Here is a 107,130-nt window from a genome sequence, read left to right as displayed (position 1 = left end):
AAATTTCTTCCCCAGAAATAATTAAAAAAAATTTTTTCCAGAGTTCCCATTGTGGCTCAGCAGGTTTGATCCCTGACCTCACTCAGTGGGTTAAAGATCTGGCATTGCTGTGGCTGTGGCGTAGCCTGGCAGCTCCAACTCCAATTCATCCCCTAGCTTGGGAACTTCCATATACTGCAGGTGCGGCCCTAAAAAGAAAAAAAATTTTTTACAAAGCAATTTGGTGACCACTCTTTATGACAGACAGCAGTGGTGACACGTTTATTTCACTGAACCTGCTTTTGACATGAATATACTGCGTGCAGTCTTCATACAGACTAAAGCCCTCAGCCTAAACAACTTTATCTTGACCATAGAAACCACGGTGACAAAGTAAGAATATGGCTGGCTTATTAGCAAGAATGAATTACCAAAACAAACAAAAAAAACCTCTATGTGTATTTCAGAATGAAGTTAAGTGACTGCCCCAGCTGAACTTCTAACAAACTGTGACATCCTAAATTGCTTATAAACATGTTTATCTTTCAGTATGCTTGCTTGTATTTTATCAGGAACAAGACAGCAAGGAAGTAAATAACTGATATTATATATCCTGCTACTTAACACAAATTCATTTTTCTATTAGTGAAAAAGAATATACTAAAGTTATTTTGAGCTAGAAGTGTCTGAAAAATAAATTTGAATTTGAAGCAATCTTCATAAAAGTAAACAAAAAAGACTCAAGAAGAACAGACTTTATTTTTAACATAAAAGTTCTATTTTCTTGTGAGGCAGCAACAAGTGTTCAGATACAGGGAATATATATAAGTACACAGTAACAATATTTATCACCATTGGAAATGCTGTTTTTTTGGGAGAATTTTGTTAGAAAAACAAAACTTTAAAAAACTGCCTTTTAAAAAGATTTACACAGCTTCAACGGAGGTGAAAAATAAAGACTTTTAAAAAACATAAATTATATTCTTCAACAGGATTGTATAAACAAAATATTGGTCAGGGCTGCTCTGCTTATCATTAGTTTAGACAGAGTGAAACTTAAAGTGCAAAGTTAAGTATTTTAGCTTTTATAATGCAAATTCAGCACTTCCACTGGACTGGTCTTGAGACATCAAAATTCCAAGTATTAAGGAATGACGACTTGAGAATAGTAAATTCAGTAGCGACAGTTTTTCTTTAACAACCCAGTCCTAATCTTGGACATACAGAAGGCTATAAACTCCTATTTTTTAAATACCTTCCTCCAGTAAAAGCCAACCATTAAAAAGAAGGAGGAGGAAAAAAAAAAAAAAAAAAAAAAAGCCTTTCTTCTTGTCAGTTATTCCACAGTTAGCAATAGCACCTTCTAAAAGGCTGATTTGGCTTATCACAAGTATAAGAAATATTTTAAACAAGATGAAGAATCCAGTTAAAAAATAATTTTGGCATCCATGCTTACCATATTAGCCAAAGAAGCAAAACAGGTATTTAAAAAAAAATAATTGCTCACAAAAGCCATGACAAGCAATAGAGACTTAGTCATGATCCGAAACAGTAAATTTATGTTTTTATCATCACAAGGAAGAAACTGTTTACAGGTAAAAATAACACTGACAAAGTGAATAACCAAAGAATAGCTCCTTTTGCTGAAATATACAAAGCCACCAATTTTTTTCTACTGCAATTGAAGTAAATTTAAATTTTTTTAAATTTAAATTATATTCCCATTGAAGTTATTCTGATTTATTTACTTTCTGCAGAGCGTTCTACAGAATAACAAGGTAATTATGGAATGTAATTTTAGAAAACAATACTATGCATTCTACTGGAGTAGACCCATTTTTTTAAAAAGTCAACCACCTGTGGAATAAGGGGTAAATAAAAACTGAGTGGACTATGGTCAATATTTTTTCAAGACTGCATAAAGCTCATACACTTAAAAGTTAGCCCTTTGGCACTGGCAGTTAAAAGTTGTTTATACCTTGTACCTTTTTTTTCCCCCTCAAATCTCAGGCTCTCTTTCTCCCAAACACAAGTAATATGTTTGGTTGCCCTACAATTAATTTACCTGCTATCACATTCTCCCTTACAACCAAACATTAGAAGTTCCGCCTATGAGACTATATAAATAATAAATCTTAAACTTGTTCTCCCATTCTGATTTTAAATTACTTTAGATTAAAGATATATGAAACTCTACGGAAAGATGTGAGTTAAGACAAACGTGCACAACGGCATAAGAGGACAACACTGTTCGCAAAGGGGCATCCTCGTTATCAAACACCCATGTGACAGGTGCGGGTGGAGAGAGAAATAAACAAGGGTAAGGCAAGGAAAAGAACACAGATTTAACAGAATTCAGGTAATCCAAAAAACTGATTTTAGATGTTTTTGCAACCTTGTTTTTAACTTCCTCCTCCTACCACTGACACGAACTCACCTGATTTCAGTTTTTCCTTTTCTTCCATCCTCTGACAGAGAAGTTCTCAGTAGTGAAATGATAAAGTCAAAGGCAAAGAATCAAGGTTCTCAAAAAAACCAACCAACCAGAACATTCAGACCCTAAATAACTGATCTCTTCCTGATTTCGAAGCCACAGCATAGTCATTCCAGTTACATTAGCTTTGGATGGAAAAAGTAGCAAAATTCATTGGTCCTACCAACTAAAACCTGACAGACATACTCAAATGTTTGAATTTATCGAATTCGCCTAAATTTCCATTTTTAACTTAACGGCATATGTTTAGTTATTTAGATGTTTTAAAGGTACACGAGTATAAGAAGTCATTTCAGAAGATTTATTGCTGCCACTAGGTTTTCTTTGATGGGATACATCTGGACAAACTGACATTAACCTTCTAAACCATATCCCTTTTACAAGTATTTAAATATTTTTCTCCCTATAGTATGTATAGGAACATTACGTTATTGCATCATCAGGTAGCTTGTGAAGAAGATCTTACAAGCATGGTTTTTATCAACATTGCTGAGACTTACTTTTAGAAAGGGCCGCTCCTGAATTTCACTACCACATACCCGGACGTGAAATTCTGCTGTCCTATGATACTGGCAGTGACTGTATTAGGATGAGCCTAAATCCAAAACTGGATGGATTCTTCAAAGGTTCCTGTTGTTTATCCTTGCCTGCTTTCCCCAGTGTGTGGAATGTCAGAGGGAAAACCAGCAAAATCTGTAGGCAACAAATCTCAGCGCCAGTCACCAAAAAGAAAATGTCAGTCGCAAAATTCTGTGACTATGGACTGCTATTCAATGGATCACACTCCTGGCAAACTACTAACCCTGACCAAATCCACGAGACAACAACATCACAAAAGCAAAGGAGGAAATCCATGCACAGCCATTTTAGGATCTCTTGGGACTATGATACAGTGATGAGCAAAGGTAGAATGACACCTGTGGTAAAGGAGGGAGCTCATGTGATAAATATCGCGCAGAAAGCCCAAGGGGCTCCTTACTCCTAGCCAGCAGTCAACACTGGGCAGTTAGTTTCCTTTCGGCTCACTGACTTTTAAACCCAGTTCCAAAGATGGGTAAGAACAGATTAAAGCACTTGTCTCCAGACTGTAATTTTTCTGACCACATGGTGAAATGTGTACAGGATTAGTGAAGAAAACAGCAGTTTTACAAATATTTCACCGAAAGCACAAACTTCTGACATCAAAAAACATAAATCACATAATGTACTAATATTGCTTTTTATCTTTTTATATATATAGACTTGTTCAATGCATTTACCTATCAATTCTTGTTTGGGAGAAGAACATAGTCATGAGATTAAGATTGCTGGGGAAATGTCAACAATCCCTTTGGTCCCAAAGCTGAAAACAGCTGAGAAAAGCACACATCTAGAAAGGGAAACAAGAAACAGAGGCCACCAAAGACTCTTTTGAACATCCTGTTTGCTACGTTTCAGAAAATGTAACATTGGTATTATAAAATAGTCATTTTCATATAAAAGATGGTTCTTGCAGCATCATTCACGTCTCCCTTCAGGAATCATGTTTGCAGGGATCAGTTGTTTGTTTGTTTTTTTCAAAGAAGTCTAATTTGAAAACAAAAAAAACAATGTGATCTCGGCCCTCCAAAAGGAAACAATGAGACCTTTTTCTTGTTTCAACCGGTGCTTTAAGGAAAAGCAGGCTAAGCGCTGAGGGCCGGCCTTCACGAGGGAGCAGAGCCATCAGGGGCTGCTCTCTGCCGGAAGCCGCACTGTGACGTCACTGTGGAAAAGCTGGAGCACATCACAGCCAACGGGGAGCGCACGATGCCGTCACTGCCAAGGGATCGAGGAGGTTCTCGGGTGCCTGGAACAATGGCCACGCAGCACTGGGACCTACCCTTCAGCTTCCTCAATGGGTTCTGGTGGTGGGAGGAGAGAGGCCGGTGGAAGGACTGTACTCGTTCCTCGAGAGACTCGGTCTTGCTCTGTGTTTGTAGACAGGGAGGCCACGGCGATGGGCTGCAGCAGAGTGGTCGTCATGCCAGTGGTGACTGTCAGACTGTGGACGGAGCCCTTGAGGGTAAGATCTGGCGTGGGGAGGAGTGGCTTAAGGATGCTGACGAGGCAGAAAGCAGAGCCGCTTTTAGGAATGAAATTCACCTTGTTTTTGTCAGGACAGTAAAAGGCTGGGATTTCATGAAGTTGTTTTGGCCTAGACATAGAATAGACAAGCCAATACTTTTAAGCCACAGAACACCAGAAGTAAGTTTTGTTTTTGGTTTTTTGTTTTTAAAGCAGATAACTTAAAGACACATAAAAAGAAAACAAAATTAAAGCTATGTCCAAAGTTTCAAATGCTGTCTACCAAGGACACATGATTTGAATCACGTATCTTAGAATGCTGGAAGGACACCGGTCTTTGTTGCTGCTCTCAGTGCCCTGGCAAGCCCAGGCACCAGGCAGGTAGCTCAGGGTGAAGACCACTGCATCTCAGTGAAGGTCTAAGATAGCCAATTTGAATCGAGAATTTCCTAAAGCCAAAGAAATCCTAGCTATTTAAAGACAAAAATATATTCCACTAAGATTTTTCCAAAGTTGGTACTATTTTGAGAAGAAAAGGCAAGAAAACTAATGATGCACAATGTCTATCTTTTGCTGAGCTCCCCCCTGCATGAATAAACTTTGGTGGGCATGAGTTCTCCGAGTGCACTTAAAAATCTCTTTGGGAAGTTCTCTTGTGTGGCAGTAGGTTAAGGATCCAGTGTTGCTGCAGCCATTGCGCAGGTTGCAGCTGTGGCACAGATTCAATCCCTGGCCTGGGAACTTCCATATGCTCCCCCAAAAAATATTTGAGGAGTTATCACCGTGGCTCAGTGGAAGCGAATCTGACTAGCATCCATGAAGACGCAGGTTCGACCGCTGGCCTTGATCAGTGGGTTTTGGATCTGGCATTGCTGCAGCTGTGGTGTAGGCCGGCAGCTATAGCTCTGACTTGACCCCTAGCCTGGGAACCTTCCTATGCCTCAGTGCGGCCCTAAAAAGACAAAAAAATAAAATAAAAATAATGATAATAATAATTGAAACAATCCTGTGAGTTAACCATGATGGTTTTCTGAATAACAACATAAACACAAAATCAAAATAAAACTAATAGCAGTCTTTTGTTCTGAAAGTACTTATGGAAGCCAAATCTTTGCCTGTCCCTAGCTGCTCCCGCAAGTTAACCCAAATAGTAGGAATAGGACACTAGAGGTAATGGTATTCTCTGAAAATAAAAATATAAAAAAACTGTTAAAGGAACATGGGATGGAAGTGACACAAAATTAAAAAGAAATTAAAGCGGAAGAACCAAAATAAATCAAGATTCAGGTGGGTCAGAGTTCCCGTCGTGGCTCAGAGGTTAACTTGACTAGGAACCATGAGGTTGTGGGTTCGATCCCTAGCCTCGCTCAGTGGGTTAAGGATCCAGCACTGCCGTGAGCTGTGGTGTAGGTTGCAGACATGGCTCAGATCCCGAGTTGCTGTGGCTGTGGTGTAGGCTGGCAGCTACAGCTCCAATTAGACCCCTAGCCTGGGAACCTCCATATGCCATGGTGTGGCCCTAGAAAACATTAAAAAAAAAAAAAAAAGATTTAGGTGGGAAAACATAGTATGATCATTGTGATAAAAGTATGGTTCTCATCTTTCCTAGTGAAATGGAAAAAGAAAATCCGAGTGTGCTAAGTCTGCACTACATTCTAGAGACCCAAAAATGAAACAATCTACAAGGGACAGAGTAAATATGTAGTTTTTGTGTGGAGGGAGGTACTGGGGGCAGAACTGTATTTCAGTATAATAGGTCTGCTTTATAATCTTTAATGTACTTTGACAAACATTATTCAGAGAACTTATGGATTACTTCAAAGCATCCACAAGCTTTACCAGACTGCCAGAGGTGTCCACAGCGCGCGCGCACACACGCGCGCGCGCGCACACACACACACATACACATGCAAGGTTAAGAACTCCCATAAGCAGCTCTGACATGTTTTGCTGTGTTCTATTCTTTCTTGGATACAATGGAAACTTAATATGTTGAGTAATTTTTTTTTTTTTTTTTTTTGTCTTTTTTGGGCCATACTCTCAACATATGGAGGTTCCCAGGCTAGGGGTCCAATGAGAGCTGCAGTTGCTGGCCACAGCCACCGCCAGAGCAACACCAGATTCAAGCTACATCTGTGACCTACACTACAGCTCAACAGATCCTAGTTCCCGTCGTGGCGCAGTGGTTAACGAATCCGACTAGGAACCATGAGGTTGCGGGTTCGGTCCCTGCCCTTGCTCAGTGGGTTAACGATCCGGCGTTGCCGTGAACTGTGGTGTAGGTTGCAGACGTGGCTCGGATCCCGCGTTGCTGTGGCTCTGGCGTAGGCCGGTGGCTACAGCTCCGATTCAACCCCTAGCTTGGGAACCTCCATATGCCGCAGGAGCGGCCCAAGAAATAGCAACAACAACAACAACAAAAAAGACAAAAGACAAAAAAAAAAAAAAAAAAAAAAAAATCTCAACAGATCCTTAACCCACTGAGCAAGGCCAGGGATGGAACTCACATCCTTATGGGTATACTACTCAGGTTCATTACTGCTGGGCCATAACAGGAACTCCCACATTGAGTAATTTTAAGGCACATGTGTATATGGATAAATCAGGATAAGAAGAGCACACACTCCTCTGCTTTTACTGAGAGGATGGTTTTCAATTCCTTAAAGAAGACTGAAAGTTGAGGTTACGTTTCTATAATTAAATAATGCTTGAATTTTTTTTTGAAGAATTATTAAAGATAACTTTCATTCTTATATTAGGTGAAAAGGGGCTAATCAATTTTTATATGCTCCTCCAAATGAGGCCTAGGTTAATTAATTTAAGGTTATCTTGTTAAAAATCACTTAAGATATGATTGCTAACAGATTTTTGAGGATGAAAAACTCACCACTTCTGAAATACAAATTTTTGACTTCGACATTTTTTAATGACAGAATCTAAAATCAGTGTAATTTCCTTTCTACTTTCATGAAAACAGACTTATGACAGATCTCACACAAAAATCTAGTGCAGACTTGGCACACGGATTTTCTTTTTTCCATTTCATGGAAAGAGATGAGAACCATACTTTTTATCATGTGATCATAATAACCTGTCTAACTGGCACCCCTGTTCAAGAAACAGAACACTAACAGTGAAAAAGCATCACATCCCCCTCCTCCTCTTTCAGCCACTACACCAACCCTCCAAAAGGAATCACTGTTTATTCCACTTAACTTCTAGGAACAGATTCTCTAAGAAATTCATTACTCATCTCTGGGATCTATGACCAGTATCATACTTATGTTACTAAAAGCTGCAAGTACTAATATTACTTCAAAGCTTTCTTTAAGAACCATACACACACAAAAAACACAGTCGCACACACTAAGCTCCTCAGAACCAACTTAAACATTTTATTGTTCCTTGAGAAGTTATTCCAAAAGGATTATATCTCAGAATAGATATAACCATTTGCTAGTGACTTTCTGAGATAGAGATGGTCAGGATGGATAATTATTACACATATTTTCCTACTGATATAAGGAATGCTTTGGCATTTTTTTTTAAAGGCTTATGTAATAGTCTCTCTAAACTTACACATAAATTATCAACTAAGAAATGGTGGTTACAATGGAAAGGAGGGAAAGAAAGGAAAAAAGGGAAGGGGAAGTTATGTTACATATTTTTAAAAAAATCTTTGTATCACAAAGAGGCTGTAATATCTAGGAAATCTAAGGTACCTTAACTAAGGTCAAAGAGTTCATTAACTGGGATCAGGAAACAGTATTTTTCACTTTGTTAAAATGGACTTGCTGGAATTCCTTTTGTGGCTAAGCAGGTTAAGAACCCAACTAGTATCCATAAAGATGTGGGTCCCATCCTTGGCCTCACTCAGTGGGTTAAGGATCTTGTGTTGCCATGAGTTGTGCAGAAATGGTTTGGATCTGGCACTGCTGTGGCTGTGGTGTAGGTTGGCAACTACAACTTGGCTTTGAATCCTAGTCTAGGAACTTCTATATGCCGCAAGTGCAGCCCTAAAAAACAAACAAAAAAAAAACCCACAAAAAAAGGACTTGCTAAGTGCCAACAGCATGGCTATGGTCTGTGCTGTACACCCCCCCCCAAAAAAAAAGCAAAATCTAGTCTTACCCTTTCTGGGCCTAAATCCAACTACATATCTTCTTTTAGGTAAATAAACATACATTTCTAGAAACAAGAAATTAACCCCTCACCCAACTCCATCCCCTGGTTCAGGTCACAGGTCAGAGTTACTGTTTTTTTTTTTTTTTTGTCTTTTGTCTTTTTAGGGCGGCACTCATGGCATATGGATGTTTCCAGGCTAGGGGTCAAATGGGGGCTGCAGCTGCTGGCCTACGCCACAGCCACAGCCACGCCAGATCCGAGCCACATCTGTGACCTACACCACAGCTCATGGCAACACCAGCTCCGTAACCCACTGAGCGAGGCCAGGGATTGAACCCACATCCTCACGGATCCTAGTTGGGCTTGTTAACAACTGAGCCATGAAGGGAACCACTCAAATTGCTTTTTAAGTCGATCAGCCATGTCTCTTCACGCAGGCACATCTGAACTACCAATGAATCAATCAAAGAGCTCAACTCCAAAAGGATCCATGTAAACCATTTGATTTTTACTTAACAGAATGACTTTATTTCTTAAGAACTCTCAAGAAAAAGCCTAAGCCATATTTTCAAAATAAGCATAAAAATCCTATGAGGTTTGTTAAAGATGCATAATCCAGGTCCTACCTACTTCCATATTTTTTACTCATTAGGCCTAGGATGGAGCCTGGGAATCTACAGTTTCAACTAATACCCCAGAGGTGATGATGCAGGGAGTACATGCAGCAGATCTGGAGAAACACTGCTTCAACTCTCTGGCACCAGTAAAGCTTTTAGTCTTCCAAGGTGGGGGGCGGAGGGGAAAGTGGTTGCTAAAACAGTGTTCAATTACTGTCACAAAAGCAGATAGAAGAATGACAGCTGGGTTCTCCTAGTAGAAAGGGTGAAGGGATTCAAAAACAAGGCTCTTTGTGTGGCAAAATTATTCAGAATTTAGGTGAAGAAAGCACTGACAGGAGGGGCATATAGAGGAACAGAAGGATGCAGTCCTTATTCCAACATGTTCATGATGAAAGAAAAAGATAAAATTATGTAACTCAGACAAGGCTGGACCATCTCCACATTGTATGTGAAGTATCACAGGAGAAGCAGAGGGCAGCTATTAGACTTGCAGCAATAGTGAGACGGGAAGGTAAGGTCTAAGTACCATCATCACCTAAATTAGCTCAGTTTCATACACACCACCCTTGGCCATCACTTACAAAGCAAGGAGCCATGACTACTGCAAACACAAGGCTGCAATACTTTCTGAGCAGATTTTGAGTCTAAAATTAAGGGTACTTGACTAGAACACCAGCCAAGAGAAATATATGAGCACAGAAGACTGCTACCAAGGGTACAGACACTATTTTAAACTCTGCTTGTTACATGTTCTTCATGCACAGTAACATGTTTCTGCAAAGTCATAGAAGTCTCTTCCCCACATTGGCAGAAAAAATTTTTTAAAATTTGTTTAAAGAACTGAAACTACAAGAACATTAAAAACTGAAGGGAATCTGATCCTTGAAAGAAGGAAACCCATCCTGGGTGAGATACATAGTCTAGCTTGAATAAATATACTGCTAAGTTCAATATATGATGCTGACTATTTACAGGTTCACAAATAACCACAGATGAAACACTGGGACAAGTGAAGACACGTGAGCAACTGGATATTAGTTGACATTGACCATAACTGTAATTTTCTTTGGTGTGACAATGGTACTGTGGTTATGTAGGAGTGGTTACTTTTATTACTGTGGTTACTTTTAGGAAACAAACATTAAGCTCTATTTAAAGTTAAATATCACAAGGTCTGCAACTTACTGTCAAACAGCTCAGCAAAAACTAACACCAACATACAAGAGACAAAGCAAACAGCAAAATGTTAACTACAGGATCTAGTGGTAGATCCATGAGTGGTCACTGTACTCTTCTTCAGCCTACTCTAAAATTCCCATTACAAAGGTCTGGGGGGAGGTTTGATGGGGGATACTTACGAGCATTCCTCAAAGACTTTGACCCTTTCACAGCCCTCAGGAGGTTCCCTTTTGAACATATAGCTGTTGTTAGGTTTTGGTGAGGTTGCATATTTGGGCAAAGGAGAGTTGTTCCCATTCTCTGCAATAAATGAGATGCTGTATTACTACTATGTACGTGAAAGCACAGTCATACTGTATTTACTCGTCCTTGGCCTCCCCCCACACCATGAACTATTTGAGGGTAGGAACGGTGTTTTTATTCACCCATATCACCCCAAAATGTAACACAATTCCAGGTAAACGGGAGCTACTTACTGTTCGACAAATAAATGAATAAACAAGAGATTTTAAAATTTCTTTTCTACTTACAACTGCCACAGCCTAGGCCCGTATCACTAACTCCTTGGTAGAGAACACTGATTTATGTTGCTGCCTTATTTCTATTTTTTTTTTTTTTGTCTTTTTAGGGGTTATTTCTATTTTGCACACAGCAAATGGGCTCAAATACCACTTCCAATCTTCCCAGAATGAGTAACTGAAATGGTTCTTCACCGGCTACATACTATTTGTGTTTGGCCTGCCCCTCAGAATCCTTCGGTTTGATTTCTCTGCTCCTCCGATTACAATCTCTGTTCCAGGTAGTCAGAGCCATGTGCACACTGTATGCCAAAGACCCTCTTTTGCCTGCAAACTTCCCTATACCTAAGAGGTCCTTCTCTGCTCACTTTCCAAAACCTCCTTCAAAGTCTGGCTCAAAGCTTTTGAAATCTTTCTAAATTAATCCTATTAAAGGGAACACTTCTTTACTCTTGCACTCTAATTCAGTGCTGATGTGCTCAGTTTCCACTATATTAACTTAAAATTCTTGCGATGTTACCTAAGTGCCCTAAATGCACAGTGTGACTGTGTCAACTCACCTACAAACTCCTTACTGGCAGCAGCACAGCAGCCCTTTCTTATAAAAGAAATCACAGAAGCTAAGCAGTCACTAGTCTCCTAAAGTCAAATACAACAGGACACAAAACATATGGAGTGCCTACACATTACTGAAGTAAAAGAACAAAGTATGGGAAATCAAGGGGCAGGTTTTAAGAGCCAAGGTTTCATTTGTGTGGGAGGGGTATAGCTGATTGAGCGCTAAGTACCAGAAGCTGCACTAAACAGTCTGCATTCACTATCCATTTTAATCCTGATAATAAGTGTAAGAAGTAGTTAATTATGGCAACTCCTGAAAAGAAACACGTGGCCCAATCAAAGGACTTAATCCAGTAGGGGTCAAACTTGGGTCCACATGAATTACCTGGGAACACCAAAAACTGCTGCCTGTGTCTTGCCTAAGGGGTGTAGTTTAATTAGCCTGGGATGTTGGCCTGGAATAGCTGTTTTAAGTAACACAGAAGCTGACAATAAAGGGTCCAAGTAATAACATTTTACAACCGCCCACTGTCTGAAGTGACTTCTTCAGAAAATCTTAAAATCCTACAGCACTTGCTATTGTCTTAAAGCTGTAGGTGACTGGCAGTAATGACCAGTCATTGGACATGGAACGTTTTAGGACATTCAGATATTGCAAGTGGGAGGTTCTAAACAAACGGCTACTGAATTGGGCTGTAGAATTTATGTAATAATAAATATCTTGTTACTCTCAAGTTCATATAGCAATAACTCGAATTAGGCTAACAAAATATTTATTGCCCTGATACAGAAAGAAGAAAGGTCATATTTGGTTTGAAAAACTAAGAACATTATTAGTAATTAATATTCAAAGTGCTATGTATCTGATTATTTTCTAAGTCACGTAAGTGGTTTAATACTATTAGTAGCCCCCTCCCATTTTTACTCCAGGCTTGCCTTAAACATTCGTCTTGTATTGATCTAAATCACCTTAATTTTTGTCAGAAATATCACAAATATAGATCCTAGGAGTTTCCATTGTGGCTCATGGACTAATATCCAGGAGGATGTGGTTCTGATCCCTGGTCCTGCTCAGTCAGTTATCGATCTGGTGTTGCCATGAGCTGTGGTGTAGGTCACAGATGCAGCATGGATCTGGCATTGCTGTGGCTGTGGTGTAGGCTGGCAGCTGCAGCTCTGATTTGACCCTTAGCCTGGGAACTGTCATATGCTGCGGGTGCAGCCCTAAAACAAAAAAAAAAAACCTAAAAAAAAAGAACAACTACAAATATAGATCCTAAGGGGGTTCCCTTCATGGCTCAGCAGTTAACAAACCTGACTAGGATCCATGAGGATATGGGTTTGATCCCTGACCTCTCTCAGTGGGTTAAGGATCCGGCATTGCCATGAGCTGTGTTGTGTGTGTAGGTTGCAGACGAGGCTCAGATACTGTGTGGCTGTGGCATAATCAGGCAGCTGTAGCTCTGTTTTGACCCCTAGCCTGGGGACCTCCACATGCTGCAGGTGCGGCCCTAAAAAAAAAGGCAAAAAAACCCCCCAAAAAACCTAAAAAGCACTTCCTTGAAGGGAAGGTTTCACATTCAATTAAAAAGCAGTAAGTTTGTAAAAACAATGACGACCAAGGTGACAGAGAATAAATGCTATTCAGATCAAATGTTTATCTCATTTATATCAAAAAGAATGTTTCTCACTATAAAGAACTTGTACTAGTAAGTGCAAAAAAAGAAAAAATTACAAAAGTTCACAAATCCACCCAACGAGACCATCACCTGGGCACCACAGTAAAACCTACTGTTTTGTATTCCAATTGTTTAAAATCTATGTTTTGAACACATCTCAAGGTAATTATCTTAGTAACCCCTACGTGTGTGCTCTGCTAGAAAATGAACTGAATGCACAATAAAACCGGTGCTATTCACTCAATACTGGGGTAGCCAATTCCTCCTGCACTGTACCTTTATCCCTGGGATCAACGAGAAGGTCATCGGCTGAACAAGGGCTCTCTTCGCTCCCCTCGTTGGAGATGGTGAGAAAGGACGTGGGGGACACAGACTGAGAGCGGCTGCTGTTGTTGCTTCCCCGCTCTGCCCCGCCGGGGGTCTGTGTGTCGATGCTGCGTGTGCTGCTGCTTCTCTGCACGAGGGGTGGAGGCGCACGATGGCCATCCGGAATGTCTTGCGGCTGTTAGAAAATTTTAAAAACATGTATTTTTATCACTGATTTTGAGATTCACCTGGAAATGCAAACCCAATGTTAATCTTTCCCTGCTGTTCCCCAAAACTCAAAAATCAGAATCATACTCAGGCCTAAGGAGAGAGAAGCCTTTGCGCTGCTCTGTTAGTGACATCTCCGTTTAAACCGCCCCTCGCAGGACACTGAGCAGCAGTGTATATTCCCAGGGTCTGGCACATGAGTGGTCAGTGCTTGATGAAGGATGAACTGCACTGAATTCATAACAGCATGTGCTAAGCATTATTTTTAAGATTATAAAGACAGGCCATTATAACAAAGGAGAAAAATCTAGAAGAAAAGATTATCCATTGCGTAAATTACTGATACCTGATGACACAGGTCCTGCTCCCTGCCGCCCCCTCTTCCTCCTGAAACAGTGTTTTCAAGGAGACCTCCCTCAGGGAGGGAAAGGTTCATCACAGCCCCGCTAATTACTGGGGGAAATCAAGGAGAACATTCAGAGGGAAGCCTGTTTGGCTCCCTGAGCAGGGAAACCAGCTCCCTGTACGTCTTTGGTACATTTACTGTTATCGCATCAGGGAAGGTTTCACCATCATGCAGTGAGGAGGGGACGAGGAGAGGGTGTGGGCTGTTGCCTTTTCTCTAAGCTAAACCAACCTTATTCTTAAGGGAGAGGATCTTAAGTATCAAAAAAATACCACCTTAAAACTCTTCAATTCCTCTTCACTGAAGAATGAATCTTAAAAATACTCTGTGACATGGTTTTAAATACAAATTTTGTCTTATGTGTGACCCATTCTTATGTGTGTCACCACGAAAAGAATACACATTCTATTATGTATCATAAGTAAGCAGAACTGCACTTCATGATGAGAGTTAACCAAACGGGAACTGATAAAAAACAAGCAAGAGGTAGATTCATACTTGGAAAGTATTCTGTGTCATATCCCTCCCTCCCCAACAAACCCGTAAGCTAAACTTTAGTTACATGGAGTTACAGCCAATGAGAACCCTAGTGATTTTTAAATGCAGGAAAACAATAAATGTGGATTCTCTTCAAGGATCCAAATTTAAGTCACATCAGTTGTCTCTATGAGATGCAAAGAATTAAAAACCTTCCATTCACTTGCAAAAGTCAAAGTTTCTCAAGAGATAAAACTTTCCATTCTCAGCTATAAGGAAGAAACCCATGTAAACATAGAAGACAAAATTGTGAATTTTTTAATAATTAGAAGAGTTAATGTATAAGGATGATTTTAAAATACAAGCCCACTTACTATAAGTTGTTCTTCCTTTTCCCCTGTCTCTTTAATTATTATTTCAATCTCCTGATTCAATCCTTCCACACTATTCCGGAATCGGGAGCCTGTTGATTTGGTGATGGGAATTACTGGAATAAGTGCACTCTTTGGAACAGGAGCCTTAAGAAAAAGCGGTAGAGGGGGAGAAGACACACTTAATATTACCTTTAAATTTTCTAGATGGAAGCGTATTTCCATTTGACATGGATAACTCTAAAATAAATCAAAATAAAGTTTACTGGCCTCACAAAAAGAATGACTAACCAAACCTGCTGCCTAGTATACATGAAATATAATTTAAAGCCAAAACCCCAGGGTGGAGTTCCTATTGTGGCTCAACTGGTAACGAATCCAATTAGTATCCATGAGGACGTGAGTTCAATCCCCGGCTCTGCTCAGTGGATTAAGGATCTGGGGTTGCCATGAGCTGTGGTGTAGGTCACAGACACAGCTCAGATCTAGCATCGCTGTGGCTGTGGTGTAGGCCAGCAGCTACAGCTCCAATTTGACCCCTAGCCTGGGAACTTCAATTTGCTGGGGGTGCGGCCCTAAAAAAAACAAAATCCCAGACAATCAAGGTAGAAATTCCTAAGTTGATTCACATCTATAAGGGACTATAAAGGGAACAGGGATAAAGGAAAACACTAAAAGAATGCAACCAGAGATATTCTTTTATGATTATAACAAAGTTCAGAACATAACTTTAAAATTCTCAGGTGCCATAATTATCTATATTTCAGGAAATAAACAAAAAGGAATTTATCAAAAAAAAATTTTGTGGGAAAACAAAATCGCTTCCAAAGTCCATATATAGCAGCAAGATTACAGAATAACTTCCCTGTGAAATTCATTTATATTTTCATTGTAATGATTTTAACATGTTTTGTTCAGGAAAGAAAATGATATAATTCATTTTCTTCTTTTTCCAAAGCCTATCTCTAATTGAAAAAAAATTTTTTTTTTCCCACTGTCACAATATTACTTTTGAAAAGAAACAACTGATTATACAATTACAGGATATCGCTTGGTTTCCTCACAAGATACTCAAAATAAATTATGAAACAAGACTTGCAGGGGTATCGGCCAAAGTTCACAGCAACAGTGTGCCAGAAGATCATCTTATATCGCCTCACTGTTTGGCAAAGAAATATGATTAATCCATCCTCCATTTAGGGGGGTTTCTTTGAAAAACCTCTCTTTCAAGAAAAGGTGGAGGCAAGGAGATGAAGGTAGCAACAGGGCCTCTAATCAGTCACCATTAGTTTCATTTGAAAACTTTATCGTCTGACAGAACTTAAAATTAAACCTGTATTTCTCCTTTTTATTCTTTTTAAAAAAATCACCTTTGTAATTAAAAAAAAAAGCATACCACAACAACAATCCTTGGAAACCAAGGCAAGAAATTTGGGAGGGAAAAAAAAAGCCCAGGGGAAGCCTCAAGCTGGAGTGCTGAGGCGGCACCCTTCGCTGCTACTTTCCTCAGGCCCATATGAGAACACAACTCCCCACCTCAGACAGTGGTTTTGAGAAGGACAGTGGTGCAGTGCCTGGCCTAGAATGGATGGGTCTTTGGAAAACAGCAGCTACAGTTCTTATTTTATATTTTATTCTTAAAATAATCTGTCTTTTCACAAATTTTTTCAAATACCTTTTTTTTTTTTTTTTGGGGGGGCCACACTCACAGTATATGGAGGTTTCCAGGCTAAAGGTCAAGTCAGAACTGTAGCTGCCAGCCTACACCACAGGTCAAGGCAATGCCGGATCCTCCTCCCACTGAGCGAGGGCAGGAATCAAACTCACAGTCTCATGGTTCCTAGTCGGATTTGTTTCCGCTGCGCCATGATTGGAACTCCCCATTAATTTTTTTCTATATATGGTATCTTTTAATTTCTCCCTTTTTTAATTCCTCTGTTCCCCAATCTTTTCCCATACCCTCAAGCTTTCCATTTTATTTATTGCCTTTTCACTGCCACCACTTCCTTCTGTCCCCTCTTCTAGTCTCAGTATACAGTGTCAAAGGAAGGAATATGAAAAATCTTAAGTTTAGATATTCTATAGTTGTTTTATAGAGAGAATGTATAGAATGAACTTACTTTCCCAAATTCACATCTCTGAGCCATTCTCTACAGGGTAGATCTTTGAGGCACTGACAGACCATTTCTAGAACTGTCTGTTGAGGAAATCTTTGCCAATCTAGTCTCTTGGCCAACCTCCTTTACTCTGAAAAGTTGTCATCGTTAGACATCTTCAGCTTCCACAAGTGGTAACAACAACAATAAAGCCGACCTGATGCTTTAAATGCTGCTAAAGCACAACAGCATCACAGATCAAGTACAGATAGAAAATCAATCTTTAACTCACTGACACTCTATACTTATCAAAATTTAAATTTCATATAACCTGGTGTCAGCTAAACTATAAATTCCAAGTAACAGAGAGTGGCCTGTAAGGTAAAAATGATGAGATTTTTAAAAGGTGAATGGGAGAATTATTTTGCAAATTACAAACAGAAAATCATGGGACTAACACTTGGCCTATATAAAGCTCTCTCTTCAAAGGTTTAACTCTCATATTTATTTTGCCTCCCCCTCTCTTCAGATAAAAATATAAATACTACATTCAGAGAGACCCCTCCATGCCACGCAACCCCTGAGGGTTCTAGGGCGTGCTGATCACTCGCCCTCAGCAGAGGGGTTGCAGCTGGTGTTCCTACCAGCCACCGAAGTGATGCGTGACTGCCCTCTCTGCCCTCTGCGAACAAGAAATACTAGATTAGGAGACGGGATTAAGATGGTGGAATAGAAGGACTGGAGCTCAACTTCTCTCCTAAAAACAACAAAATTCACAACTAAAGTCTGAGCAGTCTTCACCCAACTGGACCGGAAACCTTAAAAAAGATACCCTACTCCAGAAGAAAAAGAGGAGGCCACATCAAGAGGTAGGAGGGGCAATTTCACGATATAAACAACCCCATACCTCCCGGGTGGGAAGCTCCACAGACTGAAAACTAACTGGTTCACAGAGACTCACCTACAGGAGTGAGAGTTCTGAGCCCCACATCAAACCCTCACGTGCGGGGATCTGGCATTGGGAAAAAGAGCCCCTGGAGCATCTGGCATGGAAGGCCAGTGGGGCTTGTGTGCAGGAGCTCCACGGGACTGGGGGAGACAGAGACCCCATTCTTAAAAGGCGCACACAGATTTTCACGTGCACTGGGTCCCAGGGCAAAGCAAAGACTCCATGGGAATCTAGGTCAAACCTGACCACAGTTCTTGGAGGACATCCTGGGAAAACAGGGGTGAACGTGGCTTGTTGTGAGGGAAGGATATTGAAAGCAAAGCTCTCGGGAATATTCAGCAGCCTGCCTTTCTCTGGATGGGGCCATTTTGGGGAAATCTGACCCCACCCGTCAGTCAGTGCTGAGAAGCCCCAGGGCAAACAACAATCCAGATGGGATCACAGCCCCACCCCTCAGTAAACAGGTTACCTAAAGAACCCTCAGGCACACAGCTGCCTCTAATCCCATCCAGAGACTAAGCCCCACCCACCAGAGGAATTAGAATTGGCTCCACCTACCAGGGAGCAGGCATCAGCCTCTCCCATCAGGAAGCCTACAGCAAGCCCCCATACTGACTTCAGCCACAAGGAGGGCAGACATTGGAAGTAAGAGAGGCTACAACTCTATTATCTGTAAAAGTTCACCACACCAAAAACCTATAAAAATGAAAAGACAGAGGACTGTAACTCAGATGAGGGAGAAAGGAAAAACCCCAGAAAAACAGCTAAGTGATGAGGAGATTCTCAGCCTCCAGGAAAAAGACTTTAGATTGTTGATGCTGAAGATGATGCAAGACATTGGAAATAAACTGGAGGCAAAGATGGATAACTTACAGGAAACACTGACAAAAGAGATACAAGATATAAAACTTAAGCAAGAAGAGATGCAAAATCCAATCACCGAAATAAAAAATTCACTAGAAGCAGCTAACGGCAGAATACAGGAGTCAGAAGAACGGCAGAATACAGGAGTCAGAAGAACAAATAAGCAAGGTGGAGGACAGATTAGTGGAAATTATGGATGCAGAACAGAAAAGAGAAAAAAGATTGAAAACAAATGAAGAGCGTCTCAGAGAACTCTGGGACAACATCCGTATTATAGGGGTGCCAGAAGGAGAAGGGAGAGAGAAGGGGACAGGAAAAATATTCCAAGAGATAATAGCCGAAAACTTCCCTAACATAGGAAAGGAATCACTCACTCAAATCTAGGAAGCACAACGAGTACCATATAAAATAAACCCAAGGAGGAACACCCCAAGACACATATTAATCAAACTGACCAAAATTAAAGACAAAGAGAAAATCTTGAAAGCAGCTAGGGAAAAGAAACAAGTAACATACAAGGGAACCCCGATAAGGCTATCAGCAGGTTTTTCAACAGAAACTCTGCAGGCCAGAAGGGAGTGGCATGATATACTTAATGTGATGAAAGAAAAAAACCTCCAATCAAGCTTACTCTACCCAGCAAGGCTCTCGTTCAGATTTGAAGGAGAAATCAAAATCTTCACAGATAAGCAAAAGCTGAGAGAATTCAGCAAACTAAACCAGCCTTACAACAAATACTAAAGAACTTCTATAGTCGGAAAAGAACAAGAGAAGAAGGAAAGAAAAAAAGAGCAACAAAAACAAATCCAAAGTAATTAATTAAAAGGCAATAAGAACATACATGTCAATAATTACCTTAAATGTTAATGGACTAAACGCCCCAACCAAAAGACATAGACTGGCTGAATGGATACAAAAACAAGACCCAAATATATGCTCTCTTCAAGAGACCCACTTCACTTCTAGGGACACATACAAATTGAAAGTGAGAGGATGGAAGAAAATATTTCATGCAAACGGAAATATTTGCATGAAATAGTTGCATGAAATATTTGCATCAAAAGAAAGGTGGAGTAGCTGACAATACTCATATCAGACAAAATAGATTTTAAAATGAAGAATATTTTAAGGGTCAGGAAGGTCACCACCTAATGATCAAAGGATCAGTCCAAGAAGATGATATAACAACTTTAAATATCTACGCACCCAACAAAGGTTCACCACCATATGTAAGGCAACTGCTAACAATCTTAAAAGGACAAATCAACAATAACACAATAATACTGGTGGACTTTAACGCCCCACTTACAGCAATGGACAGATGATCCAGACAGAAAATCAATAAGGAAACACAGGCCCTGAATGATGCATTAAACCAGATGGACTTAATAGATATTTATAGGACATTCCATCCAAAAGCAACAGAATACACATTCTTCTCAAGTGCACATGGAACTTTCTCTAAGATGGATCATGTCCTGGGCTACAAATCCAACCTCGGTCACTTTAAGAAAATTGAAATCATATCAAGCATCTTTTCCGACCACAACACCATACGACTGGAAATCAACAACAAGAAAAAAACTGCAAAAAACACAAACACGTGGAGACTAAACAACACGCTACTAAACACCCAATGGATCACTGAAGAAATCAAATTAAAAAATACCTAGAAGCAAATGATAACACAGGTAGGACACTCCAAAACCTATGGGATGCAGCAAAAGCCATTCTAAGAGGAAAGCTTATAGCAATACAAGCCCACCTCAGGAAACAAGAAAAAGCCCAAATAAACAAGCTAACGTTACATCTAAAGCAGCTTGAGAGTGAAGAACAGACAAGACCTAAAGTTAGTAGAAGGAAAGAAAGAAAGAAAGATCAGAGCAGAAATCAATGAAATAGAAACAAAGAAAACATAGAAAAGATCGATGAAATGAAAAGCTGGTTCTTTGAAAAGATCAACCAAATTGATAAACCCATAGCCAGGCTTATCAAGAAAAAAAGAGAGAGGACTCAAATCAATAAAATTAGAAATGAAAAAGGAGAGGTAACAACAGACATCACAGAAATACAAAGGACCATAAGAGAATACAATGTACAACCATACACCAATAAAATGGAAAACCTAGAAGAAATGCACAAATTCTTAGAAAAGTACAATCTTCCAAGACTAAACCAAGATGAAATAGAAAAGATGAATGGACCCATCACAAGAACTGAAATTGAAACTGTGATATTAAAAAAATTCCAACAACAAAAAGTCCAGGACCAGATGGTTTCACAGGCAAATTCTATCAAACATTTAGAGAAGAGCTAACACCTATCCTTCTGAAACTATTTCAAAAATTTGCAGAGGAAGCGATACTCCCAAACTCATTCTATGTGGCCACCATCACCCTGATACCAAAAGCAGACAAAGATTCCACAGAAAAAGAAAACTACAGGCCAATTTCACTGATGAACATCGAGGCAAAAATCCTCAACAAAATACTAGCAAACCACATCCAACAATATATTCAAAGATTGTACATCATGATCAAGTGGGATTTATCCCAGGAATGCAAGGGTTCTTCAATGTCCACAAATCCATGAGTGTGATACACATTAACAAACTAAAGAATAAAAACCATATGATCCTCTCAATAGACACGGAAAAAGCCTTTGACAAAATCCAACACCCATTTCTGATAAAAACCCTTCAGAAAGTGGGCATAATGGGAACCTACCTCAACATGATAAAGGCCATATACGACAAACCCACAGTAAACATCATTCTCAATAGTGAAAAGCTGAAAGAATTCCCACTGAGACCAGGAACAAGACAAGGATGTCCACTCTTGCCACTACTCGTCAACATAGTTCTGGAAGTCCTAGCCACAGCAATCAGAGAAGTAAAAGAGATAAAAGGAATCCAAATTGGAAGGGAAGAAGTAAAACTATCCCTATTTGCAGATGACATAATTCTATACCTAGAGAATCCTAAAGACTCTACCAGAAAACTGTTAGAGCTCATCCACGAATTTGGCAAAGTCGCAGGATACAAAATCAATACACAGAAATTGACGGCATTTCTATACACTAACAATGAAAGAGCAGAAAAGGAAATTAGGGAAGCAATCCCACTTACCTTTGCATCCAAAAGAATAAAATACCTAGGAGTAAACCTACCTAAAGAGACAAAAGACCTGTACTCTGAAAACTATAAGGCACTGATGAAAGAAATCAAAGACAACACAAATAGATGGAAAGATATACCATGCTCGTGGAGTGGAAGAGTTAATATGATCAAAATGACTATACTACCCAAGGCAATCTACAGATTCAATGCAATCCTTATCAAATTACCAAGGACATTTTTCACAGAACTCAAACAAAATATTTTAAAGTTTGTTTGGAAGAACAGCAGACCCAGAATAGCCAAAGACATCCTGAAAAAGAAAAATGGAGCTGGAGGAATCAGGCTTCTGGACTTCAGACTATACTACAAGGCAACAGTCGTCAAAACTGCATGGTACTGGCACAAAGACAGAAATATAGATCAGTGAAACAGGATAGAAAGCCCAGAATTAAACCCACGCACCTACAGCCAACTAATCTATGACAAAGGAGGCAAGGATATACAATGGAGAAAGGACAGTTTGTTCAGTAAGTGGTGCTGGGAAAACTGGACAGCCACATGGAAAAGAATGAAATTAGGACACTCCCTAACACCTTACACAAAAATAAACTCAAAATGGATTAAAGACCTAGATATAAGAGCAGACACTATAAAACTCTTAGAGGAAAACATAGGCCAAAAAACACTCTCTGACATAAACGACAGCAGCATCTTCTCAGATCCACCTCTTAGAGTACTGACAACAAAACCAAAAATAAACAAATGGGACCTACTCAAACTTCAAAGTTTCTGCACAGCAAAGGAAACCCTAAACAAAACGAAAAGACAACCCACAGAATGGGGGAAAATCTTTGCAAATGAATCAACTGACAAGGGATTGATCTCCAAAATTTACAAACAACTTCTGCAGCTCAGTACCCAAAAAACAAACAAGCCCATCAAAAAATGGGCAGAAGATCTAAACAGACAATTCTCCAAAGAAGACATACAGATGGCTGAGAAACACATGAAAAGATGTTCAACATCACTCATTATTAGAGAAGTGCAAATCAAAACCACTCTGAGTACCCCCTCACACCAGCCAGAATGTCCATCATCAAAAAGTCTACAAGCAATAAGTGCTGGAGAGGGTGTGGAGAAAAAGGAGCCCTAGTACACTGTTGGTGGGATTGTAAATTGGTGCAACCACTGTGGAAAGCAGTATGGAGATGCCTTAGAAAACTAAACAGAGAACTACCATTTGATCCAGCAATCCCACTCCTGGGCATCTACCCAGAGAGAACCACAACTCGCAAAGACTCCATGTACTCCATGTACTCCAATGTTCACTGTAGCACTATTTACAATAGCAAAGACATGTAAACAACCTAAATGTCCATCGACAGAGAAGTGGATCAAGAAGAAATGGTACATACACACAATGGAATATTACTCAGCCATTAAAAAGAACGAAATACCAGCATTTTTTGCAACATGGATGGACCTAGAAAATATCACGCTAAGTGAAGTCAGCCATACAATGAGACACCAACATCAGATGCTTCACTGACATGTGGAATCTGAAAAAAGGACAGACGGAACTTCTTTGCAGAACAGATGCTGACTCATAGACATTGAAAAACTTACGGTCTCTAGAGGAGACAGTTTGGGGGGTGGGGGGAATGTGCCTGGGCTGTGGGATGGAAATCCTGTGAAATCAGATTGTTACGATCATTATACAACTACACATGTGATAAATTCATTTGAGTAATAAAAAAAAAAATAATAAATACTACATTCAGGGGAAAGAAACCACAATTGATTTCTCAACATTCTTTTTTCTACCTATTGGAACAAAGTCTCATCTATTCCAGATGTTGCACAAAAGTGGAATTAAAGAATGCTCTTCCTGGAGTTCCCATTGTAGCACAGCGGAAACGACTCCGACTAGAACCTTGAGGTTTCAGGTTCAATCCCTGGCATCTCCCAGTGGGTTAAGTATCCAGCATTGCCATGAGCTGTGGTGTAGGTCGAAGATGAGGTTCGGATCCCGAGTTGCTGTGGCTGTGGTGTAGGCGGGCAGCTACAGCTCCAATTAGACCCCTAGCTTGGGAACCTCCATATGCCATGGGTGCGGCCCTCAAAAGACAAAAAGGCCAAAAAAGGAAAAAAAAAAGAAGAAAAAAGAATGCTCTTCCTTATCTTTGAATGTTTACCTGGCCAAAAGCCAATATATGCATAGAAACTGTACCACATGTACATTTTTATTTCACACAGAAAAAAAGACTTATTCTCCCAAACTGTCTAGAGTAAGCTATACTTGTGTAGAGGAATCAAAGGTAATATATTTTTCTTTCAGATTATTTTGCTACCATCAACCTGAGAGGAGAAAAACTGTCTCACTCATCTCCTTACTGCTACTGCCTAACACAGAGTCTAGAACATGATACCTACTTTGACAAGTGGTGGTGGTGTGGTATTGACGCCCTAACCCCCAATGGGGCTATATCTGGGGATGGGGGTTGTTAGGAAGTAATTAAGGTTAAATGAGGCCATGAGAATGGGGCCCTCATCCCAGAGGATTGGTGTCCTTAAGCAGCAGCACTGGAAAACTCACCTGCTGTGCCCTCCTCCCTTCCCCACAGCAGACGCAGAGCTCATACACCAAGGAAAGGCCATCTGAGCGCTGAGAGGGCAGCCGTCTGCAGCCTAAGGGGAGGACGCTTACCACTGGCCCTGGCACCCTGATCTTGGACCTCCAGTTCTCCAGAACGTGAAAATTAATTTCTGTTGTTTAAGCCGCTCAAAAATTTATGGTATTTCACTATGGGGGCCCAGGCTAACTGATACACTCACCCTTAGTTTTACGTCTCCCTCTTTTTTTTTTCCTGTGCTTTTTAGGGCCCCACCCATGGCAAACGGAGATTCCTAGGCTAGGGGTCTAATGGGAGCTACAGCTGCCGGCCTACGCCACGCCAGATCTGAGCTGTGTCTGTGACCTACACCACAGCTCATGGCAACGCCAGATCCTTAACTCACTGAGCATGGCCAGGGACTGAACCTGAAACCTCATGGTTCCTAGTTGGATTCGCTTCCTCCGTGCCACGACATGAACTCGTAGTTTTATTTTTCATTTTTACAGATTTCAACAGTCTAAAGACTCTACTTAAACATAACCCTGAGACGCAGTAGCCTGAGAAGAACATGGACATTGCCATAAAAACTTCACTCAGATACTATTTTTACAGGCATTATTTTCCTTACTGTGAAAGTAATAAGCATTCATTGAAGAAAGAAAAATAAATGGGATTCAGTTACTTAGTGATAATTGTTACTAATTTGATAAATATCCTTCTATCTAAGCCTTTTTCCTCTGTTCATATACACTTTTAACCAGAAATAGACTGTAACTTGTATTCTATAATTTATTCTTTTTTTTTTTTTTTTTTTTTTTTGCTTTTTAGGGCCACACCCATGGCATATGGACTTTCCCAGGCTAGGGGATGAATCAGAGCTGCAGCTGCTGGCCAACATCACAGCAACAACCAATTCTTAATCCACTGAGCAAGGCCAGGGATCGAACCCACATCCTCATGGATACTAGTCAGGTTCATAACCTGCTGAGCCACAAAGAGAACTCCTATAATTTATTCTCTTATGTCCTATTTCCCTAACATCTTGTGCTTTACAACTCTTATTTACCAAGTCACTTTTATAGCTGCATAGTATTCATTGTATCAAATGTATTAGAAATCAGTGATCTGTTATTGAACAAATAGTTTCCAATTCTTCCCTATTCAAAAAAAAATGCTGCTGGAGTTCCCGTGGTGGCACAGTGGTAATGGTAATGAACCTGACTTGACTAGCATCCATGGGGATGCAGATCCTACCCCTGACCCTGCTCAATTTGTTAACGATCTGGTGTTGCCATGAGCTGTGGTGTAGGTTGCAGCCATGGCTCAGATCCCACATTGCTGTGGCCATGGTGTAGGTCAGTAGCTGCACCTCAATTCGACCCCCCTCCCTGGGAACTTCCTTGCATATGCAGGGAGCGCAGCCCTAAATTAAAAAAAAAAAAAAAAAAAAAAAAAAGAGTTCCTGTCATGGCTCAGCAGTTAACGAACACAACTAGCATCCCTGAGGACGTGGGTTCAATCCCTGGTCTCACTCAGTGGGTTAAGGATGGGTGCTGCCTTGAGCTGTGGTGTAGGTCTCAGATGCGGCTCGGATCCTGCGTTGCTGTGGCTGTGATGTAGGCCAGCGGCTACAACTCCGATTGGACCCCTGGCCTGGGAACCTCCATATGCCATGGATGCCGCCCTAAAAAAACAAAAAAAAAAAAGACAAAAAAAAAAATTAAAAAAAAAAGACAAGAACTTAGGGAGGGATGTGTGCGTGGCTATAAAGGGATAGCGTGAGGAAATTTCAGGAGGGGAATGGCATTGTTCTAACACAACATCCTATATCACAGCAGCCCAACTCAATGGCGAGTGCTTACATGAATTTACACATGTATTAAAATTCATGTAGTTATATGCCAACCAAGAAAAAAAAAAGTTAATTCTACTACATGATAATTGAACAAAAGGAAAAGTTACTAGCTAACAGGATCATTCTGAATCATGTTCTTGTCTGTCAAATACTGTCTTCTTAGGTCTTTGCCTAGAGAGGGCAATATGCAGAAATGGATGAAAAATGGGAAGAATATATATATGTGTGTGTGTGTGTATATATATGTGTGTGTATGTGTGTGTATATGTGTGTGTGTGTGTGTGTATATACATGTGTGTATATTGTGTGTGCGTGTGTGTATATGTGTGTATGTATATGTGTATGTATATGTGTATGTATATGTGTATGTATTGTGTGTATGTGTGTATATATGTGTGTGTATATATATGAGTGTGTGTATGTGTGTGTGTGTGTATATATACATACACACACATATATATATGTGTGTGTGTGTATTTTTTTTTTTTGCTTTTTAGGGCCGCACTCACGGCATATGGAGGTTCCCAGGCTAGGGGTCTAATTGGAGCTACAGCTTCTGGCCTACGCCACAGCCACGCCAGATCCAAGCCGCGAATGCAATCTATACCACAACTCACTCCAGCGCTGGATCATTAACCCACTGAGTGAGGCCAGGGATCGAACCCACAACCTCATGGTTCCTGGTCGGATTTGTTTCCAATATGCCAGAATGGGAACTCCAGGATGAATATTTTTTAAAAAGCAGTCTACAAATGACTTAGGTCCCCCTCAAAAGTTAGGTATATCCATCCTAGGTGAGGTCAACAGAGGATCGGCCAGTCCAGTCAGCTGCCTTTCAGACACCCTATTCTTTAATCTTCCCATCTTAGTGCAACAGAGCCAGTAACCTCCCTTTCCTCCCACAAGCCCCATCAGCAATCTAGCACTGGCTCACCCTGTGACAGAACTGTGATAAGATGCAACAGGAAGAGGAAGGCAAAGAGTAAAGGCCAATGCTCCATTCCATTCTTCTAATAACTTGCATTCTCCACCCTCCGCCCTACTCTCATTCCAAGCTCCTCATTTCCCGGCTTTTAAATTCAGTGAAATAACGCCTAAGAGAGTCACTGAAACCAGCTATTGCTCATCAGTCTTTTACATTCCTCAGGCTGTCAATAACACCTTGAAGGAAACTTTACTTATTCTCACCATCTTGTTTCCTTAGCAACAAAGTAAAATCTCAAAGAGTAATCTAACAAAAAATTTTTCTAAAAAATTTTTCAATTGTATATATAGTTGCATCAGGGATAAGAGTGGGAGAGTGAAAATAAGACTGTGTTTTGGTTCATGATGGGTCAAAGGAAGGAAAGAACCCTTTCTCAAGGTAGTAGCAATAGAAAACAGAAAAGAAAATGGGGAGGTAACAGGAAACTGATTCAGACTAAAGCACTCAGGGGTTAAAAGAAACCTACACCTCACCAGTCTGCAGTGGAGAGCCTATTTAGAACATATCTGTCAGGCAGTCATCTTACCTGTGATGAAGAGTCTGTGCCTGGACTCTTCCTGTGTCAGGAAATAATGAGGTGACAGGGAACGGGTACAGGCTAAGAAAGATCTCAGGAGAAATTGGTATATGCACCACAAAGAGAATTTTTATTTTTTTATACTGAGGGAAAGATATTCAATTCTAAATTCTTAATTTTCTCTCCTAAATGTCACAAAACAACATAAATAACAGCTTGGGTTGGATGGCATCTTCATGCTGCTTTCAAGATATGCATTTGGTTTATATCTGTGAAGTTATAGAAATGAAGGAGGAAACTAAAGGGGAAGAAGATGATCTGTAGGAGTTCCCATGGTGACTCAGCAGGTTATGAACCCAACTAGTATCCATGAAGACATAGGTTCGATCCCTGGCCTCGCTCAGTGGGTTAAGGATCTGGCATTGCCCTGAGCTGTGTCTGTGGTGTAGGTCACAGATCCCACATTGCTGTGGCTGTGGTGTAGGCTGGCAGTTCTCTGATTGGTTCCCTAGCCTGGGAACTTCCATATGCTGCAGGTGCAGCCCTACAAAATAAACAGAAAAAGATGATCTGTCAAGGTTTCTATAAAATGTTGACCTTCCTGGATTTCAGAACCAGGAAGATCTATTAGTAAGCTTGCTAAGAACAGAAAGCTGGAGTTCCTGTCGTGGGGCAGTGGTTAACAAATCCGACTAGGAACCATGAGGTTGCGGGTTCGGTCCCTGCACTTGCTCAGTGGGTTAACGATCTGGCGTTGCCGTGAGCTGTGGTGTAGGTTGCAGACGCTCAGATTCCACGTTGCTGTGGCTCTGGCATAGGCCGGTGGCTACAGCTCCGATTGGACTCCTAGCCTGGGAACCTCCATATGCCGCGGGAGCGGCCCAAGAAATAGCAAAAAGACAAAAAAAAAGAAAAAAAAAAAAAGAACAAAAAGCTTAAGTTTTCTGGGTTTCATGTTGAGAAATGCACATAACAGGAACCCACCAGTGCAACAGGTATCTAAACAAGTCATGACATACACAACTGGAAAGAAGTTTTTCTCAAATTTAATCTAAATGGCAGCAAGTATTTATCAATAATCTATTTTCACCTGAAACTAATACAACATAAGTCAACTATACTCCAAAATGAATAAAAAAGGGATTCTAAGGTAACATTTTTCATATGTGAAATCTCTTTTTTTTTTTTTGGTTTTGCTTTTTAGGACCACACCCACTACATATGGAGGTTCCCAGACTAGGGGTCCAATCAGCGCTGTAGCTTCCAGCCTATACCACAGCCACAGCAACACCAGATCCCAGCCGCATCTGCAACCTACACTACAGCTCATGGCAACACTGGATCCTTACTTAACCCACTAAGTGAGGCCAAGGATCAAACCCGCAACCTCATGGATGCTAGTCGGGTTCGTTAACCGCTGAGCCACAAAGGGAACTCCAGTATGTGAAATCTTAACTGCATTATTGATAGGCAAATTTTTCATCAGAGAAATCAAAGTCAGGAGTGCATCAACACTGACATTTGTAATTTCATAAGAACACAACCCTTTAAAATGATGTCAAATATTTATATGACTTTGTAATGAGATAGGGGATAACAACGATAATATTTGCTACCAAAGAGAAGTTTGCTGGTTATTTCATTGAAAAGCACTTAAAGGAGCTGTTGAATTTAAAGACAAATTAAATATTTCATATACAAAAAGACAGTGCAAAAATGTGTTGACCTTTTCACAGACGACAAAAGGCTATCAATAGAGTGCTACTTAGCAGATATTTTAAAATAATCACACTTACTCTTTACATAATATTAAAGTAAAGGGGACATTTTTACAGTGAATGAGAAAGTAAGCAATTTAGGGGGAAACTGATATTCTGGAAAATATTTGGAAAACATGTTTGGAAATATTTCCATTAGTATGTGATACTATGGCTGAAAAATGATACAAGTGGGACACCTGTAAGATTATAGTTGCAAACTTGAAAACTATTGAAATATCATTTTCTACCCTATTTAACATCTTCCAAATGAAGTTTGAACCCTTTTGTTAACCTCTTTTTTTTTTTAACCCAAATCCAGTATCAAGGTGACATTAAGCTGAACTGAACTGCCTGTCTGTAGTTCAACAAAAAGTTTGGCATAATTGGTGTCGGGGAATGAAATATGACTATCATATTTCAATAACTAAGTATAATAATAGACTTGGTTCATTTGTATCAACATTATGTTTGTGAAGTATCTTTTTCATCTATGAAAGCTGTTAAAATTAAGGCACTGAATCAACTGAACTCAGAAGCCTCAAAATACATCACTAAATATTATACCAAGATTGAAGGAAAGCGGCCACTCCCTTAAGGTTCAACTCACCATTCACACCATTTCAGGTAAATGAAGCAAAGGTTCAACTGTAATTCACCTAATTAGCAAATAGTTATATAATTAGAAGAAAAACAATCTACCCAAGCTGCATGGGAAAGATTTTCCTTTTTCTTTCTTCTTCCTCTTTATGGCCACACCAATGGCACATTAATGTTCCTGGGCCATGGGTCCAGCTGGAGCCGCAGCTTCAGGCCTACACCACAGCCACAGCGACACTGGGTCTGAGCCACATCCTATGACCTGAGCAAGGCCAGGGATCAAACCCACATCCTCATGGATACTATGGTGGGTTCTTAACCTGCTGAGCCATGAAATGAGCTCCAGAAAGATTTTATTCATTAAATACACTGTTGTTGTTCCAGAAATGAAAGGCAACAGGCCTTTGATTTTACTCCATACATAAAACTATATTCTAAAATATCTAAAAATAGCAAAAATGATTATACTTTTACGCTTTATTTCAAGGGCTCTTAAGGAACTTAATGTATGCATATATAATTTATTTTTCCCATATCTACAAAGGCTTTTGTGATAAAATCTGTATTTCTGAACACAGATCAGTACATGCAAAATATAAATGGGTTGTCATATTAACTGAGGTCATCTTCAGACAGTGCTGAAAGATTAAAAGTTTTTCAATGTACTAAGGCAAAATCTCTCTCTCCTCAGATCTGTCCTTTGGAAGCAACAAGGATCTCCTATTTTCTCAGGTTTTGATTATTTCTCTGCAAATGGAATGTTTTTCAGTCCATTAAGATTTTAGTAAGGTGAATCACTGTTTTGAAGTTTTCTTTTTTTTTTTTTTTTTTTTGCTTTTTAGGGCCACACCCGCAGCATACGGAAGTTCCCAGGCTAGGGATCAAATCGAAGCTGCAGCTGCTGGCCTACATCACAGCCAGAGTAACTTGGGATTTGAGCCATGTCTGCAACCTACACCACAGCTCACAGCAACCCCAGATCCTTAGCCCACTAAACAAGATCAGGGATTGAAACCACATCCTCATGGATACTAGTCAGGTTTGTTACTGCTAAGCCATGATGGGAACTCCTAAAGTTTTCTTTTTCTGTTTACATTTTCCATGTATCTGTATATACTACAGCTTACAGATCAAATTCTGCATAGAAGCTGAGAATTAACCAACAGAGAAAGAATCCCAAGAGAAGGTTCATTAGAAGTCAGTTTCCATGAGTAGTGGGGTAACACTGTGGTATGGTGTGACATATAGAATCAGGAAAGATGGGAAGAATACTTACTGAATCAGTCACTGAGCAGGGAAAAGAAATACAGAGTTAAATTTTCAAAGAAAGAAAAATGGGCCTTGCTAGGCAACTAGGATGGGAAAAGGTCTGTCCAGCAATTCACCTGAGATCTATGAGGGAAGTATGAGCCAGAAACCCTAATATAACAAAAGGGAGGTCAAAATTGATGTTAAGAATGGCTAAAAAAAATGAGAAAGCAATGGGAAAAAACCTCTTCTATGAATAACTTCTGTAGGGAGGCTCCACATGGCCTTGTCCTCCTATCTGTCAGCATTACGTATTTCTGTCCTCCAGCAATCACTGTCCTCTCATGTGGTATCCCCTCTCTTAGCTCTTGTAAGCTATCGCTATACCCAATAATAAAGGTCACTTTTTTTATTCTAAAGTGGCAAACTCTTAAAATTTTCAAGAACAGTAATCGTGTCCTGGACTGGTATACGAAGATTCCAGTGCAGAGCAACAATTTTCATTTTTCAAGAGCAACGGCTTTTCCATCCCTCAGATGAAAACAGGTTTTTTCCCTTTTCTACGTCCCTATCCCTCTGGTCTCAAACCCTGCTACAAAACTATCATGTCCCCCCCCCAGTCCAGATGAAAAAATATAGTAATTCTATGGGAGGACTTTCTTGCCTGAGGCTGTAACAAATCGCCAGAAACACCTGTATGATTTTTAAATTCGAGTTCCAGAGTTCCCGTCATGGCTCAGTGGGTTACAAACCCGACTAGCATCCATGAGGATGTGGGTTTGATCCCTGGTCCTGGTCAGTAGGTTAAGGATCTGGTGTTGCTAAGAGCTGTGGTATAGGCTGCAGATTAGGCTCAGATCTCGCACTACTGCGGCTGTGGTGTAGTCCAGCAGCTGCAGCTCCAACTAGACCCCTAGCCTGGGAACTTCCATGCACGGCAGGTGTGGCCCTAAAAGGCAAATACATACACACACACACACACACTCATTTCTGCATTAGCTTCTGCAGCTATATAAGATTTTGTAGCTCCCTCATTTCACTAAAATCTGACTTGAATCCTTCAACAATCCTGAGATGTGTCAGCTACCTCTTCTAACAAGAGTATTTCTTGAAACACTCCCTAAAAATATATCTGATGTATCTGAAGGCTTTGTCAATTTTGGAAACCACTGACATGAAGAGATTCTCTAAGTAATTTGGCAGCATTTTTCCTTCATAACAAGTTCCCCCTCTGAATTTCCAGAACCACTCAAAATTATGTGAGAATTCTTTTCTAATGGTTAAGCCCAAGAAAAAGATCTTTTGTTAACTTGTGGTTATGATTATACCACTATCAGCAGAACAGAGCTGTTTCTTGCTTGATAAGGGATACTAAAGGAATTTCCTAAGAAAAATAACCTACATATTGTGTACTCCAAAGCAACCAACCAAACAAACAAAAAACTTGGAAAGCCTGTGAGGAAAAAAGTCAAAGAGTCCACCAAATATTCAAACTTCTTAACCAAATAATGGAAAATCTATCTCTAGAAAATTATATGCATAGAAAAAGCTTTAAGCCCACAGGGACTGGACCCAATGAAATGGCCAAAATTCAGGAAATGCTCTACAGAATTTGAAACATTAAAATTTTTTCTGAAGCATCTGTAATAAGATAAACATTTTCCACGTTAAATAAATTAAAAGTACATATAAATAACATATATTTTGATCTCACCAAGGAATGAAAAAGGAAGAAAACAGAAGAAAAAAATGTTATGAATAGCTGTCTTCAGAAGGTGAGGCTCTAGATGATTGTTTTTTCTATCTGATTTAAAAAAAAAAATAACAGCTTAGTTAAGATATACTTTTTCTATTTGAATTTTTAGTTTCTAAAATTTTTGTAATAAGTATGTAAATATTTTTATGACAACAAAAGCTTTAGAATATAAGTTCAATATGGAACTGGCAGAGAGTCTAGTGAAAAACCCAACTGGTTTACTTCTTTTAGATTTACTGCGTAATTATTATGTGCCAAGAAGTGCATTAACTGTTTTATAACATTCTATCTCATTTAATTCTCGGGACAACACAACAAACAGGGGTTAAAAGACAGAGAACGTGAGAAACTTTATCCAGTGTCTTCTAGAAAAGCAGGACCCAGATCTTTCACTAAACAGTCTGATCTCAGAGCACCTGTGCTCATCCTCTCCAGGCACATGACCTCCCAGGTTACTTCTGGGTTACCTGCTACTATCTAATCTATTTCTTCCAGACAATTATATTTGTATTTTACCTATTCAATATTATGTTGGTTGGTATATTTGTTTTTGCTAATAGCTTATTTAAAAAATAGTAATTTACAATACCATACAATTCACTCGTTTAAAGTGTACAACTTTTGGGAGTTCCCCTTGTGGCTCAGCAGGTTAAAAACCTGACTGGTATCCATGAGGATGCAGGTTCAATCTCTGGCCTTGCCCAGTGGGTTAAAGATCCAGTGTTGCCATAGGTTGCAGATGTGGCTGGGATCCCAAGTTGCTGCGGCTGTGGTGTAGGCCGGCAACTGCAGCTCCGATTTGACCCCTAGCCGAGAAACATCCATATGCCGCCTATGCGGCCCTAAAATAAGCAAAAATAAAGTGTACAACTTTTACTTTTGAATGGCTATTGAACAGAGTTGTGCAACCATAACCACAATTACTATTTTAAAATCACACCCAAAAAAAACTCTCACCCATTTGCAGTAACTCCCCATTTCTTTTTTTTTGTTGTTGTTGTTGTTGCTATTTCTTGGGCCGCTCCCGCGGCATATGGAGGTTCCCAGGCTAGGGGTTGAATTGGAGCTGTAGCCACCGGCCTACGCCAGAGCCACAGCAACGTGGGATCCGAGCCGCGTCTGCAACCTACACCACAGCTCACGGCAACGCTGGATCGTTAACCCACTGAGCAAGGGCAGGGACCGAACCCGCAACCTCATGGTTCCTAGTCGGATTCGTTAACCACTGCGCCACGATGGGAACTCCATAACTCCCCATTTCTGACTTTCCCAGCTCTACTAGGCAACCACCAATCTATATCTCTACTAGTTTGCCTATTCTGGACATTTCATAATAGTGGAATCATAGAATATGTGCTCTTTTGTGTCTAGCTGCTTTTACTAAGCATAATTTTTGTTTGTTTGTTTTTTGTCTTTTCTAGGGCCGCACCCGCAGCATATAGAGGTTCCCAGGCTAGGGGTCGAATCAGAGCTGTAGCCACCGGCTTACACCAGAGCCACAGAAACCTGGGATCTGAGCCGCATCTTCATCCTACATCATAGCTCACAGCAACACCAGAACCTTAACCCACTGAGCAGGGCCAGGGATCAAACCTGCAACCTCATGGTTTCTAGTCAGATTCACTAACCACTGAGCCATGACGGGAACTCCCTAAGCATAATGTTTTCAAGGTTCACTTAGGCATGCGTCAGTACACCACTCCTTTTCATGACCGAATAATATTCCCTTATATGGATATACTGCATTTTACTTATCCACTCTTCGGCTGATGGACATTTGGTTTGTTTCCAAATTTTGGCTTGTTATGAGCCACGCTGCTATGAATATTGGTGTACAAGTTTTTATGTGAACATAAGTTTTCAATTATCTTGGGTATATAACCTGGAGAGGAAGTGCTGAGATATATGGTAACTCTGTGTTTATTTAGACTTTTGAAGAACTGCCAGGCTGTCTTCCAAAGTGACTGTACCATTTTACATTCCTATTATTTATATATATATATATTTCAATTTCTCCACATGCTTGCTAACACTTGTTACCTGTCTTTTTAATTTTAGCTGTCCTAGTGGGTATGAGGTAGTATTCAACTGGAATTTTTATACATTTCCTTATTAACAAATGATACTTGAATATCTTTTTCACATGCTTACCAGCTATTTGTGTATCCTCCTTGGAGAACTCTCTATTTAGAGTCTTCACTTATTTTTAAATTGGGCTGTCTTTTTATTACTGAGTTATAAGAGTTCTTTATACTTTTTTTTTTTTTTTTTTTTTTTTTTGGCTGCACCAAGGCACATGGAAGTTCCTGGGCCAGGGATTAACTCCAAGCCACAGCTTCAATCTACACCACAGCTGTGGCAATGCCAGATCCTTAACCCACTTGTCCAGGCTGGGGATCAAACCTGTGCCTCAGCAGTGACCTGAGCTGCTGCAGAGACAATGCCAGATCCTTACCCTGCTGTGTCACAGCAGGAACTCTGAGAGGTCTTTATACATTTTAGATGCAAATGCTGTATCAGATATATGATTTGTATATATTTCTGCCTGCTTTGTGGGTTGTCTTTTCACTTTTTTGAAGATGTCCTCTGAAGCACTTTTTTAATTTTGATAAAGTCCAATTTACCTACTTTTTTTATTCCTGCTTGTCTTTTGGTGTTATATCTAACAAACTACTGCCTAATCCAACATCACATTTATGCCTATGTTTTCATGTAACAGCTTTCAGTTTTAGCTCTTATGTTTAGGTTTTTGATCCATTTTAAGTTATTTCTGTACATGGTGTAAGGTAGGTGGATATATAATTTAAATAGAATTGGCCTTATCATTTACTCCTATGTCACCATCATTCCCATCTCTTTCTCAAAGACAAGGATTAAATGATAATAATACATACAAAAGCTGAGTAGAATACTTCCCATATTCTAAGTACTTAGTTCAACTATCAATTACTACTTTCTAAAAATCACTTAGTTTTGTCCATTCTCTCCAGCTCCACTGCTTCTACCTCACTTTAGGTCACCATTATGTCTTACGTGGATTATAAATCTATTCTCAAATGATTTTCCTGCCTCTAATCTTTTCCAAATTTATTCTCACCTCTGAACTCATAACAGTCATTACAAAATGCATATCTGAGCACCCATCAACCCCTGGCATTTTAGATAATAATTCTCTGGTGCTTCTAGGAAAAAGTTCAAATTTCTTAGCTGAGAGAGGAAGACTTTCAGGTCTGGCTGCTATTTACCCCTCCAGCCTAATCTCTTACTACCACCCCTACCTGGAGCCATGATTTCTTCTACCTCCAGAAACCTGGCTAAATTCTACTTATGCTTCAGGTGTCATTTAAATATCTACTTTCCAGATTACTCATAGCCAGGCCAAGGATAATACCCCTTCTGAAGCACTCTGAACACTCAATTATCACTGCATCGTCTAATGAGTACCACAGTACCAGTCATATGGCAGATATTTAACAAGTGTTGCATGGATGAGGAAAGGCCTCAAAAGTACACATATTTGGGGCACAGTCTTTAAGGCATTACCCTGCTATGGCCTCCTTTGCCTGGCAAAGCAATAAAGCTATCTTTTTCTCCTTTACTCCCCCTCCCCCCAAAAAAGTATACATATTTCAAATTGATACTTTTCTGCACGAGAGAAAGAGAACCCACTAACCAAAACAATATCCATGACTTAATAAACAATATCTTCATGTTCATAGTCTGAAAGTTTCAATTAAATATGAATACTACTGCCATACCTATCATGATGCATAGGTAGCCTGTCTGATTAGCTATTAACATTCAATAAAGCAAGTTGACTAGTCAAGATGTTTGGGGTGTCAAATGTATAAAAGTCAAGCTACACTAAGTTATTTTTCAACTTACTATATTTTCTAGTCCTTACTTTCTCCACAGAGAGGTATTTTAGCATTAGACAAACGAAGTTCATTCAAATTCCCATAATCTTTATTAAGCAAATTCAACTTGTAAGGGGGAAAAAAAAAAAGAAGAAAGTTTTGGATCATTGTACTATGCTTTAATTGCTCACAGAGACAATGTCTGGTTCCCGTGTGCCACCATGGGAACTCCAAATTTTTCATTTCTTACTTTGTCAGTTTCACATTTTCTATTTCCCCAAATACAAATCCAGTTTGTTTAGATTTTTAAATGTATTAGTGTATATTCGTATTTTAATTAAAATGCCTTAAATGTGGAAAAAAGCTATCAGAAACTACAATCAAACTATAAGTTATGAAATCAAATTTGACCTATACGTCAATCTTTTAGGACACAATCTGTTTATAATACACACACACACACACACACACACACACACACACACACACACACCTCACTCCTATTTTCTCTTGAAAACAATCCACATATACATGACAACCATCAGAAGCTATCAACCTATAAAAAGGGGCTGACAAACTTTTTCTTGCTTTCTCCTTATTAAGGGACCCCATCCAATAGTAATTCAGTTAAAGAGAAAAGCTCGCTGGGTAAGCCATTAAGAGCAGTTCAAAGGATTTTATTAAGGAATCAAAGCAGTTAAAGGTTTTCCACACTAAAAGACTTTATGTGACAGGTATCATCATTATCCTCTATCTTCACATAAGGAAACTGAGCCTTAGAACAGGTTACTCATGCAGGGTCTGATTCCATAGCCAATGCTTATCTCTCTATACTACTCTGCCTCCACTATACTAAACTGGTAAGGATACATAAAGATACAATAAACCAAAATATGTAACAAGCTACACCTCTTATAAGTTATACCGCAGATCACTAAAAGCAAAAAATCATTTTGTCAACTTAATATTCTGTTTGTTTTTTTAATGAAGACTGTGATTCAGTATTTAATTACTATTTGAAATATGCTTTTGGACATTTTTATCCTAAAGAGCTACCTGTGAAATAACATATCACCAGAAAAACAACAAATCCCTTGTCTGGACTTGGAGGTCTATCTCTGCTCTTACCTGACACTGGTTAATAGCTGCATGGTTGCCATGAAATGGAGACTGTCTTTCTTTATCTCGATGATGCCGACTGCTGTGTTTACTTCTCTGCAACTGCTGGCGTAATTTTGCAATCTGAAAGGAGAAAAATAACAAGTGTGTCAGAATGTTTTCCACATTACATAAACATCCTTGCTTAATAAGAACAAGTCAAATTCAGTCTTAATAAATCTTTTGAGTTTTTAAACTATACTACAAAAATATGATTTACTGTACAAAGTTTATATATGTAACACATCTGTATACGCATAAATGTACAGCTTTCTTTTAAAGAAAAAAATTATGTTCCAACACTGTTCTGAGACTTTAAGCTTCCCAAGTACTAAACAAATGAAGTTTCTGGCATTTAGGATAAATTACATTATACATTATAGCTCTCACAAAGAATTCAAAAATAATGATAATTACTCTCTTACTGCCCTTATGAGTCACATTTTATTTAGAGTTAGATTTCTTTATCAAACACCTAACCTTCAACAGCTCCAAAAAGTAAACAGTATTATTTAAAAATCAATTCAAGGGAGTTCCCCTTGTGGCTCATTGGTACGAACCCAACTAGTATCCATTAGGATGTGGGTTTGATCCCTGGCCTCACTCAGTGGGTTAAGGAACTGGCATTGCTGTGAGCTCTGGTGTAGGTAGCAGATACAGCTTGGATCCCGTGTTGCTGTGGCTGTGATGTAGGCCGGCAGCTGCAGTGGGATTCGACTCCTAGCCTGAGAACTTCCTATGCTATGGGTGAGACCCTAAAAAGACAAAAAATAAAAATAAAATCAATTCGAGCCATGAAATACACTCTCAGATACAATCTTTAAATAACAAATACAGTTTCAATCAATATCCCTTATTATTCTTAAACGAACTTTTGTTTTATTTATATATTATGTGTAAAATGCAAATGTCATAATTATAGGCACAGAAAATAGTAATCACAGCACAAGGCCATAATCAACTTGGTTACACTAGGTTCCTGAATTTCAGAAATACTACCACTGTATATAGAAATAATAGGTGTGAATTTGTTGTATCACTACAATCTTATACATCTGCTATTTATATTAACAGCTATGGACTCCCTAAAAAACACAGAGAACCAGGTTAAGTTATGTGAACATTTCCCTCCAAATCTTTATCTGATCAACCCAGTAACTGTTTTTCTGTTGCTATTTCTTCAGTTAAAAACAAAAAACAAAAAACACAACCACAAAACACACACACAGGAAATTAACAAATCCTTGCTGGCCACAGCTTCAAGAAACTAGCCAACGAAAGGATCAAATTTCCATACACACTTCCTGGGAACCATTCTTCTGACCTCCTTAAGTTGATCTGTGCTGCCCCAGGATGCTGACCGCTTGTGAGAGCCCTTCTTCTTTTCAGAATATTCTTCAGCCCACGCACTCTCTGTCTATAATAGGAAAAAGAAGGAAGAGGTTTTAATAAAGCAGTTAATCATTTAACAAAAATGAATACCACATTTGCGACAACATGGATGGACCTTGAGTATATTACACTAATGAAATAAGAGAGAGAAAGATAAATACTGTATGATCTCACACGTGGAATCTAAAAAAGAAAGCCAAACTCATAGAAAAAGAGATCAGATTTGTGTTTACCAGAGCCCGGGGCTGAAGAGGGGAAACTGGATGAAAGTGGACAAAAAGTATAAATTTTGAGTTATAAGATAAATAAGTATTAGATATGTAATATATAACAGCTACAGTTAACACTGCAATATGGTGAATTTGAATGGTGTTACTTAAGAACAATAGATCTAAAAATTATCACAAGGAAAAATATTTTCTTTTGTTAACTCTATGAAGTGATAGATGTTAACTAAATTTAGTGTGGTGCTCATCTTATAATATTTATATGTCAAGTCATTATGCTCATATCTTAAACTTACACAGTATGTCAGTTATACATCTCAATAAACCTGAAAAAAGTTCGTTTCTGAAAAAAATGTATATCATATTTCTATTACAAAATGCATTCACATTACAGAAAAAAATTAAATAGAAAATATTTAAAATAACACAAATTACCCACAATTCTCCCAGCACCAGTTACTTAACTGCAGTATTTTAGCCTATTTCTCTAATTTCTTTTACTAATAAAAATTATTTTTTAATTATGGCCTTTATTGTATTGAACAAATGCATACTAATGATAACTGATATTTCTATGATCTTATTATGTGTTAGGCACTGTGTTTTATGAAAGCACATTAAAAGGTCTCTACCGTATTATCTGATTTAACATATATAAAAAGTTCTACAAGTTCTGCAGATAAAGAAGATGTGACAACTTGCCTAAGGTCTCATAGCTAGGAAGTTGCAGGACCAAAGATATAAATCTAAGACCCTAGAGTTTCTAATCTTAGTTTTTTGTTTTTTGTCTCTTCTAGGACTCCACCCACGGCATATGGAGGTTCCCAGGCTAGTGGTCCAAGCGGAGCTACAGCTTCCAGCCTACGACACAGCCACAGCCACACCAGATCCGAGATGCGTCTGTGATGTAGACCACAGCTCAGGGCAACATCGAATTCATACGCCACTGGGCAAGGCTAGAGATAGAACCCAAAACGTCACGGTTTCTAGTTGGATTCGTGAACCACTGAGCCATGACAGGAACTCCCATTAACTTCTAAATTGTATCTTTTCTTGCTTTAAATGTCTGCAGAACATAGCCTCAAAAATGTTAAATTCTTAGTGGTTACACAAAATCCAGTGCTTAAAAACATCATTATCAGAAAAAAATTAGTTCTCAGAACATGAAAATATGCTCAACCTCACCAATAGTAAAAGTAATATGAGTAAAAACGTCAGTGAGACTGGGCAATTTTGTTCTGTTTTGTCTTTTTAGGGCTATACCCGTGGCATATGGAGGTTCCCAAGCTATGGGTCCAATCAGAGTTGCAGCTGCAGGCCTACACCACAGACACAGCAACATGGGGTCTGAGCCGCATCTGCAACCTACAACACAGCTCAGGGCAATGCCGGATCCTTACACCACTGAGCAAGGCCAGGGATTGAACCTGTGTTCTCATGGATACTAGTCAGATTTGTTTCTGCTGAGCCACAATGGGAACTCTGACAATTTCATCACATAACCTCTCCTAGGTTGCTGGTGGGAATGTAAAATTAGTACAGCCTTTATAGAAGAGAATTTGGCACTTATTGTCAAAGTTGCAAGTGTATATATCATTTAACACAACAATCCATCTTTTGATATTTATAGTGCAGACATACAAAATTTATATCTTTATGCACAAAATAACATATTATTTCCTACTGTACTTTTTTTTTGTTTGTTTGTTTTTTTGTCTTTTTGCTATTTCTTGGGCCGCTCCTGCAGCATGTGGAGATTCCCAGGCTAGGGGTCCAATCAGAGCTGTAGCCACCGGCCTACGCCAGAGCCACAGCAACGTGGGATCCGAGCCGCGTCTGCAACCTACACCACAGCTCACGGCAACGCCAGATTGTTAACCCACTGAACAAGGGCAGGGACCGAACCTGCAACCTCATGGTTCCTAGTCGGATTCGTTAACCACTGCGCCACGAAGGAACTCCTGTACTGTTTTTTATAAGTAAAAGATTAGAAAAATAGAGGACTAGCTACTTAAATTAGATCTTTCTTTACAACAGAATACTATGCAGCTATGAAAAATGAATAAAGAAATCTACGACTTACTAATACAAAATAATTTCCATGAGATGTTGTTAACTGAAAAACTCAAGGCTCCATACAGTATGTATAGCAACTACCTTTATATACAGGACTGCTAGAAAGAATATATACCTATGTAAAGTATCTCTGGAAGAATACATATGGTACAAAAGAAACTGATATCAGGGTCTGCCTCATGGGAAAAAGAGCCTCCACTGTATACCATTCTATATGAATTTTGTACTACATGAATGAAAGTATAAACTATTGAAAAATAATACTTATATATAAAGTGGAAAAAAACTTTACAAAAAAACATTTTTTGAGGAAATCTTTTATTGGCCTTGTCAGTGGCATGCAGAAGTTCCCAGGCCAGGGATCAAACCCAAGCCACAGCAGGGACAATGCCAGGTCCTTAATCCACTGAGCCACCAGGGAACGCCAGAAAAAAATTTTAAGAGGTATTTCTAAGTGAATAGAGTGATGTCCTTAAATGAAAACAAAGCTGCAGAAGAATGTATAGAATATGCTATCTTGTGTTGAAGGGAAAAAAATCACCTTTTGGGGGCAACCTCCAGGGAAGTAACTGATTTGGGCAAGTATCAATGGACACTAAAATCATTAGGTGAAAAGTTACCAGGGAACAGAATATTCATACGATGCAAAAAAGTTCTCCACAGTTACTTGCTAATTGAAAAAAAATAAAGTATCTCCAATTATAAAGTAGGATAATTCATAAAATAACAATGTTATTAAAACCAAAACAAAGGATGGGAATTAACTGTTCTAAATTAAAAGGAACGAAGAGAAACCAAGTACAATCATGAATATCAGACTGGATCCTGGTTCAAAAAAAAAAGGAAGAAATCTTGGGCAAACTTTAACATGAACTAGATATTACATGATATTACATAATTATTAATTCTCCTAGGTGAGCTAATGCCACTGTGGTTATACAGGAAATCTTCTTATTCTTAGATGATACATGCTGAAGGATTTAGGGATAAAGTGATATCTGCAACACACGTTCAGAAAGTATAGCAAACATACACACATACAAAGATAAAGACTGGTAAAGCAAATATGGACAATGTTTAAAACTGTTGAATATAACGACAGCTGTAATATCCTTCCAATTTTTTTGTATGTTGAACATTTTCTTAGCAAAAAGTTAAAAGAGAAAAAAATAGAATCTTAAGTGATATCAACTGACATCTTATAAAATCCATTTAGGACAATTCCATAAAGCAATACGTCTACCAAAAAAGTATTAGACCAACTGGAGTTCCCTTCATGGTGCAGTGGTTAACGAATCCGACTAGGAACCATGAGGTTGCGGGTTCAATCCCTGGCCTCCCTCAGTGGGTTTAAGGATCCGGTGTTGCCACGAGCTGTGGTGTAGGTCACAGATGCAGCTCAGATTTGGCGTTGCTGTGGCTGTGGTGTAGGCCAGCGGCTATAGCTCCTATTAGACCCCTAGCCTGGGAACCTCCATATGCTGTGGGTGCAGTCCTAGAAAAGACAAAAAGACCAAAAAAAAAAAAAAAAGTATTAGACCAACAAATAAATGCCGGAAGAATGACAACACAGTTAAAAAATTATCAGAACTACTACAGTAATTGTGGATTTAAGCAAGACTCATCAACAAATGCTAAAAAGCAATGGGGGGAAGTTTGGGGAACATGGTATTTCCCCACAGGTTATATGTGTACCATTATAAAGGGAATCTGGCAGGTCAAAGGTAACATTATTGAAACCTGTGCCTCCTGATTCATGTGCACAGAGAGGAACACACATTACACAGCGTATCTCTGCCAAAAGTTATCACTGAATCCAATTGTATAAAAAAAAAAAAAAAAAAAAAAAAAACAACAGAAACGGAAAAACCCAGGTTGAGAATATTCAATAAAAATACCAGCTTGCACTCTTAAAAAATATTTTTTGTAAATCCCAGATTAATTTTTTAAGTGATTTTTATTTTTTACATTATAGCTGGTTTATGGTGTTCTGTTAATTTGCTACTATACAACAAGATGACCCAGTCACACACACATGTATACATTCTTTTTTCACATTATTCTCCATCATGCTCCATAAGTGACTAGATATAGTTCCCAGTGCTATACAGCAGGAACTCTTAAAAAATATTAATGTCACAAAAGAAAAAGAAAAGCTGAGGAACTGTTCCAGATTAAAGGATTCTAAAAAAGCATGACACCTAAATGCCACGTGTGCTCCTTGACTGGATCTTAGCTTACGGGAGAAAACCAAGACTATCACTGGGGAAACTGAAAAAAAATGTGTTTATGTATCACATTAAATAATAGCCTTCTATCAATGCTAAATTTCCTGAATTTGGTAATTATATTGGCTTCTTCTTTTTTTTTTTTTTTTTTTTTTTTGCCTTTTAGGCCACACTCGAGGCACATGGAGGTTCCCAGGCTAGGAGTCAAATCGGAGCTACAGCAGTCAGCCTATACCACAGCCACAGCCACAACCACAGCCACAGCCACGTTGAATTCGAGTTGCATTTGCAACCAACACAACAGCTCACAGCAATGCTGGATCATTAACCCACTGAGCAAGGCCAGGGATCAAACCCACATCCTCACGGATACCAGTTGGATTCACTTCCACTGTGCCACAATAAGAACTTCTTGTTGGTAATATTTTTAAAGTCTCTGTTCATATACATCCTTAATTATTTGAGAAGACTCAGAATGTCTGTAAATTACTAATGATTAGCAAATATAACAGTAATAATAAAAATTATACACAAAGAAATAAAACAATATATGGAAAAATGTTTACTGATAAATATAGGTGAAGAGTATACTGGTGTTCAATCTCTTACTCTTGTGACTTTTCTATAAACTTGAGACTTTTTATCTTTTATTTTTCTTTAGGGTTGCAGGGGTGGCATATGGACGCAGGCTAGGGCTCAAAATTGGAGCTACAGCTGCCAACCTACACTATAGCCACAGCAACACCAGATCAGAACCGCATCTGGGACCTATACCACAGCTTACACAATGCTGGATCCTTAACCCAACAAGCGAGTCCAGGGATCAAACCCACATCCTCATGATTACTAGTCAGGTTCGTTTCCACTGAGTCACAATGGGAACTCCAAGACTTCTTTATTTTTTTTATTTTTTTCCCCAACTTCCTAATTTTATTCTTAAAACATAAAGTACACCATAAATAATATGGAAAAAGAACAGGAAATGAGCAAACCTCCAAAGACATATCACAAGAGGGGAAGGAGTGTAAATTTCGGGAGGAGGAGTAGATGGATGGGGTTTTTGGGGAGCTGATGGGGAGGGCACTTGCAGGGGTGGAAGGGACCTTGGGGAAGGTAGTTTTGGAAATTGACCTTCTTGCAAGAACCAGCACAGGACCTAGTATAGCGGGGGCTGGAGCAGTCAGTGTAGGCTCTCCCTGCAGGGCTGCTGAATTTTCTTCTGGCCCTTGGTATCCTGCAGGAGCCAGTGCAATGTTTACTCTGAGACTTTTTTAAAATAAAAAGTTAAATTAGGGAAATTACTAAAGATATTAATTTTAAGTATAAACGTTCAAGGAAAAGTAAAGGAATATAAAATTCCCTATAGATTTAAGAGCAAATTAAAGATGAGAATGAGAGTATTAACTGCTAAGACAAATAAAAATAAGCATAAAGAGCAAGAGACAGCTTTGCTAATTTCAGCAATAAGATATGCAGGCAGGAAAAAATACTCTGCAAAAGTCATTAATTTTACTTCACCCTTTTTTTTTTTTTTTTTTTTTGCTTTTTAGGGCTGTACCCAGAGCATATGGAAGTTACCAGGCTAGGGATCTAATCAGAGCTACAGCTGCCAGCCTACACCACAGCCACGCCAGATCTGAGCCGAGTCTGTGACCTACACCACAGCTCACGGCAACGCCGGATCCTTAACCCACTGAGCAAGGCCAGGGATCGAACCCGCAACCTGATGATTCCTAGTCGGATTCGTTTCCGCTTCACCACAACGGAACTTCTACTTAAACTTCTAATTCAAAAAATAATTGCTTTCTTTGTTCAACTAAGAAACTGTACCTTTATTATAAGACACTCCTAACTATTAGTAAAAAAAGTAAAATTGAGTTTTAATTACATTTCAATTTTGTTCAATCCTGCATTGTGTACTGGAAAGCTATTATGCATCTTCCAGTGTATCAAGCACTGGAGTAGGTACTGGAGTTAGAGAGGAAATACATTTTTTATTCTCAAAGATCTTTTTCTAGGAGAGAAGGAATAAACAGTCAATAATGATATTATGTGATTGAGGTCCCCTAAGAAAGACACCTACGGAGTTCCTGCTGTCGAGCAGTGGGTTAAGAATTCAACTGCAGCAGCTTAGGTGTTGCAGAAATGGGGGTTCGATCCCCGCCCTGGCAGTGGGTTCAAGGATCCAGCATTGCCTCAGCTGTTCTGTAAGTCGGAGCTGTGGCTTGGAATCAACCCCCTGGCCCAGAAACTTACATTTGCTGTCAGAGCAGCCACAGAAAGAAAGAAAAGAGAGGAATGGAGGGAGGGAGGGAAGGAAGGAAGGAAAAGAAAGGCACCTAACCCAGAACTGGAAGGTCAGGGAAAGTAGGTAGGCAAGATTTTATGGGATCAGAGGAGGCTGCTGTGAGTATTAGAGTACAAGTTATTAGGCAAATGTTGGGAAAGCATTCCAAAGAAAAGACAGGAACACTAGTCAAGTGTAAAGTATCTAGAAATCTAGGTTATTCCAGAATCCTGGGCTTACCCATGAAGCCAAAGTTATTCAGAGGCACTTGTACTGAGGTCATTAGAGTTAGATCTGGAAAAAAAAAGATTTTAACATTTTCCTTTCCTCTTAATATTACACTCCAATTTTAACTGGTGGACCAAGCTTTCATTCAATAGCAAAAGTAACTCAAAAAACAATTTTTTAAAATGCTCATCTGCCTCTTCAGTACTTTTATTTCAAACAACACTAATAATTGTTAGTGTTGCTTATATGAAACACATAAAACAGTTATTTCTATTTCTGCCATACATTCCAATTATCCTTCCAGAAAAAGAAACAACTTCTAAATAGGTCTGTAGATTTATAAACAGCTACCTTAAGTAATTCAACATTATTTTAGCCTCTATTACTAGGTTTCATTTAACCACAGCCCATTTTACAAAGTTTCTTTTCTTTCTTCTTTTTTTTTTTTTTTTTAAGGGCTGCACCGGTGGTATATGGAGTTTCCCAGGCTGGGGGTCGAATCGGAACTGTAGCTGCCGGCCTACACCACAGCCACAGCAACGTGGGATCCAAGCCACATCTGTGACCCACACCACAGCTCATGGCAACGCTGGATCCTTCACCCACCAAGCAAGGGCCAGGGATCGAACCCGAGTCCTCACAGATGCTATTCGGGTTTGCTAACTGCTGAGCCATGAAGGGAACTCCAAAAGTTTCTGAATTCAGACCACAATTTCAATCAATGCATAAACTGGAAATAAAACAATTTAATAAGTTATTTATCAAAATCAACCTCTGAAGAGGAAAAAATGGCCTCTGAAATAAATGCAGGAGTTTTAAGAGAAAAATAATAATGTAAGATTATTAAGAGCAAAAGATGACTAGTTTATACAATAAAGAAAACAAATAAAATCAGACACCAATTGCAAGTTACAAGTTCACACATTAAAACAGGTAAAGGAAGCCTGTAAGGTAAAGAAGCCTAGGAAGTTAGGAAAATTTGGAAGATAATACCTTTGAGTCAAAAGAATGTCAAGTAATCCAACTAGACACATTACATTTTCTCCCTCTAAAGTAGTATAGACAAAAAATACAAAACACACCCCCTGGAGATTAGGAAGATTAAATTAATGGAACTGAAACACTGTTAAATAACACTAGAAATACAAAGCACACGGTAGGCTAACATTTTTGGAGGACAAACTGGTAAACATTCAGTTTTAAAAGAACATGGGAGGAGGAGTTCCCTCATGGCTCAGCAGGTTAAGGATCTGGCATTGTAATGCTGTGGTGCAGGTTCCATCCCTGGCCTGGGAAGTTCCGCATGCCATGGCCATGGACCAAATAAAATTCTAAAAAAACAAAGAAAAGAACATGGGAGGAGAGGGGACAGGAAGCAGAGATTGGTGACAATGTAGTATTAAATGCTGTACTAAACTCTAAATCAGCATATATAGACAATCAGTCTCATAGACCACCCCTGCTCCACTGGCAAGAGTATGGGTTAAGGAATGACTGGCTATTTGAGATCACAGGGAAGGAACAATGTCTTCTGAAGAAACAAAGGGGAAAAAAAAAATAAGAATAATGCCACATTTTAGCTACCTTTGTGTCAAGTTATTAGGATGATAAATAATCAGGTATAGTAAAATCTTTTTTTTTTTTTTTTTTTTTTTGGTCTTTTTGACTTTTCTAGGGCCGCTTCCGCGGCATATGGAGATTCTCAGGCTAGGGGTCTAATTGGAGCCGTAGCCACCAGCCTACGCCACAGCCACAGCAACGCGGGATCCGAGCCGCATCTGCAACCTACACCACAGCTCATGGCAACTCCAGATCCTTAACCCACTGAGCAAGGCCAGGAATGGAACCCGCAACCTCATGGTTCCTAGTCAGATTCGTTAACCATTGTGCCACAACGGGAACTCCCAGGTATAGTAAAATCTTAATCATTCCTTCATTCTCATGACCAAAACCAATGACGGGGTGGGTCAAGAGGGAAAATCATTTTCCTATATTCCTTTTTTTTTTTTTTTTTTTTTTGGTCTTGTTGTCTTTTAGGGCCAACACTTGTGGCATATGGAAGTTCCTGGGGTAGGGGTCTAATTGGAGCTATAGCCATTGGCCTATGCCAGAGCCACAGCAATGTGGGATACCAGCTGTGTCTGTGACCTGCACCACAGCTCATGGGCAACTCCAGATCCTTAACCCACTGAGCGAGGCCAGGGATCGAATCCAAGCCCTCAGAGATGCTAGTCGGGTTCGCTAACTACAGAGCCACAACGGGAAATCCAATATTCCTAATTTTCTAATGCTGCCTTTTTCTATATTTTCCGGAACCTCCTTCTCCCATTCCTACTCCTTCATCGGCCACTGAGAAGGATCTTAAAGAGTCATACACACTATTTTTTTTAATGGCTGCACCCATGGCACATGGAAGTTCCCAGGCCAGGGACTGAATCCGACTACAGCTGCAACCTACACCATAGCTGCAACAACGTTGGATCCTTTAACTCACTGTGCTGGGCCAGTGAGTTAAACCTGCACATCTGCAGTGACCCAAGCCCCTGCAGTTGGAGTCTTAACCTACTATGCCATAGGAGGAACTCCCATACACAAATTTTTTTAAATGAAGAAATCAAGGCTCAGAGTGGTGATACAATATGTCTTGTCTAAAGCAGCTTTCTGGAACCACTCATCTACAACATAAGATAAATTATTTCTATCATATTATCTACTGTAGTACCGTCTAGATCACAGGTCCAGAAGTGCCCAGGATGCCTTAACAGGGGCAAAGATTGTTTATCAATCCCAAGATTCTTTAGCTTGAATCTTTCTCAACATAACCTTCTAGGAAGTTAACAGCAACTGACAAACTGCACAGGAGATGAAACTTACATGCCATCTTTGTTCTAATCTGACAACAATCAAAGGTAATAATTATAACAGCTAGCATTTATTGAATGCTTACTATGTGCCAGACACTTCTAAGTGTTTTACATCTATTTCCCTGTTAATCTCATTTTAACCTTAAAGAATAGATATTATTATTTTGCTTTTTAGGGCTGCACCCATCAACCTCATGGTTACTAGTCAGATTTGTTTCCACTGCACCACAATGGGAGCTCCAAGAAATTAACTCTTTAAGTGATTTTCATCCTCACTAGCCATAAAGCTTTAACTGTTCTGCTCACTCAATCCTTTGTAAATGCTCCTTGAGTGTTTATTCCATCAGGTACAGTACTAAGTCCTAGGGATGAAAATACAAAAATGGACGAGCCAGACACAGTTCCTGCCTTCGTGAGCTCCCCATCTAATGAATATGAAAAGCATTAAATAAATGATTAGAAAACATTAATTATAATTCTGATAAGTGCTATAACAAAAACTACACTCAACTAAGACGAAGTCATCATTTGGCTTTATGATCTTTGACTTCAGTTTCCTCATTTGTAAAACTAGGAGGTAGATCAAATGATCTCTTAAGATCCTTTTAATTAAAACTTTTTATAAATCTAAAAGTATAAAACTTTCCAGAGTCACTTTGTCAGGATATTTACATTTACAGATTATACCAGCAATGTAATATAATCCTCATCTCACAACACATGAAGATTTTTGACACAAAAATACAAGGTTGGATGGAAAGTAAAGTAATTCTTGGGTTTTTTTGTTGTTTTTTTGCTTTTTAGGGCCACTCCCACGGCATATGGAGGTTCCCAGGCTAGGGGTCTAATCAGCTACAGCTGCCAGCCTACACCACAACCATAGCAATGCCAGATCCAAGCTTCGTCTGTGACCTACACCACAGCTCACGGCAATGCCGGATCCTTAACCCACTGAGAGAGGCCAGGGATCAAACCCACAACCTCATGGTTCCTAGTCGGATTCATTTCCGCTGCACCACAACAGGAACTCCAAGTAAAGAAATTCTTACTGTTACAGATTTTTAAGTCCAAATTCCATATATTAAATATATTGTGATGTTCTCAAGTATAAAGAATGAGTGGGAGAAAAGTACGTTCATAGATTATCTGTATGTATCAGGAAACCCTTTGGAACTGTTTAAAACGAACATTTCTCAAGGCTCAACAAGCCTCAACCAAAACCTACTATAGAATATCTGATGGCCAGGCCTGGGAATCTGCACTTCTGATAAGCTTCTTGGATTATTCTAACACACTTACTAAAGTTTTAAGAATTTGAGCACAGAGTAGAACAAAGAAATGGTTTCAGAGTGAAACACTTCGGGGTAAGAACGGTAATGAACCTACCTGTGTAGCCTTGTCCTTCATGCAAGGAGCAGCTTGCCCATGACCATCACGGGGCCAGTGCCCTGCAAGGTAGGGAGCAGCGAGTGTATCCAGGGAGGAGGTGCGGCGGATGATGCTAGAGGGGCTGGAGGAAGGCGGTCTCGTTTTGTCACCTAGATTTAAGATAAAAACACTTATTGTAAAAAAATAGATTAGGAGGGAAACAAAATAGAAACTAAGTTTTTAACTATGCAGAGGTTCTCTAACTTATAAAATGTGAGTAACAAAAAGGAATAAGCTATTACACAAATCTCCAGGGAATTATACTGAGTTAAAACAGTCACTTTCAAATGGTTACATGCTATATGATTTCATTTGTATAACATTTTTTAAATGACAGAATTTTAGAAATGGAAAAAAGATTAGTGGTTGCCAGGGTCAGAGATAGGGGAGGGAAAGTAAAGCGGCAGAAGAGAAGCAGGTGTTATAAAAGGGCAACACAAGGGACCCTTGTGATAGAGAACTATTTACTCTTGACTGTGGTAGGATATATACAAACATACCAAGGAGAATAAGCAGTACAGAATCAACACAAGTATACAAATGAGCAAAGTAAAACTGAAGAAATGTGAGTAAGTGTAGTGGATCATACACTGACAAAATACTACAGAGGTCTACAAAGTGTTATCACTGGGGGAAACTGGGCAAAGTATATAAAAGATCTCTTTGTGTTATTTCTTACATTGCAATTATCTCCACAAAAAATAGAATATAAGACAAACATAAAATCTACCCACTTAAAAATGTTATAATTATCATAAATTCTTTGATGGAGAGGAAATCAGAATCAGATCTAAGAAGACTTCAGCATTCCAAGAATGTTGTCAAATGACCCCCTTCATGGTGGATTATGCACTTATTTACTATGAGATATATTTCTTCTCCAGAGATTCCTTGTTTGTGTATCAATTGTAGATTTTTGGTTTGCAGTTATTCTAAAGTTTTGATATAAGAGTCTATATGTATATGAAATTGTTTTTAGTTGTTGTTCTCTTAATTGCAAAGTTCATCTCCAGTGTCCAGCATTTGTACCCACCTCTTCTCATGATTTCTGATTTTGGTGGTATAATTGTGCATGGATGATTTCGTATCTTTACTGTATATATACCTTTACTTTACTGGTGAGCCTTGTCATTTGTGGAGTTTTTGTTTCCTGTTGTGGCCTTTTCTTTTCTGCATAGACAAGTTCCTTTAGTATTTGTTGTAAGGCTGGTTTAGTTTGCTGAATTCTCTCAGCTTTTGCTTATCTGTGAAGATTTTGATTTCTCCTTCAAATCTGAACGAGAACCTTGCTGGGTAGAGTAAGCTTGGTTGGAGGTTTTTTTCTTTCATCACATTAAGTATATCATGCCACTCCCTTCTGGCCTGCAGAGTTTCTGTTGAAAAACCTGCTGATAGCCTTATCGGGGTTCCCTTGTATGTTACTTGTTTCTTTTCCCTAGCTGCTTTCAAGATTTTCTCTTTGTCTTTAATTTTGGTCAGTTTGATTAATATGTGTCTTGGGGTGTTCCTCCTTGGGTTTATTTTATATGGTACTCGTTGTGCTTCCTAGATTTGAGTGAGTGATTCCTTTCCTATGTTAGGGAAGTTTTCGGCTATTATCTCTTGGAATATTTTTCCTGTCCCCTTCTCTCTCCCTTCTCCTTCTGGCACCCCTATAATACGGATGTTGTCCCAGAGTTCTCTGAGACGCTCTTCATTTGTTTTCAATCTTTTTTCTCTTTTCTGTTCTGCATCCATAATTTCCACTAATCTGTCCTCCACCTTGCTTATTTGTTCTTCTGACTCCTGTATTCTGCCGTTCTTCTGACTCCTGTATTCTGCCGTTAGCTGCTTCTAGTGAATTTTTTATTTCGGTGATTGGATTTTGCATCTCTTCTTGCTTAAGTTTTATATCTTGTATCTCTTTGGTCAGTATTTCCTGTAAGTTATCCATCTTTGCCTCCAGTTTATTTCCAATGTCTTGCATCATCTTCAGCATCAACAATCTAAAGTCTTTTTCCTGGAGGCTGAGAATCTCCTCATCACTTAGCTGTTTTTCTGGGGTTTTTCCTTTCTCCCTCATCTGAGTTACAGTCCTCTGTCTTTTCATTTTTATAGGTTTTTGGTGTGGTGAACTTTTACAGATAATAGAGTTGTAGCCTCTCTTACTTCCAATGTCTGCCCTCCTTGTGGCTGAAGTCAGTATGGGGGCTTGCTGTAGGCTTCCTGATGGGAGAGGCTGATGCCTGCTCCCTGGTAGGTGGAGCCAATTCTAATTCCTCTGGTGGGTGGGGCTTAGTCTCTGGATGGGATTAGAGGCAGCTGTGTGCCTGAGGGTTCTTTAGGTAGCCTGTTTACTGAGGGGTGGGGCTGTGATCCCATCTGGATTGTTGTTCGCCCTGGGGCTTCTCAGCACTGACTGACGGGTGGGGTCAGATTTCCCCAAAATGGCCACCTCCAGAGAAAGGCAGGCTGCTGAATATTCCCGAGAGCTTTGCTTTCAATATCCTTCCCTCACAACAAGCCACGTTCACCCCTGTTTTCCCAGGATGTCCTCCAAGAACTGCAGTCAGGCCTGACCCAGACTCCTATGGAGACCTCGCTCTGCCCTGGGACCCAGTGCATGTGAAAGTTTGTGTGCGCCTTTTAAGAATGGGGTCTCTGTCTCCCCCAGTCCCGTGGAGCTCCTGCACACAAGCCCCACTGGCCTTCCATGCCAGATGCTCCAGGGGCTCTTTTTCCCAATGCCAGATCCCCGCACGTGAGGGTTTGATGTGGGGCTCAGAACTCTCACTCCTGTAGGTGAGTCTCTGTGAACCAGTTAGTTTTCAGTCTGTGGAGCTTCCCACCACGGAGGTATGGGGTTGTTTATATCGTGAAATTGCCCCTCCTACCTCTTGATGTGGCCTCCTCTTTTTCTTCTGGAGTAGGGTATCTTTTTTAAGGTTTCCGGTCCAGTTGGGTGAAGACTGCTCAGACTTTAGTTGTGAATTTTGTTGATTTTAGGAAAGAAGTTGAGCTCCAGTCCTTCTATTCCCTTACCTTGTTCTTCTTAAGGCCATAAGAAGAACCTCTCTTCTATTTATACTATCTTATGTCTAAATAAGGTTCTTATTAGTTACAAATATAAAAGTTCAGTTGCTGGTTGTATGACCCAAATAACAAAAGATTCAATTCCACTAATAGCTTCAGCAGCTGTGTTGCTGAAAATCATAAAAGTTGCTTCACAAGATATGTCTCAGATACATAATTTGTTTTCAAAATGGCACAATTATTTCACTAAAACGGTGCCTAATTGTTGCAAACACTAACCATCTCTGCATGCAGTCTTCCTTTTATAGTTAAACACAAAATAAATACAGTACATATCCATAAGTTCAAGGACGCATGTACCAACATTATTAATTGAAACAAGTGAAAGCAATAAATAACGTTCACGATTTTTCCCCTAAGAAATTAATCTCTACTAGTGTATACTCATTATAATCAAATTGCTAAAAGCTGTCTGGCACTTTTCTCCCCCAACTATGATATTGCTTCAGTCACCCACCATTAGATCTTACTAATTGGGTCTGATTCTGTTTTGAAGATTTTTAGTTATCTAAGTGTTGACTTTTCAACTAGGTCACCTAAGATTATTAAATTTTCTATAAGAAAATGGAAAATAGAATGGTTGCATGTAAAAATACTCATAAACATTTTCTCTTTTGAACTCTTCACTTAAACATTTACTAAGGGTCTGTGAGCCAGCATTAAGCCCTAGAAATTAACGTTACAGCCCGCCATGGAGAACAGAGTCTACAGCCAGCTTGTCATTACACCATTTCAACCCAAGCTCCCCAAACGGACAAGATTTGGTGCCTAATTATGTGGGAGTTTAAGGGAAAGGAGGAGGCCTCAAGAGTCAAAGATGACTCAAAGATTCCCAGCTTCTGTGAACAAAGGCTGTATTTACAAGGAAGACCAGAGGAAGAGAGTCTTTGACAGCTAACAAGATCCTTCATGATCTGGCCTCTCCAGCCTCCCTTTCTTGCCCACACTGCCTAAAATCCCAACCACGCTCAATGACTTGCAGTTTCCTACATGTGCCATGCCCTGCATGCCTCCAGGCTTTTGTCTACCTGTTACCTTCATATCCCTTTCTTTGGTTTGGGTAATTCATATTTGCTTTTGTCTACCTACATTACCTCATATTCCTTTCTTTGGTTTGGCTAACTCACACTTAACATTGCAAACTTCGATTCAGATGCCTGAAGTGAAGTTCAAAATTCGGTTCAGTGTTTCCTCTGGAAAATCTTCCTTGAACAGCCACCCAAGCCCAAAAAACACATCAACATCTAAATCAAAAGCCCTCCTGTGTGCTGCCATAGCATGGTTCATCCAAACGGTCTCTTGGCTATCCCAGGGCTCTAGTAGAGAGTGAAATTTTGGAGGGTAGGATTTTATTCCCCCCACCCACCCAATGATTAAAATAATACCTGACATAAGCAGAGAAGAGAATGACTTCTAATGTTACTATCTTCTATATACAAGGGCAGGTAGGCGCAATAAATTCAGATACTCTTTCGTCAATCCAAAGTAAATAAAAAAAAAAAATACTGCATGCTGCATAGTATCACTAATACATAAATCTTTTTTTTTTTTTAAGTCAAATTCAAAAATAGGGTAGAAAAGTGGTCGCTAGGGGCATGCGGGAAATAGGGAGAAGACGATGAAAGGGTATAAGCTTTCAGGTGTAAGAGGAACAAATAAGGCATGGTCGACTATAGCTGCTAACACTATACTGTATAAGTGAAATCTGTGGAGTTCCCTGGTGGTGAGTAGGTTAAGGATCCAACATATTCATTGCTGTGGCTCAGGTGACTGCTGTGGCCAGGGAACTTCCGCATGCTGCAGGCACAGCCAAAAAGAAAAAAAAAAAAAAGGAATGTGCTAAGAGAGTAGAATATAATGCTCTCTCTCTCTCTCACACACACACACACATATGCAATAAATATGTGAGGTGGAGGATCTGTTTATGAACTAGATGGGAGGAATCTTTTCACAACATACACACAGATCAAATCATTATGAGGGAGTTTCCTTGTGAGTTAGCAGGTTAAGCATCCAGTGTTGTCACTTCAGGGGCTTGGATTCAATCCCTGGCCCAAGAACGTCCATACGCCACAGGTGCAGGCAAAAAAAAAAAATCATTATGAGGTAAGCTTTAAATATTTTACAATTTTATCAATTATACCTAAACAAAGCTGAGAAAAACAAAGCAAATGAAAACAACAAAGCAAAGGTCCAAACCTGACTTTATTCTTAAAAGCCAAGTCTTTAAAGATGTTAACTACAGGAGGTGTGTGGCATTAAAAACTTCAGTCAGTGTCCTGGGCTCTGGAGTTCAGAGTTCCCCAACTGTCCACACCACTTCAACTAGTTCCTGAGTAACTTCAGTGGCAGCAATGGAGGATCCCCAACCTTAGAATTACATTACATCTCCCAAAGCAACAGAAATAAGAGCAAAAATAAACCAATGGGACCTAATCAAACTGAAAAGCTTTTGCACAGCAAAGGAAACCAAAAAGAAAACAAAAAGACAACTTACAGAATGGGAGAAAATAGTTTCAAACGATGCAACGGAAAAGGGCTTAATCTCTAGAATATACAAGCAACTTATACAACTCAACAGCAAAAAAGCCAATTAACCAATGGAAAAATGGGCAAAAGACCTGAATAGACTGTTCTCCAAGGAAGATATACAGATGGCCAACAAGCACATGAAAAAATGCTCAACATGGCTGATTATAAGAGAAATGCAAATCAAAACTACCATGAGATACGACCTCACACCAGTCAGAATGGCCATCATTAATAAGTCCACAAATAACAAGTGCTGGGGGGGTTGTGGAGAAAAGGGAAGCTTCCTGCACTGCTGGTAGGAATGTAAACTGGTACAGCCACTATGGAGAACAGTATAGAGGTACCTTAGAAATCTATACATAGAACTTCCATATGACCCCACAATCCCACTCTTGGGTATATATCCAGACAAAACTTTTCTTAAAAGAAACACATGCACCCGCATGTTCATTGCAGCACTATTCACAATAGCCAGGACATGGAAACAACCCAAATGTCCATTGACAGATGATTGGATTTGGAAGATGTGGTATATATACACAATGGAATACTACTCAGCCATAAAAAAGAACGACATAATGCCATTTATGGCAACATGGATGGAACTAGAGACTCTTATACTGAGTGAAATAAGTCAGAAAGACAAAGACAAATACCATATGATATCACTTATAACTAGAATCTAATATACAGCACAAATGAACCTTTCCACAGAAAAGAAAATCATGGACTTGGAGGATAGACTTGTGGCTGCCTGATGGGAGAGGGAGGGAGTGGGAGGGATCGGGAGCTTGGGGTTATCAGATACAACTTGGAATGGATTTACATGGAGATCCTGCCGAGTAGCATCAAGAACTATGTCTAGATACTCATATTGCAACAGAACAAAAGGTGAAAAAAAATGTATACATGTAAGAGTAACTTGGTCCCCATGCTGTACAGTGGGAAAAAAGAATTTTTTTTAATAAAAAAAAGAATTACATTACAAAGGTTCTACAGACCTCATTAGGTTTAGGTATTCACAGAACTTGATGAGGTGCTAGCTTAAAAACTGTACTTCTTGGGAGTTCCCGTCGTGGCGCAGTGGTTAACGAATCCAACTAGGAACCATGAGGTTGTGGGTTCGATCCCTGCCCTTGCTCAGTGGGTTAACGATCCAGCGTTGCCGTGAGCTGTGGTGTAGGTTGCAGATGCGGCTCGGATCCCGCGTTGTTGTGGCTCTGGCGTAAACTGGCGGCTACAGCTCCAATCAGACCCCTAGCCTGGGAACCTTCCATATGCCGCAGGAGCGGTCCAAGAAATGGCAAAAAGACCCCAAAAAAAAAAACAAAAAAAACCAAAAAACTGTACTTCTTGTTATCTACAAAATCATTTAACAAGCAGAAGGGATAAACTACTCATGTACATTTGTTCAGAAAGGGGGGAAAAATCCTTCCTTTTTCAGGTATAAAAATGATAAATATTAGTATAAAGAAACCTAGCAGTACAAAAAAAAAAAAAAAAAAAAAAAAACCCCACAAAATCCCAATAGGCCACCACTCAGAGATAACCATTCTAATGAATATTTCCAGAAATCTGTCTACACTTACAAGCACAATTTTGTGTAAATGAGGTCCTTTAAGGCATGCTATTACTTATTGTTGAGAAATAAAAAAGGCAAGTCAAGGACTTATTTCCATTGCAATAAATATGAATCCACAATACAACACCATCTTTAATAGCTGTATAGCATCCTATTGGATACTATATATAACTTATGGATACATCATAACTTAATCCCACATTGACTGACTTTTTCAGTGGCAAATATAAATCTTTCTATACTTATTTAATTATTTATGAAAAAGGTTCTAGATATCAAACTGTATATCCAAGGATACACACACATTAAAATTTTAAGTACTGGCAAATTGCCTTCCACCAGAAAGCATTTTGCCCTCCCAAGAATGAAACTCTTCATTGTAGCTTAATTTACACTTCCCAATAACTAAAGGCATTGAGCACTTTTAAGACTTTTAAGTGCTTTTTGGCCATTCATTTATCTTCTTTGGTATGGTGTTTGATCAAATCCATCATCCATTTTTTAATTTGGTGATTTGTCTTATTAAGTTGCATTCACGGGGAGTTCCCGTTGTGGTTCAGCGATAACAAACCCAACTAACATCCATGAGGACAAAGGTTCGATCCCTGGTCTCACTCCATAGGTTAAAGATGTGGTGTTGCCATGAGCTGTGGTGTAGGCCAGCAGCTACAGCTCTGACTTGACCCCTAGCCTGGGAACATCCATATGCCGCAGGTACAGCCCTAAAAAGACAAAAATAAAATAAAAATAAATGAAATTTTTTAAAAGTTGGATTCATGTATTCTGGATAGAAATCCTTTGTCAAATATATATGAACATTTGCACCTAGTCAGAAATATGTTTTCGTTTTAATAATGATTTTTGAAAAGAAATTTTTAATTTTAATATTATACAATTTATAAACTACTTCTGTTAACTGTGTGTTAACAGTTTTTGTGTCTTATGAAATCTCTGCCTACCCAAAGATCAGGATATCTTCCTATTTTTCATCTAGACATTTAACATTTTCAGTTTTCAAATTTAGATCTTTAACCCATTTATTAGATTTTTTTTTTTCTTCCTGCTTTTTTCTAGGCCTATACTAGTGGCACATGGAAGTTCCCAGGATAGGGGCAAATTTGAGCTGCAGCTGCTCGCCTACATCACAGTCATAGCAAAATGGGATTGGAGCCACATCTGCGACCCACACTACAGCTCATGGTAATACCAGATCCTTAACATACTGATTGAGGACAGGGATGGATCCCGCATCCTCATGGATACTAGCTGGATTTGTATTATTACAGTAAGTATTATTTACTTCTTAAAAGCTTGAGAGAATTCACCAATGTAGCCATCTGGCCTGGAATTTTCTTTATGAGAAGGTTTTTCAATTTATATAACTAGATACAGGGAGAAATGGACATTCAGATTTTCCATTTCTTCTTTTGGTTGTCTCTTTTAAGGAATTTGTCTACTTCGTCTAAGTTGCTGAACTTACTGGCAAAAGTCCACCAATGACCCCTAATTATGCTTTTAATTTATACAGTATCTCTAATAATATCTCCTCTCCTCTTTCATTCCATTTGTAATTTTTATGTTTTTCACCTAATCAATCTAACTAGAGGTTTCTCATTTTTATTTATCCTTTCAAAAAACCAGCTATTGATTTCACTGATTTTCTCAATTGTTTTAACAGATTTCTAAATTCACTGATTTCTGCTCTTACCTTTACTTCTTTACTTCTACTTACCTGGGGTTTAATTTGCTCCTCTTGTTCTATCTTCTTAAGGTAGAAGCTTAGAAAATTACTGGTTTTTGGACTTTTTTTCCTTTCTAATATAAAGCACCTTTCAAAGCTATACATTTTCCTTAGCTATAGCCCACAAAATTTATGGTGTATTTCCATTACCATTCAGTTCAAAATATTTTCCAATTTCCTTTGTGATTCTTTTACCCATGGATTATTCAGAAATTTTTTTATTTCCAAATATTTTGGAGAGTTTCCATATATCTTTCTGCTACTGATTTCTAATTTCACACTCATACTTAGAAAGCATATTCAATATGCTTTCATTCCTGTTAACATTAATGAGACTATTTTATGTCTCAGCATATTGTTTATTTCAGAGAATGTTCCATGTGCAGCTGAAAGAATGCGCGGTTGTTGAGTGTTCCATAAATGCAAATTAGGTTATATTTGTTGCTAACACTGCTTAAGTCTTCAAACTGCTTACTAATTTTCTGTCTACTTGTACTCTCAATTATGGGAAAGGAATGTTAACCTTGTTTCATGAATTCTGAAGCTTTACTAAAGAAAGAATATGTTCTTAGAATATACATTGTTGATGAGCTGACTCCCCTGTCATTATGAAATGTCTCTCCCCCTCCCCTTTCTTTAGGTCTGCACCCACGGCACATGGAAGTTCCCAGGGGTCAAATCAGAGCTGCAGCTGCCAGCCTGCACCACAGCCACAGCAATGCAAGATCCAAGCTGAGTCTGCAACCTATACTGCAGTTCACGACAACGCCGGATCCTTAAACCATTGAGCAAGAACAGAGATTGAACCTGTATCCTCATGAATACTAGTCTGGTTGGTTACCACTGAGCCACAACAGAAACTCCTCCCCTACCCTCTTTTTTGTCTTTTTAGGGCCGCATGCATGGCATAATGAAGTTCCTAGGTTAGGGGCTGAATTGGAGCCATAGCCACCAGCCTACACCACAGCTACAGCAAGGCCAGATCTGAGCCACATCCACAAATTATGCCATAGCTCACCAGATCCTTAACCCACTGAGAGAGAGAGACCAGGGATCAAATCCGCATCCTCGTAGATACTAGCTAGATTCTTAACCCGCTGAGCTACAACAGGAAATCCCCCCCAACCTTTTTTTCTTTTTTTTGGCTTTTTTCTTTTTAGGGCCACTCCTGCAGCATATGGAGGTTCCCAGGCTAGGGGTCTTACTGGAGCTACAACCAACCGTCGGCCTTCACCGCAGCCACAGCAATGCCAGATCCAAGCTGCGTCTATGACCTACACCACAGCCCTACACCACAGCTCACGGCAACACTGAGCAAGGCCAGGGATCGAACCCACAACCTCATGGTTCCTGGTCAGATTCGTTTCCGCTTCGTCCCACGACGGGAACTTAAGTCAACTTTAAATAGTAATCAGGAGTTCTCCTGTGGCACAGGAAGTTAAGGATCCACTGTTGTCATTGCAGCAGGGTGGGTTGCTGCCTCCTATCCTTTGTGCTACTGTTGTCATATTGTTTATGCATATATTTAAAACTCAAATGTTGTTACTATTTAGCTTTAAGCAATTATCTTCTAAAGGAAGCAAATGACTTTTAAAAGTCTCATTTAAAACTCATTTACTATTTCTGGTGCCTTTTTTTTTTTTTTTTTTCCTGGTCTTTTTAGGGCCACACATGGCATATGGAAGTTCCCAAGCTAGGGGTCATATGGGAGCTGCAGCTGCCAGCCTACACCACAGCCACAGCCACATAGGATCTGAGTGCATCTATGACCTACACCACAGCTCATGGCAACACAGGATCCTTAACCCACTGAGCAAGGTCAGGGATCCAATCAGTGTCTTCATAGATACCAGTCAGGTTTGTTACCAGTAAGCCACAAAGGGAACTCCTCTCTGGTGCTCTTTATTCCTTTGTGTAGATGCAAGTTTTGATCTGATATAATTTTCCTTCCACAGGAAGAACTGCATAAACATTTCTTATGGTCTAAATCTGCTGGCAAAGAATTCTCTCAGATTTTGTGTGAAAAAACATTTGGCCTTCATTTTAAGAGATTTTTGCTGGGTATAAAATTCTGTCTGGGTCTACAATTTTATGTTTTAGTACTTCAACGAAGTCCTTCCATTAAATTCTGTTATATATTATTTCAAGCAAGAAAGCTGCCATCAGTTTTTGCTCCTCTGTATATAAAATATTTTTTCTAGCTGCTTTAAATTTTTTTCCTCTAGCACTGGTTTCAGCCATGTGATTATAATGCAACTTAGTATGGCCATTTTTTTTGTTTATTTTGCTTGAAATTACTAAACCTCTTGGATCAGTAGGTTTACAGTTTTTATAAAATTAGGAAAAATTTCAGTCACTACTTCTTTGAACTTTTTTCCCCCTCTCCTTTTTTCTGGGAGTAGAATTATACCCACCACTGCCTCCTAGATCACAAAAGTTCTATTCACTTTTTTTTTTTTTTAAGTCATTCTTTTCTCTGTGTTTAATTTTGGGTAGATTCTATTGCTAAGTCTTCAAGTTCACTGACCTTTTCATCAAATAAGAAACTGCTGTTATCTGTTAATCTCGATCAGTAAAATTTTTATTTCGTTTATTCTATTTCTCATCTCTATATATTCCATTTTGTTTTTAATATTTTGATTTTCTTCTCACTGGATTCATGTTTTCCTTTAAATCTTTGAGCATTCTGAACTTTTTTTTTTTTTTTTTTTTTGCTCTCTAGGACCACACTTGCAGCACATGGAGGTTCCCAGGCTAGGGGTCAAACTGGAGCTAGAGCCACTGGCCCACGCATAGCCACAGCAACACAGGATCCGAGTCAAGTCCATAAGTCACACCACAGCTCATGGCAATGCCAGATCCTGAACCCACCAAACAAGGCCAGGGACCAAACCCAAAACCCCATGGCTACCAGTCTGATTTGTTTCTTCTGTGCCACAAAAGGAACTCCTCTGAACATATTTATAATGCCCATTTAAAATTTTTTGCTGGAGTTCCCATTGTAGCTCAGTGGAAACAAAGCTGACTAGTATCCATGAGGATGCAGGTTCAATCTCTAGCCTCGCTCAGTGGGTTTAGGATGTGGAGTTGCTGTGAGCTGTGGTATAGATCACAGATGCAACTCAGATCTGGCCCTGCTGTGGCTGTGGTGTAAGCTGGCAGCTACAGCTCTGATTCATCCCTAGCCTGGAAACCTCCATATGCCATGGGCATGGCTCTAAAAGGCAAAATTAATAAATAAATAATAGCTTTTGCTAATTCTATCATCTTTGTTATTCTTAATCTATTTTCCCTGCCTTAAGTTTTCCCCTGGTGTTCCATTTTCCAAATTCTAATAATTTTTCACTGGATGCTGTGCAGTGTTATTCATTTAAGTGTCTGGGTTTTGTTATTTTCCTTTAAAGATTGTTGAGCTTTGTTTTGAAAGTCAATTAAGAAACTTGTGCATCAGCTTGATCTTCGAAGTTTGCTATGTTTTAGGACAAACCGGGAATGGACTTTACTTCAGGCTAGGTTAGCCCTACCACCAAGGTATGGACATTTGGGGGTCGCTAACTAAACATCTTGGATGATCAAAAAGATCTCACCACTTTGTCTAGCCATAGCCAGTGCCTGAGCAACTCCCTAGCTCTGGAAATTACTCAACTTGTGGCTCCCCAGTCAGTCCTTGCCCAGTCTCACAGAGTTTCATTTTATATACAGACATTCTACACACTCTTAGCAAAGGCTAAAGAAAACCCCTATGCAACTTCAAGAATTTTTTTCTACTCAGTTCCCTCTTCCCTGAATCTCTGTCAGCAATTTTTAGCCATTTCGACCTCTCTGAACTACATTCTCTATCTCACCAATTAAACAAGTCATCATGCCCTGACCAAGATTTTCCCCCTGCCTATACCATGGTCTGAAATGTCTCTTAGCAGAAATCCAGGGTAATTATAGCACTCACTTTACCTGTTTCCTTTTTCTTAAGAATCACATTCTCACACTACCTGTTGTCCAATATCTAAAAATATTTTATATCCTTTGTCCTATTTGCTCATCGTTTACCATAACAGGTTAAGTTCAGAGACTGCTTCTCCTTATGGCCAGGAGCAGAAGTCACTTCATGTCCAAGTAATCGCACTTTAAACTCAAGTGATTCCTGATGTATGATCTAGGACTACAAATAAATCTATTGCTTAGGAGTCATTTTATGTACGAAACAGTTTACGATGCATATAGAATTATAAACTTAATGAGGAAAAAATGAAAATGAAAAATAATGAGAAAAAAATGCAACGCCTAAATAAAAACAGCACTGAGCAAGTAATATTTATTAGGCATTGTGCTAACTGCTCTCCATGCAATACTTCATTTATAATACAGAATAACATTCTGAGGTATAGATTATTCAATTCATTAATTCAATATATCCTTATTAAGGACCTGTTATGGGTCCCTACTCCTCTAGGTACTGGTGATACAGTAGTGAGCACAAAACTCCAAATGCACAATCTTTAGGAGTATATTATTAATCCCATCCTCCAGATGAGAAAACTGAGATTCAGAAAAGGTAAGTAACTTGTTTCCATTACACAGTAAAAGGTAGAGCCAAGGCTTGAGTGTAGATCCCTTTAAAACTAGACTCTTAGCAAGAGGTAAACTATCATATTAGAAGGCCTCCAGAACTCACAGACAAGTCAGAAATATAGATAAAGTGTATACAACATAGTAGATAAATATTAGAAGATGGGACCTAATCAAACTTATGGGCCCAGAAAGGAAACCATAAATAAAACAAAAAGATGACCTACAGTCTCAGAGAAATATTTACAAATAATGAGACCGACAAAGGCTTAATTTCCAAAATATACAAACAGCTCATAAAACTCAGTAACAAAAACTCACAACCCAATCAAAAAATAGGCAGAAGGAGTTCCCTGCTAGCCTAGTGGTTAAGGATCCAGCATTGCCATGAGCTATGGTGTAGGTCGCAGACACGGCTTGGATCCCACGTTGCTGTGGCTGTGGCATAGGCCAGCAGCCGTAGCTCTAACTCAGCCCCTAGCCTGGGAACCTCCAAATGCTATGGATGCAGCCCTAAAAAGACAAAAAACAAAAAAAAATCAAAAAAAAATTTTAATAAAATAAAATTACACCAAAAACTAAAAAAAAAAAAAAAAAGAAAAAAAGAAATAGAAGAGTGGTAGGTCCATGTAAGAGGAGGACTCATGGGCACCTCACATATTTTGCTATAAGCAGCAAGAAGAAACCTGTTGGTACCTTCAACACTTTGTTTAGAAATCCCCTTAGATCTCCTAGATCATCCAGTTCATTAGGCACAATTCGTACTTTCCACTCAACTACTGTCAAGAGTGTTGCTAAGTTTTCTGTCTCAACAAAACAAGGATCTCCCTTTCTCCAGCTTCAATAATACCCTTTTCATTTCCTTTTAAGCCCTCGCTTACAGCTTCCTCAAAGCCCAAATTTGAACAGTCCGATATAGTCTGTTCAAGGAAATTTCTCCATCATCAATTACAAAACTTTCCAACCTCCACCCACCACCTGGTTCCAAAGTCACTCTTTGTACATATTTGTTATGGTAGCACCCACTTAGATGTACCAAAATATGCTGCATAACAAATTACTCTAAAACCTAGTGGCTTAACACAACAAACATTATCCCATAAGTTCTCTGGGTCAGAAATCCAGGCGTGATTTAATTGGGTATCTCTGACTCAAGATCTCTCATATGAATGCAATCAAGGTGTCACCTGGGGTGTAAATACCAAGCTCAAGTAGAGGAGGCTCTACTTCTAAGCTCATTCATCTAACTAATGGCAGACCTCAGGTCCTTGCTGGCTACTGTTGGCCAGAGACATCATTTTTTTGCCACCTGAGCCTCTCCATACGACTACTTACATACAGCAAGTAGCTACCCCAACAAACTGAGAACAAGCAAGTGATGGGAGAGCAAAATACACGTGACAATCTTCTGGTAACTTAATCTCGCAAGTGTTATCTCATATCTTTTGCTGTATTCTTTTGTTAGAATTGAGTCACTAGGTCTAGATCACACTCACAGTGAGGACATTATACAAGGGCAGGAACACCAGGAAGTGGGACCAGTGAATCTTGGAGGCTGCCTACCTACAAGAGGTCATACCTCTAAGAGGTCTGAGCATGGTACCAGTGATCACAAATGACAGATACCCAAGAAGAGAGGAAAGCCTATTAGAGCAGAGGTTTTGTGAAAGAGGTGGCACTTGGTCCGACTCTTAAAAATGGGAATTTGACGGTGATGGAACAAGGAAAGGGCATGCCAAAAGAACAAGAAAGAATGGTGAAATACAGCTCTAGGACCTACATGTACCTTATAATGGCTAAAGCAAAAGAACTATACCACATGACCATGAATTGACCACAGAAGGTCTTGAATACTATGCCAAGAATTCTGTATTTTATCCTGAAGGCAATAAGGGAAATGACATAATTAGATTTGCAATTTAGAAAAAAACTTTTGACAGCAGTGTTCACGTAAAAAAACTTCAGTCAAAAAGATCTAGCAAGTGGCTATTCCAATAATCCAAGTGAGTAAGACAACCGGAATTGAGGATCAGGAAATATTTCAGAGCAACTCAAGAGGTCAATAGTACTAAGTTCTCATAGGGGTGTCTATTTGTGCTGTATTCATGTTGAAGGGAGAGGGACAGAAGTGCAGCAGAACTGATGAGCACAGAGTTTGCCCACTACACAAATTCTGTTTAAATCCAACTCCATCTGTTGTACTGCCACCTGGTTAAATTCCTTAACTATTCCAAATCTCTCTTAATGCATCTGTAAAATAAATAAGGTTGTTGTGAAGATTAAATGAGAATGTTTATATACAAAGCCCAAACACAGTAAATAGCATCTAGCATCATTATGACCTCCCCACCTTTCAGGCATAGGTGACTAGGATATAATTCAGTTCCAAACCTACTCAAGTTTGATAAAACTGTAGGATATTAAAGTGAGACCTCATAGGCAGTTTTAGGGTTTTTTGGTTTTGAGAATTACATATTATTCAGAGGACTTGCTGAGGACTCAAGCCTGGGAGGCAGCCTCTCAGGTGGCTCTAAGGGACTCCTCCCAAGAAGTAAGGGAGGAGCTGGGATATATAGGAGTTTTGCAACAAAAGCCAGGTAGTCAGAACATGAAAAGATTACTGTTAATGAAGGAAAACCAAACATGTGAAGTTAAGGAATTTAGGGCTTTTCTATGTGTGGGGCAATGCCAGCATCTGGGCTCACTTAAATCATCCCTTTGATAGGCACCTCTCTCTAGGGCCAGTATCCTGTTCTTTCCCATCCTGAGTATCCTCAGGGTGCACAGTCAGGGCAATGATAGTTGCTGATGCTTTAATGGCGACAGGATCCTTTGTGTTTTTTTGTTTGTTTGTTGTTTTAGGGCCACACCCACCACATGTGGAAGTTCCCAGCCTGAGGGCCAATCCTGCTGGCCACAGACACAGACACAGCAATGCCAGATCTGAGCCAAGTCTACGACCTACACCACAGCTAATGGCAAGGAATAGGCAGTTTTATTCACATGTGTGTGCACAAGAGTTGTGTCTAGAGTTCTATGTCAGAAGGAGAAATTTAGAAGTTATGTGTGTATAAACAGGTTAAAGCCATTGGTGCACAAACAGCTGATGAAGCATAAGAGAAGTGGGTACTGAATGGAGTCTTGGGAAACAAGAAGATTTCAGGGACTGGCCAAAAAAAAGAAGCTTGGAAAAGAGGCTGCCTCTGAATTGTTGTGAGGATCAACCAGAAAAAATACATAAAACTTCTAGCATGTAGAGGACACTGCACTCCCTTTTCAAGAGCTGTGTCAATAAAATCAACAGACAGAAGTCACACCGGACAGGCTGAGGCATGAAGAGGAAGTGAGTAGATGCGACCCTTTAAAGGTTCCTCATAAAGGGATAGAAAGTAGAAGCTTTAAGAAATGTGGTAGAAGCAATAAATAGCCTTTAATTCATCACTCTGAAGCAGGCACTAACAACTTTTTTACATTAAATCCAAGTCCAAAACAAACAATAAGAGGAAATACTTTATAGTGAAGCAAGGACTTAGCCCTCCAGCACTGACAACATCAGCCAGCTATAACCAAAGTTCATGCTACCTTAGTTCATAAGTATGCCTCAGCTCCCTTCTGGGCTTCCACTCCAGTCTCACACTTTTCTTAAAAACAATTTAAAAAACAAACACAAAAAAACCCTAAAATAAACACGTCCTGGAGTTCCTGTTGTGGCTTAGTGGGTGAAGGACCCGACATTGTCTCTTTGAGGATGCAGATTTAATCCCTGGCCTTACTCAGTGGGTTAAGGATACAGCATTGTCACAAGCTGTAGCATAGGTCACAGATGCAGCCTGGGGGGTATTGCAGTGGCCATGGCATAGGCCAAAGCTGCAGCTCCACTTGGACCCCTGGCCTGGGAATTTCCATATGCTGCAGGTGTGGCCATAAAAAGAAAACAGTAAAATAGATCCTTTTGCAACCAATAAACACTTGTTAATATCAATATTTAAAGAGCAACAATAAAGGAATAAAATACAAAAAAGTAAATAGAACTTAAAGTTTCCTATTTCAAAAGGTACTAGGAATTTTAATACCAATCAGTACATCACGTTGTTAACACCTACACCATCAGCTTTGACTCTCTGTCTCTTGCTTAAGATATAAATTTAGAACTGTCTGCCATATATGTCTAGAGGTTAGCTACAATGCAATTCTAAATCTATCATTTCTATTACCTTCTCTATTCATCCTCCTGTGCTGCCTACATTCCACAGCATTCATTTAACAAATATTTGCTGAGTACCTATTATAGATATAGGAATGAACAAGAGAAAGGTCTCTGCTATTGGAAAACTTATATTCTAATATGTTTCTAATAGAGAAAGGGAGACTATAAAACCAACATTGTGTTAGGTGCTAATAACAGAGAAAAAGTAGAGCAAAGGAACTGGGGAGCATACCATATGAGGTTGCCATTCTATACAGAAGTCACGGAATGTCTTTCTGGTCAGGTGACATTTGACTAGAGACCTTTGAACAGACACAGGAGAAAGGAAAGAGTATTTGAGGAGTGATTCAGCTGGAAAGAAGAGTAACTTTTGAAAAAGCCTGGAGGTAGAAGCACTATTGGCCTCCCAAAACCACTTAACCTTTTTCTCGCCTGTAAACTTTACCAAACCAAAACCACAAGATTCACCAAGACAACACCATTCTAATCCTTCCTTCCTTTCTATACCCATTTTTACCGTCCAAACGTCAGGCTTCATCACTTCATGCTTTGACAATTACATCAATCTAATCTGCCTTTGGCTTCTCCCTTCCCCAACCCCATCCTACACTCTGCTACCATTTGTTCATATTACTACTTCCCTCAAAGGTTTTCAATTATTCCACAAGTACGCCCTGAATAAAACCATTATCTGACATTTGAAAACTTCCAAATTTGCCCAAGCCTGTATTTCCTATTTTTCCTAGTGCTTCTACAAAGAGCCAGCAAGATACTCACACTTAGTGAGTGCTGGAGGGCTAAGCCCTTGCTTTACTATAAAATATTTCCTCTTACTGTTTGTAAAACAGAGGCTCTATCATAAGACTGGATAAAAAATCATGATCCATCATTTGCTAGATACATGGTTTTCCATGTTACTTACATCTCTGTGCTTGCAGTTTCCCCATTTATAAAATGAAGATAATTATGATACTCCTTTTAAGAGCTGTGAGGATTGTTTTTTAAAATCTATGCAGGAGTTCCCATCACAGCCTAGCAGAAATGAGTCTGACTAGTATCCATGAGGACATAGGTTTGATCTCTGGCCTCGCTCAGGGGGTCCTGGATCCGGCATTGCCATGAGCTGTAGTGTAGGTCACAGGCGTAGGTCGGATCCCGAATTGCTGTGGCTGTGGCGTAGGCCGGCAGCTACAGCTCCGATTGGACCCCTAGCCTGGGAACTTCCATATGCTGCAGGTGCGTCCCTGAAAAGAAAAAAATAAAAATAAAAAATAAAATAAAAAAATCTGTGTAGAGCAGTTAGAATCATCCTTATGGATAAGCAATGAGATCCTGCTGTATAGCACTGGGAACTATAACTAGTCGCTTATGATGGAGCATGATGGAGGATAATGTGAGAAAAAGAATGTATGTATGTATGTGTGACTGGGTCACTTTGCTGTATAGCAGTAAATTGACAGAACACTGTAAACCAACTATAATGGAAAAAATAAAAATGATTTTAAGAGCTCTCAAAAAATAAATATATAAATATTGGTTTCTACAGCAGCATCTCAAAAAAAGAATCATCCTTGACATATTACACATATTTTGTAATAATTTCAAAAAAATAATTTCAAATATTAAATCTACATATATACCTCTCCTGCCACCACCTATCTTATACATTCAATAGACATTTATTAAATTATGTTACATCTACATATGAAATACCATCTCAGTAAAATGAGTGAGGTTTACTTTACATAAGTTACATCTCAAAAAAGGTTAAACATACAGTCCTTCCAATAAAGAGGTAGCTCTCTATATAAACCTTTCCAAGTCTAACAATAAAAATAGGTGTAACTTTGTGTGTAGTACGGTAATATTCTACTAAACTTGTCAAACGTTATCAAATACATAGGGGGGACGTGTGTCTTTATCACTATAAATTAATTCTACAACAATATCCAAAAAGCTGTTAATAGGAGCCACAGAGAAGAGTATTTACTTTCCATTTTAAATCCTTCTGAAAGGCATGAACTTCTTTTTAGCATGTACACGTATTATTTTTGTTTTTCAAAATTAAAAAGGAGTTCCTTGGCGGCCTAGAAAGTTAAGGATTTGGCACTGTCACTGCTGTGGCTTAGGTTACTGCTATGGCACAAGTCTGATCCCTGGCCAAGGAACTTCTGCATGCCATAAGTATGCCCCCCCCAATTTTTTAATTAAAAATTATTTGAGGGAGTTCTCATTGTGGCACAGAGGAAACGAATCCGACTAAGAACCATGAGGCTGAGGGTTTGATTTCTGGCCTCACTCAGTGGGTTAAGAATCCAGCATTGCCATGAGCTGTGATGTAGGTGGCAGACATGGCTCGGATCTGGCATTACTGTGGCTCTGGTGGAGGCCGGCAGCTGTAGCTCCGATTAGACCCCTAGCCTGGGAACCTCCATATGCCTCAGGTGAGGCCCTAAAAAGCAAAAAAGAAAAAAAAAAAAAAACTATTTGAAACAAAAATATGCCAGGCCCTTTGCTTACTTATATATCCTTAACGGGACAGGCAGGTTCCAAATAGCAATCAGAAGCCTAATGAGTCTTAAGAAAGGAAAAGTACAGATTGCTACAAAGCTTATGTACCATCAAGTTGAGACCTGAAGAACGAGCATGACGTGAATTATCTGGGGGTAGGAGGAGCTCTTCAAGCCAACGACCTGAGGCCAAAAAGGGCGCCTTTACTCAGAAACTGTAATATGGTCAATATGACCAGGACACACAGACAGAGAGAGTCTATGGCTAACTTCCTTTCTTCTTATCCTGATGAAGGCCTACCAACTCTTAACACCAATTTAAGTATCATATCCAAGAAGGTTTCTCCAAGTCTCTGGGACAAATACATTTTTATGTTCCCAGCAGGCTGTGTATACGCTTTAGCACTTGGCACAGAGTCTACTGAACTTGCCCCTTTGTCTCTCACAATAGCCTGTAACATCCTTGAATAGAGGGATCCTATGTGACCTTTGTCATTTTATCTATAATGTACTACAGAGGTCAGTAAACTATAACCCGTGGGCCACCTAGCTAAAGAAGGGGTACTTACATTTCTAGAAAGTTTGGGGGAAAAAAACAAAAGAATAGTTTGTGACACATGAAAACAATATAAACTGCAAATTTCAATGTCTGTCAACAGTTTCATTAAAACACAGCCACTCTCATTTATTTATATTCTCATCCAGAGCTGCTTCCCTGTTCTAATGGCAGAGATGATTTGTTGTGACAGAGACTGTATATGGATCACAAATCCAAGAAATCTACTATCTGGCCCATTCCAGAAAAGGTTTACCCACTCCTGGGAAGCCTAATGCCTGGCACAGTATCCCTATTACCTCCGTAATTCGAAAGTTGAATGTGGTGGGGAATATCTGAATTTCTTCAGTAGTAATGTATACTGTAATTAAAATATACGATAAATATCTATCATTTATATAGCATAGTCTCCTACAGAAACTAAAATCTTGACAGTTTATATTTTCTTAACATAATTATAAACATTTTCTATTTTGAATGGAAAATCTTTCATTCAAAATAATATGTGATGTTGAAGTCAACTAAAAAGAAACACAGAAATGTATCCTGGGCTAAAGCCTCATGTTCAACAGGTCCTCCTCTAAAGGCGGCTTTTCTGAAGTCATTTTTTTTCAGCTGAAACTAAGGAGGATTTTCATGTATGTAAAACTAAAGTGAGGTGTTCAATTCCTCAGCATTGTGTTTGAAAATGCTAAGCAGGCAGGCCCCCTTTATCTAAACTCTCATGATGAAACTAATGCAAACCTTATTTTAAAAAGAAATGTTAGACTGGATTAGAGAATATATTGGGATCCATGAAAACTGATAAAAGTTTTATATAAAACGGTACTTTTAATCATGTTGAATAAATTAGTCACTGGAACAATACTTTTGAAAACTTATAAACCAAGTGGTTCCAAAACTTTATTTAAAGAGAAAATTAAGAGATTCTGCTGTATTTCTTTGCTAGATGCCAAATTAATGACTTAGATAATGAATCTTCAATTTTGTGAAAAACTAAGTAACTGCTCTTTATTTTTACTGTTTGTGTGTTCACCAATAAAAGAAACAATAATTGATTATATATGTTCCACATACAGTTAAGGAAGAAGAAATGTGATGTATAGGTCTTAGAGACCACAGCTAAAATTAATAAAATCTTGGTGTTTGGTTGTGGCTCAGTGGTAACAAACCCAACTAGTATCCATGACGAGGCAGGTTCGATCCCTGGCCCCACTCAGTGCATAAGGATCCTGTATTGCAGTGAGCTGCGGTGTAGGTCACAGATATTGCTCGGATTTGGCATTGCTGTGGTTGCGGTGTAGGCTTGCAGCTATAGCTCTGATTTGACCCCTAGCCTGGGAACTTACATATGCTGTGAGTGCAAGCCTAAAAAGAAAAAATAATTAATGAAATCTTGACAACTGAGTAAAAATTCTTCTTTGCCAAATGGGTATGAGACAATGCCTTCCTTCCAGTTAAGCCAAAGCCATGAGACTGGTTCTGGCATAAGCTATGACTGAAGCAACATGTTCAAAGCTGACGTAAAAACAGGTAGGGTCCTTCTCCCTGCTTTCTCCTGTCCACATGGTAAACAGAAAGGACTCTAGGATAGTGGAATTGCAGCTTGGGTCTGAGTAACTGTTGGGAGGAAAGTTCTGCCAAAAAGCCACCAAACCTATACTGGCCATGATAAACCTTTGATGTGTTAGGTCACTGAAATTTCTGGGGTGTATTTCAGCAGACAGTGTCAACCACCATAATGTAGAGCAAATGAGCTGAACTGGGGTGGGAGGTAAATGTAGGTACTTACATTGTTCTAGCACTACATGGGAATTTTGGTGAAAAATCAAAGGAAAAGCCTACCTATTTTGAGGATATACAGTACCTTTCACCATTTATAGCTGAATCTATCAATAATCTACCCATATCCATTCATAGCCACTGTGGAGAGCACTGAAGTTTCTATGGACATTTCTCAAGCAACTGTCCCTCTGCCTAAGAGTTTTCTCTAACTGAAGGAGCATGCTCAATTAGGCAGGAGGGCAAGCAGGAAGTGGTATGGAGTTAACATCTCTAAAACCTTTAACCACTGAGGGACAAGAGATGGCAAATAAATGCCCTAGTTTCCTCATTCCCTCAATAAGACAATCCTAAGGTATGTCCTACATGATCTATCAGAGGTGCTTCGCAGGACTTAGCTCCACCTGTCCATTTCAGTATACTTGATAACACATTCTTATTGGCTTCTGTCCCTTCCCTATCTCTTCACTACTTCAGAATCAGCCAAAGAAGTCCTTGTGTCCAGATCGTCTTTTGGAAAAACCTGAAGTAAAACACCATACAACATTAACTTTCAAAACTACGTCTTTAAAATCTATAAGATTACAACTTTCCTATCAACATGGCAAATTATGTGGGAAGCAATATATTAAGTCATTAAATCGTTTGTCTCGCTTTTTTCATATCAAGCTGAAGATCACAATTACCTTAGATTTAGAAATGAGGAGAAAGACCAAGATTTTTAAGTTTTCAAAATTACTAAAGCTGGCATATGTGCTAAGTTTATCTGAAGCATTAAATGCAGGAAATCAAACTTTAAAATGCAAACTCCAAAAGGTTGAAGAAGAAACACTCCCAAAGACATTCCATGATGCCACCATCACCCTAATTCCAAAACCAGATAAAGACACCACCAAAAAAGAAAACTATCCGCCAATATCTTTGATGAATATAGACACAAAAATTCTCAATAAAATTCTAGCCAACCGAATCCAACAACATATCAAAAAGATCGTACACCATGACCAGGTAGGATTCATCCCAGGTGTACAAGGATGGTTCAACATATGCAAATCAATCAACATCATATACCACATTAACAAAAGTCAAAACCTATATGATCATCTCAATAGATGCAGAAAAAGCATTTGACAAAGTCCAACATCCATTTATGATAAAAACTCTCACCAAAGTAGGTATAGAGGGAACATTCCTTAACATAATCAAAGCCATTTATGACAAACTCACAGCAAATATAATACTCAATGGAGAAAAACTGAAAGCCTTCTCACTCAAATCTGGAACAAGATAGGGATGCCCACTCTCACCACTGCTATTCAACATAGTATCTGTAAGTCCTAGCCACAGCAATTAGAAAAACAAAAGAAAGAAAAGGTATCCAAATAGGAAGAGAAGAGATAAAACTGTCACTGTATGCAGATGACATGATACTATACACAGAAAACCCTAAGGACTCAACCCAACAACTACCTGAACTGATTAACAAATTCAGCAAAGTAGCAGGATATAAGATTAACATTCAGAAATCAGTCACATTTCTGTATACCAACAGTGAAATATTGGAAAAGGAATACAGAAATACAACACCTTTTAAAATTGCACCTCACAAAGTCAAATACCTCGGAATACACCTGACCAAGGAGGTAAAGGACTTATATGCCGAGAACTATAAAACATTAATCAAGGAAATTAAGGAAGACTTAAAGAAATGGAAAGATATTCCATGTTCCTGGACTGGAAAAATTAATATTGTAAAAATGGCCGTACTACCCAAAGCAATCTACAGATTCAATGCAATCCCTATCAAGTTACCCATGACATTTTTCACAGAACTTCAACAAACACTCCAAACATTTATATGGAGCCACAAAAGACCCAGAATTGCCAAACACAATCCTGAGAAACAAAAACCAAGCAGGAGGCATAACTCTCCCAGACTTCAAGCAATATTACAAAGCCACAGTCATCAAAACAGTGTGGTACTGGTATCAAACCAGACACACAGACCAATGGAACAGAACAGAGAACCCAGAAATAAACCCTGACACCTATGATCAACTAATCTTTGACAAAGGAGGCAAGAACATAAAATGGGAAAGTCTATTCAGCAAGAATTGCTGGGAAACCTGGACAGCTGCATGCAAAGCAATGAAACTAGAACACACCCTCACACCATGCACAAAAATAAACTCAAAATGGCTGAAAGACATATAAGACAAGACACCATCAAACTCCTGGAAGAGAACATAGGCAAAACATTCTCTGACATCAACCTTATGAATATTTTCTCAGGTCAGTTTCCCAAAGCAACAGAAATAAAAACAAAAATAAACCAATGGGACCTAAGCAAATTGACAAGATTTGCAGAGCAAAGGAAACCAAAAAGAAAACAAAAAGACAACTTACAGAATGGGAGAAAATAGTTTCAAACGATGCAACGGAAAAGGGCTTAATCTCTAGAATATACAAGCAACTTACACAACTCAACAGCAAAAAAGCCAACAACCCAATGGAAAAAGGAGCAAAAGACCTGAATAGACATTTCTCCACAGAAGATATACAGATGGCCAACAAGCACATGAAAAAATGCTCAACATGGCTGATTATAAGAGAAATGCAAATCAAAACAACCATGAGATACCACCTCACACCAGTCAGAATGGCCATCATTAATAAGTCACAAATAACAAGTGCTAGAGGGGTTGTGGAGAAAAGGGAAGCTTCCTGCACTGTTGGTGGAAATGTAAACTGGTACAGCCACTATGGAGAACAGTATGGAGGTACCTTAGAAATCTATACATTGAACTATCATATGACCCAGCAGTCCTATTCTTGGGCATATATCTGGACAAAACTTTTCTTAAAAAAGATACATGCACCCGCATGTTCATTGCAGCTATATTCACAATAGTCAAGACATGGAAACAACCCAAATGTCCATCAATAGATGACTGTATTAGGAAGATGTGGTATATATACACAATGGAATACTACTCAGCCATAAAAAAGAACGACATAATGCCATTCACAGCAACATGGATGGAACTAGAGACTCTCATACTGAGTGAAATAAGTCAGAAAGACAAAGACAAATACCATATGATATCACTTATATCTGGAACCTAACATACAGCACAAATGAACCTTTCCACAGAAAAGAGAATTATGGACTTGGAGAATAGACTTATGGTTGCCAGGGGTGGGGGTGGGGGGGATGGGAGAGATGGGGAGCTTGGGGTTAAGAGATGCAAACTATTGCTCTTGGACTGGATTTACAATGAGATCCTGCTGTGTAGCACTGAGAATTATGTCTAGATACTTACAACACAACAATGCGTAGAAAAATTATGTATACATGTATATATAACTTGGTCCCCATGTTGTACAGTGGAAAAAGTAAATAAATAAATAAAATTTAAATAAAATAAAAATAAAATACAAACTCCAAGGAAGAGCTTTTATCTTCACCTGTTGTGTATACACGCTCCCCCATCCCTTCCCTTCTATTATTGGTAACAGACTCTGGTCCCTGAACACTGTGTGTGAATGACCCAGGTTGAGTTAATAATATTTTATCCGTCTTGGGTGCAGTAACTGATTCTAGAATAGGCATACAACCTGAGTCCTTCCCTAGAATTCTTCTAGCTAGAGTTGGTGGGGAAGAAGCCCTCTTGCCTAACAGGTCTTGCAGATGAAAATAAAGTTTGTAATGGTCTCTGGCCTTGTTCCCTGCATGCAGAACAAGTTTCTGCCCTAGAAAGAATGCTCCTTCAGGACACAGACTTAGTTTGTCTTATTTCATCGCCTGTTTCTTTGGCAAGTTAAATCGTTGCCTAGCACAAAATAGACAGTCAATAAATGCCTATGGATTTCAGACAGCAGGACAGAATGAATTTAACAGATACAGATGAAAAATTAAAGGACTATGAAAATATATCCTGACAGCACTTCATCCTTGTGGATAGATCTATCCAAGGTCTTGTTTATTCAGAATTTCACCAATTCTCTTGTCATTCTGCTTGGTTTAAGGTGGGTTGTCATTTACAACCAAAAGTCTAAAAAAAATACTACCACAAGCAAATAAAGGAAAAATTCAAAAACTGGATATATCAAATTGGTGCTTTAATATTTTTGACCCAATGAAGCACTCAATAAAGTTTTCAAAGAAAAAAAAAGCAATACTTATCTAGCATTTTTTTTTTGAAGGATGATTTAAGGAAATACTTTCACAATGACATGTTTGAAAATTCCATTTGAAACAATGTGAGGAGCATTTCTGTTAGTTACATTCCCTTGTGGCCAAAATATCTCCAAGGATAGTGTTTATAACCTAAGCTTGACTTAGTTAAAGTAATTTTCAAAAAATAATCTGGAGAATTTCAGGGTAAAACATCTCCTAATTCACCCCCACCCAAATAAGCACTTTATCCTCTTGATTATATATTTTGAAAAGCTGAGATTTTTTTATTGTACTTCTGGCAATAAAATCAGATTTCCATAAATAAAAAAAACTCTGGGAGTTCCTGTTGGCTCAGCAGGTTAAGGATCCAGCACTGTCACTGCAGCTCAGGTCACTGCTGTGGTGTGGGTTCAATTCCTGGCCTGGGAACTTCTGCATGCCATAGGTGCAGCCAAAAAAAAAAAAAGCAAACAAACAAAAAACACCTCAGATTCTACACTATGTGGGATTGACAAGCCTCCTGGCAAGTAAACAGACCCATCTTTACTAACATTACATGACTGACATAGAGAGGTATGGGTTTTTTTTAGAAATTATTTTTTTTCTCTAAGACTCACCACTGCTTCATTTTTTAAATCATTTTTGTATTGAAAGTTCTAACATCACAGCGTAATATTTGTGTTTACCAAACCAAGGTAAGGGTTTAAAAAGGTTGAAAAATATTTCTACTTAAAATGTCCTACTTTCCAAGCTGTTTTACCAATTTTCCCAGATCACTCTACCCACTGATTTATCAGTATATTTGTTCTCTATGCTTCCCTTAAGACAAAAGGCAAGACTATACCAGGCAGGCTCTACCAGACACTCTAACTAGAAGCAAGAAAGGAGGAACTTCTAGTATATGCTATGCCTTACGCCTTACGTTTGCATTCTTTCAAACCATCTAGCTTAGTACGATAACTATTCATAACAGGTTTCAAATGCTGAGTAAATATGTAAGTAATATTATATAATATTGTGACACGATTTAAAAAACACAGGCCTCAATACTAAATAGCCATAAATCGAAGTCCCACATTTAGTAACTCTCTTAAATACTAAATTACTTAACTTTCTGGGCCTGATTAATCTCATTTATGAAATGGGAAAAAAAAACACAGCCTAATTTTAAGGCATGTATCCAGTGCATGATGCATGAACTCAAACATTGGTTCCTTTGCTTTCTTTTTGTGGTGATACAGCAAATAATGAAAATTGGATTCACTGCTATATACTAAACATTAGATAGTATTCTTTAAAATAGATCCTATGTCAGAAGAGAATTACTATTACTACTCTCTCTTTAAAATGATAAAACAGAATCTTTTTTAAAATTATACTTCCTTAAGTTTTTTATTTATTTATTTATTTATTTTTTTTTTTTTTTTTTTTTTTTTTTAGGGCTACACCCGTGTCATATGGAGGTTCCCAGGCTAGGGGTCGAATTGGAGCTGTGGCCACTGGCCTATACCACAGTCACAGCAACACAACATCGGAGCTGCATCTGCAACCTACACCACAGCTCATAGCAACGCCAAGTCCCCAACCCACTCAGCAAGGTCAGAGATCAAACCCACATCCTCATGGATAATAATCGGATTCATTTCCACTGCGCCACAACAGGAACTCCAAAAAAACTGTACTTTGTACATTTTAACTCTAGATAAATCAAAGTTTATGCATGTAGGGTAGTTCTACTTACTGAAGTGACGAGTGTTTTGCAATAAAAGTTTTAGGACCCGCTTGTTTTGACCAGGCATGTATTTGCTGATTTGACAATCATTTTGCTTCTAAATTATTCTACTACTATCTCCCTACTATTATTCTATAACGTTATGCACTACTCTGTTCTGTGGGTCAGCCATGCCAGATGTCCACTTCACTATATATCTACTGCTTCCTCACCAGCCACTATTCCCAAGGCCTCAAAAGACTGAAACCTAGCAGAAATAAACACAGCCAGCATACCACTTCATTATATAACCCAGCTGAAGCGATTTAATTCAGCTTAAATCCCTAAATAATCTAGAGGAGCCCAATGGCTAAGGTTCACCCTGACAGTGGTCTAAAACATAACACAAAGGGAGTTCCCGTCGTGGCGCAGTGGTTAACGAATCCGACTAGGAACCATGAGGTTGCGGGTTCGGTCCCTGCCCTTGCTCAGTGGGTTAACCATCCGGCGTTGCCGTGAGCTGTGGTGTAGGTTGCAGACGCGGCTCGGATCCCGAGTTGCTGTGGCTCTGGCATAGGCTGGTGGCTACAGCTCCCATTAAACCCCTAGCCTGGGAACCTCCATATGCTGCGGGAGCGGCCCAAGAAATAGCAAAAAGACAAAAAAAAAAAAACATAACACAAGGAATACCACCCAAAGGCAGCTTGACACAGCTGTTGGAAGTAACTATTTCCTTCATCATTATAACTGGAACCAAGAACAGAGTATCATTTGTCCTATGAAAACTGAGAATACACACAGAAGCAGCTTACTCAGAACCATATTAAAAAGAAAGAATTGGGAGTTCCTGTCATGGCGCAGTGGTTAACGAGTCCAACTAGGAACCATGAGGTTGCGGGTTCGGTCCCTGCCTTTGCTCAGTGGGTTAACGATCCAGCGTTGCCGTGAGCTGTGGTGTAGGTTGCAGACGCGGCTCGGTTCCCGCGTTGCTGTGGCTCTGGCGTAGGCCGGTGGCTACAGCTCCGATTCAACCCCTAGCCTGGGAATCTCCATATGCCGCGGGAGCGGCCCAAGAAATAGCAACAACAACATCAACAACAACAACAGACAAAAAGACAAAAGACAAAAAAAAAAAGAAAGAAAGAATTCACCAAAAGAGCCCAAATAGAGGCCTAGAACAAATCCTGGTGGTTAACAGTCTTCCAAGGTACAATCTTCCAAGACTGAACCAGGAAGAAATAGAAAATAAAAACAGACCAGTCACAAGTACTGAAATTGAAACTGTAATTTTAAAACTTCCAAAAAACAAGGTCCAGGACCTGATGGCCTCCCAGCGAATTCTATCAAACATTTAGAGTAGAACTGATGCCTATCCTCAAACTCTTTCAAAAAAGGGCCAAGAAAATAACACTCCCAAACTCATTCTATGAGGCCACCATCACCCTGGTAACAAGACAGATACAAAAAAAAAAAAAAAAAAAAAGACAAAAATTATGATCAGAAGATCTAAACAGGCCATTTCTCCAAAGAAGACAAGACAGATGACCAAAAAGCACATGAAAAGATGCTCAACATCACTACTTATTAGCAAAATGCAGATCAGAACTACGAAGAGCTATCACATCACACCAGTCAGAATAGCAATCATCAAAAAGTCTAAAAACAATAAATGCTGGAGAGGGTGTGGAGAAAAGAGAACCCTCCAACACTGTTGGTGAGAAGGTAAGCTGGTACAACCACTACAGAGAACAGTATGGATGTTCCTTAAAAAACTAAATATAGAGCTATCATATGATCACTCTGAGCATATATCTGGAGAACACCATAATTCAAAAAGATACACACACCCCAATGTTCATCACAGCACTGTTTACAATAGCCAAGACATGGAAGCAATCTAAATGTCCACCAACAGAAGATTGGATAAAAAAGACGTGGCATAAATATACAATGGAATATTACTCAGCCATAAATAAGAATAAAATAATGCCATCTGCAGCAATTCTCTAGGATGGATCTAGAGATTATCATACTAGGAAATCCATGAACAAAATCTTTCTAAACAATCTATAAGTCAAAGAAGAAGCCTTAAGGAAATTAGAAAGTAGCTTGAATGAATTGTTCCCTGGTGGCACAGCAAGTTAAGGATCTGACATGGTCACTGCTGTGGCAAGGGTTATTGCTGTGGCAAGGGTTCAATCCATAGCCCAGGAACTTCTACATGCTGCCAACATGGCTGGAAAAAAAAAAACAAAAAAACAAAAAAACCAAAACCAAAAAAAAACACATTAAATTTTGTGGGATGTAGCTAAACAACTGTTCAGAGAAAATATACAACACTGAAACCAGAAAAAGAACAAACTGAACCGAAAGCAAATGGAACAAAGACAATAATAAAAATAGGGGCAAAAATCAATAAAACAGAAATGTAATGATGTGATGAAAGTAAATGCTAGTCCTTGGACAAGATCCATAAAAATGATAAACTTCTAGTCAGACTAAGAAAAAAAGAAAAATTACAAAATTTCCAATATCAAGAATGAAAACCCCCAAATATCCTTCAACTGGTGAATGAATAAATCAACTGAGATACAGCTATACTACAGAATACTATTCAGAAATAAAAAGTAATGAACTATTGGAGTTCCCTTCGTGGCTGAGCGGTTAACGAACCCAACGAGAATCCATAAGGATGTGGGTTTGATCCCTGGCCCTGTTCAGTGGGTTAAGGATCCAGTGTTGCTGTGAGCTGTGGTGTAATCATAGATGCGGCTCAGATCCCATTTGGCTGTGGTGCAGGCCAGCAGATGCAGCTCCAATTTGACCCATAGCCTGGGAACCTCCATATGCTGCAGGTGTGGTCCTAAAAAGAAAAAAAGAAAGGAAAAAAAAAAAAAAAAAGGTAATGAACTGCGGATACATGCAATAAGATAAATGAATCTCAAATGCACTACACTAAGCAAATGAAGCCAGACTAAAAAGACTAAGTACTGGGAGTTCCCTGGCGGCCTAGAGGTTGAAGATTCAGCATTGTCACTGCTGTGGCTCAGGTTTGATCCCTGACCTGAGAACTTCTGCAAAAGAATTTCTGCTTTTGGCTGCAAGCACAGCCAAAAAAATTAAAAATAAATAAAGAGGCTAAGTTCTGTACAACTCATGCTACTCTGAAAAAAGTACTTAGAGGATAATACCAGCAACCACTGAAGGAAATGACTTCAAAATGCATGAGGAAACTTTACAGGTGATAAAAATGTTCTGTACCTTGACTGTGGCTGCGATTATACAACCTTGTTCTTTGTCAAAGAAATTCATACAACGGTATGTCAAAAAGGATTAATTTTAGTGTATATAAATTATTCCTCAATAAACCTGATACCCCATACACCTGCCCAAATGAGGCAAACCTAAAAAAGTGAGTTACATCCTCAATGAGTAAAATGATTAGTCAACAGATACAAAGAGAATTAACAGACTTCATGTAAACAGTGAACGAGCATTTAAAAAAATAATTCAGGAGTTCCCATCGTGGCGCAGTGGTTAACGAATCCGACTAGGAACCACGAGGTTGTGGGTTCGATCCCTGGCCTTGCTCAGTGGGTTAACGATCCAGCGTTGCCGTGAGCTGTGGTGTAGGTTGCAGACACAGCTGGGATCCTGCGTTGCTGTGGCTCTGACGTAGGCTGGCAGCTACAGTTCCGATTAGACCCCTAGCCTGGGAACCTCCATATGCCACGGGAGCAGCCCAAGAAATAGCAAAAAAAGACAAAATAAATAAATAAATAAATAATTCAAATCCATTAACAGCTAGTAATTTTTATTACATGGTATTATGTGGCTACTACATGACGTGATTAAATATATTATCTCAAATACTCCCTGTGTCCTCCCAAAATACATAAGGAAATAAAAATGAAAACAATGATGTACTCTGCCATACACAATGAATTTATAAAACTAAAGAAAGGCCTGAAGTCTATCTGACAAGGCTTCACAGCAATAGGCAGACACACTCCTTTCTGTGACAGGGTAAAAGGACTCGACCATTTTTGGAAAGCAGTGCCTAGAAACCATTAATTTATTTAAAACTTAGTAAGCTCAGTCCTGGGGCCTTTTTTTTCCACTAAAGAGGATACATATCAATGTACACTTAAATCAGCCCCCAAACCACACACGCGCAAAGCTATTTCTAAATTGAATAAGAAGGAAAATAGAAAGAAATGTTCACTAAAAAGAAGAACTGAGCCAAAATTTATTTTTTATCACATCTGTAGTTGTATAATGATCATAATCTGATTTCACAGGATTTCCATCCCACAGCCCAGGCACATTCCCCCCACCCCCCAAACTGTCTCCTCTAGAGACCATAAGTTTTTCAATGTCTGTGAGTCAGCATCTGTTCAGCAAAGAAGTTCAGTCTGTCCTTTTTTCAGATTCCACATGTCAGTGAAAGCATTTGATGTTGGTGTCTCATTGTATGGCTGACTTCACTTAGCGTGATATTTTCTAGGTCCATCCATGTTGCAAAAAATGCTGGTATTTCGTTCTTTTTAATGGCTGAGTAATATTCCATTGTGTATATGTACCACATCTTCTTGATCCACTCCTCTGTCGATGGACATTTAGGTTGTTTCCATGTCTTGGCTATTGCACATAGTGCTGCAATGAACATCGCAGTACATGTGTCTTTGAGAGTCGTGGTTCTCTCTGGGTAGATGCCCAGGAGTGGGATTGCTGGATCAAATGGTAGTTCTCTTTTTAGTTTTCTGAGGCATCTCCATACTGCTTTCCACAGTGGTTGCACCAATTTACAATCCCACCAACAGTGTACTAGGGCTCCTTTTTCTCCACACTCTCTCCAGCACTTATTGCTTGTAGACTTCTTGATGATGGCCATTCTGGCTGGTGTGAGGGGGTACCTCAGAGTGGTTTTGATTTGCATTTCTCTAATAATGAGTGATGTTGAACATCTTTTCATGTGTTTCTCAGCCATCTGTATGTCTTCTTTGGAGAATTGTCTGTTTAGATCTTCTGCCCATTTTTTGATGGGCTTGTTTGTTTTTTGGGTACTGAGCTGCAGAAGTTGTTTGTAAATTTTGGAGATCAATCCCTTGTCAGTTGATTCATTTGCAAAGATTTTCCCCCATTCTGTGGGTTGTCTTTTCGTTTTGTTTAGGGTTTCCTTTGCTGTGCAGAAACTTTGAAGTTTGAGTAGGTCCCATTTGTTTATTTTTGGTTTTGTTGTCAGTACTCTAAGAGGTGGATCTGAGAAGATGCTGCTGTCATTTATGTCAGAGAGTGTTTTTTGGCCTATGTTTTCCTCTAAGAGTTTTATACTGTCTGCTCTTATATCTAGGTCTTTAATCCATCTTGAGTTTATTTTTGGGTAAGGTGTTAGGGAGTGTCCTAATTTCATTCTTTTCCATGTGGCTGTCCAGTTTTCCCAGCACCACTTACTGAACAAACTGTCCTTTCTCCATTGTATATCCTTGCCTCCTTTGTCATAGATTAGTTGGCTGTAGGTGCGTGGGTTTAATTCTGGGCTTTCTATCCTGTTTCACTGATCTATATTTCTGTCTTTGTGCCAGTACCATATGGTTTTGATGATTGTTGCTTTGTAGTTCTGGAAGTCCTAGCCACAGCAATCAGAGAAGTAAAAGAAATAAAAGGAATCCAAATTGGAAGGGAAGAAGTAAAACTATCCCTATTTGCAGATGACATGATACTATACCTAGAGAATCCTAAAGACTCTACCAGAAAACTGTTAAAGCTCATCCACGAATTTGGCAAAGTCGCAGGATACAAAATCAATACACAGAAATTGATGCATTTCTATATACTAACAATGAAAGAGGAGAAAAAGAAATTAGAGAAGCAATCCCACTTACCACTGCATCCAAAAGAATAAAATACCTAGGAATAAACCTACCTAAAGAGACAAAAGACCTGTACTCTGAAAACTACAAGCCACTGATGAAAGAAATCAAAGACAACACAAATAGATGGAAAGATATACCATGCTCATGGATTGGAAGAGTCAATATGATCAAAATGACTATACTACCTAAGGCAATCTACAGATTCAATGCAATCCCTATCAAATTACCAAGGACATTTCTCACAGAACTCAAACAAAATATTTTAAAGTTTGTTTGGAAGAACAACAGACCCAGAATAGCCAAAGACATCCTGAAAAAGAAAAATGGAGCTGGAGGAATCAGGCTCCCAGACTTCAGACTATACTACAGAGCCAAAACTTATAGAGCTTTACAAAGGGGAAACTGTTCGATAACCTCTTACTATACTTAGACTTAAACCCAGTTAGCAGTGAAAAGCATATTATTGGGGAGAGAGAGTGGGATGGACTGGGAGTTTGGGGCTAGTAGATGAAAACTATTATATTTAGAATGGATAAACAATAAGGTCCTACTCTATAGCACAGGAGTAGGACCTTATTTATCCAATCTCCTGGGACAGACCATGGATCAAAGATAACATAAAAAAAAAAAAGAATGTGTATATACGTGTGTGTGTATGACTGTACACTTTGCTGTACAGCAGAAATTAGCACATTGTAAATCAACTATACTTTAATACAAAATAAAAAATAAAGTGTACTATTAATCAAAAATATACCAGACAAGAGTGTGTAGATGGATCTGGATCATCTCATCAACCATTACTAAAAAAATGCAACTTTCCAGTGTTAAAGGGATTCCCAAAGGAAGGTTTTCCAAGGATTACTGAAGATATTACATTCAAGAGTGAGCTAGAAAACAACTGCATTTCTACATACTGACAGCGAAAGATCAGAAAGAGAAAGAGGGAAACAATCCCATTTACCATCACATCAAAAAGAATAAAATACTTAGGAACAAACCTACCTAAAGAGACAAAAGACCTGTACTCTGAAAACTCTAAGATTCTGATGAAAGAAATCAAAGATGACACAAATAGATGGAAAGACATACCATGCGCTTGGACTGGAGCTATTATCAAAATGACTATACTACCAAAGGCGATCTACAGATTTAATGAAATCCCTATCGAATCACCAAGGACATTTTTCACTGAACTAGAAAAAAATACTTTTAAGTTTGTTTGGAAGCACAAAAGACCCAGAATTGCCAAAGCCATCCTGAGAAAGAAAAAAGGAGTTGCAGGAAACAGGCTCCCTGACTTCAGACTATACTACAAAAGCTAGTCATCAAAATGGAATGGTACTGGTGCAAAAACATAGATCAGTGGAACAGACAGAAAACCCAGAATTAAACTCACACATAGTCAACCAATCTATGAAAATGAAGGCAAGAATATATAATGGAGAAAAGACAGCCCCTTCAATAAGTGATGCTGGGAAAACTGGACAGTCACATGTAAAAGAATGAAATTAGAACACTTCTTACCACCATACACAAAAATAAACTCAAAATGGATTAAAAAACCTAAACATAAGACCAGATACTATAAAACTCTTAGAGGAAAACATAGGCTGAACATAAACCAGAGCAGTATCTTCTCAGATCCACCTCCTAGAGTAATGACAATAAAAACAAACAAATGGGACTCAAACTTCAAAGTTTCTGCACAGCAAAGGAAACCCTAAACAAAACGAAAAGACAACCCACAGAATGGGGGAAACTCTTTGCAAATGAAGCAACTGACAAGGGATTAGTCTCCAAAATTTATAAACACCTTCTGCAGCTCAATACCAAAAAAAGAAACCCCATCAAAAAATGGGCAGAAGATCTAAACAGACAATTCTCCAAAGAAGACATACAGATGACAAAAAAACACATGAAAAGATGTTCAACATCACTCATTATTAGAGAAATGCAATTCAAGACTACTATGAGGTACCACCTTACACCAGCCAGAATCGTCATCATCAGAAAGTCTATGAACAATAAATGCTGGAGAGGGTGTGGAGAAAAGGGAACCCTAGTACACTGTTGGTGGGAATGTAAACTGGTGCAACCACTGTGGAAAACAGTATGGAGAGTCCTCAGAAAACTAAAAAGAGAACTACCATTTGATCCAGCAATCCCACTCCTGGGCATCTATCCAGAGAAAACCATGACTCGAAAAGGCACAGGTACTCCAATGTTCATTGCAGCACTATGTGCAATAGCCAAGACATGGAAACAACCTAAATGCCCATCGACAGAGGAGTGGATCAAGAAGATGTGGTACATATACCCAACAGAATATTACATAGCCATTAAAAGGAAAGAAATAACAGCATTTGCAGCAAGATGGATGGACCTAGAAATTATCATGCTAAATGAAGTCAGTCAGACAATGAAACGCCAACATCAAATGCCATCGCTTACATGTGGAATCTAAAAAAAGGACACAATGAGCTTCTTTGAAGAACAGATACTGACCCATACACTTTGAAAAACTTATGGTTTACAAATGAGACAGGTTGTGGGGTGGGGGGATGCACTGAGGGTTTGGGATGGAAATGTTACAAAATTTGGTTGTGATGATCACTGTACACCTATACATGTAATAAAATTCACTGAGTAATAAAAACAAACAAATAAATAAATCTCAGCCATAATCAGGCCCTCTCATCTTCTTCACCCCTCAAACCTAATCGGTTAACAAGTCCTATCAATTTTTTGCTTCTCAAATAAGCCTTTTTCTGTTCACATTATGACCATCTTATTCCACAAAATTAAGACAGCCAAAAAATGGTGAAAATGAGAATAAAGATAAAAGATGTTGTTCTTATTTTTAAATGCTTTAAAGGATAATTAACCACCTAATGTAAAAACATTAACAAAGTACTACAGGATTTATAACAAAAACGCAAAATATTGGACAACAATAGCACAAAAGATGTGAGGCAGGAAATGGAAATATATTAATATAAGGTTCTGGCATGAAATATTAGATAACACAGACACAAAACATTTCCATTACTGCAGAAAGTTTTTTTTATTTACTGAAGTACAGCTGATTTACAATGTTGTGTTCATTTCTGCTGTACAGCAAAGTGACTCAGTTATACATATATATATTCTTTTTCGTGTTATTTTCCATTATTGGTTTATCACAGAATATTGAATATAATTCCCTGTGCTATAAAGTAGGATCTTATTTATACATTCTTATATAATAGCTTGCATCTGCTAATCCCAAAGTCCCAATCCTTCCCTCCTCCTTGGCAACCCCAAGTGTGTTCTCTATGTCTGTATGTCTGTTTCTGTTTGGCAGATAAGTTTATGTTTTAGATTCCATTATTGAAAAAACATATTGTTTTTAAAACATACTGTTTTATTATCATAAATAATAAAATAATAATGATAAACAATAAAACATTCTTTTAAAACACTGTTTTAGATTTCACATATAAGTGATATGTTATTTGTCTTTCTCCAGAAAGTTCTCCTAAACAGTGCTGTTCCAGCACAACCACTGAGAGTGTAGTGAAAAGAGGTGTAACTGTTAACTAATAGCAGAGATAAAATGGAATCATAAAAAAATAAGACAAAGAAAGATAGGGAGTTCCCGTCGTGGCGCAGTGGTTAATGAATCCGACTAGGAACCATGAGGTTGCGGTTCGGGCCCTGCCCTTGCTCAGGGGGTTGAGGATCCGGCGTTGCCGTGAGCTGTGGTGTAGGTTGCAGACGCGGCTCGGTTCCCGAGTTGCTGTGGCTCTGGCGTAGGCCGGTGGCTACAGCTCCGATTCAACCCCTAGCCTGGGAACCTCCATATGCCGCGGGAGCGGCCCAAGAAATAGTAACAACAACAACAACAGCAACAAAAAAAAAAAAAAAAAAAAAAAAAGACAAAGAAAGATAGGAAAAAAGAAATAGGCTCTTGGAATTCAAGCCTGAACTGATATCAACTCCTGAAATACACTTTACAATAGAAATAAAAATGTACACCTCCAGCCAAGACATTTCATTTCTAAGAAAGTATCCTACAGATAAGCTCATATATAAGTGCACAAAGAAGAATAAACAAGAATGTTCAACAAAGAAGCATTTAATAGCAAAAGACTGGAAATGACCTAAATGTTCAAAATAAAATGATGATAAAATAATATATGGCCCATAATACACCTATATGTAGTCACATATGCACACATTTATATGTGCATAGAATAACCCTGGAGTACAACAAAACAAACAATTAACTGGATTTCTCTGAGATGAATGAACTTGAAGCACAAGCAGGGGAAGACTGCTTATTGTATTTTCTTTTACCATTTATAAATTTTATCATGTGCATATATTACTCCCATAGAAAGAAAGAGAAGGAGGGAGGGAGGAAGGGGAGAAAGAAAGGGAGGCAAAGGAAGGGGGGAAAAAGAGGGTTTAAGAGAAAGAAAGAATACAGGCTGGTAGGTAAACTGTAAAACATACAATTCCAGAGTCAGCTCCTTGAACTAAAACTACAAAAACCCTTAACTTCCAAAAGAATTTTATACTAGCTCATAAATAAGAACGGGCCAATTAAAAACGTTATATAAGAACGTTTATATAACGCTGTGGCTCAATGGGTTAAGAATCCGACTAGTATCTTAATCCATGAGAAAGTGGCTTCAATCCCTAGGATCCGGTGTTGCCATGAGTTGTGGTGTAGTTTGAAGACTCAGCTCGGATCTGGCATTGCTGTGGCTGTGGCGTAGACTAGCAGCTACAGCTCCAATTTGACCCCTGGCCTGGGAACTTCCATATGCCACAAGGGTGGCCCTAAAAAAAGAAAAAAAAAAAATTTACACAGATTTTTTTTTTGAATAAACTATAGGTAATTTCACCCTTGACTGTACACAAGCCTTTATCAGAAAGAGTAGAAAGACTTCCAATTAAAATAATACTCAAAGAATAAAAAGGTTTCATTCACAAGGACAACGGACAGGAAAGGAGGCAACAGCAGGAAAGTATTTCAACAAAGTTTTGAAAGCAGATGTATAAGTGATAATTTAATGGCAGTCTGATGATAAACTCAACCTAAGATTTCCTGATCTGCCCTGATACAAGTTCTAGATCTTTGTGGAAAGAAAAGTATCTGTAATTCACAGGAAAGCAATGAATAATTTGCTGCATTTTCAACTTTTTATATGAACAAGCAAACTTTTTCTTGTTTAACAAGCAAACTTTTTCTTGTTTAACAAGCATCAAGAGCTAGGAAAAAAATGTTTCAGTTCATTTAAAAATGAAATGTGAGTGATCTCATTTTAAGTTCAACTCAGAACTGTTTGTACAGACACACACACACAAAACCCCCAAGAACATGTTTCACCTAGAAGAGATTTTTTTTTAATATCACTTTTTAAGTATAAATATCACTTTTTAAGTATCACTTTTACATAAATGAGGCCAAGATTATCAACATATGTGCCTAAGAATTCTGCTAATATTTGAGGCTGCATGTTACTCAATTTCTTCAAACTCATACAAAACTGTCTCTGGCTAAATTTTTGTCATATTATCTTGGCTTATGGTATTAATAGCTTTACTGTACAATCCTGCCAATACATTTTCATATTGTAAAAAAAAAAAACCTTGCTGACTTAAATTAAATCTACTGAGCCTACCTTTAGAGAAATTAAATCACCCTGGCTTCAGTCAATTATTTAATTACAACGAATTGTAGTTGCCTTATGGGTTTTGTTTTTTTTTTTTAAATCTATGAAAAGAGTACTTCCCTAGTGGCCTAGCAGGTTAAGGATCTGGTGTTGTCACTGCTATGGCGCAAGTTTGATCCCTGGCCCAGGAACTTCTGCATGCCACGAACATGGCCAAAAAGAAAAAAGAAACAAAAAAAAATGAAAGTTCCCTAATGGCACAGCAGGTTAAGGATTCAGTGTTGCTGCAGCCGTGGAACAGGTCACAATTTTGGCATGGGTTTGATCCATGGTCAAAGAACTTCCACATGCCGCAGGTGCAGCCTTAAAAAAAAAAAGAAATATATTTAGAGGGATTAATTTAAAAGAAAACTAAGCTTACCTATGCTTTTGCCAAATAAGAGGAGAGGTTAAAAACTATACAAAATGGGAGTTCCCGTGCAGCAGAAACAAATCCAACTAGGAACCATGAGGTTGCAGGTTCAACCCCTGGCCTCCCTCAGTGGGTTAAGGATCCGGTGTTGCCATGAGCTATGGTGTAGGTTGCAGACGTGGCTCAGATCTGGTATTGCTGTCGCTGTGGTGTAGGCCAGCAGTTGTAGCTCTGATTCACCCCTAGCCTGGGAACCTCCATATGCTGCACGTGCAGCCCTAAAAAGAAAAAAAAAACAACTAAACAAAATGAACAGGCTTATAAATTGGCCAAATAAAAAGATCCACAGAGAAATCAGTCTGTACTCAGAAGGACACTGTTACGCTATCACTGTACCTCCACTTACCAATGACTGATGTGAGGGTTCCCTGGGAAATGGAAATTATTCCAGGCGTTTCCCCAGAGCAAGGAGACTGGGAGAAACTGCTTGAGAGAGATTAACCTGACAGGCTCTCTACTTAAGGACACCAGACATATCCTCAGGCATGGTACTGCAGGGCTCTTACCAGGGGAAACAGACCCAAGAGAAGGGAAAAGCCCACATCTGAGAGACCTTGCATCATCATTCTACTTTCAGATGCCCTAGTCTACCGGCCTGACCCAGACTAAATATCTAATTAACAATTTTTGGTCTTATTTAAATAACAGAAAACTAAGGAAAGTTCCCAACATGAAAGACAAAGCTAGGACAAAAAGAGCTCTGAGGACAATGCAGAAGGAAAAAGAACTTTGAAGGGGTATTTATACCTTATCTAAATACTTTTAGAAAACAGTGACAAGACAAGGAATAATTTAGATGACATTGACAGGAAAAAGAATGATCAGAAAGCAAGGTAAGCATCTCTTAAAAAGTTAAAATATGATGACCAAAATTTAAAAATCAATTGAAATGACAGAAAATCTACTAGTAAGAATAACAAAAAGATACAGAGATGGAAACTAGGACAGAATGAAGAAAATTATAGGTTCAATCCAACAGCTTTCACATAACAAAGATTCCATAAGTATAAAACAAAGATGATAGAAAAGAGAAATGACAGAAGAAAATTTCTCAGAAACAAAGAGTTTCTAGATTGAAAAATTCCATAGGGTAACCAGCATACTAAATGACAGGGGGGAAAAAACTACACAAAGGCAATCATTTCAGAACAGTTTAGGAGTTCCCGTCGTGGCGCAGTGGTTAACGAATCCGACTAGGAACCATGAGGTTGCGGGTTCGGTCCCTGCCCTTGCTCAGTGGGTTAACGATCCAGCGTAGCCGTGAGCTGTGGTGTAGGTTGCAGACGCGGCTCGGATCCCGAGTTGCTGTGGCTCTGGCGTAGGCGGGTGGCTACAGTTCTGATTCAACCCCTAGCCTGGGAACCTCCATATGCCGCGGGAGCGGCCCAAGAAATAGCAACAACAACAACAAAAAAGACAAAAAGACCAAAAAAAAAAAAAAGAACAGTTTAACACTTCATAGAGAAAAACACATGCATGTCCACTACATACAGAGGACTAACAATGAGAATTGCACCAGACTTCTCAAACAATTCTAGAACCTATAAGTCCTTTCAATCTTCAGAAGAAAACTTATTTCCAATCTAGAATTCTTTTTTTTTTTTTAATCATTTCCAACCTAGAATTCCTTTTTTGTTTTTTTTTTTTTACTGGCCAAATTCTCCAGGCCAGGGATTGAATCTGAGCCACAGCTTTGACCTATGCCACAGCCCCGACACCATGCTGCAGCTTCAGCAACACTGGATCCACTGGACCAGGGATTGAACTTGCACCTCTGCAGCAACCCAAGCCACTTCAGTCAGATTCTTAACCCGCTGTGCCACAGCAAGAACCGCTCCAACCTAGAATTCTATACCCAGTTAAACCATTAAGTGCAAAGACAGATATGAGAAGACATTCAAGGTCTTAAAAAATTTTGGAGGTTATGCTCTAGCCAAACAAGTTCCAGAGATCGGGGTGTCTAAAATAGGAGAGAAGTGAAGGAATCCCCAGAGAAGTTCCAAGGCAAAAGCCATGCCACAGACCTAGAAATCAGTGAGTCAGTATGGAATAGAAGGATGGAAGATTCCAGAAAGGCTATCTCCAAGAAAAAAAGTAAAGCTGACAAAATACCTGATATGTTTTAAGATATCTAAAAGAAAATTTGTTATCAAAAGTTTGGGGATGAATCCTCGATAGGTACATAGAAAATGAAGCAAACAAAAAGCAATTTCAACTTCAGGAGCATAAAAGTTATAAAGAAAGGAAATGTAACACATCAGATTCTGCTGTAAACAGTATTTACACAGATATAGTAATTTAAACATTGATAATGATTTAACCGAAAGAGTGCTACAACTACAATGGGAGGATTGAGGAGGATAGCAATGAAAGAGCTAAGTTTACATTTTACAAAGTAGGAAGTCATTATACAATACATAAAAGGGGGGAGGAATCCTGAAGCAGTATGGGTATGTTATTTAGAAACATGTAGGTAAACACTAGAAGAAGCTACTAAGAGGTGAAAGTGGCTGTCTCTAGGGGCAAGAAGTGGGAGTGGACAGAGATGGGGCAGGGGAACCCTTTATTTGATTATAAGTTTAGCACTATTTGATATTTCAAATTATGTACATGTATTTTGATAAAAATAAATTTTAAAATACTGTATTTGACAAACATGCTAATTTTTCTTCCAGTATTTAGGAGATTTTAAGTAGCTTACTTTCTCGACCTCCTTCTTGTCTACTGCTAGGTTATCAATCATCTTATCCCACCCTTAACTCCACTCAATCCTCAGAGAAAGTATCCTTAGTCGTTTCTGAGATTTCCAGACTATACCCGTGCTGAATCCCACTGCCTCTCACATTTTCCACGACCTTGCTCCATCATTACTTTCTTCTCTTAAATTTGCAATCTTTCATCCTCCTATGAATGAATCCTTTCCCCAAACCTATAAAACATGCTGAAGTTTCCCCCATTCTATAAACAAATGAACTTTATTAGCTCAACTCTTCATCCTGTTTTGTCACTTTCTTTCCTTACAATGACAGAAAAGTAACTTACACTCTGTATAAATTATAAGATTATAATTTATAAAAGTAATTTATAATCATTATCTCTACTTCCTCAGAGACCACTTTAATCTGATTTGCACCCTCAACATACTACTCAATGATCAGCAGCTAGACCAAAACCCCAAATTCAAAAGCCTATTCTCTAGGCTCAGCCTACTTGTTATTATCACAGAATGTGAAAATTTTTACCATCTTCTCCTTGAAATCCAAATCTTTTCAAGTATTGGTTTTCTCAACACTCTTCTATTATTTCTCCTCCTGTCATATTCTCAGGCTTCTTCACTAGCTTTTCATTCTACCCTTATTAAAATGCTTATTTTCTCCCAGAGTTCTATTCTCAGCATTCTCCTATCATCTTATCCATCCTAGTGATTAGTCAATTCAAGTACTGACCACATGCAAACGCCTACCACAAAGTTTATTTATTTATTTATCTTGTCTTTTTGCTATTTCTTTGGGCCCTCCAGCGGCTTATGGAGGTTCCCAGGCTAGGGGTCGAATCGGAGCTGTAGCCACTGGCCTACGTCAGAGCCACAGCAACTCAGGATCCGAGCCGCGTCTGCAACCTACACCACCGCTCACGGCAACGCCAGATCCCGAACCCACTGAGAGAGGCCAGAGATCAAACCTGCAACCTCGTGGTTCCTAGTCAGATTCGTTAACCACTGAACCATGACGGGAACTCCTAGCACAAAGTTTAGGTTAAAGGAATGCTTGCTGAGTCTAAATAAGAGTCCCAATTTTTTGCCCCCAGTTCTAACCATACCCAAAGTTCTAAAACTGTATTTGCCACAACTGAGAAAATTATCTGGATTTCCTGAAAGCACAAATTCAGTATGTCCAGAATGAAGCTCATTTTTCTCCTTTCAAACTAGCATTCCTCACTGCATTGCTTATATCAATTAGTACCACCATCTAAACTATTATGCTCAACTCTCCCTTTCTCAATCCCCACATCCAACAGGTTACCAAATCCAAGTCTCCTCAATCTCTTATATCCTTGCCATTCCTACTGCCATTGCACCTAAACTCATATGCTCAGTGCCTTTGTGAATATTATCCTACAGTCTCCCCATCTCAAGTTCAGTCTACCCACCCTAAATATTTAGCAACTCTATGTATGCCAAGAATGTAAATACCACTAATATACAAATTAACTTTTAATGCCTAAACTCTTGGATGATGAGAATGATAAAAATAATGCGAAAATAGCTAATCTCAAGAGATTCATTCCTATCTCCACACAGAGATTACAAAGATTTTTATCCTTCTAACAATCCTCCACTGTAAAACAGTTAACTCTTGAACAATGAGGGGTTAGGGCCACCAACCCTCTACACAGTAGAAAATCTGCATATAACTTAAGAATTAGCCCTCTGTTTCCACATCTGCACATAAACTAACCTTGGATTTACCCCAAAAAATCCACATAAAGTGGACCAGGGCAATTCAAATGTTTTGTCCAAGGGTCAACTGTACCCTTTTTACAGGTGAGATAAATTACCTAAATAGTTGCTAAGTAAGTGGTAATGCCAAGATTTGAACGCTAACAGTCTGGCTCCAGAGATATTAACCATGGAATACATTCTCATGCAAACATTCTACTCAAGACCATTTTGAAAACTTACCTTTCTGTAGTCTTTTTTCAACTGCTTGCTCTCTTTCCGCCCCCCCCCAACATCCCATACTCTACATTTTTAAGACACAGGACTGAATATATTTTCACACCTCTATGACCCAATTGCAAAATTCTGTTCTTCTCTTTCCAACCCAAATCAAAAGTCATCTCCTCTGACAGAATTTCTATACCCATTCCCTATAGAATTACTCACTTCTCTAGGAGCCCAAAGCACTCATCTCATATACTTAAGTTCTTGTCTTGCACCGCTGGTCTCTAAGTCTCTGGAGTTGTCTCTTTTACATCCTTCTATTGCACAGTTACTAACACATAGAGCAGTTCAATCAAAGCTTACAGAACTGAACTTAATATAAATTCTACTAGCCAAGATGCTGAACAGTAAGATTCTACTTGCTCATCTTCGATGTTTCTAAAATACATATATTATAAACCAAAAGGATTCCCCTGGAGGTGTGAAGTTAACAGCAATCCTCCAAATGTTAAAGAGACACTGAATTCTGAAAGCCGTGTACTTCACAGAGTACTAGGAAGCAGAAGTCTAAAGATGCTGCATATATGAAGTTCTGGCACACTACTTCCTGTTAATCCAGAGAAGTTCATCTCTTGTTGCTACTTGCCACTCCCCCATCTCAATAAACAACCAAATTCATACACAATGTAACATCCAAAGTAAAGGAAAAATTAGCAAAAACACAGCTTGCTATCTACATATCAGCCAGCTACACTGCAAAAATAACTTCTATACATACTGTACAATGCCCTTTTCTCTAAAGAGGAATTTTCAAAATATTTTTCTTCAATGCTTTTATTGACTTTTTCAAATTTAGAGTTTAGCAAAATCAAAGTAGGGGGCATGCTTTCAAGGTCTGGAGTAGGACCTGGGAACTTGCAGTTTGAACAAAGACCCTAAGTGATTTTAATACAGATGAACCTCAGACCATACTCTGAGAAACAGTCCTGGATATTCTAACTTGAAATTTCATACAACCATGAAAATTATGCCTATGCTGGCAATTTATATTATACCCACTAAAACCAGAAGTGAAACCAGTAAGGTACACAATAGCTAACTTTTCTTTGGCTGCACCCCCAGCATGTAGAAATTCCCAGGTCAGGGATCAAGATGGCACTACAGCTGATACCAGTATCACAGCAGTGGTAATGCCAGATCTTTAACCCACTGAGCCACAAGGGAACCCCTGCAATAGCTAACTTTAATACTGAGATACAGTGCGGAGTATTTTTCAATTTTCTTTCATTTACTCCTTACCACCATAGGAAGTAGATACACTCATCACCTGTTTTACAGATGAGAATGTTAAGGGTTAGAAAGTTAATCACTTCCCTATATCACATGGCTTCCAAGTGGTGGAACACAGGTATTAAACCCAGAATGTCTACCCAAAGTCTACGTTCCTAACCTCTTTATGCTACCTCTCTAATTATAGTATACCTATTTGATAGTGTATTGAGTAAGGTAAAGTCAGGTAAAAGGAGGGAAGGCACAAAAACCTCATCTTCACCATTTTATTTTCAGGTAACACTGTTGCCCAGTTACCTTCTCTAAGCATCTCAGTACCTCAATACAAACCACTCTACCATGAAGACAGCAGACGCTGAAGGTGGGAAGTTTAAAATAACTGTCAGGGATGGGGCTTGGATTACTTTATAGAATCAAAAGAAGGAACTTCTGGATCAATGATTAGCTCTAACCCTGGGGGGATAAAGCAACTGGGTAAGGAACTGACTGAATAGAGACACCCCTCTAAAGGTCATTAGACCTTCAAAATAGGGGCTTTCAGATATTGGATTCCTAACAAAGATTTGGGCTTCCAGTTCACCTGAGAGACACCTAGAAGCTGACAGCCTAATCTAAATGGACCCTGGAATTTGAGTCACATGAGGTTTACTTATGAGGTAGACCCTTGCCCTCTACCAATAAGGATTTCTACATTTCAATGAGGCTGCAAACTGGCAGTAATCTTCTTTTAATCAAAAATGGAGTCTCTACTGTACACCTGAAACTCTGTAAATCAATTATACTTCAATTTTAAAATAATGATAATAAATTTTAAAGGGGCATCTTTTGATTAAAAGACTTTTTCTCTTTTCTCCCAGATTTAGTCTGAGAAAAACAGCAAATGGTCTAGTTTGTGCTAGAAAGACTTAATTAAAATCAGAAAACTAAGTGAAGCAAGTCAGAAAGAGAAAGACAAACACCATATGATATCACTTATATTTGGAATCTAATATATGGCACAAATGAACCTTTCCACAGAAAAAATCACATACTTGGAGAAAAGATTTGTGGTTGCCAAGGGGTAGGGAGAGGGAGTGGGATGGACTGGGAATTTGGGGTTAATAGATGCAAACTATTGCCTTTGGAACGGATAAGCAATGAGATCCTGCTTTATAGCACTGTGAACTATGTCTAGTCACTTATGATGGAGCATGATAATGTGAGAAAAAAGAATGTATACATGTATGTATGACTGGGTCACCTTGCTGTACAGTAGAAAATTGACGGAACACTGTAAACCAGCTATAATGGAAAAAATAAATTATTAAAAAAATTGCAATCAGAAAATATGAGTCCCATTCTGCATGGAAGTTCATTACAGTGAAAAAAGAAAACATTTCTGGGAAGAAAACTATCATATATTTATTTCAGCATAACTTAATGATTAACAGGCAGTATCCCTTTCCACACCTAGGTGTGAATGCTGCATTAGAGGAAAAAAAAAAAGAGTTTTTATTTTTCTGGTTTTCTTTTTTTGAGAGGGGAGGGTTGGGTAGAGGTGGGAGGGCTAATGAGAAGGGTCAATTTTAACAGTATGAATATTCTATGTAATGACAGACCTGAGAGAAAGAAATTTGGGGCAACAGGATGAGCAGGCACATGAAGAACCCAAGACTCCAGCAAATAGAGCCCTTCTAGAGATAAGAGCACCTTCCACCACTCATTGCCAACACTTAATTTAACCTGGTTCCCATCAGGTTGCTGCTGCTTCTTTAAAGGTCAAATAGTTGAAAGGGTAGTCAGATTCTTATCAAACTGGGGTCACCACCTCCTTCCTCCATCTCTACCACTCACTTAAGTAGCTCTCCTCTTCCACCTGCCACTCTCTGCCAGCTCCAGAAGGTTAAGGCAAACTGAAGCAATTATGTTCACCAGATACCTCTAAGAGCTGCTTCAAAAACTAAGCACGTGTGGAGTTCTCCTGTGGCCCAGTGGGTTAAGAATCCAGTGTTGTCTGCAGCTACAGCATAGGTCACAATTGTAGCTCAGATTCAGTCCCTGGCCTGAGAACTTCCATATGCTGTGGGTGCAGCCCAAATAAATAAACAAATAAATAAATTTTGGTGTGTTATATATTTCCCAGGTTTAGTCTTACACATCATGAAGCTATCATGAAGCTATCTCCTTGATATAATGTAAAAAACATGTTTTTGGAGGACCACTCAGCAGAGTTTAAATATCCACTCTACCCCTTGTTATTTAACCTCTCTAAAACCTACTGGGAAAGTTAAAATGAGATCTTGTAGGTAAATCACCCACATAAATAGGAGTTCCCTAAGAGCTATTATTTGAGGGGGAGGGGCTTCTTTGAACAAAGTTTTTAAAAAGCACTTTGCATTTCCAAAAGGTTTAAAACAGTACTCTTTTTCTAGTCAGAAAACACTAGTGATCATTCTTCAGGACAATTCTCTCCCAAAAATGTATCCATTGTCTAAAATCTTTGATAAAATAAATAAAAAAGATACATCCTATGCCTTGCATTTTTGAATGACCTCTTGAAACCACTTCATCTGTTTAATTTGGTTAGGAAGTACTGTACTAAGCTTCCTGAAATATCCAGCCATTAAGCCTGAAAGATTCTAACAGAAATTCCCCAGAGAAAAACAAAGGCATATGTTGGCAGTATTAATACATAAGCTAAAAACCACCCATTTCTCTTTCCACTAGATTCCAACAGGAAGGCAATCAGATGATAATTTTTATCTCTTTTCACTTCTACAATGTGAATTTCTCTTTTGAGTTACTCTTTATGACTGACTCCTGTGGAACCCAACGGCTCCATTCAGAACCTTCCCCAAAAAAGCTCCCAGATCTAAAGAAAAACAAATTTCTGATCGCTAAAATAGTAACAAGGAGACAAACCTTGGATCTTTTTTTTTAACGGTTTTACATCTTAACCACAAAATCAGTATATCAGAAAACACTCAGACCCTCAAAGCCCAAAAACCTTCCAAAAGAATCTTACTTATTTTTCACTTTTTGCTACCCATTTAACAAGTCTTAGGAAACAACCCGCTCCCTCTTCAGAGACCCAACCAAACCTGCTATACTAAAGCATTCAAGGCCCCCAAATCTCAAACTGTTTTGTCAAACGGAAATACTCAACCACAGAGATGTGCTATACTAACATTAGCCATGTCACTAAAGTGACAAACCATTCCGAGCCTCATCCCCCAGGGAGGGTAAGAAGTAACCAGCGCGCGACCAGAACCCCGAGGTTTATCATTAACGCATCAGCCCAAGCACAAGGTTAGCGAATGCACCTCCACTGACGGACACCAACGCGGGGCCGACGCAGAGACCAAAGAGGCGGGAGGGGAGCTGCTGGGGGCGCCGGGAAGGCCCGGGAAGACGCGGCTGCACCGCCCGGGCCCCGCCCCCGGCCCCGCCCCCTACCACCCCAGCTCCGCGGCAACGCTGCAGTCCCCGCGCGGTAGCAGCGGGAGCCCGGGACCCCTTCCCCTCGCCGCGCGGCCCCCAGCACGTACCTGCTTTGCAAACCGGGGCGCTAGGGCTCCTCCTCTCCGGGGAGCTTCGGCTCTGCTCCGGGGACCTCCTCCGGTGCCGAACGCGGGCTGGGGGTGGGGCCGCGCTCACCTCGCCTGTCCACAGGTGGGTGGGCGACGAGCAAGGAGACGACACGGTGCCCAGCAGCGGCGGCGGGGGCTGCGGTCGTGGGGGGCTCCCGCGAGCCCCGGGCGCGGCGCCGCGCGTGGGGCTGGTGCCTCTCGTGGACGTCGCGGACGCGCCCGTCTGCGTGGCCACCGTGGGGCTGGTGCGCGCGGCCGCACTCCCACCGCCCCGCGTGGGGCTTGTGCTGCGCGAGGCGGTGCGCGGGGCCCCGCCGCCGGAGCTGCCGCCGCCGCCCGAGGGGCCTGAGGCGCCACCACAGCAGCCGCCGTTGTTGTTGCCGCCGCCGCCGCCGCCGTTGCTCCTCGTGGGGCTGCCATGTTGCTGCTGCTGCTGCTTCAGCTGGAACGGAACCGTCGCCCTCATGGGCTGCAGGCGGCTCCCAGATCCCCCGGCCGTGGTGACCGCACCGCCCCCAAGGGAGCCGGCCGGCGTGGGGGACCCATTGCGCCTCACCCGCTGGGACATAGTCCCCCCCCTCCCCGGTGACTGGGCGAGACGTGGGGTTTTGTTGTTGTTGGGTTGCGGGGGAAGGATTCTCGAAGCCGGAGGGAAGGCCCCCGCGATGGGGTGACGAAACCGGAATCCGGGGTGCGGGAGGTGCCCAGGCCACGGCCAGCAGCAAAGAGATGGTGCAGCCGCCACCGCCGCTGCTCCTCCTCATCAACAATAGTGTCTCCGCCGCTTCCCCCGCCCCCCGCGAGCGCCCATTGGTGTAGCGTCAGCCGCGCTCGAGCCGCTCCACCGCACCCATTGGCTGCGAGCAGCTCGGGTCCCGGGCCCCCGGGGCCTTAGAGAGCCTGGGTTTGCTCGGAGACCGTCTGCTCTTTAAAGAGAAAGAGACCCGCCCCCCCCGGGGGGGGCGGGGGTGGAGGGGGAGCGGAGGAAACAGGCTGTGTGTATGTGTAGAGTGCGCGCGCGCGTGTGCGTGTGTGTGTGTGTGTACACGTGAGTGTACACGCGTACGCGCGCGCCTGGCCACGCGCGTCTTTCACTTTATACTGTGTGGAACCCTGGGGACTCAGATTCTGGAATATTGCCAAAGGGAATGCCCTGAACCAGAGCGATCCCCAGGGATATCTGAAGTCTTTCCCCCAAAACTCATTTCCTTACCTCAGTATTAACTGGCACAGTCCTTGTGCGTGCGTCTCTTTCTGGCTTTTTTTTTCTTGATCTTTTTGTTCTGTCCTAATTCCGCCTATGTTTGGACAGGACTCAAAGGAAAAGAAATTTAATAAGTCTTACTGGCATTTTTACACATCTCCTTTTTTTTTTTTTTTTTTTTTCCCCCAGTCTCTAGAAAGAACCAAATCTCAGAAAGGTTAAAATTGCTGGTTAAAAAGCGGTTTTAGATTGTATATATGAAGTCCAGTTTCCAAATACTGTTGCTACATTTCTGGCATCGCGAGTAATCAAGAATTGATTTTAATCAGCTACCTCACACTTCCCTGATAACCTTGGAAAGATGTCTGCTGCCTTACAAGTCTGTTAAGTGTCAGAGTTTTCAAAGGGTTTTGTTTCTATCCTCACAGTCATTATTTGAGACACAACTGGATGAGCCATTCATATTGATGTGTAGTGGAGGAAATAGGTCTTTGTAGTATGGGCAAGAACTCAGTAAGACCAGTTTTAAAATAACCTTAGAGGCTCCTCATCAAGACAAAAAAAAAATGGTAGTCCCATACTCCACATACTCACCTCTCAGGCTAAAAATTGCCTGTCCATGACCTCTTTTCCCTTTAATAATTTATTCCTTTTTTTTTTTTTTTTTTTTTTTTTTTTTTGTCTTTTCAGGGCCACACCCGAGGCATATGGAGGTTCCCAGGCTAGGGGTATAATTGGAGCTGCAGCCACCAGCCTACACCACAGCCACAACACCACCAAATCCAAGCCGCGTCTGCGAACTACACCACAGCTCACAGCAATGCAGGATCCTTAACCCACTGACCGAGGCCAGGGATTGAACCCGCAACCTCATGGTTCCTAGTCGGATTCGTTAACCACTGAGCCACAACAGGAACTCCCTAATACTTTATTCTTTATACATTCTACACAGATTTCATCTTGTGAAAATATGGGAGTGGAGAGCCCAGTGTGTTCCACTCCAGACCTGAAATTCTCCTGGGTGCTGTGCACTGTGGCAGGAAAGCCTTTGAAGACCTAGAGAAAAGATTTGTATCCCAGATCCACCACAGACTCTATGGCCTTGGATAAGTCACTAGCCAGCATTCTTAGCTGTAAAATGCAGTTAAACAGTACCATCCCCTTTATACACTTGTTCTTATTAACCAAGGGCTAAATGAGAATGTGGTGCCTAGAAGGCACTCAGTACTGAATCTCCTTGTGATTCAGAGGCCCACATCTCTCCTTAACACCCATTCCTCTTCTCTTCCCCACCACAAAGAGAAGCCCCAAGCCCTTTTCCCAGGTTATCTGGTGCTCTCAATAGACCCGACATCATTACCCAGCCTGCCCCACAACCTGGAATGAAGAGAAAAACAGCTTCTCTCTAGACAGGACACAATGGAAACTGCCAACAAGATCCATGCAGAGAGCTAAGTCCAGTCTTAAAACAATGGGTAAGAGAGAAGATAAGCCTTTAAATAAGGAGGTCCTGGAAGCTGTATCTGGCACTTGGTCCTTCACAAAGTAGGACCCCAATGCATACTACTGAGTTAAACCAAGGGAGTTCAGCAGCCCCAGTGTCTTAGGCTTCCTGATCAATTACATTTGTTGTCACCAAACTGGAGACCTATTTGTTAGTGGCAAGAGACTGTTAGCTTTTCTGAGGTAAGTACTGATATCAACACAGAAGTTCATTGGATCAAAAAATTGAAATGTCCTTAGTTTAATCACAAGTTCATCTTTTGGTTCTAGTCATACTTCTTGTAGAAACTCAAAACACCATGGCTCCAGAAAATGCCTTTTTCATCTTATTTGACAGCTTAACTTACTCATCAGTTTAGGGCTTATCTTCAAACAAATGAAAGCACTTCAGCTGAAGTAGGTATTAACCATTTCAGCCCTCTTTGCACTAGAGGATATTTATGATGTCTTAAGAAATCATCAAAGAATGCTAAAAAAAAAAATACTTGGGTATTTTAGAACTATGGTCTATTTTTGGTTTTTTTTGGTTTTTTGTTTTGTTTTGCATTTTAGGGCCACACCCTTGGCATATGGAAATTCCCAGGCTAGGGGTCGAACTGGAGCTGCAGCTGCTGACCTATGCCACAGCCAAAGCAAGGTGGGATCTGAACTGCCTCTGCAACCAACACCACAGCTCATGGAAACTCCAGATTTCAGTTTCCCAACCCACTGAGCAAGGTCAGGGATCAAACCCTCATCCTCTTGGATACTAGTCGGATTTGTTTCCACTGCGCCACAATGGTACTCCCATTTTTAAGATTTTAATGGCAATACAAGAAATGATGTCACTCAGTGGTCTAACTCAAAATGCCTGGACGTCATCTTGGCTCCCCCGCTCCCTTATAAGTCAAATGACTCACCATATCTTAATTACCCCAGCTTCTAAATCTCGTGTGAATCCACCAGTTCTCCAAACTCACCACCTCCTCTAGCCAAGCCTCTATCTTCTCTGGCCTGTGGTCACCACATACCTATCAGTCTCCCCAGGTTACCTCGGCCCTGGTCTACCTCTCCGAGCTCCCTACTTCTCCATCCTCTTCATTCCTCCCCTGTAATCCATTCCCCACACGTCTATAGTGGTCTTTTTAAAACACAGACTTAATCACCTCACTGACTGCCTGAAGGTTTCTACTTCCTTAGGAAGAAGCTCCCATCCTGAGGACTACCCAATATTTCCAGGGACCTACCTGCTCCTCTTTGGGCTTTAGCCATACTGTTCTTCTTTGATTTCCCCTAAATTCTCCATACTCTCATCCTGAGGCTTTCATGCTTATTATTCCCTCTTCCGGGAACAAGACTCACTTCTGTCACTTGGCCAACTCCCGACTTATTTTTAGGTCAGGGAGCCTGGATGGACTTGCTTCCCACTTAAATTAGCATCTTCAAGTTTACAGTAATGCCACACTTCCCTGCTGTGGTCATCATACCATGATTATCTGCTCAGTATCTGAGTCTCCTTCTCAATATTAAGCTCTACAAGAGTTTGTTCGCTTAAGAAGTGTTCATTGGAGTTCCCATCGTGGTGCAGTGGAAACGAATCCAACTGGGAACCATGAGGTTTTGGGTTCGATCCCTGGCCTTGCTCAGTGGGTTAAGGATCCGGTGTTGCCGTGAGCTGTGGTGTAGGTCTCAGACGTGGCTCAGATCCAACGTGGCTGTGGCTGTGGCATTGGCCGACAGCTGTTAGCTCCAATTCGACCCCTAGCCTGGGACCTCCATATATTGGAGTGGGGCCCTAAAAAAGCAAAAACAAAAACAAAAAACAAAAAAACAAGTGTTCGTTGGCAGCCTTCTATGAGCAGCGCACTGTGAGGGGCATCAGCTCTACAGCCATGCATCAAGCCACAAGCTCCTTGTCCTCAATGGGACAAGAAACAGACAATGAGCAACACAGGTATGTGAGCGCACACAGAATAAACTACCAGTGGCAGAGTTCTGTAAAAGAAACCACAGAATGTCGTGAAAGAGAGCAACAATGGAGATCTAGCTAAGATAGAAGCAAAGGACTTTTTGAAAAGGTGACATTTAAGATGCGATCTAGAAGATAAGGATATGCCATGCATTAGGTCCTAGTAAGGGATTCTGAGTAAAACTGAGCCCATTCATTGCCTGTATCATCATTTGCCTGTCTCATTCAAAAGAAACAACAGATGTAAGAAATACACATGAAAAGTAACCTAACATTTACAGAAATTTATGAAATAAGGGCAAAATGTAAATTTCTGTGCATGAGTCTCAGTAAATATGCTTTTTAAAAAATCTTTCTCTCTCCAATTTCTACTCACTATGGTACAGCTACAGTCTACAATCGCTCTTCTCTCTAAATATTATTTCCCCAAAACTAGGCCAGACCTGGCTTTTCTTGTCTCATTCTTTCAACTTTATAAATCCATTCTTTTTCATTCTTTTTTTCTTCTTTCTTTCCTTTTTTTTTTTTTTTTTTTTTTTTTTTGACGGCCACACCTGTAGCATATGGAGGTTCCCAGGCTAGGGGTCAAATCAGACTCCTGCACCACAGCCACCCAGATCAGAGCTACATCTGTGACCTACACCACACCTTGTGGCAATGCCAGATCCTTAACCTACTGAACAAAGCCAGGGATTGAACCTGCATCCTCATGGACACTATATCAGGTTCTTAACCCACTGAGCCACAACAGGAAGGCCGAGAGTCCATTCTTGCTTCCTGCACTTGCTTCCTGTGTTTGCTCATGTAAATCAATCTGACCTCACCATTTCTGTATCTCTACCAATTTGTCTTCCCAGCACAACAGAAGCCCCAGAACCCAGGGTTGGAATCTTCCCCAAAAGGAGTGGGAATGAAAGAATACTTATATTTTCAGTTTTGTTTACTTGGTTTTTTTGTTTTTTTTTTTTTTTTTTGCGTTTCTTACCACTACTGCTGCTGTTGCCATCACACTGGAAATCCACTCGGGCCACTCTGTGGACAATGGCCTGTGAGAGAGGGAGAGGAAGCAAAGGAAATAGTAAGGCACCTGTTGCAAAGAAGTCTGAGCAAGGTGGACTGCAGAGAGGAAAAGAGTGGATGGATTCAGGATCTACCTTTGAGGAACTAATTTGTCTTGCAGGTGACAGGAGGTGAGGGAGAGGAGCTGTCAGGGAAGTCCCCCAGGTCTCTGGCTTGAACACTTTTGTGGACAGTGGTCTGTTTATAGAGATGGAGAAGAGAGGAAGGAGAAACTGCTTTGAAACTGCTTTTTTTTTGGGCCGCTCCCGTGGCATATGGAGTTTCCCAGGCTAGGGGTCGAATAGGAGCTGTAGCTCCCAGCCTATGCCAGAGCCACAGCAACGCAGGAT

The 107,130-nt window shown here is 39.6% G+C and overlaps 1 protein-coding gene across 2 annotated transcripts; it reads right to left on the bottom strand.

Moving 5' to 3' along the window:
• FAM117B (family with sequence similarity 117 member B) lies at positions 720 to 101,821 on the bottom strand. Of its 2 annotated transcripts, XM_003133590.5 has the most exons (8): positions 101,025 to 101,821; positions 51,050 to 51,201; positions 39,686 to 39,778; positions 38,332 to 38,445; positions 14,990 to 15,133; positions 13,475 to 13,700; positions 10,623 to 10,743; positions 720 to 4,649 (listed from the first exon to the last, which is right to left on the bottom strand). In XM_003133590.5, exons 1-8 carry the CDS (start codon positions 101,632 to 101,634, stop codon positions 4,331 to 4,333), a joined length of 1,779 nt encoding a protein of 592 aa, XP_003133638.2. In that variant the 5' UTR covers positions 101,635 to 101,821; the 3' UTR covers positions 720 to 4,330. The 2 variants fall into 2 exon arrangements, with proteins under 2 accessions (XP_003133638.2, XP_013839847.2); XM_013984393.2 differs by lacking the exon at positions 14,990 to 15,133 and having other exon boundaries at positions 101,025 to 101,774.

Source organism: Sus scrofa, chromosome 15 (genome assembly GCF_000003025.6).
Source record: "Sus scrofa isolate TJ Tabasco breed Duroc chromosome 15, Sscrofa11.1, whole genome shotgun sequence".
NCBI lineage: Eukaryota > Metazoa > Chordata > Mammalia > Artiodactyla > Suidae > Sus > Sus scrofa.
Note: the sequence above shows the minus strand (reverse complement) of the source record. Positions and strands in the feature narration are given on the sequence as shown.

What these genes read in the sequence shown, in the direction of transcription:
- FAM117B (XM_003133590.5), bottom strand. Translation starts at nt 101,634, where the DNA reads ATGTCCCAGCGGGTGAGGCGCAATGGGTCCCCCACGCCGGCCGGCTCC. An exon ending in TGAAGGACAAGGCTACACAG is followed by an intron (nt 39,779 to 51,049) that starts GTAGGTTCATTA and finishes TTCCTATTATAG; the next exon opens with ACAGAGAGTGCGTGGGCTGA. An exon ending in AAAGTCTTTGAGGAATGCTC is followed by an intron (nt 4,650 to 10,622) that starts GTAAGTATCCCC and finishes TTCTATGTCTAG; the next exon opens with GCCAAAACAACTTCATGAAA.